Consider the following 122,296-nt stretch of genomic DNA (forward strand, 5'->3'; position numbering starts at 1 on the left):
GACATTGAAAACATCTCTATACATTTTTTTCTTTTTTATTTGAGTAGATGCTCTTAATGTATGAATTTTAAGGTTAAGAAGTGGATGTAAGGACCAAGTTTGTAGGAAGAAATATGCTTTTGAGAAAATATTGCACCATAATCCTATGTTGTAGTCATAACACCAAAAAAAAAAAAAAAATTGGACTAGGCTTGTTTGTGTTTGGAGAGACATGACTATTTCTTAGTGAAAAAGCTAATAAATATAACAAATTTTCCCCATTTCCTTTATCCCCATAATGGATATCTTATTTATGTATGTATGTACGGGTGTGTTTGTGTATGTGATGTATTCATCTTATTTGATATCAAATTTGTAAGAAATATATTTTTTGTGTCTATCCTAATGGCAAGTTGCATGAATTCTAAGGCGTTGTTGTTTCATGATGATTTCTTAAAAGATGGGCGGTTCAAATAAGAATTTTTATTGTTGCATTTGAAATAGTAAAATCAATTATTATTACCAAATCTTCGTAGAAAATGATTGAATGAAGAAACATCTTTTTAGTGTTTGTCCTAGTGACAGATTATGTCATTTCACTACATGTCCAATGATTTATTATATAATGCGTAAACCAAATAAGATTTTTCATTGTTGAAGTCGAAAAAATAAGCTAAACCATATGTGGCAACATATTTTGAAGAAATGACTCTAGTACCAAACAATTCCAAATACTTAATGGAAGAGAATAAATAACAATTATTATAAAGAATTGCAAAAAGCACAAATATCTATTAATGACTTAATCTTTTTCGTTCATAAAGAGGTTGAAGTATTTTCCAATTCAATCACCATATCAACAACAACAACAATAGTACGATTTAGTTTGGAAAAAATACACATACAAATATGTAAAACGGAAAATATATAAAATAATACAAAATACAACGTTTTGTACTCTACAAATTTATATTTGTACTCCGTACAAATTGAGCCTACAAAAAAAAAAGTTTGATGTAGAACTTGTTTAATAATGAAGTCTAGATTTTTTAAGGAATTTGGTTTCTTAGTTAAATTATAAGATAGCAATTAGTAAGTTTTCAATTAACGAGTACTTGTTTCGAAATTAGTAAATTTCCATTAACGTTCCAACACCCTTTAAACATGATTTGACATCGCACATCTTTTATAGTATAAAAATTAGTAAATTTATATTATAGTGCTTTATATAATAGAAATTGGTAACGTTATATTATCGACTAGTTGCTTAATTTTCAAATATGTGTTAAATTCGAGTAAGGATCCCCAACCAAGAAGTCACGTTCCCACGACCTTAGGATGCAAATAGGCTCAATTAGATCTTATTCAAATCTATATTGAATTTGGTAAGATTTGGTTTTCAAATGACTCTTTGATTCTAATAAATCAAGTCATGGAGAAATCAATTTGTTTACAAATAGGTGTGGATTTGAGTCAAGCCAAGCTAAATGCTTGGCTATTCGAGCTCAACTCGTAGAAATGGTATTTGGCTCGAGCTCGAGCTCGACTTGGTTCAAAAGCTTAGAAGTTCAAGCTCGACTTAGCTTGAGCTTGATTACAAGCCAAGCTTTATCTAAAGAATAAAAGTTATACATGTAAAAATATATTTTTTTTGTTTTACATACAAAAATTTAAGAATTATAAAAATTATTTACTATTATACACAAAAAAACAAAAATATTATATATAAAATAAAAATTATTAATTATATATATATTTATATGTATGTGTGTACGTATAATAACAATTGTTTATTTATTATACTTGGCTCAATTAGCAAATGAGCCATATATCAAACTTGATATTGGTTCAAAGCTCGGTTTAAATCGAGCTTTTCTTGAGTTGAGCTTGAATAGCTTGTGAGAAGCTTGGCTCATGGCCATCCACTAAAACTAGATCCAATCATATATATGTAAAATTGAGTATTATATTATAATATATTATTATATTATGTAAAAATATAAAATATTATTTATATTATATCATCAGGTTTCTTATTAGAATTTGAATCCAATCAGATTGAAATTGGATATCAGATAAGATATTCGAATTCAAGTTCAAATCATGCTATGAATGAAAACAAGGCGTTGATCACATTCCTCGTTCCTGATCCTGATCCTCGTTGGGGATAAAAGTTGTCCTCCATCCCCGATCCCTAACAAATGAGTGTTCCCTGATCCCTGACAAATGAGGGATCATGTTCCTCGTTCCATTGACATTTGGTGTCAGCACCCGATTTTTGCTCAGTCCATCACCTAAACCTTAAATTTCTCCCAAACACCCGATTAGACCCATCTTACCTCTTTGAAACACCTAAAAACATAAGAAACCCAAAATTTACCCCAAAAGCCCTCAAATCCACCATTAAACATCTTCAATACCAATCTGATGGCCTTGAACAATCCCTATCAACACCTCAACCATTAGATCCGACATCACGATCAGGCCTAGGACGTCCCAAAACACCTACCCATAAAATTTTAATTCAAGATTCCCCCATTTACTCCCTCATCAAGCAAAGATTATGTTTCGACCCCTTTCGTTAGCCTAAACACCCAAAACCCAAATTACCTTGATCTTGACACACCCTAATCAATCAAATCACACCTTTAAACTCTGGACACATCAAAACACCTGCCCATGAAGTTTCGATCCCAAGTTCTTCATTTTGCCCTTATATCAATCCAAAGTTCTTCCTAAAACATCTTGTTAACACAAATTTCCACGATCTTGACTCCCCAAGACTAAGCAAACATCAACATCAGACCACGAATACCCCCAAACACCCACATGCAAAATTTCAGCCCAAAACACCTTCGTTTGCCTATTAATCGTAGTTAAATTCCGTTTCGATGTCCCAAATTGACTGGATTCCAAGTCTACATGATCTGGGCCCAATTAGCTCATTCTAACCTCACCAATCACCTTAGGAAACCTAAAAGCCCTACCTTGTGAATTTTAATGCAAAACAGACCTTGTTTGCCCCTTGATCACACAAAGATTCCATTTTGAGGCTCTATATTAGTTGGATCATTCCCTTTCCAAATCTGCCCAATCTAGGCCAAGTTGCACCAATCCAACCCTACCAACCAACTCATAATGTTTGAAAACCCCATCCTGCCAAATTTCAACTAAAAATACCCTCATTTATCATTCCATTTAAAAAGATTTCATTTCAACCAATCTCACTAGCCCACACTTACAAAATCCTTTTTTATAGTTAAACCCACTTTAGCCCTCTGTCAACTGGCCTAAACCCCATCTTTTAACCAAAACCTTGGTTTGACCATTCCCTTGAACCATTTTAGATTTGAATTCGTAAAATTATAAAATACCCATATAATTTTTCTAGAACATAAAAAAATACCCCCTTATCTCGGGGCTAGTCGGCGAGGCCCCGTATGACACTCGATTAGGTCAAGTAAGTCTATGAAAGCAAGCAATAACACACAAAAGGCAACAAAAATGGCACACGAATTAGTAAAAAGACAAATTATATTGCAATAGAAGGCAAGCACAAGCACACAATTCAGTATCGAGGGGATTTTGTGCTTAATCTTTACCCGCTATTGATTCACTCAACTACCTACCTCCCTTCAAAGAGTACATTAAGCTTATGGGGGAGTGACATAAAGAAACATCAAAATGGTAAAAAATCATACTACAGAATTACAATATTGCCATTGTCATTCCCCCACACATAATACATGTAATACCACACCTCATACACACACATGGACACTCATATGGCATGTTGTAGGCGTGATGATGGTACTTGATGGCGCGGCAAGGTGGTCACTTGTGATAGTCTTCCCTACTCAATTCAGGCTTCATCCTTGAATACTAGCTTTTGCGGGCAGCTTGAGTCTACTGTGTTTGAATGAGGGTTTTTCAGTTGATTTGCGATGGTGCTTAGTGTGATGGGGAATACCTATGGCTAAGTCCTAAGTTAAGTCCTTGGCTAGCTGCTTGAAAGTAAGTTATGCATGGCTTAGTTTGGTTGCACTACTAGCTAAGGTAGGGATTGGTGCAAAAGATGAATATAGGTAAAAAAGATGTTGGATATTGAGGGGTGTTCCCCAATGTTCTCTCCTCATAGGTCTACTATGTGGGCTAGGTAGAGGCCGAGTGTTGGATTGGTTCCTAGGACATGTGGGTGGCATTCTCTTCCTAGGGGTGACAGGTAAGGGTAATGTTGGAGTTGGCCTTGGGTCTCTTTTTTGGCCCATCGGTCAAGGGTGTTGGCATCTCCTACTATGGATGTGGCTTTTGCTAACGCTATGGCGACGATGGCGTTGTCGTCTTGCTTGAGATGTCATGATCATTTTTGGTTGCAGTGATTGTGGATGCTGCTACTGAGTTCGTTGGTGTACCTTGATGTGGGGATGGAAGATGGAGTTACAAAGCCAAGACTTTGCTTCTTCTTTGTATCATCGATTGATGCAATCATGCTAACCATCCAAGGTGATAGCTAGTCCATGATCAACAAGGTTTTAAGGTGGGGCGTTGGTGCCGCTTTCGCTTATGTCAAGAAGTCCATGCCAAGGACAAGATTGAAGTCATCCATGTGTACTATGGAGATGTCAATCTCCTGGTCCCAAGGGCCGACTCATAGTCTTAATTGACGAGCCATGCCTTCAATGGGTTTTGCACCTGTGTTAACAGCTTTGAACCTGTCTGGCTCTTTCGAAATGGCCAAATTAAGTCTCTTGGCCTCTACTATGGATATAAGTTTATGAGTGGCCCCTATGTCAACTAGGGCCCGGGTTGGATCCCCGCCAAGGTATATATCAACGTACCTTAGTCCTCTCTTGTTGAGGTGGGCTGTTTGTAGGTAGCCCCGTTTTCTTATCATGGCATTATTTGGAGGGTGCCTACTCTTGGCGTCAGTGTACTCTACTCCCCATCTCTTTGTTCATCATCACTCAACTTGGTAATGAGAGCATTTAACTTCTCCCGTTTTGGGTAGCACTTGGTCAAGTGCTCCTCCCCACAAATGTAGCAAGTGGAAGGACATGCTGGTCTACCTTGATATTTGCTGTTGTAGGAGTTTCGACTTCCTTGTGGCTGCTTCCCTTTATGCTACTCGACTCGCTTGGGGCATCCCCACCTGGTGGGTATCCCGCTTATGTATGTATGTATGTATGTATGTATGTGTGTGTGTGTGTAAATATTGACGAATATGTTAATATCTATTTTAACAGAATTATAAATTGTAATTATTCTATTTTTTATTTTTTGAGTGAAATAAAAATAAAAAATAAAATGAATTGACATCATAAAAAATCACGGGGGGTAGACTTATTCATGAGTTAGGGTTGGGCTTGGCTTTTACAAAAATTTAAATGGGCCCGACCTAAAGTTTGAGTCTACAACAATGTAAAGCCAGGCATGAAAGCCCAACCTTTGAATAGGTTTAATTGGTAATGAGCTCCCCCTACGGGGACAAGGATGGGGATAACATTATGCCCCCATAGGCGGGAATAGTGACAAGGATTTTCACGAGGCGAAGATGGGGAACTCCCACTCGACTCCAGTGTCGTTCCAAATCTCTTGCCAATTAAATACATTTGAACACCCTTCCAATATAAAACTGTGACTATGACCCACTATGAATATGCGGTCTTAGATATGGTGGAAAGGTTTGTGTTGGGAGGCAAAGAGATTGGATTGGAATTACACAAGATATATCCGACCGACCCGATAAAAAAATGAATCAATCCAAATCCGATAAGAATTCATAAGATCTTTAGGAATATAATTCAAATAATTTATCAAATTTTCAGTTTGATTTGAATTGTAATAAAAAACTTGGTGATATATAATATAATACTTAATTATATAAATAATATATATAGAATATAAAAATATATTATATATAGATAATATATAATATATAGTAATTCATAACTAAGGGATCGAATAGGGTCAAGATAGATCAGATCGGGGCGTTTCGTAAATGAATCGATTTTTCCGAGCCCAACAAATTTATTGGGATGAGGGGAGGCATGGAATCTAATTCTTACCAAAAAGAATTCGGATTTGAATCGGACCGGATCCGATTTATTTGCATTACCAGGTGCGGAACATGTTTTGTTTGTAGAGAATTCCAACTCTTACCGACCATCAAGAATAATTTATCAGCAGCAACCATGGGATCCAACGGTAGTAGAAGTGTTTCAAGGAAACCTTGCAAAATTGCTATGATGTTACCCAAGATGTCTTTGTCGTTATATCTGCCACAGTGCCGCCATTTACACCGGAAGCATCTACCTTAAATCAAAGAGATCGCTATGGCCTTTTCCTCACATGCCGCTCTTTTATTCTCTCATATGGTTCATCATCATTGTAGGAAATCGGCTTTTATTAGAACAAACCTGTGCCTACACCGTTCTAATAGAATTTTGAAACCTCTCGACTGTTGGAATGGATTTTTTCCTAAGGCGAACTCTCATCCTAGTGGGATCCCAAATTTGATGAACTTCTTTACCGAATTCTGGTTTATCAATACAATCGAATTTTAGCAGGGTGCATTGTTTTAGTTGTTTTCTTTGAACATAATTACAACATTTCTAGTAAATACTACAATACAAGTGGTAGTATTCCCGATTAATAGAGTTCAAGCAAGTTCATTGGAGAATCAATCAACTTGACATTCTTGGAAATAAAACTTTAATATAAGACAGAAAATAATAAATGATTTCATTTACCAAAATAAGAGACACAAAAAACATTTAAATATTTTTTAATTTCTAAACGATTTCATGTGAGTGTTGTTAAAGGGAAATGAAGTTAAAGTGAAAGTAGACATGTGTTAATATGTTATGCTCATTGGGCAAGAATTCCTATCCAAAGTGGGCAGTGAAAGGAGAGCGAATCTAGGGGTGCAACTTGGGCAGGCCCAGCCTGAACCCAAAGTCCAAACTGGTTCAATTCGGAATTTTACACGAGCTAGGCTTGGATTTTTGGTCTTCGGGTTGGGCTCGGGCTCAAGAAGTTGGGTTTTTTAATTTTTGGGTCGGGCTCGGGCCTAGCCCTTAGCTAGCCCAAGCCCAGCCTGAGATTCACCCAAGTGTATATATATATACGCTGAGCTTGGTGTAGACACCTCATTTTTGCGCTCTTCAGTCTTTTTGCAGCACTTCGAGCTTCAAGCATGCTTCAGCTAACCTTGCGGTCGACCTAGGGACATTTTTGTAATTTTACAAAAATTGAGGCCTTAAGGATCCAAAACCATAGGTAAATAGAGCCCAGAAAACCAAACCCAACAACACTAAGATCACCAGAGTCCGACACCGTTTACCCTTTCACCAAACCCAACAACACTATCATCCAATCGGGATCATCTCTGATCCTAAATCTTAACCCCCAGTAAATATGAAATCCAGCCTTCTAGATGGATAGGGCTCAAAATTCCGAGTCCAATGGTACCGAGATCGTCCAATTCCGACACCATTAACCCCTCCATCTTGAAACCCAAAGCTAGACTTGATCCGGACCTTCCGTTTGGAATCATCTTCACAATAACTTTGAACTTACGGCATTCCACGACCAAAACTTCCTCTGAGCCTCTAGAAACATCTTAAAAATCTAATATTTGACCAGCTATAACTTCCAACTTGGATGTCCAATTTAGGTAAATTGGTGAAATCTTTCACTCTTTGTCTTGATTGATTGAGAGAATCTCTCACAAAGCTATCTTGACAGCCCATTCTCTCAATCAATCTCCCTTGAAAAACCATTTAAACTTCAGCCATTGATCTCCCTTGCCTCCCATTTCAGCCTTCCATTCCCCTCTCAAAAAATCTATAAATACCACCCCTTTCTCACATCCTAGACACACAATCTAACCTAGACACAAGCTAGCTTAGGGAGAGAACTCAACTCCCACAGCCATTACCCACATCCCAAAGCCTCCCCACTCACTCTTCAGCATCCCTATAGTCCCTCCATGCTAGTTTGAAGCCAAAGAACACCCTTGGGTCGTGCCTCAATTCAAGGGAAGAAGTATGAAGCCTTTTTAAAGTAAAGATCATATTGCAGAAAATTACAGTCATCCAGCATGTTTCTACACATCTTGGGCTACATATCCAACATATTTGACCTCCCAAATGACTGAGAATTCATCTTCGACTCAAGGAGTTTCACACGGTTTGCAAAGGCCTCATGAAGAACCATAGCAAGGGCAACTACAAAGGCCATGTTGCTGATAGAAAAAAAATTGGAGAAAAGTGATTCAATCCATAAGGTTTGAAGTTCCTTTTCTTCCTCTTTTATTGTAGGCTTGGAATTTCCATTTTGTCTTAGTTTTTTTTTCCCTCGCAATAGTCAAGTAGGATCAGCTTATTAGAGATGAACGTGATATTATTAAAATTCTTAATCATTTACATGTGCATTTGCATCTCATAACTTTTACTAATCTTTATTAATCTAGCAATCATTTAATGTTTCTTCCTAGTCACAATTGTTGCATTGTAGTCGTTAAATTTCCACCCTTAGCATCTAGTATTCTTAAACAAAGAAAACATGCATTAGAAATTAGGTTGCATCAATAATGTTTACATGTACATGTAGTTAACTTGGTATTAGTTATTAGTCTATGCATTTAATTCTAAAATAATTATAGGCCATCTCTAGGCATCACGTCTGGTTATTAGGTATTCTTTAGAGTCATTTCTTAGAAATGTCATTAATTAAAGTGTTGGTTTTTGCAATCACTCTTAACATCATCACCCACTTTGTTAATTTAATACTTTTTAAGGTAGTGAGTGTTTCATTCAATATAGTTATTTTCTTCTCTTCTTTTGGTTTTCATAATTTGATAAATTAGTTTTAGCTCCCTTACTCATTAGTTTTACCTCTTTTAATTAGTCTTATTTTTCATAATTAATTACTTGTTTTTCAATTGAATTATTTGTTATTTCCAATCATTTACTTTTGTTCCTCTTAATTTAAGACAACTCCTTAGCTGTTTTCTTAGTTCATTTGTCATGCTTAATACATGTTTCGTAAATAAATTCAAAGTCCTAAAATTATTAAATGTTTATTGGAAATTGGTGAAATAGAGGCCGGTTTAACTAGACGTGTGTGGGGTGCCTAACATCTTCCCACACTGTACCATAGTCCCCGGACCTTATGAATCTCATCCCTATTGGGCAATGAGTCAACAAGAAAAAATGTTTTTATTGAAAAAATTTGGTTTTTCCTAAATTCTCAATTACAAAAATTTAGGTAGTGACTCCAAACTCTATATCCCAATCCGTCCCCCCACACTTGGGTCGACCATAGACCCAGCCCAACCCACCCGACTGAACCCTTAAACGAATCTTGTGAATCCCTCAGATCATGAGAATCGTGTACCCTATGTCATCCTCTTCAAAATGAAACTCTTTTAATGTTCAAACTCTCATTAATGAAATGAATCCAGTTGAACCGGACCAAAATAAAAAAAAAAAAAACAAAAATGAAAAGAATCCATTATTTTGCATTATATATTTGGGAATTCATTCGAACCCCCTCTACTTTTCTCCTTTGAGCCTTAATCCTACGGTAGAGAACATCGGCGGTATTCATTACATTACCATCCACGGAAGTGCCTTCTCCAGTGGATTCCAACGCAAAGCCTTAGTGGATGATCCCAAATCCCCCAACACTGCCTTCAAACTCTAAAGAACGTTCACCTTATAATAAATGCTTGAAACCAAAAGATGAGTCATCTGCGTTGCGCATGATGCATAGAATAACGGACTATTCTTGGCCGTGTGAAGCTGTAGATTCTGACAACATACTCTCCTAATCTTCCATTCCAACTCCACATTTTTCCACTCGAGTGGTGCTGCTGTTAACAATATCTACTGTAGTTAGTTAGCATAGATTGAAGCCTCGAAGCCCATTTCCTTCTGGGAACCACCACCACCACCCCAATGCAACCGTTGGGTTCAGCTACTCCTCTTGCTATTGGGTAGGTGGCCATTTCTGTTGAGCGCTATGAGAAACTACCGCCATGCTGACTGTGTTGGTTGACCTGCCACTTCCGCCAAAGGAAGAAGACACTATTGAGGTAGATGTAAGAGGGCTAAGGGTTCTTCCCATATCCACTTCCCTCCAGATATCGGGAAATCTCTAAAACTTCTAATACCCTCTTTCCCTACAAATTAAAGGGCATTCCCCTCATCTAAAAAATCAAAACAAAATACCTAGAAACTGAATCTCTCCAAAAAAACTAAAAGATGGCCCAAATTCATACAAAGGATATAGGAAAAGCATACTTGTCTCCTTTTTTCTGTTAAAAACTCGGCATTCATTGGGGAATTTTAAGAGAAAAAATGAGACAAGTCCTTAAATAAGGAATGCCAAAATGTATTCTGTGGCAAGAAACTATAAATAGCCCCTTTTGAAAGTATGCCATTGTCCCTCAATAGAGATTCAACAAATAACCCATTCCACCTAACACACAATCGCTTTTGTGATTCTGAGGGATAATGTAATGGTAGAATCCGACTTCTATCAGGGAAAGTTGCATATGCGCATTGTTCACGCAAAAGGAGGATGCGCCACCCGTCCTTAGATTCGTGTGCCCGCTTCAAGAGGAAACGACATCTCCTATCAGCGTCGTTAGACTATATTTGAATACCTCTATTCACTCTCATTCTTTGCTGCCTCGCACTGAACCCTGTTCATTCTCATTTTCTCCCCCTCCAGCCAGCGGCGACCAACAACCATCATGGGCGATTGTTAACATGGACGATTAGAGGAAAAATTCAGGTATTATTTCAAATAGTGCATGTATGCCATGAAAACAATAGGAAGGAGGGAAATGCAATACTTGATTGTCGTTGGTTGCCGATTGCCGCACGACGAAGATGAAATTACGATTAGGTTTTAGGGAAAACAGAAAGGAAGGAAGAAATGCAATACCTAATGCATTATTAAAATACCCTTATAATTTAGTTAATTGATTAAATATACTTTACTGTTTAAAAATTCATACTTCCCTTACCCTTAACGTTCTATCATCAATCATTGAAATGTGCATATGTAACTGTTATAACTTTTGAAAATACTTAATTTGCCCTTATTATAACTTCCAACCCTATTCGAACTCAGCCCTCCGCCACACCTCTCCACTAATACACTGCGTTTCTCTCCCATTTCAAATCGTTTGCTCAGGTTCATCCGCCAGAAACATCAACTCCATCGTCCCCTATTTTCTGGGAATACTGGAAATTCCCAATTCCTTCGATATGGACTCCACACAAATCTGGTACTCCCGTGCCACAGGTGTATCCCTTTCACCCTCCGCTGACGTTTTTCCATGTCAGATCATCGATTCCACCAAGTTTCACCCGCTACTCCTCCATCGTTCCAACATATCGCCTCGTGCCTCTTCGCCATCTCCCCTGTCGTCGACAGAAAACCTGGAGACCCTGCCTTCGAGGTCGTCACCAGTCTTTGTCACGCCTGTTAAAGTTGAAGAGGACGTGTTTGTGATGGATGAGATTCTGGTTGGTTCAGTGCTGGATGAACGTACAAGGTCGGCGCCAGATTCCAACTCCTCGTCCTGAACCTTCCTTTTAATTTCCTGAATCTTCCATTCGTGCCACCCTTTCATCCTTTGACGAATCATGGAGTTGTAGAAGTTGCAAGGGATGATGAGCTGCTGATGCTTCTGATAAAACAACAAAATTCGGGTTCTCTGGCATCATATGGAGGAGTCTTTGTCTAGTGGCTATGGCCCAACTATCCTTCATATAATCCATAAGAATAGGTACTTCTGTTTTTCTTATTTCTGTTTAACCCATCGACCACATTGCAACCTGACAACACTACCTGCATAACTCACCGCCATGAAATCAAAACTTAGAAACACAAAGTTAATGAAATTGAAGTGCAGCAGATTACGACTCATCGATTGGATAAATGGATGGACCACAACTGTCACTGGTGTTGTCTAAACTGAATAACTTATTGCCTTTTCAAGCATGTAGTTCAACCACTTCGTGGTGGACTGATAGGCCATAGCAGCCTCCAGTATCTGCTGCATTAAAAGATTGACTGAGAGAGGATACTTAAACATGGGAGGTGCGATCGGTGGGGGAAGAAGAAGAGCAGGAAGAAGAGAGAGAGAGAGAGGAAGAGAGAAAAGAGAAGAAATCAGAAGGGGGTACTACCGCTTTGCCTTTGTGTCGAGTGGAAGTATTAGTCAATTATCAGAAACATTAGAAATACTGTTAGTCAATTTTCAAACAGTAAATACACTTAGTCAAGAAGCTAAACATAAGGGTAGTTTTAGAAATTTCCCAAAAAATCAATACGTGAGCTTTTCCTTTGGTCGCCAGTGTTAATAATCATTGGTGATGTTTGTTGATCGCTGCCGATATGAAAGGGAGAGAATGAAAGTGAACAAGGTTCGATGTAAGGTGCAAAGAATGAGAATGAGCTTTTCCAAAGCTCAGCTTACTTGTTTCTATTTTTGAGCCTAGTTTCTATTTCCGAGCATTACTAATTTCTATCCTCCAGCAACTGAATTTCTTAAAATTCTGTCGAGAGAGTTGGTGCCGCTGCTTCAAGGTTTTTTAACTCTGCCTTCCTTGCTGCCGCAACGGCGATCGAATCGGCAATAATTCAACTTCCCTTCGAACGGCAAAGGCGGACAATCACCGTTAATTCCACTCTGCAGCTTGCCTCCTCTGCTACGTCCCCGATGATCAACATCGAGTTCATCGTGAGACCCAAATTCCAGTGGGTGATTCGAGGGGTGAACGGAGCTTCCACCCTGGTTCACGAGAGGCTCTCGCCCACACTCGGAATAAGGTTCTTTCTTCCCCCTCGTTATTTCTTCGACGGAGACTCGTCCCAGAGCATCATCCGTGAGATGCTTTGGAAGGTGGGCATCAATGGGAGTGCCGTGCAGTCGTTTTCGCAAGAGATGATTTTGTCAGAATCGAAAATGGGTTGCAACGAATTGTTCTTGTTGGTGGAGATTGAAGTGTTGAATGTGATGTTGTACGATGAGCGGGTGGCTTTGGAAAGAATTCTGAGGGAGTCAGAGGAGAATGCGAGGGGAGGGTATGGGGTGGTTCCGGCCTCCAAGTCGTCGATAGAAGCGTTACAGATGGTGTTGTTTGAAGACGGAAATGCTTCGTCGGAGGATTGCAGAATATGTTTGGAAGAATTTGAAGCGGGTTCATGGATTTCTCGGATGCCCTGTTCTCATGTGTTTCATAGAGACTGTCTTACTCAATGGCTTTCGCAGAGTCATTACAGCCCACTCTGCCGCTTTGAGATGCCTACTTGATTTTTTTTTGTGGGTTTTTGTTTTCATGAAATTAATCGTTTGGTGACTGTAAATCCGTAATTAATTGCTTTTGCTGTGCATGAGTCATTAATTTTTTTGCTGAAACGAGAAATAAGAAAAGTTGAACATTCTGAAACGACAAATGTAGAGTGTGCAAAACCTTCTATGTATTTGCATTGTTTATATTTGTATTTGTAAACTTTATTTTATTTGTTTGCATGCAAGAACGTAAATTCAATGTACAATATTAACAATAATCTGATTTCCACTTTACCTGAAAGAGAATTAAGAGTTCGGATTTTCTCCTCACAAAAATTCTATACACACCCATTATTCATGGGAAGATGTTCCCACTGCATGTCTACAAATGCTGTGAAGTGGGTGTGAAAAGAAAATCTAGATTCAAGAATTGAGAGAAAAAGAAAGATTATTTGTTTGAGTGGTAAGAATTAAGACATGAAGCAAAATTATATGGTCCCCACTTTATCGGAGAGAGCGTAAAGAATAAAGATAAGAGGGAGCTGGCGCAAATATTGCATCAGTTCTTCAAGATGGAAAATCTGTATTGCCAATAAGTGCAAATGAGATAAAAAATGATTTAAAACAAATGGAAAATTTCCATTAAGGAGGAGTGCAAATCACAGTTATGAAAAAAGGTTGTAAAACTAAATCATGTGCAAATTTTGTATTTGGCTCAGATATACACTGCAAACAAATGAAGTCCAAAGCTCAATTTGGAAAGAATGAAAATACAAATGTATACATTTAAAAAATAAGGTTTAGAAATACTATATAAGTGGTTTTTTATTGAACATATTTATATTTGTACTCTTTCCAAATGTAGCCTGAGGGAACACATTTTATAGCTGCAAAACCCAGCCATGTTTTTCCATCTTCCTTTCTTGCTAAAGCAAAAGCTGTTCTGGGGGGTTTTGTTTATTTTGAAGTTTCAGATCCCTCTCCTGTATATTGGGTTCAAATTTGGTTTAAATCAAGTCAATTTGAGTTTTTAATGAACCGAGCTCAAGTACTTATGAAAAATCTTGACTCATTTCCGCCCTAAATATTGTACTAATTAAGTTGTTGTTTTCGTCTTTTCTGAATAGAATTAAATGCACCAACGTAAATGGTGAAAGAACAGTTTTTGTTTCCAGTTCGTTAATTGAACCATACGGTGCTTATTGGTGATGTGTGGTGGCAGGATCTCTAACTTGCATCAATTTCAGTAAATTTGATTTCAGTATGCTTTTGGACTACATACTCTTATTGGATGGAAGAAGCATGGTAGAAACTTGTTTAAGCTTTTAAGGTTGTTTAGTGGAGCATCTTATCTTATCTTATCTTATATATCAATTAAAGGGATAGGAGTGGTCTCCCCTTTCGCTAAATGTCAGCCCTTTAATATATATATATATATATATATATATATATATATATATGGTATCGGTTTTGGGTTGACGGTTTGACTGTTTGGTTTGAATGGATGGTCCTTTATGACAATAAAAATTACAAGTAAAAAAATTATGAAACCGTTCTGCTTCAAACGGACGGATGACTCATTCTAACAATAAAAATTAAAAAAAAAGGTCAAAAACCATTAAACGGGTCGACGATTCAACTACTCGGTTCAATGGGCCGTTGACCAATTCAACGGTTTTTGGTCAGGGATTGGGATTGGGGTAAAACGGGACCAGTTGCCTAGACGATTCCCAATTAAAAAAATAATAGTTCGACCATCCAGTTAGAACAGGAAGCCTATTTTGACAACAAAAATTACAACAAAAAAATTGAGTGTGTGAGGTTCATTATGCAGTATCATACGTGTTATGTCATTCGAGCATGTGACTCATACAACCCGAAAACAGAACCATTCTAGCCATCAGTTTTTGGGTCGATGGTTCAACCGTCCGATTTGAATGGACAACCCATTATGACAACAAAAATTTTTAAAATAAAAAAACAGCCAAAAACCATTGAACAGATCAACGGGTCGACCGCCCAGGTCAGTGGGTCGTTGATCGATTCAACGTTTTTAGCCAGGGATAGGGACTAGGATAAAACGAAACTCGTTGCCTTGATGGTTCCCAATTAAAAAATAAATAAATAACGGTCAAAACCATTTAACGAGTCAATGGGTCTACAGTTCGAGCGGCTGGGTCAATGGGTCGTTGATCAATTCAACGGTTTTTGGCCAGGGGCCGAGATTGGGGTAAAATAGAACTGGTTGCCTAGATAGTTAATGGGCCGAAATATCCGTCTGTCCAGGTCAACGGCAATTAAAAAACCATGGTTTTTTGTGCTTTTGGATTTTCACTATTCAAAGGTTTGTTATACTGTTGGCTTTATTTGAGCGTGTATGGTATGTTCATTTTTTTCATTTTCTGTTTTTATTCTTTTTGTGTTTGGCCTTTTTCTTCAATATCCTCCAAAACGATCTAGGATTTACCACAATTTTATTTCCTCCCTTTTGTTTTTTCTTTGGATTTTCTTGTGCAATGTTTTTTTTTCTTTTTTTCATTTTCTTACAAGATGATCTGCTTTGTCTCTTTCTTTGATTGCATATATGTTTAGCTCCGTCTCAAAGCGGAACTTTGGATTCAATTTTTTGATTTTTTTTCCTTCGTTTTTTCAGTTTGGTGGATTTATGACCAATTTTTTTTCTGTGTTTAAGGTCACTTTGGATTTATCTTTCAAGGTTCTGAAATCCCTTGCAGTGTCCACCATTCCCATGACTATGACTACAAAGTTATTTTGTCTAATTATTGACATTTAGAAAAAATGACTCGGAAACGGAACCATTTTGTCCACTGGTTTCCAGGTCGATGGTTCGATTGTCTGGTTCAAAGGGATGGCTCGTTTTGACAACAAAAATTAAAAAATAAAAAATGGCCAAAACTGTTGGGCGAGTCAATTGCCCAGGTCAATGGGTCGTTGACTAATTCAATGATTTTTGTCCAAGGACCGGGTTTGGGGTAAAACGAAACCAGTTGCCTAGACAGTTCTCGGACCAAACGGTCCTACTATCCAGGTCAACTAGGAGTTCTCAATGTGAAACAAATGACAACTATGAAGTAGAACTCAAAACTATCACTGTATGATCGTATTCTTTTATATGAGATGCTTTGCTGAAACAATATTTAAAAAGTGAGCACATGATGATCTTTTTTAAGTCTTTATATGATTTTCAAGATTTTGATACATACAATTGCAAGTTTCTTATTAAAATACCATTGTCTTTTTTAATGTAGCAAATAGCAATGTTACAATTCCAACCCCCTTCGAAGCATGGTCCCTCTGCCAGTATATATGTATTCTTACTAGGGATGAAAATAGATCATATTGAATTTAAATTAGGGTAATCTGAATCCGATGCGACACTATTCATGGAAGATCAGACATCAATTTGAATTTAGATCCTATTTGTAAGTCGGATCTTCGGATCTGATCCAATCTAACTTTCTTCTTTAAAAAATTATAATTTTTTAAAAGAAAAATAAAATATACCAATTTAAATAAATAAAAACAAAAATACAAAATTTTAAAAATTATTTTCATCATATATATACATGTTTTTTTTTATAAAAAATGAATAATATAACAAATTTATAAAAAATACAACACAAATATTATATGTATAAATAAATGACATATATATGTGCTATATGTATTTATACATATAAATAAATATATTACATATTTCAGATCGGATAGGGGTGATCCGAATCCAATTTGATTTCTCATATGATCCTCTTATTCTATCCAACCTGATACCCGAACAGGATGATCCAAATATGATCATATCACGACCCGATCCATTTACACCCCTAATTCTTACCTCACAATATGTTTCTGTTAACTTGATATTTTATTGGAATTCAAATGGACATGGCACTTAGGTTTTGGTTTCAAATATCCTTTAAAATGAAGTCTTGCATATCTTGAACTTACAAATTCTGCATCAGAGCATCCCGTTTGATGATCTCATTTTTGTTGGTAGATTTTAGTGTTCGAAGAGATCCTTTGTTTTTCCCTACTCACACCTCATTCTATATTTTGTAGGTTATAATGGCAAATAAATTAGCCATTACTAGAGTTTAGAGTTAATTACTGTGCCTTTCTGGTCTCAAGGCAAACATTCTTTGTCACCACACATTGTGCCATGTGATTGCTGCACTTGCCAAGTGAGTTCCTCTTGCCGAACAAGTATGGCATGAAGGTAGCTTAATTTGCTGACCAGATCAAATTTGAAAATTTGGTAATACGTTTGGGTGTCGAGGATATGACCTATTGTTGAGTTTGGTACAATGTATTGGTGGTCAGCAATCTCCCCTAGTGGTTTTGCTCCAGCTAGTCTAGCAAATTTCAATTCCCATATTGTTACTTGTGTCTAAGGGCTTAAGTAATTAACCAAGCATCCATGACTTGGCAATAGTGCATTTTTTTCACGCCTTTTGAAAAAATCATTAATTCAATAGTGGATTTCAACGAAAATCTAAGGGAATGGGATCTTTGTCTCACGGTCATAGTATAGGAGGTCTATATATATACATATATATTAGATTGGGTTTATTGACCCCAAGCCCAAGCCGAACCCAAATGCATCAAATTAGAAGGCAGGCTAGGTTTGGATTGGAAAATTCAAGCTTGACCTCGGATTCGGGCCAGGCTTAGGCCTTAAACCAAAATTTTTAGGTCAGACCTGGGTTGAGCACAAACCCAACCCAACCTGCCCGATTTACACTCGTACCGCCAATGGATTTTTGTAGAGAAAATGGTGTTATTTATCAAAATTCATGGTTGGGTTTTGATTGGTCAAAAACTCTTTCCATACCATATCTTTTCGGTATAATAGATTTTCCCTTTTTGTATTTTCATATCCGGTTGAACCGAGGGGTTAACGCGCTCTCAAGCAGAAGTTTCCAAAGCTAAGCTTACTTCTTTCTATTTCTGAGCCTAGTTTCTATTTCTGAGCATTACTAATTTCTATCCTCTAGCAACTGAATTTCTTTAAATTCTGTCGAGAGTTGGTGTCGCTGCTTCAAGGTTTTTTAACTCTGCTTTCGTTGCTGCTGCAATGGCGATCGAATCGGCAATAATTCAACTTCCCTTCGAACGGCAAAGGCGGACAATCACCGTTAATCCCTCTCTGCAGCTTGCCTCCTCCGCTACGTCCCCGATGATCAACATCGAGTTTATCGTGAGACACAAATTCCAGTGGGTGATTCGAGGGGTGAACGGAGCTTCCACCCTGGTTCACGAGAGGCTCTCGCCCACACTCGGAATAAGGTTCTTTCTTCCCCCTCGCTATTTCTTCGAAGGAGACTCGTCCCAGAGCATCATCCGTGAGATGCTTTGGAAGGTGGGCATCAATGGGAGACTCCGGTTGCTCTCCATTGGCGGTGCCGTGCAGTCGTTTGCGCAAGAGATGATTTTGTCAGAATCGAAAATGGGTCGCAACGAATTGTTCTTGTTAGTAGAGATTGAAGTGTTGAATGTGATGTTGTACGATGAGCGGGTGGCTTTGGAAAGAATTCTGAGGGAGTCAGAGGAGAATGCGAGGGAAGGGTATGGGGTGGTTCCGGCCTCCAAGTCGTCGATAGAAGCGTTACAGATGGTGTTGTTTGAAGACGGAAATGCTTCGTCGGAGGATTGCAGAATATGTTTGGAAGAATTTGAAGCGGGTTCATGGATTTCTCGGATGCCCTGTTCTCATGTGTTTCATAGAGACTGTCTTACTCAATGGCTTTCGCAGAGTCATTACTGCCCACTCTGCCGCTTCGAGATGCCCACTTGATTTTTTTTTATGGGTTTTTCTTTTCATGAAATTAATCGTTTGGTGACTGTAAATCTGTAATTAATTGCTTTTGCTGTGCATGAGCCATTGATTTTTGTGCTGAACTGAGAAATAAGAAAAGTTGAATGCTCTGTCTTAAGAGCTGAGAGGCTGAGTGTGGGATTTTCTTTGGCACAACACAATGTTGTTAAAACCGGTTCGGGTGTAAATCGGTTCATTATTCAACCTGTTAAAACCGTTAACGATCGGTCGGTTCACCTATTCGACCTTGTGGTCTGATCCGAATAAGACGCCACCACGGCTTTGGCATTTATTTTTTTAAGTTTTATTTTTGGCCTTTTTTTTTGGAGTACTATCATGAACGCCCGTTTATTAAATCAAATATTTGGGCATGTTCTAGTTTTGTTATTAGAAATCATGAGGCTCAATTTGCTGTGCAAATTTCATTTGTAATGCTGTAAATGCTTGGAAGCACTAGCTGATTCAAATTTCTGGTTTATTTTTAGGCTTAGTTTGGATGGAATATGTAGATTCTCTATTTGGTGGAGGGCAACAAAGTAAATTTGCTCCCAAGCTTCGAATGAAGGCCAAATATTTTGAGAGTCCAAAGGAGATGAGCTGTGGCCGAGGAAAATTGCTCCTTCGGATATTGTAGATGCCGAGGGCTAGTACTGAGAAGGGCTTCCAAGGGAGGACGAAGTGATGTTCTCGCAATGATGAATCTGCAAGGGAGAAGGTGTCAGAGGCATCAGGTGAGAACCGAGGCGAGGGATCCGACAGTCAAGTTAGTATGCATGTGAGGTAAGCAATGAATCTAGAGCCGAGGGATCCAGACGAGGTCTAAAATAGTGTTGAGTCCTTGGAGGAGAGAGCAGAAGAGATCACATAAGTTTCGAATCCCTTACCTCATGGGGGTGCCTTGTATTTATAGTCGGAGCTGCCAGGGGGTAGTTGGGCTCAGATGGTCCAGATGTGAGCCATACGAGGGCCTGGCAAGATGTTCTTCCAGAGCCACACGGTGCCTTGCGATTGGGTTCACCTGGTCTGCGTCAGGTAACCTTGAGCGTCCTAATGGTGAGCCTACATTGTGCCCTCTATTCGACATGTGTCAGCCTTTAACCGGCCAACTAAATGCGCCTACATCACTTGCCCCCCACTCCCGAGGTCGAGGTGGGGTTCCAAAAGGGGCCTCAGCTTTGGCCAAAGGGAGTGTCAATATTAGTAGGTGCCATCGGTTTTGTTCGTTGGAGTGTTCCCTGCAGAGGTGTCGCCTTCATCTCGCTTATGCTTCAACCGGATTTCAGTTCGTGGAAGAGAGGCGAAGTTGTGGATACATCGGCTTCGGCTAGGGAGCCATAGGTGGAGGGGGCCCGGCTAAGTCGAGTCGATGCCTTGTACTCGCGCGGTGACAGTTTGAGACCGTGCGCGGTACGAGATTCACGTGCTGGCACGCTGGGATCGTGCCTGATACAGGTGTGGCCTAGAGGGGGCCTTCTATAGGGGAGACTGGCGCTCTGGGCGAACTGGTCTACGTGTCCATCGAGTCTGTGCACCTGAACTGGTGGGTCGCAGCGAACGGGTCCGTCAGTTCGCTCGACATCATTTCGCCTTCCCGAGGTTGAGCACCAGTTCACTAGGCATCATTTCGTTTCCCCGAGGCTGGGCACGCGCTGACTGATTAGTCGTCATTTTGTTTCCCTGAGGCTGGGTGCCAAGTGTCACACCGCGGATGGTCAACGAAGGCGAAGGCCTCACGACTGTTGGATCAAGCGGGGCCTGAGCCATTCATTTTTCAATAAATAGGGGCATTAGTGGTGACTTTTCTTCTTCATTTGTCTCTAGGTGCCCTTGCTATCGATTGAACACCGCTCCCAGACCTTCAACTCTTCGGCACACCTCGTCTTCACTCTTCTTCTCTTCGTCTTTAGGTAACTTTTCAAACAATGTCTTTCTCAGATTTTGGCCCTGAGTGCTATGAACTTTCGAATGGTTTGGAAGGGAGCTCTCCTCGGACTCCTTCCCCCCTTTCTCCCTTAGGTCCACTGGCCGTTGTCCCCCTTCAGCAAGAGGTGATGGCGCTGAGGGAGAGGGTAGCCTCCGGGGGTGCCGAGGGCAGCTATCGAGGCGATGACCCTCCCTGTGAGTGCACCGCATTCGTGATGCCAAGGGAGCCAGAGGGGCCCCCCAAGCCAAAGGGGAGCAAATCCCGGAGCCCGTCCCGGGGACAATGGTCGAAAGCGCTGCCCGTAGGGTGGCAATGGTTTATGTTCCATGTTCTGAGTTCGACAACACTATGGACGTGAACCAAGTGAAGGCCCTAGCTAGGAGGTTTCACATACCTCGGTCTACCAACTTAGGGTTCCAGACGTCGATGACCGGTCGTGGACCCCCGACAAGGGGAGATTTGTATATACCAACACTTCTTAGATTTTGGCCTTATGTTCCCTCTCCATCCCCTCATCTATGAGTTGTTGGAGTGGTACGACATCACCATCTATCAGCTCATTCCCTACGACATTAGGACCATAGTTGCCATGTTGGTATGGGCTCGGCTTCGGGACATGGAGCTGACTCCGAAAATATTATGTGCCATGTTTGTGCCGAATAAGCATTCTTCCAAGGCCAGCATGTACTACATCCAGCCATGGAGGATCAGGCTCGTAGACAACCCTATGGTCGAAGAATGCTTTGGGACTGGAAGGGCAAATTCTTTTTTATCTCATGCCCCGAAGGTTGGACATTATGGTCGAAGTGGGGGGAGGCCTGCATAACAATTGAGAAGTGTCCCCCACCGCTTTGGGACGAGGAGGTTGTTGTCGTCGCTCTCTTGCTCTTGCCGGGGACGATCAAAGCTAAGGCTTTTGTGGAGGAGCTTCCCCTGGTGTTCACAGAGCTCTGCCTTGCCCCCCTTGGTAGGAGAGGCTTCATAGCTTTTTTACAAGTTCCCCTCGTCCTCATCTTATGGTACTCATTTGCTGTATTCCTTTTGTAGAGGTGCCAATGGATGCTAAGAAGTTGTTGGTCGATAGTGCCTGCACTAAATAGAGGGCCCAAGCGGGGAAGAATGCAGGAGGGCAGATGTCGAGGAGGCCTGCCGAGAACGTGCCTATGAGGGACGAGCGGGCGTCGGTCCCCACCAAGGGGGCCATTCAGCAATAAGTCCCCATAGGCTGTGGGGACCAAGGGAAGAGGTCGGCCGAGGGCACTAAGAATCCGGCTGAGACGACGAAGAGGTCCTGTGAGAGATGCCACCGAAGAAGGCGGCCCACGGAGAGCATCCTACTCTGGGCACCGCGAAGAAGCCTCCCACTAAGGGGCACCCCATGGGGCCCTCATCCGCCCCTTCGTCAGCACAGGAGCTTGTCGGAGGAGTCGAGCAGTCCTCCAAGGTCTTCTGCCCCTTGTGGTCGGTCGCGAGGGGGACTGAATGATTGAAGAAGGGGTTGGTTAGAACTTGGTGAGCGGGGAAATCCTCTCGAGGGATCACTTCAGGATGATGTAGAGAGAGCCACAAGCTGTCCACGACAAGGGGCTTTACCACCTGGTTGAGGTAAGCTTTTGTCCTCATGCTTTGTCTTTTGGTTCTCTCTTCGTTGTAGTCCTTACTAATGAATCTTGTTGCAGGCATGTCTTCACCTCGTCGGTCTAGGAGACCGGATGAGCCTTACCTTGGCGCACCTGGGCAGGCTCAAGAAGGAGAAGGAAAAGGAGAAGCTTTAGGTTGTTGTCACCACAGCTGAGGACAAGCAGGACACTTTCAGGAAGGCCCACAAGGAAGAACAACTGATCCGGACAAAACTGGAGGCCGAACTAATGGTAGTGCAGGCCCAACTCATCCAGGAGAAAGAAGAGAGGGTCTGCCTTGATAGCATTGTCATAGTGGCTGAGCGGCGGGTGACCCAAGCCGAGGGTGCGCTACTGAGGCCAACAAGCGGCGACCGAGGTGGCAAAGATGGAGAAGCAAGCGGCTAAGACAATGGCCGAGGTAGTGGAGGCCATTAAAAAATCCCTCGAATACTAGCAAGCCCTCGCAGTGTATGCCTCCACCTCATAGCTGGATGGCATGGAGGACACCGAGAAGGCCCTCCTCTAGGTGATGCCCGATTTTGACGTTGAGGGGTTGAAGGTGATTTCCGACGAGACTCTGTCTACTGATGGCACTGACAACTCAGCCCTCCCCCTGGCTGGCGGTGAGGCTTGATGGGGTTCTTCTTGTCTTTGCTTTTTCTTCTTTTTTTTTTTTCATAATGCAAATGTGCTCGGCCTCCGAGGTCCTAAGTTTTTTTTTTTTTGTAAATGCTTGTACTAAATGAAATGAAAAATACAAGCATTTTTTTGTACGATGTGTTTTCTCATTTTCTCTCTCTTATATGTCTATATATGTCAGTATATATATATATATATACACGAAGCGATCACAATTCAAAAAATGGCTCACTTTAGGTACACAATCACTTTAGATTATTGAGGGGGCCGAGGCCAAGGCAAAGGCATGCGACCAAGGTGCAACTTGTCTAGCTCATTTTTTTCCCAAGTGTTTACTTATGCTAGGTCGAGGCGGTTTGCCGAAGCATGGGAAGGAGGCTGAGGCCGAGATGTAGCTCGCCTGGCTAGTCTCTTTACCAAGTGGTTACTTTGGCGAGGCCGAAGAGGTGCTCTAGGGTGGTTGGGTTCTCGGGCCAAGGCGAATCGCCAAGTTGTTCGAGGTTTCCGTTTATTTAACTGCTTTAAGTAAGTATATATGACTAGGAGGCCATCCGCCGCCGAGGAGGATAGCAAGGCGTGCAATGCCTTGGCCATCCTGGTATATTTTAGTTTGGCGAGGCGTTAAGTTAGGGTGTTCGTCGCTAGCTATGTGCCCTGCGACGGTTCGGCATGAGCGCACGGTCATTGGGAGAGGTTGCGTGCTTCAGCCAGTCGCGAAGCCGAGGGGTCCCAGGGACTTAGTGAGAACACGCGCTAAACATTGAGCCAAAGAGAAACTTTGCATTTCACTCATCAAAATTTGAATTTACTAATAGTACATCTGGAGGTTCTCTAAGTTCCACGTCTAAGGAATGAGTCTTCCATCTAAGTGTTCGAGGCGGAAGGTGTTAGGGCCGACAACTTACTTGACTCTGAAGGGGACTTTTTAGTTGGAACGAACTTAACCCACACTTGACTCAGGGACCACGACTTTCCTGAGGACGAGGTCTCCCTCTTTGTAGTGCCTCTCTTATACCCTCGAGTTGTAGTAGAGGGCCACCTGTTGTTGATAGGTAGTCACCCTTACTTGTGCTTTCTCTTGGGCTTCTTCTATTAGGTCTAGGTTTTCTCTGAGTGCTTCACTGTTCTCGGCTTTGTCGTATGGTTCAATCTGGAGCATCGACTGGCCTATCTCTGCTGGGATAATGACTTTCGTACCGTAGGTTAGGCCAAACGGGGTTTCTCCCACGGCCGTCCGAGGTGTGGTCTGGTATGCCCAAAGTACACTGCTTATTTCGCTAACCCATAGGCCCTTAGCTCGGTCGAGTCGGCTCTTCAGTCCATCCAGTATAGTTCTGTTGGTGACCTCAGCTAGACCATTTGTTTGGGGATAGCCTATTGACGTGTATTGCTGCTTGATGTCAAGGGAGGCACACCACTCCCGGAACTTAGCATCGTAAAATTGCTTTCTCTTGTCGGTGACTAGCATGTGGGGAAGGCCGAAGCGGAAAATAAGGTTTTCCAAAATAAGGTCATAACTACTCGAGCTATGATGGTTGTCAGGGGTTCGGCTTCTACCCACTTTGTGAAATAGTCCACGACAACGAGGTATTTCCTACCCCATGTTGTCTGAGGGAAAGGGCCGAGGAGGTTCATTCCCCACTTAGCGAAGGGCCAGGGGCTGCAGAGAGCCGAGAGGGTTGTGGCCAGATGATAGCAAAGGTTGGAATGTCTCTAGCATTGGTCACACTTCCGTACCAGCTCAGCTGCATCTTTGTGGAGTGTTGGCCAAAAGTGCCCCTGCCTTAATGTTTTTTGGGCTAGGGCTCGGTCGCCGAGGTGGTTACCATAATGTCTGTCAATTTCTCGAAGCTCGTACTCGCCCTCCTCCTGACGAAGGCATCAAAGGTAAGGCAAGGTGAAGGATCTCCTGTACAGCTTTCCCTCCAGTAAGGTGTAGTGGGTTGCCTGAAGTCGGAGTCTCCTAGCTTCATTCTCGTCGTCGGACAATTGTTCTATCTGTAGAAACTATGATGGGGTCCATCCATGACATTTCAGCCTCTACTGGAAGTACTTGGGCTTCTTCTATAGAGGGCCGAGGTAGATTCTCCACGTTGACAGTGCGGCCTAGGGCTGCATCTGAGGTGCTTGCCAACTTGGAAAGGCCATTAGCTCTTGTGTTCTCGGTTCGTGGGACTTACTACAGGGAGAAGTGCTGGAAGTGACAGGATACTTCCTGAACTTTGGCGAGGTATTTGGACATGCTTTGCTCTCTTGCCTCGTACTCGTCGTTGAATTGGTTCACCACCAGTTGTGAGTTGTTGATGACTTCGACGTGTAGGGAGATGAGGTCCCAAGAAAACTGCAAACCAGCGAACAAGGCCTCGTACTCGGCTTCGTTGTTGGATGCTGGGAAGTTGAACCTTAGTGCAAACTCAATGACTGAATCATCTACGGTGAGAAGGATGAGTTTTGCTCCGCTTCCTCTGTCGTTGGATGAACCATCAACAAAGAATTTTCATTTGGGCTGGGCATCCTCAGCCGGGTGGTCCCCTTCAACATCTTGAGGGCTTGGCTGAGGGGCTGGCTGAAAGTGCATTCTGCTATGAACTTTGATAGGGCTTGTTCTTTGATAATGGGCTTCGATTGTACTGTATGTCAAATTTAGACAGCTCGATGGCCCATTTAGTCAAGCGCCCTGAGGTCTTGGGTTTGGTAAGGACAGTTTGAAGGGGCTGCTTCGTCAAGATCGTTATAGTGTGAGCTTGAAACTACGACCTGTGCTTTCTAGCTGAGACCATGAGGGCGAAGGCCAATTTCTCCACATCGGAATATCTGGTTTCGGCGTCATAGAGGACCTAGTTGATGTAATATATCGGATTTTGTGCTCAGTCTTCTTTTATCATAACTGAGTTGACAGCCTCGTCCCCGGCCGATAAGTATAGATATAGGGTTTCTCTTGCGGATGGCCAAGCGAGGAGGGGAGGTGAGGCGGGGTAAACCTTTATCTCCCCAAAGGCGCACAAACATTCCTCCGTCCACAAAAAATCCTTCAACTTTTTGATGGCGTGGAAGAAGGGAAGGCAGCAGCTAGCCGACTTTGACATGAAGCGGTTGAGAGCAGCTATCCAACCAGTGAGTCTCTGAGTCTTCTTCACTGACCGAGCGGGTGGCATGTCTAGTATGGCTTGTATCTTGTCAGTGTTGGCCTCAATGCCTCTTTGAGTAACGATGAAGCCTAAGAACTTGCTTGAGGTGACGCAGAAGGCACAATTGTTGGGATTAAGCTTCATGTTGAACTTTCGCAAGGTGTCAAAGTTCTCGACCTGGTCCAAGGTGTGCATCTCGGCTTTCAGGCTCTTCACCACCATATCGTCTATAGGCATAAACGTTCCTCCCCTTTTGATTTTTGAACACCTTGTTGACGAGGCGTTCGTGGGTGGCCCCTACATTTTTGAGGCCAAAGGGCATCACTTTGTAGCAGTAAGTGTTGTCCTCGGCGGTGAACGAGGTCTTCTCCTCGTCATCTGGGTGAACTTTATTTCGTTTTATCCAGATAAGGCATCCATGAAGCTGAGTAGCTCGTACATTGCAGTGGCATCGACGAGGTGGTCTATCCTCGGCAAAAGAAAACTGTCCTTAGGGATGGCTCGGTTAAGGTCTATGAAGTCAATACAGATCCGCTATTTCCCATTAGTTTTCTTTACCAAAACCACATTCGGCAACCAGTTAGGGAAGTATACCTGTCGGATGTCGCCAGCGTCGAGTAGCTTGCCAACTTCCTCTCCTATAGCCTTCCAACGCTCCGATGCAAAATTCCTCTTCTTTTGCCGAACTGGCCTAGAGCTCGGGTCTACGCTCAGCTTGGGATTGATGACCGAGGAGTCAATTCCGGGCATGTCAGCGGCGGACCAAGCAAAGACGTCAGCGTTAGTTTTGAGGAAACTTACCAATTCAAATAGGCTCTCTAGGGGAAGATTGGACCCAACGCGAACAATCTTCACGTGCCCAGCCTCGTCTAGGAGAATCGGCTCGCTGGTTCCTCCCTAAGGTCGAAGCCCTCTAGTGAAAATGCTTCCTTGTTTTTGCCCTTTACTGCTGCCACGTAGCACTGGCAAACCACTTGTTGGTCCCCTCGAACGACTCTGATGTTGTGCTCGGTGGGAACTTGAGGGCGAGATGGTACGAGGAGATGGCAGCCTTGAGCACGTGAAGGGTCAGCCTCACCATGATTGTGTTGTAGGGTGAGCCAATCTTCACGACCAGGAACTCATTCATCCTCGTCACCTGTTGAGGCTCATTCCCTATTGTGACAGGTAGGGTAATTTTTCCCTCCAGTCTGACCACGTTATTAGAGAAGCCGACTAGTAGAACATTGGCTGGCTAGAGGCGCTCTAGCGCTATCTTCTTCTTCTAGAAAGCTTCATAGAAGAGGTTGTCGACCGAGGAGCCACTATCAACGAGGATCGTTTTGATTATGAAATCTGCAATGACGACCAAGATCACTAGAGCGTCATCATGGGGGATTGTGATCCCCTTCAAGTCCTCATCCGTAAAGGAGAGGGTTTCCTGCTACTTCGGCTTCTAGGGGGTAGGCCCTTAGATGTTTAGCTGCCTAGCATAGGCCTTGCGGCCGAGGCCGAGGCTGCATCTGAGGTTGTGCCCCCGGCAATGATGTCGATGACGCTGGCTATCTGTTGATGTTGTTGTTGTTGTTGTTGTTGCTGCTACTAGGAGGACAAGGCGCTAGCCTCGCCCTCATCTTACTGCTTGAGGTGCCCACGGGGGATGAGGGACTCTATCTCGTTCTTCATATCATAGTAGTCCTCTGTATCGTGGCCAGTTCTGTGGTGATACTTGCAGTACTTCTTCGGGTTCCCCCTCTTGGGGTTCCTCTTCATCTTCTCAGGCCACATCATGAATTTCTCCTCCGCGACCTGCATCAAGATCTAGGTCCTGGTGGAGTTGAGTGGCGTGTATTGGTTGTAAGCCAAGGCCGAGGCCGAGGCCGAGGCCGAGGCCGGTGGCTTTTTGTTGTCCTTGCTACCATTGTTATTGTGGTGATGGTGGTCTCTGCCCTTCCTCTTCTTCTTAGGGGGCCCGTTGTGGCGCTCGGAATCCTTTTCTTGGTGGTCCTCGGCTGATGCCTCTTCGGCCGCAATGTACTTTTGGGCCTTCTTGAGGAACTCTAGCTTCGTTTTTGATAGGGTCTTGGCGACCCAACACTTCAGGGTCGAACCAGGGCGAAGCCCATTGATGGCAGCGTGCATTGAGACCATGGGATCGAGGTCACGGACCTCGTGTTCTTCCTTTTTGAAACGGTCGATGTAGGACTCCAAACTTTCTCCCTGCGTCGGCTTGATAGACATTAGCAAGATGACGTTATTCTGGCATCGTCTATTGCTGATGAAGCATGCAAGGAATAGGTTGGCGAACTTCTCCCATGGGCTGATCTACCGAGGAAGGAAGTTGGAGAACCAACGATGGGCGGCTCCCTTGAAGGTGGCCTGGAATGTTCGGCACATCAAGGCTTCAAAATACCCATAGAGTATCATGAGTGCTCTGAAACTTTCCAAGTGGTCGTCAGGGTCCGAGTTTTCATCATATATCTCCAGCGTGGGAGCCTTAAAGTGCTGGGGGAGAGGCTTAGAGATGATATCCGGGGTGAAGGCATCCATTCTCCCCATCGGATTGCTTTGATCGACTGAGGCGTCAGCTCGGCTCCCTCGAACTTGGCGGAGCTCGTCCTTGATGCCCCCAAGCTTGGCGCGTAGCTCTGCAATCCATGGGTCGGCTTGGGCTTGCCACTCGTCTCGTCTTCGCGGGCATGGTGAGAGTCTGCACGAACCCTGGAATGCTCTGAGGCAGGACCGCGCGCCTCTCGCCTGGCACGGCGGTCGTTCAGGACGTCACGGAGGTCTAAGACTGGCACAGGAGAGGCATGGCGTCGGCCCTCGATCCTTGAATGGGCGTTATGATGGTTGAGGTGCCCGCCCCCGTCCCGGGGGTTCTCCATCCAGCGACGATGGTGTTTCTCAGAAGGTGGACAACTATCTTCGGATCGCGCCAGCTCTTCCTCCCTTCGTCTAGGAGGTCTCTCGTTCCTACTTGGTGGGCTGGCAGGTCAACTGCTGCCAGACTCGGCGGGCTCAGCCTGTTGGGGGTCGGCTCGGTCGAGTGCTTGGGGCTCGACGTGCTCACGCTGGCCCTGGTGACCTGACACCCCGACGGGGTAGTCGCCTCGAGAGGGACCTCCTGCCTGGGTGTAGGCTTGTTCTACGCGCTGCGTGAGGTATTCCAAACGGTCAAGGATGACCTGAAACTGTTCATTCGTGACCTGATTTTGGGGGTTCCTGGTTCTTCGTACCATGGTGTCTGAATTTCAGGAGATCTGGCGTTTGTAGTATTTTAGGGGAATCATCTTTGCAACATTCCCACAGACGGTGCCAATTGTTAATGCTTGGTTTGGTCGAGGGCAACAAAGTAAATTTGATCCCAATCTTCGAAGGAAGGACGAAGGCTTTAAGGGTCCAGAGGAAATGAGTTGAGGCCAAGGGCTGGAGGCAGAGGCAAATCGCTCCTTCAAATGCTGTAGAAGTCGAGGACTAGTACAGAGAAGGGCTTCCGAGGGAGGATGAAGTGATGTTCCCGCAGTGGTGAATCTGCAAGGGAGAAGGTGTTAGAGGCCTCGAGTGAGAACCCAAGGCGAGGGCTCCGACGGTCAAGTTAGTATGCATGCGAGGTAAGGAGTGAGTCTAGAGCCAAGGGTCCAGATGAGGTATCAGATAGTGCTAAGTCCTTGGAGGAGAGAGCACTAGATAACACAAAGGTTCGAATCCCTTACCTCATGGGGGGTGCCTTGTATTTATAGTCGGAGCTGCTAGAGGTTAGTTGGGGTCAGATGGTCCAAATGTGAGCCGTACGAGGGCCTGGCAAGATGTTCTGCCAAAGCCACATGCCACCCTTCGATTGGGCCCGCTTGGTCCGCGTTAAGTAACCTTGAGCGTCCTCATGGTGAGCCTACACTGGCGCCCGCGATTTGACACGCGTCAGCCTTGTACAGGCCAGCCGAATGAGCCTACATCAAAATATAAATACAAATATAGAGTGTGCAAAACCTTCTATTTTGTATGTATTTGCATTGTTTATAATGGTTTTCAAAATTGGACCGGACCGGATGTTCAAACTATAAAATCTGGAAACCAGTTAGGTGACCGGTTCTGTTTTTCCCTCAAAACCATATTTTTGCCAAAAAAACGTTGATTTGATCAGCAAACTACTGACCCGGGTGGTTGAATAGTTCATACCTTTTGACTCGAGAACCGAATCCTTTACCAATTTGTTGTTCGGGTCGGTTTTAAAAACCTTGACTTCATATTTGTATTTATAAACTTTATTTTATTTGTTTGCAAGAATATACATTCAAATTATAATATTAACATTAATCTGATTCCCGCTTTACCTAGAAGAGAATTTGGAGTTAGGATTTTCTCTTCACAAAATTCTGTACACACCCATCTCACATCACTAATATGCTTTTATTCATGGGAAGATGTTCCCAATGCATGACTACAAATGCTGTGAATTGGGTGTGGATATCTGGATTAAGAATTGAGGGAAAAAGAAAGGTTATTTGTTTAAATGGTAAGAATTAAGACATGAAGCAAAATTATATGGCCCTCACTTTATCCGAGAGAGCGTCAAGATAAGAGGGAGCTGAAGCAAATATTGCATCAGTTCTTTAAGATGCAAAATCTGTATTGCCAATAAGTGCAAATGGGATCAAAAATGATTTAAAACAAATGGAAATTTTCCATTAGGGAGGAGTGCAAATCACATTAATAAAAAATGGTTGCAAAACTAAATCATGAGCAAATTTTGTATTTGGTTCAGATATGCACCGCAAACAAATGGAGCCCAAAGCTTGGAAAAATGAAAATGCAAATATATACAGTGTAAAAATAAGGTTTAGAAATATTATATACATGGTTTTGTATTGAACATATTTGTATTTGCACTCTTCCCAAATAAAACATCGCGAAACACATTTTATTGCTGCAAAACCCAGCCATGTTTTTACACCTTCCCTTCTTTCTAAAGCAAAAGCTATTCTGGGGGGTCTTGTTTATTTTGAAGCTTCATATCCCTCTCCTGTATATTGGGCTTCAAGTTGTTTTGAAGTTTGGTTTAAACCAAACCAATTTGAGCTTTTCATGAGCCGAGCTGAAATACTTGTAAAAAGCTCGACCCATCTCCACCCCTAAATATTGTACTAGTTACGGTTGTTGTTTCCATCTTTTCTGAATAGAATTAAATGCACCAGCTTAAATGGTGAAAGAACATTTTTTCTTTACAGTTCATTAATTGAATAATAAGGTGCTTATTGGTGATATGTGGTTGGATCTCTAATTTGCATCAATTTTAGTACATTTGATTTCATTATACCTTTGGACTACACACTCTTATTGGATGGAATAAGTATTTAGGGGTGAGCATTCGGTTTGTTTGGTTAAAAACCGAACCGAATAAACCAAAATTTTTAAAACTGAAATAGAAAAATGAAAATCGAACCTAAACTGAATTATAATAAAACTAAAATTACCGAACCGAAATTTTCGGTTCGGTTTTCGGTTATTTCGATTAAAAACCAAATTTAATTAATATATATAATATTATATATTATAATATATTATGAAACTTAATTTCATTATAATACATTATATATAATTTATTAATATATATATATATATATATTAGCATATTATATATTATATAATGAATTTTAGTTAATTCAGTTCTTTTGGTTAACCGAATTTCTAAATCTAAAAACCAAAATTGCTAAAAACCGAATTAACCAAAAATCGAAAAACCGAAACCAAAATTTTTGGTTCGGTAATTCAGTTTTAACCGAATAATGCTCACCCCTATAAGTATGGTAGAAACTTGTTTAAGTTTCCATGGTTGTTGAGTTGAGCATATATATATATATATATATGTGTGTGTGTGTATTGTTACTAGGGATGCGAATGGATCATATTGAATTCAAATCAAGGTATATTTGAATATGATTTAACACTAATCATGACGGATCTGATCCGATAGTATTCATGGTGGATCTGATCCGATTGGATATGATAGGCCTCAATCTGAATTCAGATCCTATTGATAAGTTGTATCTTCGGATTTGATCCGATCCAACTTTTTTTCTTTAAAATTTAATAAATTATTAAAAGAAAAATAAAATATACCAATTTAAATAAAGAAAAAACAAAAAATAAGATTTTTTTTGAAATTATTTGCATCATATATACAAATGTTTTTATAAAAAAATGAATAATATACCAAATTTATAAAAAATACAATACAAATAATTAATTTATAAATAAATAAATAACATATATATGTAAAAAATGTATTTATATAAATAAATATATAACATATATCGGATTGGATAGGTGTGATCCGAATCCAATCTAATTTTTGATAGGGTCCTATTATTCGATCCAATCTAATATCCAAACAAGGTGATTCAAATTCGACCAGATAGGATCGGATCATGATATGATCCATTTGCACCCCTAATTCTGACCTCATATAATGTGTTTTTGTTAACTTTATATTTTTCTGTACTTCAAATGGACAAAGCACTTAGGTTTTGGTTTCAATTATCCTTTAAAATGAATTCTTGCATATCTTGAACTTGCAAATTCTACATCAAAGCATCCGTTTTGATAATCTCATTCAAGTCAAATTGGCCTCGGTCAAAATTTGTAGCCAAATATCTTTAAATTTCTTTTTTGTTGGTAGATTTTGGTGTTCGAAGAGATCCTTGATTTTCCCTTCTCACACCTCATTCTATATTTTGCAGGTTATAATGGCATATAAATTAGCCATTACTAGAGTTTAGAGTAAGTTACTGTGCCTTCCTGGTTTCAAGACAAACATTCTAGGGCACCACACATGTGATTGTTGCACTTGCCAAGTGAATCGCTCTTGCTGAATAGGTATGGCTTGAAGGTAGCTTAATTTGCTGACCATATATTGATCAAATTTGAAATTGACCTTTGGTAATACGTTTGGGCGTCGAGGATATGATCTATTCTTTACACATCATTCCGACATATTTGCTTATTTTCTTTTAAACGATTTTCATGCCCTTACTGTTGAGTTTTAATAGAACAAAGAGGCCACTGAGAAAGTGCTTTAGACAGCCTATCTCACTCTTCAAGCTTGGGTCAATGAATTAGTGGTCAGCAATCTCCCCTAGTGGTTTTTGCCCCAGCTAGTCTAGCAAGTAGCAAATTTCAATTCCCATATTGTTACTTGTGTCTAAGGTCTTAAGTAAATAACCAAGTGTCCATGACTTGGCAATAGTCGTGAAATTTTTTCGACGCCTTTTGGAAAAATCATTAACTCAACTTAGTGGTTTAATACAATATATCAGAGGAAATAGTCATCGTTTTCAAAACCAGACAGGAAAAACCGAGAACCAGTCAGGTGACCGGTTCCGTTTTTCCCCAAAATTGAAAATTTGCCAAAAAATGTTGATTTGATCAGCAACCCGCTGACTCGGGTGGTTGAACCGTTCAACGATTTTGATTTTTTTTTTTATCAAAACGGATTGTTCATTATGTTTGAACGATTGGACCATTGACCCAAGAACCATAGCCCTTATTGGTTCGTTGTCCAGTTCAGTTTTAAAAACCTTGGAAATAGTATTATTAGGGCGGTTCACGGGTCAGGTTGGGTCGGTTTACTAGTATTTTTTCAACTGACCCGACCTAATCGAGTTGCCTATAGATTAAACCAGAACCGACTATCTATTAAGTAAAACTGACTTGGTCAATCTGGGTTTCAACCTACTCCAAGCTTGTACAATGCAAATGAACTCAAAGTGCTAATATTATATATAATATTTTAGAATATATTTTATGGAAATATATTTAAAACTGAAATCTTTATTTAAAATCAAAACATATATACAAATATATCGGGATATATATTTTCTAATTTCTGAAAATGTATATATGATATATTTCAGAATTTTTTTTCAGATATATTTATTATTTAAAACTAAAATATCTATATTTTTTCAGATAACTCGGTTCGGTTTCGGTTTCGGTTTTCACACATGAAAGCCTAACCCTTGATAGATTTGCCCTTGTTTATTTCCCAACCAAACACTTTTTTAAGGAGATCTCTCCCCTTAAGGATACCTCTCCAAGCCCATGATATACCTTTCTTTTCCTTCACATTCCAAAAGTCCTCCTTCTAAAGATACTTTATTTTAATAATTTTAACCCAAAGGTTATCATTGTTAACTAATATTTTTCAACGCAACTTTGCTAAGTTGGCTTCATTAACCCAATGGAGGTTTTTTAGCCCCAAAGAACCCAACATTTTGGGGTACACACCTTGTTCCAACCAATTAAATGAACTGGTTTTTTTTCACTAGAATTTGTCCATAAGAAGTTCCTTTGGCTTTTATCAATTTCATCAATGACATTTTGGGGAAGCTTGAAAGAACTCATGAGAAATTGCGGCATTGTATTCGCTGTAGCATTCAGAAGGGCCATTCTACCTGTCAAGGATAAAGCGTTTTTTTTTTTTTTTTTTTTTTAGCTTACTAGTTTGTTATTAACCTTTTCCTTAAGATTCAAGAATGTTCTATTTGAAACTCTACCATTTATTATGGGGGCTCCCAAATAAATATCAAACTTTGCTTGAATTGGGATCTTCAGAATTTTTGCTATGATTTTTTGGAATCTCGTTGGCGTGTTTTTTTGAGAATTGGAGTGTAGATTTTGAAAATTTTGGGCATTGGCCAGATGCCACAGCAAAATTAGTGAGAATGTCTTTTATTTTTAAACATCCTGTAATCGAGGTCTTAGAGAATATCATACAATCGTTTGCAAACTGTAAAATTGGAATTTTTAGACTTCCTTTGGCAACCTTACAACCAATTGGGCTTTTTTTTACATAGAGATTCTTTTTTAAGTTTCTTTGCTAATGCTTCTACGCAAATAACAATGATACAGGGAGAAAGAGGATCTCCTTGTCTGATCCCTCTAGAAGGGGTAAATTTCATAAAGGGGCTACCATTTATTAAAATTTGATAAGATACCTTTTTTATACATTTCATAAACCAGGTAATCCATTTCTCATGAAATCCAACTTTTCTTAAGACTTTCTCAATGAAATCCTATTATATTCTATCATAAGCTTTTTCCATATCAATTTTGTAGGCAAGTATATCGGTTTTTCCTTTCTTCTTTCTCATTGTATGCAACATTTCATGAGCGATAAGAATATTGTCATTAATCTGCCTGTTAGGCACAAAGGCACTTTGGTATGTGGATATAATATTATCCAAAAAAGGCTTAATTCTATTAACAAGGATTTTTGAAATAATTTTGTAAATGACATTGCATAAACTTATGGGCCTATAGTTGTTAACATTTTCAGTGTTCCCATTTTTTTGGAATGAGTGTGATAAAAGTTTTTTTCAGAATTCGGCATAATTTCCCATAATGGAAGAAAGCCTTAATAGTTTTATAAACGGAATCTTTTGTGATGTCCTAAAAGTTTTTGAAAAATAGGGTATTAAGACCATCTGGACTAGGAGCTTTAAGATCTTTGATTGATTTAGGAGCTTCAACAATTTCCTCATCAGTGACCTTCCTAGTAATTGATTTATTTTGATTCTCAGTTATACATTTATTGATCTCCTTAATAAAATCATCTATTCCTCTTGTCCATTCTGTTTGAATTTCTCATAAAAGACACATAATATTCCCTCTTGATCTTCAATTCTTTCACCCTCGTCATTTTTAATAGCAGTAATTATGTTTCTAAATTTTCTTATAGTTGCTGAAGTATGGAAACACTTATTGTTTTTATCCCCAAGTTTAACCCACTCGATTCTTGATTTTTGTGCCCAATACACTTGCTCTTCAGTAAGGATATTATTTAGATGTTTTTGCAAGGCACCTTCCAAGTTCTGCAAAGATCTATTATTATTTTCATCCAACAAACGTTTTCTGACATCTTAAAGAGAATTTAAAATGTTTTATTTTTTCTTGAAAATATTTCCAAAGTGTTTTTCATTTCAAATTTTTAGCATTGTCACCGCTCTATTTCTTCTCTTTGGATTGCTTTGGATCCAGAGCATTCAACGTTCCAAGATTTAGATATGACCTCTTGCACACTCGGATCGAAGCACCATATCTGTTCGAATCTAAAGGGCCTCAGACCTTTATATTGAGAGAGGGTTCGTATAAAGGATGAGGGGGTGTGGTCCGAGGAAAGGAATGGCAAATTTTGCATAGTGCTATTTGGGAAAAGGCTCCTCCAATTATCGTTAACAAGAGTCTAGTCCAAACGCTCCCAAGTGAATTTATTTTTTCATGTGAATTGGAGATCCTTCATTTCCAACTCCATAAGGTTACAATAATTAAGGAGCTGGTTGAAGTCCCTTGTTTGGCTTGCCATGACCTCTCTCCCTCCTTTCTTATTATCACTTGTCTTGAAAGAATTGAAATCACCAACAAGGCACCAAGGCTCAGTTATTGATTATGAAATGTCTTTAATCCATTCCCAGGGAGCCCTTTGTTCAGATTTATTAGGGGGTGCATAAACAAAAGTACACATCCAATATTTGTTTGAAGTTAAATCAGTTATGTTAACATGAACAAGTCTGTCATTAGAAAATATTATATGGAGATTACATAATTTTTTTCCCATAAAATCCAAAGACCCCCAACAAAATCAACTAGAAAATAGTTTTCAGACTTCAAGGATTTCACTATCTTTCTTGCACGAACTGGATTGACTCTAGTTTCCATAAAAAAAAAAATAACACCAAACTTATGAATGCAATTCATATCAAAAACTTGTATTTGGAGTTGCGGTCTGCCTGCACCCCTAACGTTCCAGCTAAGTTGTTTAATTGTTCACCTTGGTGCTGTTTGGACCGATATTGTCCCATCCAAGAAGACCCACGATCATGGTCATAGTCTTCCCCATGCTGGTTCTTCTTAATCTTCATTTCTTCATTTGGTTATACAATCTCATTTTGGAGTTGCTCCATCCAGTCTTCCTCCATGTCATCCTCCTCTTCATCATCTCCTTCCCCAACTTCTTCATTTCCTACGTCTTCCTCCCATTTTCATTATGGTCATCTTCTTTGATTTCCTGCAATTCAACCTCATAAACATTATCATTTGCTTTGATTTAAGCCTTTCTATACTTTGAACTCGATAAAAAATAACCGTTGATACCTTTCAAATTATCAAATACTTGTTCACGACTTAACTTTGGCTGTTAGAGTGTTTTTAGGCTGGGTACTTTAACTCCATTCGTGCCCATATTTAACTTTTTGGTCAAAAGAAAATAAGTGCAATTACTATTTTACCCCACTCTCATTGTAACATGGCATTCTCAAAAATGTTATAAAAAATCATTAATTGTTGACAGGCCGTGCTCACTGCTTACATTGGCTCGGGCTATAAGATACGGGCTGGGCCCATTAAAATTTGGCAAAAGCCAAGTTCAAGCCTGACCCATAAACAGGTGTGTGATTTTTCCGTTTACGGGGCCTACTAATTACCATTACCGAACATAAAAATACGAAAACATGGCCGTTTCAGGGGTGGTGTTTATCATAACCTCAAATCCAAACACTCATCGCCTCCAATAGATATTATTTTTTTTTGGGATAAATTTCTTAAACTATTCTTATGGTTTAACTAATTTACTAAGTGTACTTCTACTATTTGAAAATGGACTTATCCTACCCTTATTGTTTATGACAATTGATTAATCCTTCTTAGTCATTAACATTAATCAACGGTGATGTGAAAAAGACTATTTTACCTTTAACTATAGATTACTCGAATCTCTCCTTCTCATTCTCATTTTCTTCGTTGGAACTACCGGATCCGTTGGAACTGTCGGAACAGCGGATAATGACCATATCTCATATATGATTATCTCTCAGATCTCATATCTGGGTTCCTTCGGGTCCATACAACTGCTGTTACTCGAATTCCAAGTCCAAACCAATGAATACCGCCCAAGAATCCTTGCACAACCCTCATCGAGCCCAGTTTGCTTGGGATTGCTCAGACTTCAGAGAAAAAGATAATAGTTTTGCGTCTCGTGCTCTGGTTTTTCTGACCCCGCAACCCTTGCAACCCATGGCATCGTCAGCGACGAAAAGAGAGAGACGGAGAGGGGGGATCTTTGCAACAAAACCTACAACTCTTGCGTGAATAGACCCTTTCTCTTCTTCTTCTCTTCACCCCTAGAACCCATGGCATCATGGCATTGTCAACGATGAAAAGAGGGAGACGTAGAGGAGGGATCTTTGCAACAAAACATGCAACCCTTGACGGAGGCAATACTCAGATTTGGGTTCCTTTAAAGACCGAACCAGTTCGGTTTCTTATTGAAAGGAAGAAGACGGTAGGGTAAATTTGAGATTAAAAAAATATATTATTTATATATACAAATTGAACAAAAGGATGAAAAAAGGGAATATTTTCTAATGATTCACATTTTCTTGCGTTTATTTACGGGCAAACAGTATTTTAGAATGAAAAACAAGAGGGACCCGGGATCCCAGAAGAGTATAACTAGTCAATTGTTGGAAACAGTAAGATAGTGTTAGTCAATTAGCAAAGCCATAAGGGTAGTTAATAAATTTAGCTAATTTTTTTTGCCTCCAATAGATATAGTCGTGGCATAGTCTGAGGAGGCTTCATTTCCTTCGGGTTTTTCGCTTGGGGACTGAAAATGGAGGGAGCGGGAGACTCGGCAGAACCAAATACATCCCTCTTTCCTATCTTCCCTGCCTCGGATTCCTCTCAAAAGAGCAGCTCCGACGTCCCTCAGTGGCTCCAGAACACCAGCTTCACTACAGACCTCTCTGTCATTCGTGAATCAGTCGCTTCTCGATACGACATAACCTACCCAGTAGGGGAGGAAGAAGAAGGAGGAGAAGGCCATGCCCAGGAACCCCCTCAGGCGAAGGCACCGCCTTCATACGATTTGCTGGAATCTTCTGCGTCGGACCGAGACCACGATTCCGACTCCAAGCGCGAAAAGAGAAGTAGGAAGAAGAAGAAACGGAAGAGAAAGAGGTCGCAGGATGCAGCAAGGAGGGAGGGCGATGATTACGCGTCTAGAAAATCCGGTGTTCGAGCTTGGGAGGGGTCTGACACGAAACCTGCCAAGGACTATTACTTCGATTCTCGAGGAGATCGTGATAATTTGGTCTTTGGATGCCTTTACAGGTAATGGGTTCTTTTATTGCTATTAAGTTGCTATTCCCCGATTTTAGGGTTTTTAATTTTTGAAGCATTCATACCTATAATTGGGTCTGGTATGATGCAGAATGGATGTAGCTCGTTACAAGCTTCAGAATCGATCAAGCTCATCTGGGTCTAATTTTCGAGTTTTGTATCGTGGGAGAAACTGGGGTCCTTTTTCGAATGCAGATGAAGATATTGATGCATTGGACGGTAAACTAAGATCGGAAGGTCGCTACTGGTCTTCGAAATACTCAGCTTTGGAACGTCATAAGGGCTTCAAGCGTGTTCGAGTTGTTGCTCTTGACAGGTCTTTGAATATTGCTGGGGAATTCATTCCTTTTACCGAAAGTGTTGAGGTGGAGGCACCGAAAAATGTAACGGCGAATGAAGAATCCTGGGAAGATGAAGTGTTACGTAAAACAAAGGAGTTCAATAAGATGTCAAGGGAAGCCCCACACGATGAGAAAATCTGGTTAGCCTTTGCTGAGTTTCAGGACAAGATTGCAAGCAGGCAGCCTCAGAAAGCGGCTCGCTTGCAGACACTTGAGAAGAAGATAAGCATACTGGAGAAGGCTACTGAGCTAAACCCGGATAATGAAGAGCTTCTGCTTTGTCTTCTGAAGGCTTATCAGAGCAGGGACAGCACTGAAGTTCTTATTGAAAGATGGGAGAAGATACTCATGCAGCATTCCGGCAGTTCCAAGTTGTGGAAAGAGTTCTTGCGAGTTGCGCGGGGGGAATTCTCCAAATTCAAGGTTTCTAATACGAGGAAAATGTATGCCCATGCGATCCAGGCTCTGTCTTCTGCATGTGGAAAGCTGTGTAGGCAGGTTCTCATCATTTTGTATATTTCAATTTGTATCCTTTTACTGGCAGTGCTGTTCCCTTCACTGTCTGTAACCTGTTTATATATCTTGTTTGAAAGCTCGAATGGTTCTAATCAGATCTGTTTTATTTTTTTATTTGACCAAGTAAAGTATTGCATTACTAATTTATGAGGAAAAAATAGCCCATCTGTAAGGTGGGAATTCACAGATTAATAGAAATTTGAAAATTGGTTTCCGAAAGAATTTCAGTATAGAATAAAGGAACTGTACGAAATCCCCTAGAAAGGTTTCTGAACTGCTAGCCATGGGCACAAGATTCCTTTTAGTCTGCTTAGCACTTCATCTTCTGTGCAGAATTTGTTTACAAAAATATGATTGCTTCTTTCTCACTATATGACACATGTTACCAGGACATGTATCCCAGGGTAGCTTACCCTTTGACTGAGCCCCCAATAGACCAGCCATTGGATAGTGCAATTACTGTTTCAGGAAGACACCTATGAACCCCAAAACATGGTAGAATAGCCAACCAAAACTTGGTTGTGAACTTACAATGCAAGAAGAGGTGATTCATGGATTCCTGTTCATCTAAGCACAGAATACATCTAGGATCATTTTAGTTGCAGCTCCTTTTCATCAAGCTATCACCTGTTAGATTTCTTTCTAGAGCTGCAGGCCATGCTAGGAATCCTACTTTAGAGGGAATGGATGAACCCTGATTTTTGAAGAGGGGGAAAGATCCTGAGGGTTCAGAACTTAATTTCTTGAACATAGATTTGACTGAGAATCAACGTGACTATTCTCAAGCCCATACTTTTCTGTCCATCTGGTTCCCACAAAGAGAAACTTGCTGTACCTTTTATAGCACAGCTTAATGAAATCTTGGATTTCCCAGTCATTTAGATTTTTGGCTCCTGATTAAATCTCCATAGCCATTTAGCTAAGAGAGTTGTGTTTGCCAACCTTAAGTTTCTGATACCCAAACTACCACTGTTTTTTGATTGGCATATTTGCTACCATTTCACCAAATGGTGCATTGTCCCTCATGTGTGTGTCCTTTGCTTGAGGAATGGGGATGACACTAACCATGTTCTATTGCAATGTCACTTTGCCTCACAGATGTGAAATCATTAATTACTTCAAGTTAGCTGGTTGTAACCGGACAGCTCCTACAGATGTTATGGGGCTGTTCAATTCAAATATAATGATTTGCAAGCGTCAAAGACAGAAAATCCTATGACATTGTGTGTGTGCAGCAGTGCTTTGGAGTTTGTGGAGTGAAATAAATGCAAGAATCTTTGAAGACAAGTACATAGTGGTAGAATCAGTAATTAACTTGTCTATGGTTAGGGTGGCTTATTGGGCTATGGTGAGTGAAGATTTAAAAGTCTCTCTTAATGATCTGTTCAGAGGATGGCAAATAGTGGCTGGATTCTAATCCAAGATTCAACATCAAATAAAAGAGTGGGCAGCTCCAGTCTTTGGTAAGATGAAATTCAACTTTGATATCTACAGTGTTGGGAACCCGGGTGCTTTCGGAATTGGGGGAGTAACAAGAGACCACAACAGTGACATTCTAGGCAGTTTCTCAGGCCACGTGGAACAAGGAATATCTTTATGGGCAGAACTATTGGCCCTTCTTCAGGGTTTAAATATTTTGAAAGTGAATGTATTTAGTGGGGTGGATTAGGAGGGGGACTGCCAAACCATAATTTTGTGGATGAAGAAGCAAGAGGAAGTTCCTTGGAGATTTAGGCATCTAGTTAGAAATGCACAATTCATAGGTGCCACCTTAAACATCTCATTCAAATGGATACCTAGAAGTGCAAATACAATTGCTAATGCATTAGCTAAAGTAGGTGTTGTCAGGGGTCAGTTGGTTTGGGGATTTCCTGGGCTAGGTTTAATCTGTAATTCTAAATTATAGTTGTTTTGTTTTTATTTTCCCTTTTGAAGCTGGCTTTGTATACATTTTGGGCCTCCTTCCTTTTTCCTAGGGCAGCTAGGAGTTTTTTCTAATGAAATTTTCTGTTCCTTATCAAATAAAGGTATTTAAATTCATCTTTCAATCCAGCTCATAAAAGGTTCCTCATTTTTGTTAAAAACTTTTTAGCCACTGCTGCAGGGATGTGTAACAGGGATAGATAATAAATTGGGAGGGATGACAGAACACTTTTTTATTATTGTGAGTTTGGCATCCTTGGATAGATATCTTGTTTTCCAGGAGGTCTATATAAACCTTACAATTGGGTTCTAGACTGCTTTAGAGTTGCATTTTCCTAATGGCAGACCAAGGTACTTTACGGGAAGGGTGCCTATTTTGCACTCCAATATTTCTGCTGGATGTTCATCTGAAGGTAACTCCCCAATGGCCCAACCATCATTATTTCACTCTTGGCCATGTCTATACGAAGCCTGGAAACTGCCTCAAGCCATCTCAGAATGCATTTAAGGCTTAGCATTTGGTCTGCTGATGCCTTGCAAAAACGTAGTGTATCATTGGCAAACTGTAGTAGATCAATAGGCTTTTGGTTAGGTCTCCCCTGAAATCCTTCTAGAATCTAGGTAGCCACCCTCTTCTGCTCTCTTTGTTAATCTACTTAGATACTCGGTGATGTGAATAGAAAGGAGATGGAGAGGGGATTCCCTGCCTTAAATCCCTTTGAACTTAAGATCTTCCCATGAGAAGAACTTGTATAAAATCGAGGATGGTGGAGTGGTGATGCATACCTTAAGAAGGGCAACGGTAACAAAAGATTAACTGTAATGGGAAACACCAGGTCTGGTGCTGAATATTTAACTGCTTTTTATTTCATTTTAAAAGAATCAGTCTGTCAGTCTTTTAGGCTGTGTATCTATAGTTATTCCCTCTTTTCAAAAGTTTGGAAAGTTGGGGAACCTCCTTCGATTAATGAAATCTGATTAGAACTACTTATCACAAAAGGGTGGATTTGATCTAGTTTGGGTGACTCCAGGCCTAGGATTTCAACCACAAGGATGATTTCATCTGACTTGATCAACTAATTTTGTCTTCTGTTTGTTATTGAAACACTTTCAAAGTAGGGTTTTCTTTTGTATCTCTTCTTTATTTTGTTATAATTGGGATTTTGGTTTCTGAAGAGGGCTGAGGGATGATGAATTGGTCTCTTTTGACAGGTTATCACAGCTTCTTGATGGTGTGTGTTTGGACCCCTCTTTGCTGGTTAAATGCATTTGGACTCCCCATGCCAATGGTTTCTTCTCTTGTGCCTCTTTGTTTGTCTCTTTGTACCTTTATTCCTGTTCCTTTTCCGTTTAGGGAAGTTTTATGTAGACCCATTCCTCTTAAAATAGGGGCTTTTTGTTGGGAAGTGTGTCACGGGAAGATTAACACTTTGGATATGCTCCGGAAAAGAAGATTCTCTCTCTTTGTGTATTCCTAGGGGGAGGGGGTAATTACATAACTACCCCACTCCCTATTTATGGTCTTTAGAGGGAAACTGGATGTCTCTTTGGAGAAAGTTGTGCCTTAGAGTATACCACTCATAGAGAAGTCTCAAGAAAAGCTAGAGTAAAGAGAGAAGAGAAGTTTCCATAAAAGGAAAAAGGGAAGGCAGGGAAGAGAAAAACAAGTATCACTAACATAGGTAGGTGAAGGGAATCCCTCTTTGCAAATACCTTCTATATGCGTCTTCTGAAAGCTGAAATGTTGCAGTCAAAGAAGTAGAAGAGAGAAGAAGACCAAGAGGTGCTGATAATGTCGAACTGAATAACCCAGTCGACAGGACTATTATTTATATTAGACTATAGTACAATGTTACAGGAAATGTCTGGAATGCCCTTGATTAGTGATGGGACACCCAGACTACTTAAAACAACAAATAAACTTAGGCCCAGTACATAACAACTTAAACACAAATACAGACTAATAAGAACACTTATCAACCGAACCATCAATACATAAAACCCCTCAACCTAACACTCCCCCTCAAGCTAAGCATGGATGTCAATCATGTTTAGCTTGCCAAGAAGGTCCATGAATTTTGCTGTAGCCAACCCTTTAGTCAGTACATCTGCAATTTGCATCTCAGATGGAGTATAAGGAATGCAGAGTTCTCCCGAGACTATTCTCTCTCTAACAAAATGTCGATCAATCTCAATATGTTTTGTCCTGTCATGTTGCACAGGGTTATTTGCAATGTTGATGGCCGCCTTGTTGTCACAATACAGTCTGAGAGGACCCTCAGCTTTAATGCCAAGCTCATTTAGAAGAGTCCTGAGCCATAAGAGTTCAACAACCCCGTGAGCCATAGCTCGATATTCAGTTTCTGCACTTGATCTAGCAACAACATTCTGCTTCTTACTGTGCCATGTAACCAGGTTCCCTCCCACAAATGTACAATAACCTGAAGTTGATTTTCTGTCCCCAACAGAACCGGTCCAGTCTGCATCAGTATAAGCTTCAATTTCAATTTTATTGTTTTTTTTGAATAGAATTCTTTTTCCTGGGCAAGTCTTCAAGTACTTGAGAATCCTTTCAACTGCTTTCATATGAGGGATCTTTGGAGAGTGCATGAACTGACTGACAACATGCACCACATAAGCAATATCTGGTCGAGTGAGATAAATATATCAGCTTCCCTACCAATTTTTGGTATCTCTCTCTATCACAATAGTCCTCCCCTACTGATTCCTGTAGGCCATGATTCTGTTCTATTGGAGTATCTGCTGGTCTACACCCTATCATGCCTGTCTCCTCTAGAAGGTCAAGAACATACTTCTGCTGACATATGTAGATCCCCTCTCTTGACCTAGCAACTTCAATCCCGAGAAAATATCTCAAATGGCCCAAGTCTTTGATCTCAAATTCAGAGGCTAAAAACTCCTTCAGTCTTTTGATCTCTTCCAAGTTTCCCAGTAATCACCATATCATCCACATAAACAATGAGTGCTGTAAGTTTGCTATACTGTCTCCTTATGAATAAGGTATGGTCTGCACCACTCTAAGTGTACCCAACTTTTTTCATGGCCCCACAAAGCCTCTCAAACCATGCACGAGGAGACTGTTTTAAACCATATAATGCTTTCCTCAGTTTACACACCTTTCTATCAAAGTCATAGCCTGGTGGAGGTTCCATAAATACCTCTTCATGAAGGTCACCATTTAGAAATGCATTCTTCACATCCAGCTGATGAAGTTCCCATGAAAAATGTGAGTAAGAAACAAAATCAGCACGAGGAGACACAAAGGAGTGATAGGCTAGAGATAAATGTGAGTAAGAAACAAAATCAGCAATGAGATGCAGAGTGGTACAAGAACGGATAAGCTTACGGAGAGCAATAGGAAGGTCCAAATCAAAAGTATGAGTGTTGGAATTACCTTGGATTGCAGAGACAGATTGATCCGAGTCCAACTGGTTGCTGTCATGAGTTTGAGGGCCCTTTTTCCTTTTGTTGTAGGTGATTCGTATCTCTTTTTGTTGCCTACTGGAGCCGTCAGGGACATTTGCAGTATCAGGAGAGGTAACCGACACAGTGGGAGCCTCGCTAGGTTGACCCGGGATGCCACAACTAGGAGTAGAAGAAGACGATGGAAGGCCCGAGGCAGATAGGGGAACAAAAAAAGAGGGAGAATGATAATCCTCTTCTATCCCATTAGTCTCCCCCTGAAGAGGATTCTGAGAAGACTGAAAATAGGGTTGAGACTCAAAAAAGACCACATCTCTAGTGACATACTTTCTCTTGGAGACAGGATCATAACACTTGTAACCCTTTTGCGTAGGAGAATACCCCAAAAATATTCCTTTCGTAGCCTGAGGATCCAACTTGGTCTTCTTTGGATCCTTCACATGTATGAAACATATACAACCAAAGACCCGTGGAGGAAGAGGAAAGTCTGGAAGAGGACACATAACAGAGAAAAGGGTTTTCATACCCAACACCTTAGATGGCATCCGATTTATCAGATATGATGCAGTAAGTACAACTTGAGACCAGTATTGGTTGGGAACCTTGTGCTGGAATAGTAAGGCTCGAGCTGTCTCCAATAGATGTCTATTCTTGCGCTCAACAACCCCATTCTGCTGAGGGGTATAAGCACAGGATGATTGATGTAACATGCCAGCATCTTCCATAAATAAGTTCAAGGATTTTTCAAAATATTCAGCAGCATTATTTGACCGGAATTGCTTAATCTTCTTATCAAATTGTGTTTCAATCATTTTGAAAAATGCCATAGTTATCCGTGGCACTTCATCTCGTCCTTTTAACAGGTAGATCCATGTGCATCGAGAGTAGTGGTCAATAAAACTGATAAAGTAACAAAAGCCATCAATAGAAACAATAGGTGAAGGGCCCCAAATATCAGAATGAACAAAATCAAAAGGAGCTCGAATTTCATTACTGGAAATTGGATAAATAGTTCTACATTGTTTTGACATTTGACATACTTCACAGACTAAACTCTGACTTGAAATGCCCTTAAACAATTCGGGAAACAACATTTCTAATGAAGAGAAAGGTAAATGACCTAGCCTAGCATGCCACAGATGCAACCTAGCTATTGACTCCACACTCTCCGGACTACTAGCAGTAAAGGCTTGTAAGGCTGAACGGATGTCTGCATCAAAAAGTAGAGGCCTCCATACTCATGACCGCTCCCAATCGTTCTCCTCGTCAATCTGTCCTGAAAGATACAATGAGTAGGAATAAAGGTTATACTACAGTTCAAATTTTTGGTAAGTTTTGAAACAGACAAAAGATTTGAGGTGAGACTGGGAACATGTAGGACTGATTTAAAAGAAAGGTCCTTGCTTAGGTCAACCACCCCTTTTCCAGAGATGGTGGAGAAAGACCCGTCAACAACTCTCATCTTATCCTGACCAGACAACAATTGATATGAAGAGAATAAGGAGGACATATGTGTCATGTGGTCAGTTGCACTGGAATCAATAACCCAAGAAGTAGAGTCAATAGAACTAGTTGCACTAAAGACAAAGACTATACCTGGTCTGGCAAGAGAGGAGGAAGCAAAAGAATTACTCCTTAGACAGGCTAAAGCCCGGTTAAGGACCTCTACCTCACTAGCAGTGAAGCCTAAAGCATTGGCTCCAGAGGAATCAGCAACCTGCCTCATGGGAGAAGAAGTCACTGTTGGTATACTCTGTGAGTTGTCACCATTGTTACTAGTGATAAGGTTCCCACTTGCCACATGACTCTTCTGTTGCTTCTTGTCCTTTCTTAATGCAGCTGGCTTCAGGTGTGGATACAGGACCCAACACTTTTCTTTCACATGTCTCTCACCCCCACAATGAGTGCACTTAAGATGCTTCTTTTCTGGATTTCTGTTTCCCTTAGTAGAAATTAGGGCTGAATGGTCTCCAAGTTGTTCAACTGGTTGAATCTGAGAATCAACTTGCATCTCCTTTCTCCTCACTTCTTCATTCCTTACCAGATGATAAACATGGTGTAACTCGGGCAGTTCATCTCTTCCTAGAATTTGTGACCTTATGCCCTCATACACTAGGTCCAGGCCAGCCAAGAACTTAAAGGCGCTACTCTCTTCAACCTGCTTATCATGTCTCTCCTTGTCCCTGGCATTTTCCCAGTCCAAAATCAAGTGATGGTCAAGTTCTTCCCAAAGTCCTTCCAGAGTTGCAAAGTATGTTGCAACTGTCATATCCCCTTGCCTTAAGGCAGCAATGTCTTGATTCAACCTGTAGATTCTAGCATTATTTTTCCTGTCCATAGGTTTTAGACACTTTTTCCCAAATCTTGGCTGCTGTGGGAAAGTGTTGAACAGTCCTGGCAACTCGTGGAGTCATAGAGGCAAGCAACCAGGACATAACTATGGCATTCTCCTTGCGCCACGCTGCATACTCCGTACTGCCAACTTCAGGTTCCTTCTTATTCCCATCTAAGTAGCCTGTGAGGTCACGGGAAGTAATAAAAAGCATTGCAGAAACTGACCACTCCCTGAAGTTGTATTCATCCAGCAACACACTTGTAATCTGCAAGCTGTGCAGATTCGGGTTTTCCAGGTTTGAAGACCTCCCACCAGGTCTGTTATATCTAGAAGAGACCTCTCCTGATACTGAAGACATCTTGGCTGCAGACACTGTGTAGACAACACTGTTGAGACTAGCCGAAGTGATAACAGTGCTAAAAAGAGACTAGTTGCAGTATTGAAGAAGGTTCTGATAGCCCACAACACTGTTTCAGACTTGCCGAGACTGACACAGCTCTGAAGTAGTTCAGTAACGGCAGCAAATTGGGTGTACTGTGAGTAGGAAACCGACCTGAAACTGAGAGCTCACACCACTGCACTATGCAGACTTCTCTTGAGCTTCGATTACTGCAACTGTAGAGAGTGTTCCTCCCCCTACGGCCAATACTAGGACTGCAGAAATCAGTCCTCAAACTAGGTCTGTCCTATACATACCTCTCTTAGCAGCCGAATAGCTACCAACTACTAGAAACAGTCTTGTAGGACATCAACTTCTGGGTCTTCTTCCCTTGCGCCCTACAACCAAGGGAAACCCTTGGTTTGAACCTTGTAGTGTTCTCCTTCAACCCTAGGGTTTCACCGCAGCAACCAAGATAAAACAAAGAAAGAAAGACAGCATGAGAGAAGAGATGGCGTCGGCTGCAACCAGGAAAGTGCTCAATGCTCTGATACCATGAAAGCTGAAATGTTGCAGTCGAAGAAGTAGAAGAGAGAAGAAGACCAAGAGGTGCTGATAATGTCGAACTGAATAAGCCAGTCGACAGTACTATTGTTTATATTAGACTATAGTACAATGTTACAGGAAATGTCTGGAATGCCCCTGATTAGTGATGGGACACCCAGACTACTTAAAACAGCAAATAAACTTAGGCCCATTAACACGAGCCCAGTACATAACAACTTAAACACAAATGCAGACTAATAAAAACACTTATCAGCCGAACCATCAATACATAAAACCCCTCAACCTAACATCTTCTACTTTCATAATATGTATTATTCTCCTTTCTTTTGTTTTACTTCTAAGAAAGGAAGTAGAGAGAAAAAAAACCATCTATGATCTGGTGCTTCTACTTGGTTGAGTATGGTCCCTCAATCAAGGCAAGTTGGGGATTAAGCCATCTACAACCTTATTCCCGAAGGTTGATTATGGTTGCCTTCAAATGCAGACAAAGAAAGGAGGGGTAAAAACTATGTACAGTCAAATGCTCAACTTGATTGACCACAACATCCTTCTCATATGTAAAGTCCAGAAGATTAGGGCCGTCTCCAATCAGAGTTTTGTTTGATTGACTATGGCTTATTGTGAAGAAGAAAAGGAGTGAGAATGGAATTTTCTTTGTATAAGAGGGTGGGAGGGAGGGAGGGAAATATGATGTTATGAAGTTTCTCATTTGTAAAGAAAACAATTTTGGGCACACTTGAAATATGTAAAGAAATGCAAATGAAAATTTCTTTTCAAGAATGCTCTATTATTCCTTTCTTAATAAAAACAGCATTTCAGGTACAAGCTTCCCATGAAGGGGAGCGAGCTGCGATTTCTCCTAACAACAAGAAGTAAACGGAAAACAGAAACCAAAATCAAACTACAAATGAGCCCAAAATCGTTGTTCCCTGTTTGCCCCTTGCTTTGCTAGACATTCAGCTAAAGAATTTGCTAATTTCCCCACCTCTTACAGTCAATCTCCTTATCAGCCACTTGAATTTTTAAATTTCATTCTTGAAACACCATACTATGGACTCTTGGTTTTATTTTTTCTTTGATCAGCAACACACGAATTGATTCATTAGATTGAAAAGAACATATACAACAAGAAGTTGTGGGCAGAAACAAGAAGCCCAAGGAAAAACTACCCCACTATTTAAAAGGTGCGCCTCAGGTGTGCTTAAGTGCACAGGCGAGGTGCATTTCAGGGTAGGCGTCTCGCCCAGGTCCTAGGCGCAGCCCTCGCCTTTTGAAACTTTGACACTTTTTTGCTTTTTTTTTTGTGTCTAGCGGCCGGGCCTGGGGCTCCAACCCCGGACCCCTGTGCCACCCCCTATTTGGTAATGTTGTTCATTCATTCATCCTAATACAATGTCTTCTTAAAAAGCAATTAAAGCTATAAAATCATTATTTTTTTGTGTGAGAACTAAGAATTTAAGACCTAACGTGGACTTGTTTGGGCTTGCCTCGAGGAGTTTGGTACAAAAGCGGCTCGTAGAATCAGGAATGTAATATGTTCTACATCACATTAGCTACTTGAAGTAATGCAATTGAGAAAAAAAGAGAGTGGGGGTTTTATATGCTTGAAAATGTTTTATATATTTGATTTTATTTTTAGATTCTCCTTTAAATATGCTTTACATGTTATATTTATGTATTTTAATATTAGATAATAGGTTTTTTAAAACATTTATTTTAAAATTAAAGTTTATATTTTTATTAATATTATGTTTAATATTTTTTTTTGATTTTTTGGCATTTTTTTGAATTTTTTGATTTTTTAGCCTTTTTATTTTTAATTTTTGCGCCTTGCTTAAAAAGGCGTGCGCCTCGCCTTGCGCCTTGTGCCTCAGGATGGGCCAGGATTGCCCATACAACTACCATCAAAGTTTAATTTCTTCCACTCGACACCTGGAGGAGACCAGACCTCATATACTTGCGCCTTGTGCCTCAGGATGGGCCAGGATTGCCCATACAGCTACCATCAAAGTTTAATTTCTTCCACCCAGCACCTGGAGGAGACCAGACCTCATATACTATTTGTCTTCTAGATGAAGAGCCAACAATTATTCCCCATGAGCTGAAGAAATCTTCTAACTTAAAGTCAGCAAAAATCTTTTAAGGTTTTCATCCAATGTGCCACCCTTAAAGTTATAACCTCGATCACGTTCCTTGCTTCTTTCCTTGTTTTCAAAGATTCTTAGGTTTCTTTCCCAAATTGTCCAGGCCACTGCTGCTCTAGTGCATCTTCCCATTATCCCATCTCTTCTCTTAGAGCACCTGAAAATGTGAGAGCTAAAAAAACCTTCCAGGCTATTGGGGGGAACCCATTTGCAGCCAAAAAGAGATGAAAACCACTCCCAAATAGAGTTAGCAAAAGGATAGGAATTTAAGAGACGAAAGGCAGTTTCGCCATAAATGACAAAACTTACATAAGAAGCACCAGCTTGGGGGCAAGCATTTTTTTTTGAAAAAGACAAGGTAAAATTTTATTCAAATAGCCAAAAGTGGCAGATTACAACCCGGGCCCCCAAGACAAAGAGCCAACAAAACTCACTTTAACACCTACAATACATCATAACTCAAGAAAAATCCTAGATCTCAGCCGAGAACAAAGGACAGAAGCCTGAATGTCCTTCGCTGCCGCCACCCTGGAAACTATCTTTCCAAATGCAAAGGCAATCAAACAATCTATGCTAGTGGCCTTATTTTGAAAGATCCTTCTGTTTCTTTCCGTCCAGACTGTGCATAAGATGGCTGCAGGCATGACACTCCAAATGCACTTTGCCAATTTTGAACCACCCTTTAGCTCCCAACTCCATATCATGTCCAGAACTGAATCAGGCATACACCATTGCAGCCTGCAGCTGTCACCGAACAGTGAATGAATAGGTGCCTGCCATCCTCCTCCATGTCTCCACAAAGAACACACAGCTGGTCCTGAATCTGAACACCCCTTCTAACCAGGGAGTCTTTCGTAAGACATCTGTTGAGAGACGCAGCCCAAACCAAAGCATTCACTTTAGAAGGCACAGAAGGGTTCCAAATTTTCACCACTGAAATTTTAGGATGCACAGCTTCATTTAGAACCTCCACAAAAGAGCTAACCGAGAAACTACCATCCACACTAAACTTCCAGACCCAAGGGTCCTCAGACGACAAGTCAATGGACTGCCTGTGAAGCAGCCCCAAGAGATCTGCAACTTTCCCAATTTCCCAGTCCTGAAATGACCTTCTAAAAGAAGGGCTCCAAATAATAGTGCCCCCACTCACTTCAAATGGACTAGCCACCAATCCATTCTGATTTTCCGCAATCTGAAACAACTGAGGGAATGCTTCAGCCAGGGGTGTACTTTCACACCAAGTATCCCTCCAGAAACGCAACCTATTCCCATTCTCCACTTTTGGAGTTAGACCACTACTCATTCAAGGTAGAACTTCCATGACTTTTTTCCACAGTGAGCAACCTAAAGAATTCAATTGATTAGTGGTTACCCAGTTCCCACTGTCAGTCTCATATTTTGCTGCAATTTATTTCCTCCACCATCTGTCTTTTTCTTTCTCAAATCTCCAAATCCATTTTCCCAAGAGAGCTTTATTAAACAACTTAAGCTTCCTGATCCCCAGCCCCCGTTTCTCCTTAGGGCAACATACCTGGTCCCAATTAACCAGATGACATTTCTTTTCCTCCTCCCATCCCATCCAAAGAAAATCTCTTTGGATTTTCTCAATTCTTTGGGCAACTTTGACTGGAATTGGAAAAAGAGAGAGAAAGTAGGCCAGAAGATTACAAAGCAAGCTTTTTAGTAATGTGATTCTACCCCCCAGCGACAGGTACTTGGATTTTCAAGACATAAGCTTCCTCTCCACTCTCTCAACCATCGGATCCCACACCACCGCAGAGGTGCATTTACCTCCAAGAGGAAGGCCAAGATAGGAGATAGGCAAGTATCCAATCTGACCAGGTAAAATCTCCGTGAGCTCTTCGAGATTCTCCACTTTACCCACCGGAATCAATCTACTTTTGGTCCGATTTACTCTCAGTCCCGAAACCACTTCAAACCAACTTAGCACCCCCAAGAGAATCTTCAGCTGATCAACATCTGCATCAATGAAACACAGAGTATCATCGGCGAACTGTTGCATCTGAACACTTTCCCCACCCGGAGAGACCTCAAAACCCTTCCATAGACCCTCAACCCCCACCTTCTGCACAAATAGAGTTAGAACTTCCATTATTCATATAAACAGAAGAGGGGAGAGGGGATCCCCTTGTCTTAATCCTCTTGAACTTTTAAAGAATCCCATGGAGTGCCCATTAAGCAAAATTGAGAATTTTGGAGAGGAAATACACACCTTAATCCAATTTCTCCACTTCTGTCCGAACTTCATTTTCTCTAGCACCAAATCCAAACACTTCCAGTTTACATGGTCATATGCCTTTTCCAAATCCAGCTTACAAATCAGCCCTGGTTTACCTTCTCTTATTCTTGAGTCAATCAAATCATTTGCCACCAACACACTATCCAACAGCTACCTACCTGGTACGAACGCAAAGTGATTCTCCTCAATGATCACACTAAGAACCTTCTTCATTCTTTCTGCAAGGACTTTGGATAAAATTTTATAAAAACTGTTTAGACTAATTGGCCTGAAATCTTTCATATTTGTTGCACCTTCCACCTTAGGAATAAGGGAGATGAAAGTGCTGTTGAGACTTCTAACCAATGATCAATTTTGGTGAAAGTTATGGAACACCTTCAATAGATCCCCTTTCACTCCCTCCCAGCACCGTTTATAGAAAACATTTTCAAGCATCCAGTCCCGGGGATTTTTCAGTCCGCATATTATTAATTACCTGCCATATCTCATTTTTTGTGAAGGGCGCTTCTAACTCCCTCTGCTGATCCACTGATAGACTTTTGAAAGTAAGCTCTTCTGGAAAGGGCCTTCTTGCCCAGTTTTCTTTAAACAACTCCGAGAAAAAACCCGTGACAATGTGCTTCATTTCTGTCCAGTTTTCACCCACTTTCTCCCCCCATTCAAGTTTCTCAATTTGATTTATTCTTTTCCTTGCTTTTACCATTTTGTGAAAAAAATTGGAGTTTTTATCTCCCACTTTAAGCCATTTAACTTTGGTTCTTTGCCTCCACTTTAATTCCTCCTTGTAGGCTAAAGAATCTAGAGTCACTTTGGCTAGCAGTCTCTTCCTTCTATCTTCCTCTCTAAGGGGACCCACTTCTTCAGCTGAATCCAGTTCTTTAATTACCTCTAGGCACTTTCTTTTTTCCGCTTCCATTTTTCCTTGATGATTCACCTTCAAAGATTTCAGCACCTCTTTGATCCCTTTAATCTTATTTGCCAAGATGTAAGAGCTGGTACTCTCCACCTTTAAATCCGCCCATTTCGATATAAGCATAGGAACCAACTCCTTTTCTTCAAACCAAGCATTTTCCATCTTGAAAGATGGTTTACTTCTCACCTAATTCTCCTCCTTTCCACATAGTAACTGAATTGGAGAGTGATCCGATAAAGGTCTAGGAAGAGCAACTTGTTTAATTTGCTGGAATGCCTCTTCCCAACTTGAGGAGATTAGAAATCTGTCAAGTTTAACCAGAATTGGGGATTCTTGGTTATTTGTCCAGGTGTGTTGAGCCCCCATCAAAGGCAAATCTAAAAGATCGGCCTGGTTAATAAAATCAGCAAATTTTCTTCTGTCCCTCGAGCTCCCATTACCATTGAAATCTCCTCCAACCACCCAAGGCAGGTCGGAGCTACCTCTAGCTACTAACAGTTCCTCCCACAACTTCTCCTTCTCCCCACTCTCCGTCGGACCATATACATTAGTGAACATACCTTGAAACCCCCCCTCCACTTCCAGCACAACTGAGATTGTAAATTCACCACCATGAGAAGAAATTAACTTGCATTTAGATACGTCTCACAAGGTCAATAAACCTCTTGCACTGCCCCTAGCTGCCTTACTAACCCACCGCACCTGACCTTGACCCCAAATGCTTCTTACCAAACCTGCATCCATTACTTCCAACTTTGTTTCTTGGAAGAATACCACCTCTGATTTCCACTTATTGAGTAAACTACAAACCACCATTCTCCTACACCCAGAGCCTAAGCCCCGAACATTCCAAGACAAAATAGACAGATCCATTAAACACTCACGACCCTAAAACCCTCTCCCCTTCCTCCCTCCCCTTCTATTTTTCCCCCTCCCCCTTTTCTGCTGAATCATTCAATCCCCACGGCAATCTTAACATCTCCCTGTTCTGCTTCGACCCTTTACCCCCTTTTTTCACATTACCTTTACATTTCTCCTCCCACCACCTCCTTTTAATTGCTTCCAAATAACTAATTGTCTCTGCCTCCATACCTGCTATTTGAAATCCCCAGAAATTTGCCTAGACCCAGTAGTTTCGAATTCACCCAATCTGAAGAACCTTCCACCCCCTTCCCTTTTACTCCCTCTTTTTCCTTGATCTTTGCCCCCTCCTCCCTCTGTCTTGACCTCTCCCTCACCCCTATTCCTCCTTCCCTTTTCTCCCCTATGCTCTGAACCTGCAAATTACTTTCCACAGTGGGGGGCACACTGTGAACAACATTTATATCCTCCCTGAACACCGCCAACGGAGTGATTTCCATCAGCTCCATCGGCTGAGTGGGCTGGATAGTCTGCTCCGGGCTGCCAATTGAGGGATCTCTTATTGATGTCCAGAATTGGATCTGGCTCAGATTCTTCTCTCAACTGAGAAAACACCTCCCAGTTCTCACTGTCCGAAATGAGATTACTGATATCATCTTGGTGACGAGCCCCACTGCATTTCTGCTGCAAATTCGGCATCTGAGCCGTGGCTAATAGCCAATTTGGGCCTGATAAAGGCTGCCAGTCCTGGACCAAACCATCCTTGGTAGACTGCTCTGGACCCGTCTTTTCATGGGACACATTTGACCCAACACCATCCTGACCGAACTGAGACTTGACTGCTTCGCCTCTCTGACCTCCCCCTGCAACCAAGCATGCCCTTTCCTTTTCTCCCAACATGCCACTTGTCATTTCTCCTTCTTGGTTCCTTTCTGGATACAACATCCTACTATCTGGCACCACATTTAATTTCACAAGACATTCCAGAAGCATCTATTTCAGCCGGTTCTTCGAGCACTCTTCCCACTTGTTTATCGGATTTAAATTTTGAATCTCCTTTTTTGCACAGTCCTGGGGCTGGGCTAACCTCATCTGTGTCATGGGTGGAGTTAACGGGTCCATCTCCTTCCATGGGTATGACTGCAGTACTTCATCTTCCGTACTCAACATGGGCTGACCTACCCCCATCTTCCGCCCCTCCATCTTCCTCTTCTCCGGTGACCTGCCTCTACTCGAGCTTCCTTCTTCTTCCGACAGAGGGACCACCGTATTACTCACCTCCGACTCCCTTTTTTCCTTTTCCTCCTTCCCCCCTCCCCTCTCATCAGTCAATATCTCACTCCCTCCCCTTTTCTCACATCCGGCCTGATTTCCTTCCAAATCCAAACCCAACAAGAAAAAGCATCAATTTGGTGTTTTCCTCTGAAGCAAATCACAGGAATTAATGGAGCCATGAAACACTTCCCAATAGAATGCACTGACTTTAGGAGGGATGGGCCGAGACCAGATCTCCTTAATAGGGAAATAAGGAGAGGGGGAGGTGGCTACAAGAGAATTCAGAAAGGACTTGCAGGAAAAAGACCCTGATTGATTGAGGGCCCACACTCTAGAATCTGAACCATCATCCCCCAAGACCTCTGAATTCAGCAGGCTAAGTAAAGTAGAGACACTGGAAATTTCAGATTCTCTCTTATTTCTAGTAAAGCCCAGATTCCAACTCAGGTTTGAATGGAGGAGGATGAGCTGATAAAATCACAAATAGGTTTTCCTTTGAAATTGCAGAGATCAAAGACAGAAGGAAAAACCTTAGAATGGGGGGGGGATCCCTAACCCAGATATCCTCCCAAAACCTAATTCTCTAACCCATAGCCAAGTCATACCTAATGTGGTAAGGAACATAGGAAGAATGTCATAGATGGCCTTCTAGGGAGTAGTTAGAGTAGCTCTATGCAAGCATCCTGCATCCCAACCATTGTTTGACAGCCCATTGATACTTGAAATAACTCTAGTCAACGGCTTCTCATTTTCTTTAGGGAATCTCCAAAGCCATTTACTCAACAAAGCGAAATTCTTCAACTTAACATTTCCAATGCCCAATCCCCTTCACCCTTCAGTTGCATCACCTTTTCCCACCTAACCAAGTGGTCTTTCTTCCCTTCCCTAGTCTCCCAAAGGAAGTCCCTCATGATCTTTTCTATTCTTCTTACCGCAGCTTGGGGCATCCTAAAAACTGACATGTAGTACATTGGGAGATTTGATAGGGTGGATTTGATCAAAGTGATTTTCCCTCCCAATGAAATATAATTCCTTTTACAGCTTGCCAGCCTCTTCTCAAACCTTTCCACTTCCAAAAACTAATCAATCTACTTCCAGGTTGATACCAGCCACTAAACTTTTAGACCAGTTGATTTTCAAATTGGAAATCCTTTCAAAGAATTTCACTACTAACTTCAGATTTTCTACCCCCTCTCTGCCTTCCCCATCACAAAAAACGAGGATGTCATCTGCAAACTGCAAGTGTGAGACCACTACTCTATCTCTTCCTATTATCCAACCCTTAAACAACTGCATAAAGTTAGCCTTTGAGATCATGCACTCTTGGTTTTATTATTCCTTTCTTTTCTGTCCAATATGTTCATTTGCCTAAATCAGAATCTGAAGTGTTCTTTGCTTTCTTGCAGGGATATAATTAAGTGGAATCATCTTTATGATTATCTAAATGGGCCTCCCCCCCACCCCCCAAAAAAAAAGGACTCGATCATTTGATTGATTGAATTATGTTGCATGAGAATTTCTTAAAATATTCATGCCAAGACACCTTCTAAAATCCTGTTCTTTCGCTATTAATATTTTGGATTGGTTTTTCCTTTTGCTCGGCTTAAGAAGAGGGGAAGAATTGTGGAGGTGTGTGGGAGCAGCTGTGATCTGGACAATCTTAGGAGAAAGGAATGCAAGAATCTTCATAGAGAAGGAGAAGAGCAAAGAAGTGGTGAGAGATTGTGTGGTGGCCAGGGTAATACATTGGATTAGAACCTTAATTATTCTCCCAGTTATCCTTTGGCTAAAGCTCTTCCTGAAGGTTTTGTGAAGTTATACTTTAATGGAAGCAGTCAAGGTAACTCAGGCCCCTATAGGATAGGAGGGGTATTGAGGAACACAGAGTGGCGTGTTGCTGCATTGTTTTTGGGCCCAGTGGGTTGGGTGGCTTGTCTAGAGCTGAATTACTGGCTGTTCTGCAAGGAATTAAAATAGCAAATGAATTGAATATGCTAAATGTGATTGAAGGGGATTCAAAACTGGTGGTGGAGTGGTTGAAGGAACCAGACTCTATAGCTTAAGGCTTTAATGGCTCACTAGAAAGTGGAAACATGCACTTGAAGATACAATGACTGAGGAGATCGGCAAATGGGATGGCAGATGCTTTAGTTAAGCAAGCGGTGAATAGAAATCATTTGTATTGAGCTAAAATGTAATATGTAACTTTTTTGTTTCTTAGGAGAGGTAGCATCTTGTGCCCTCTCAAAGGGATGCTTGTATTGTTGTCTACTTATTGGTTAATAAAAGTTACCTATCAAAAAAAATCTTTATGAACAAAAAATAAATTACATTGATCATTGTTATTGATAAAAAATGAAATAGGTATCAGTTCTTTTATGTTAAGCTATAAATTGATATAGGCTTGAATTTCTGAAGCATGTTCAATCAAATTGTAAATCATGGTTTGTTTTTAATAATAACATATCCTTCACTCTATATTTTCCTTGTTTTTAGATGTTCAACTAGTGTAACCAAAAAAATATGCTCTTTTATAATATCAATATTGACAAAAAGATTTTATTATTGTTATCAATTTTATTGCTTTCAGTTTTATATGATTTGAACTAGAAAATTTGTGGATATTTTCATAACGAAGCTTTTAATTTCGTTGTTTGTTTATTTTGTTTGCTGTGTATGATGCAGGTTAACCAAACTGCCAAACCACCCTCAATGGATCCTGCTATTATTCAGCTAGAACTGGATGTTGTTGACATTTTTGTCAGCCTTTGTAGGTTTGAATGGCAGGCTGGCTACCAAGAGTTAGCAACTGCATTATTTCAAGCTGAAATTGAGTACAGCTTATTTTGTCCTTCTTTACTTCTCACTGAGCAAAGTAAGCAAAGATTGTTTGAGCACTTCTGGAGTAGTAATGATGCAAGAATTGGAGAAGATGAAGCACTTGGGTGGTCCACCTGGTTGGAAAAAGAGGAGGAAAATAGGCAAAAGATTATTGAAGACTCCTCACAAGAAAAGGAAGGAGGTTGGACTGGCTGGTCATTACCATCTCCAAGAAATAATGAAATTAGTACAGATCCAGATGATTTGAATAATGATGTTATAGCTGCTGAGGAGGTTGGAGATGATTTTGAGACTGAAGATGTCAAGGAGGAGGATGAAATTGAAGCTTTACTGAAGAAGCTAGGCATTGATGTTGATGCTGAGGCTGAGAGTGAGGTGAAAGATGCAAGTACTTGGACTAGATGGTCAGAAGAAGAAATATTAAGAGATAATGAGCAATGGATGCCTGTGCATGAAAAATCTGGTACTTCCTTATTCTTTTTTCTCTCTGTATGGTTTAATGTTGGAATTGTATTTAGTTCTTAAACAGTATCTTTTCACATATTATTTGCTGAAATGCTATACTCTTTTCACTTGTGAACGCCAGTAAACTTCAATCTTCACTAATTTGATTTCCAATCCCTAGTTAACCATTGCCACATTAATTGAATCTGACTGTGAAAGAACAGGGGCATCATATAATGATGAGGCACCAGACAGAGAAGGCGATGAGCAACTTTTGGGAGTGATATTGTTTGAAGATGTTAGTGAATACCTCTTTTCATTGTGCTCAGAAGAGGCTCGTTTATCTCTACTATCCCAATTCATTGACTTCTTTGGTGGGAAGATTTCTCAATGGTCGGTAATTCTTCTGAATAATGGTTATTTGATGGTATTCCAATTTGCTTTAGATTAAGTTGATTAATTCCTATTTTTGATGGTAGTTATTTTTTCTATACAATCTAGACTAAATATTATAATTTCAGTTTAATATGTTAAAACAACCAAAACAGAAAATCAAAAACTAAATGAGTCAGCTCAGTCTTGGCAAGTTGCATGCAATTTATCTTGGTCTCTATCAATTTTACTAGATGGAACACATTCAGTACTGTACATAAAATAGTTGGGTGGTGGAGTTGGATTGGAGAAGAGACGCCGGTGGCCCTTGATATTTGTCTCCAATAACTACTATAGGTTTACAATTATTGCCCTTATTTTCTTGTCCACAACATGTGTTTTATAAGGACAATACATAGGGTACTAAAAATTCGGCTTGTGCTTGACAGCTTCAGCCTCAGAAAAATTTGCCCCTTGGAAGTAGGAGGGTTGCTCCCCTTTAATATGTAGTTTAATATATAAAGGGTTCTAATCTTATGGGGCAATGTTCAATTGAATCAGTCCCTGCCTATAGGTTGTCAAGCCCAAGTATTGGCCAGAGTCATTTGAGGGAGACTCTTGATCACCCCCCATTTTTGATCCCCTTTTTTGATAAGCACTTGGTCACTGTTTTTTTTTTTTTTTTTTTTTCTGTTCTCTTGTTTCCACCGGTACTTCATTAATAATGAACTGGTTGCCTTTACTATCGCTTTCTCTTATCTTGATGGAATTTGATCTAAAGCATTTCTCCATGGCATAGCCTAGAGAGATCCCATAAACTTAATATCCAAGTCAGCATTTATCCCTTCTCTAGTCTCATCTATTTATAGCATGGCATTAGGAAACAATCAAACAGTATATGCCATGAGTCCTTGTCCATACATGCCTAGTTAATTCATAGTGAACCAAAGGAAATGGATAAATGACTTTTCTTTATTTTGATCAATAACTAAATCAAATTCATTTGCTGATAAAACAACTGAATCAGATTCATTAAATTAAAGATAAAAAAGGTACAAAGAAGGGTGAGGAATGAGAAGGTAAGTAAATGAATCTGATTCAGTTTGTATCGCATTTGGGATTCTTTTTGTTTTCTCTTTGGTTGCAGGTGGGTTCCCCCTCAAGATGTGGCAGGACTTTTCAACCGAGACTTTTTGAGGCAATCAAAGAAAAGAGGGAAGGTTATGTGGAAAACTACAAAGGCAGCTATTTGTTGGGTAATATGGGAAGTAATGAATACCAAAATATTTTTGGATAAGAGTAGAACAAGGGAGGAGGTAATCGCCACAATTAAAGTTAAAGTTGCTCATTGGATAAGATCTTTACATATCTTTCAAGAATTCTCAGTCACAAACATTATAAGATCCTGGACAAAAGTAGCACAATCTTTAAGAGTGAAAGAGAGAGTAAGGATGGAATGGAAACCTCCAGATGGTAACAGGATTAAATTGAATTTTGATGGAAGCTCCTTTGGAAATCCGGGATTGTCAGGTATCAGGGGAGTAATCAGAATTCCGAAAGGAGAATATTAGCATTGTTCTCTGGACCTATCGGCATGGGCAATTCTCTAAAAGCTGAGTTAATGGCATTGTTATCCATATTCTAATAAAATTACTTCAAATTATCAAAAAAAAAAAAATAAAGCCCAAAACAGTCAATTCCTTGATTCCTTCTCACCCCTTGTTTGCCAATGTATCAGCAAAGGAATTAGCCTCTCCTTTTACCCATTGAAAAGTTACCCCCATTCCTTGTAATAGCCACCTAATTCTCTTCTTCTCATAAATGTAGCCCCTCCACCCTACATCCTTTTACCTTTGAGTCTCCTTCAGTTGCCAGCTTATGGGTTTGTAAGTCCTTACCTTTCTGAATTCCTTCCAAGACGGCCTATTTCAGCCCGATAAATGACTTCAATTGCTACTTCTTGAACCTAGAATTACTTTGTTTTTTATTGGTAAAAGAGTAGAATCATATAGAAAACAATAAAAAAACCTTGACTTGGGACAGCCTTAATTTTCCCCTTTTTGTTCACATTGGTAGCATATGTTCTCGTCAGATTGATCACTAGAGTGGATAGTATTAATTTGATAAAAGGTTGGAGAGTAGGTATACAGGGGGTGAGAGTAACTCCTGTGTTTTAAAAGCGCAAAGGCCATTTTACACGTGAGGTGCATGCTTTTTTGAAGCAAGGCACAAAAATGCAAAAAATGTTAAAAAGTCAAAGTATTCAAAAGAATCAAATAGTGCCAAAAAATAAAAAAATGCAACATATTAAGAATATTAAACACAATATTAATTAAAATATAATTTTTTTATTTTATCTTCAAAGAAATATTAATTAAAAATATAAACATAAAATTTAAAATAAATGTTTTAGAAAAACCTATTATCTTAAATTAAAATAAATGTCATCGTGAATGGTCATAAACTTTTATATTGTTCAAGATACTATGTACATGATTATGAATGTCTTTCTTTAGTTGATTCTTTATTTTATTCCATGTTTTACTTGTCATCTGCAAACTAACATGGAATTACATGCTATTAGCTTTTCCATGTGTTCTACATGGATCAAGTGATGAGGCTTATCTTTTCTTCTTTGGCAGGGCATCCACAAACAGTTCAAGTTGGATTGAAAATACCCTCAGCCTGGAGGCATTACCAGATTCTATTTTAGAAGATTTAAGAAACATTCATGAAGTAATGACAAAAAAAGAAAGTGCTTTGAGTAACTTTAATTTGGAATTTCTTTTGGGCAGTTCAATTGATATATCCAGAAGGACCAGTATGATGAAGTTTCTTCGCAATGCAATCTTGCTTTGTTTAGCTGCTTTTCCTCGTAACTATATCATGGAAGAGGCTGCCCTTGTTGCTGAAGAGCTGTTCACAACGAGAATGAATACTTGTACATCCTCAGTGACCCCATCTCGGGCTTTGGCAAAATCCCTTTTGAAAAATGATCGTCAGGTAGTGTTTGTTAAGCTCAATGGTAATCAATGCATGTAGTTCCTTAATCCTTTTATCCTTTTATATTCTTATCATTCCTATGGTATAAATTGTCTTTGTATTACAGTATAAATTGTATTTGTATAACAGATAAAAATTATATTTGTATTTTTGTATCCAGGTGTATTGGGGTGTAGCTAGGCATATCATATCGTTCTGGCTACACCTCGATATGCTAAATACTTAGTATTTTGAATTTTTGTTATTTGCAGGGGTAGGTCTTGCTAAGACTGACCCCTGCAAAATTTTAAAAAAATTCTAATAAAAAGGGGGTGAATGATCGAAATGCCCGATATTTTGAACCCTAGCTAGAAGGGCATGCATTCAAGGTAACAGTTTGACAGCTAGTTCAACTGGGTTCCTAGGAATGCAATTCTGTTGGCTGACTCCTTAGCATGATTAGGGGCTGTTAAGGACTAGATGGAATGGGGACTACCAGGACCAAGTGTTAATTTGTAACACTCTTAACATGTTTGTTATTGTATTCTTTTGGTCCGCTGTTTTTAGTGTCAGTTAGAAGTTTGTTTTTAATTAATATATTGTTATTTATCAAAGCTCTCCTATGTTCCTTGAGTTTCTTCTCTCTTGACCCTTCCTTTTCCGTTATGTGTATATGGGCTGTTGTTCCCTTGGGTGCTTTCTCTTGTTCAATATTTTTTTCTTTCCTCTATTCTTCTTGTTATCTCCTCTCTTATCAAATCTGTTTGGTTGGGCCTACCCTTTGAAAATTAGTGTTTTTTTTTGTTGTGAAGTTTTTCATTTGAAAATTAATTATTGTGAGATGTTACAGAAACTGAGACCAAATTGTTGTCTCATGCCACATATCTGCCCTCTTTGTGAAGCAAGTTGAGAAACTATACGTCATCTGTTGATCTCCTGCAATGTTGCTTCTGGTGTTTGGGATTTCATTTTTTCTTTATTTGGCTGTGGAAGGTCATCTTTTGTTGATCTAAGGTCTATAGTTTCCACATCATTTTTCAACCCAAGAAGAAGAGGGAAAATCCTTTGGTGATGTGCAAGGGCAGCTGTTTTATGGCCTATCCGGGAAGAGAGGAACAACAGAATTTTGAATGAGAAACCAGACTGTTGTCTCTCATCACATCACATATCTGCCCTTGTTGTAAAGCAAGTTGGGAAACTATCACACATCATTTGTTAATTTCTGGCTGTTTTGCTTCTGGTTTTTGGGATTTCATTTTTTCTTTATTTGGCTGTGGATGGCCAGTTCTTGTTGATCTAAAGTCTATATCCTCCACATCATTTTCAACCCAAGAAGAAGAAGAGGGAAAATCATTTGGAGATTATGGGCAGCTGTTTTATGGTTTACCTGGGAAGAGAGGAACATCGGAATTTTGAAGGAGAAAAGGAATGCAAAAGAGGAGGTTATTGAGACTATTCTATTCCGGGTGGTGAGCTGGGTGAAGAGTAGGGGTGAACAATGAGTAGGTTCTACTCGGAACTAAATGGAACCAACCTCGTGGCCTTGAACCGACCCTACCCAATCTGATACTGGATTGTGTCTGGTTCTAAATTCTTGGAATTGACCTCCACCCAGGCTGGTTCCAGGGTCTAAGGCTTTATCCTATCCAAACTGGCCTTGGTGGAATTGGCCTTGGAACTGAACTTGCCTTGGAAAAAAAATCCCAAAATACTTAATGTGAAGGTTTGAATCCAAGCACTCATGGTTGCAAAGGCCGTGGTCTCACTAGATGATTGAGCCACTTAAGTGATTTGACCATTTTTCTCCAGTTTAGTATTTGTGTATAATAAGTAATGTTAAAGGTAATATTTACAAAATTTGAATTATAATGATAAGTATTGAACTATATTGTTGTTGTTGTTGCTGATGCTGCTGCTGTTGTTGAGAATCATGTTTTTAAAGAACAATTTCTATTTTTTTTTTTGGGGGGGGGGTGGGGGTAAAGAAAGAACAGGTTCCATGGGTGGACACTGGAACCGACCTTTGAACCAATTTTGATAGGGTAGGTTCCAGTTCCAAAATCCTGGATCCAACCACAATAGCGTAGATTCTTGGTTCTGCCTTGAAACAAAACCAAACCTACCATGCTCACCCCACATTTTTAACCTTTCTCTACCTTTGACATTGTAAAGGGATAGCCATTAGTAACAAATGCAAGTCTGAAATGTCAAAGCATTAGAAGGGAATGAAGACCTCTAGATTCTAGACCTTTTAAACTCAATTTTGGTTGTTGTAGTTTGGGAAATCCTGGCCCATTGGGGGGTGGGGGAGTTATATGAGATATATCAGGTGTTTTCATTGCAATATACTCTGGACCACTAGTTGTGGGAGACTTGGCAAATGCTGACTTGCAAGCAGTACTTTGTGGCCTAAATATATGCAAGATATTTAATTTGTATGATGTAGAGATTGAAGGAGGTTCTAAGGATGTGATTTGCTGGTTTAAGAACAACTAAAAGGGAACTTGACAGCACAGGTACACTTTAAGAAATGCTTCTTGTATTGCAAGATACTTGGAAGCAGTTTGATGATGGACTCCTAGAGCAGCAAACAGTGTGGTTGATTAGTTGGCTAGACAGGGAGTAAATAGGGAAGCTTGTTTTGGGGGGCCTGTGTCGTAATTAAGTTGTTAATCCCCATTGGGGAATGGTTAGGTAGCATTTGCGAGCCTATATTCCTGTATTTTTTTTCTGTGCGTACCTTCTTTTCTAATAAAATGAACTGTTTCAAGAAACGAAATCAGATGACAGCATGGTTGATGCCTTTTTTTTTTCTCCCGTATATCTGTGTGCAGTAACTGCAGTTTGTATACCTTCATTTGTTTCTTTTTCCCCTTGCTCTCTGTATTTTTTATCAATAAGGCTATGTTTGGTTTAAAGGAAAAAGTAGGGAAAGGTACGCAAACCTTTACAAACCTTGTATGGGTTTCCCTACCTTTCCTTTCCCTTCCCTACTTTCTCCTTCAAACCAAACACAGCCTGAGTGAAAAGAACTTATAATATCTTTTTGCCTTTTGTTTTTTCCCTTATATCTAGTATCTTTTTTGCATGAGGGGCCCTCTCCCTCCTTTAATCTAAGATCTTCTTACCTTTAAAACAACTGGAAAGATTTTATAAAAAGAGATGCGGAAAAGAGAAATACAATATCTGGGTCTTCGTGCTAAGGTGCCATGACTAGAGAAGATCCTAAAAAAGTCCAGCACTATAGCAGAACAAAATAAGGTAAATACACCAATTTGTCTACAAGCTAATGTTGAGGTTTTTTTCAACCTCTTTATTGTTTTTTTTTTTCAATGTCAAAAACCAAATAAGGGGAAGGAAAGCAAAAAAGTGAAACAGTTATTCCTTTACTATTTAATTTCTTATATTTTACAAATTCTACTTCTGCTGGGTGTATCCATTTGTATTTGGTCATATTGACATCTTAATGTTCTTGATTTTGTTATTTATATTAAATATGCTGCAACAGGATTTATTGCTTTGTGGAGTTTATGCACGAAGGGAGGCTGCTTCTGGGAATATTGATCTTGCAAGGAAGGTGTTTGACATGGCATTATCTTCAATTGAAGGGCTTCCGATGGTAAGAATTGTGAAACTAAATGATCGCGCCCCTGTAATGTCTATTTATGTATTCATGCTTAAGGGAAATTGAGAAATATACAAGAGTTAAGCAGAGAGAAATTTACAGTCCAACTCACAAGGGGGTAGGTAGATCCCAAAAATAACAAAGTAAACAACTAGTTGATCTTTTAATTAGATTGGTTGTGCTTTTGAAGTGTTGATTGAATAACATTTTGATCCACCTCTACTCTGTTTTTTTCACTCTTAACACTGGAAGTGTCTGGAAGGTTCTCTGTTTGATCTGCTATTTGGTGCTAACCTCATGAAGAATTGAAAATGACTGATTTGTATCAACAGTTCGAGCTTACTTCTGGTCATGGACTCTACATCTTTTATTCCCCAGAGATATCTATATTCATGTCTTCTTGACCTGCCTCACCTTTTCAAGACATTTGATGGTAGTTGGAAAGGTGTCTATGTGATTCTAGGTGTCAGTGGATCACTTAGTTTCCTAGGCACTAGAATTTTACAAAGAAAAACATATTTCAAAATTAGTGCTTAATTTTACACACCAATCAGTGTGCATTTAACCTTTTTTTTTTATAGCAAACAGTGTGCGTTTAACTTGAGAAAAGGGAACTCTCATTCAAAAGGAAAAGGGAAGGATGCACATGAGAAGATGTACAGACAAGGATTCCAAAACGAAAAACCAAAATGCCCCCTCTGGAATTGGAAAAGTATTTGCACTATATTTCTTCCCACCCCACTTTTAGCTAAAGCATCAGCCAAAAAATTAGGACTCCTAGGAATCCATCTGAAACAACATTGAAAGGAGGCCAAAATGTCAAGTATTTCATGCAAGAAATGAGCAATCTTCAATGGTCCTGCACTTCTCTTTTTAGCCCAACCCATTGTGTTTCTTGAGTCTCCTTTAACCAACAAAGAAGTAAACTGAGGAGCTTTTGCTTGCTGAAGTCCCACCAATAAAGCTTTAATCTCTGCCTCAGATGCATCATTAGCTGAGACTGGGCCACTGAACACCCAAGAGATGACACATTCAGAACTGTAAGTGACTCTACCTATACCTGCTGCCAATGGGGTGTCTGAGGCTCTTGTTAGATTACCATCAAGCGTCAAAATGAATGCAGTCTTAGCCTCTTAGGCCTTGGGGAAAAGGAAGGCTGAAACCCAGTAGGAGAAGATTGGAGTATGTCTAAAAGATTTCTGTTTAAGTCCCCAATGTTAATCTCTGTGATAGCCTTGTTGTTCCTTCTGAGAGAACCATTCAACCTAAAAGCTTAAGCTGTTAGGTGAGGTCCTTGAATAGGTTGATATTCTCTAACACGTCCTTTCACACGAAAGCCCATCGAGCTTGAAGCGTGGACAAGCACAGGCCCACCCATACCTTGGGCTGAAACTTGATTAATTATAATGGGGGCCACGAGAGTCGAACACTAGACCACTTGGTCAAAGTGGCTTTGATATCATCTCTGAGAACCATTCAACCTAAATGCTTAAGCTGTTAGGTGAGGTCCTTGAATAGGTTGATATTCTCTAACAGTCCTCATCCAAGAGATCAATTGAGTCAAAACTCTATTCTTTCAGCAAGCTACCGAGGAGGTCTTATTTTCAAAACTCTTTTGTTCCTCTTTTCCCATATGCACCACGCCGTCGCATGGACAGCAGCTTTCCAGAAAATCCTGCCCCTTCCACCTAACTTTCTAGCTTTCCATTGCAGGATAAAATCACAAACTGAATTAGGAGGGGCCCAAGAGAAGTTGCCTTAATGAATAAAATCTAGCCAAAATTGCCAATGGCTGTGGGCCACCTTAGAATTGATCAAAAGATGGCCAATGGACTCCCCATTCTCTAGGCACAAGATGCAAACATGGGGGCAGATGCACCATTGCCCCTGCCTCTTCTTCTGCAAATTACCGAAGGTATTTAACTGGACTAACTGCTTCCCAAATAAAAAAAGGAGATTCTCTGTGGAAACGTGGGTAGCCAAATCCTACTAACTGGAAAAGGGGACAGAGAGAACCTAGAGGCCAAGCTAAGAAAGAAGGATTTGGTACTGGTAGTAAAGAAACCTTTGGGGGTAATGGACCAAATTAGCTTGTCGGGAAAAGGAGAAATATAAACATTGGACAACAACACAAGGAAGGCGGAGGACAACTCAGCTGACTTGCGGTCTTTTAGACCTCTTCGAAAGTTAAGGTTGAAGGAGAGACCATGTCTATCAAAATAGATAGTTGAAGCTTTTAAACACTTGCTGTCACTTTAAACACTGACAGAAAGAAGGTAGGTCGATAAGACAGAGAGGCCTTGATCAGAGTGTGTCTACCTCCTTTGGAGATATAATTCTTCCTCCAAGTATCTAGTCTCTTCTCAATTTTTTCTAAAACTGGAGCCCAGAAGTCTACCTTCTTAGGATTACCTCCCAAAGGTAAATCGGGGCACTTTATATGCCAATTTTCCACTTTACACCCCAAAGCAATGCTGTAATAAACCAACCTTTGGTGGGGTACATTAATTCTGATAATACTACTCTTCCCTAAGTTGATTTTTAGCCCTGTTTCAGCTTCAAAGCACTTAAACACCCTCTTCAGGTTGAGAAGGAACTCCAACTTGTCTTCAATAAAGAAGATAGTGCCATCTACGTATTGAAGATGAGTAATTTGAATCTTCTCCATGCCTACCCCAAAACCTTTAAACAAACCCAAGCCAATTGCTTTTTCAATAAAGGCATTAATAATATTGGCAAACAAAGAGAAAAGAAGCAGAGAGAGGGGACAGACTTGATACAACCCCCTAGCTGCCTTAAAAAACCCCTGGGGAGAGCCATTAGTGAGCACTGAGAACCAGGCCCTGAACACAATCATTCATCCAACTAATCCATTTCTCATCAAAACCTTTCAACTCCAAAATCTTCCATAGACATCCCCAATCCACCCTGTCATAAGCTTTTTCAAGATCAATTTTGAAAACTAAACCTCCAAGATTGCTTCTTTTCCTTTCCTAGACCCTTTCATTTGCAATTAGAATACTGTCCACTATTTGTCTCAGTAGAAAGTGCAAAACTGCAATCTGATTTGAAACCTGTAATAGAAAAGAAGCTTTTGCAGAGAAGAGAAGAAGAAAGATTGAAAAGAATGGGACAAAGCCAAAATCAGATCTGGCTGCCCCTTTCATCATCTTATATACTCGTAAAAAACTGAATACAATGACTGGTATACTCTTAGTAAGTTGGCTACTACTAAAGAACATAAGAAAACACTCTTAACAAAACATAAACTAATGGGCTTTGGGCCCAATAACTCTAACTGAACTTTATAAACAAAAACAAGTGTTATCAGCCCAAGGCTGCCCTCTTCGAATTTCCGAGTAGAGGGTCCTTAGAAAAGCACCAACAACTTACACAATACTGCAACTGGAGGCATTAAAGCCTCTTTTCCAAGGGGGCGATCAGTCCTCTTGAGTCCTTTTCCCTTCCAGTAAAGAATATGGAATCAGGAATGTTCTCTATTCTTAGGGCACAAAAAAGGAGAGACATGAACAGTAACAGTTGCCCTTAGAGCAATGATACCATGTTCCAACTTCAATAAAGAAAAGCAAAGTCAAAGAAAAAGAGAAAAAGAAGCAAGGGAAAGTAGGGAACAGATAGAGAAGAGGAGAAGAAGAAAAGCGAGAAGACAAGCAAGGAGAAGTCAAACCAACTCTCCTCACTGTTGACCCAGCCTGTATTAACATTTGACTGATTGCTGAAATGACAAAAATGCCCCTAGATAAGTTACAGCAGATACAAGAGAGAAAAATAACAAGGGAAAAGACAAGTATGCCTCTGTCACTAATTCTAACAATTCTAACAATGACCATAGGCTGCCATTCTTCAGCTGACACTATTAGTTCATTCAAAGCTTACTTTTAATTATGAACCTTTTATCTTGTGGAAATAGTGTATACTTTGTTTCAATTAATGGATCTATTTGTTTTATATTCTTTTATTAAAGTTTTACTTAATAACTATTTATATGTTATGCATATTAAATCACTTTTGGGTAATATGAATTAAATGATGTTAGACTCAGACTGGGACATAGAATTGCTCTGATGATAGGGTTATGGTTTCAAGATCCAGTTAAACTGTTCAATTCATTCAAAAAACAAGTAGAAAACATTTTTCTTTGGAAACTGTCTGTTTTACATCAAAATGAGCTTAAACTTAATTTTAGAGTATAACATCTATAGACACATTTCATTAAGGTAAGTTTAACCAAGTAACATTTGCTAAGAACCAGGCAACTAAAAAAACTATTTTGGTTGCTGGTCCTAGTTTCTGGTAGTTGAATTGTCCAGTCAATGTCTGAACTCTAGGAATCTATACTCTTATTTTTCACGTGAATGTTGTAGACTTGTGGTTGGAATTTTTTACTTTTAAGTGGAGTCTGAGGTAAATAATAATACTGGGGGGCTTGCCTATTTATTCTTTCTTAAATCATTTGATCAGGATCTTCAGTCGAATGCACCTCTTTTATATTTTTGGTATGCTGAAGCGGAGCTTGCGAACTGTCAAGGCAATACTTCAGAGTCATCCTCATTGCGTGCAATACACATTCTGTCTTGCTTAGGAAGTGGTGTAAAGTACAGTCCATTTAAATGTCAACCATCAAGTCTGCAACTGCTAAGAGCTCACCAGGGATTTAAAGAACGCATTAGGATGTTGCGATTGGATTGGGCACGTGGAATTATAAAAGATCATTCTGTTGCTCTTGTTTCTTCAGCTGCTTTATTCGAAGCATTGACTACTGGAAAGTCTGCTGGAGTTGGAGTTTTAGAAGAGACATTTTCTATGGTGCTTCCAGGTCATTTAACTTTCTTATTTATTATTTTGCTTCTTTTTTTTTTGTATTTTTCGCATTTGTTTATTTAGTTGATATTGTAGAACTACCACTGATTCCCCTTAAGCAGTGTTACTTTCTATCATGGGAAAAATATCTAAGCTATTTACCTTTTCAAATATGTAGAGGTTTCTTTGTGATGACTATTGGGGCCGGGGGTTATTTAGGGCTGGCAATTGAGTGGGTTTGGCGTGGGTTGAGCTATAACCCACCCGTATAACACTCATTTGCATAGAGCCTAAATGGGCGTGACCCATTGTTTTACATTTAAAATATTGGGGCTTTTCCCTGTGAGCTTTGGACTTTCCCCATCTTAAAATACAAATAAATATAATAATAAAAAGGAGATAAAAGACAGATTTGACTGCTGGTCTATTAATGCCAGATCAGCTGACTTTCCTACTAATTTGAATCTAAAATATTGTTTAGTCTCAAATAAATTGAACTTTTAAACTAGTTGGTTATCGAAGGGAGTTAAATAACCTATAGGTACATCCTTGCTATATAAGGAGATGAGGAAATAAAAAAAAAAGACGGTGGAAGGCATGCATGAAACTGTTGAACAAAAGAAGAGAGAAAGAGAGAACAGAGGAGAGATTAAGAAGAGATAAGGAATTTTGGCAAGAAGGAAAGTGAAATATAGGTAAGAAAATTGGTCAAATATGAGGTCTTTCTCTCTGGCCTTTTATTTCCTTTCTTTTATTCTAAAATCCATGTCTCTTCCCTTGTTGTTTCCTTTTTCATCTACTAATGGTAAAACTAGAATTACCACATTATTTGGATTTGTACTAGCAATGTAAATAAAAAGAATCCAAGCATGATATGATTCTATTTCAAACCAGCCTTACCTGAACCAATTTCTTTAGGGATAAGGATTGATTTGGTGGATCTCATCCTACCATAATCAAAATTTTCTTTTTCTTTAATTTGAGATAATATTGATTTGATTTCTAAAATACATCCAGTGGATTGTGTCCACTTTAACTAGTGGGTTCTACCTATTGTTTTACATAAGATCCTGATTAGTGATTTAAAAGGCACGCCTGGCACACTTGAGGCGTGCCTTGGCACACAGGCGAGGCACATTTTATGGTTGGCGCCTTGCCCAGGTCCTAGGCACAACACTTTCAAAAGGTGCATGCTTGGTGCGCTAGGGGTGCTTACGGTTCGGTTAACCAAACCGTGGGCCTTTTTTTGTAACCGAATCGGTATTACCAGCTTTTGGAAAACCGTTAACCGAAGCCGAACTGAAGCCAATCGATTAACTGGTCGACTGTTTTGGTTTGTTGGTTTTTCGATTTTTTAATGTTTACAATATATATTATAAAATATATATATGAATATATAATAAAAAGTATAAATCTATATAAAATATTATATTTTAAATAATAAATAATATTTCGTATATTGTAAATATATATTTATATATACAATGCATATTTATTAATTTATAATATATAAAAAATATAAAATATATATAAAATATAAATAATATACATAAATATATAGAAATATATGTATACTAGTTGGTTCGGTTAACCATCGGTTTTCTATATTGGTTAATCGAAACCGAACCTATACCTTCGTTTTTTTAAAAACATTGAACCGAAATCGAATTGTCTGGTTTGGTTAACTGATTTTTCGATTCAGTTTCGGTCTTTTTTTTTCACTTGGTTCGATTTTTTGGTTTTTTTTTGCTCACTCACAAGTGCACTTGATGCGCCTTGCGCCTTGGCCCAGGCGTGCACTTTTTGAAAATTGTATGCTTTTTTTTTTTTTTTTTAAACCTAGAGGTTGGCTGGGGGCTCTACCCTCGGACCCCTGACCACACCCCTTGAGGCATGCCCAAACAAGACCATGTTAGGGTTTGCTCGCTCGGTCACCGAAGCTCCGATAACCCCTATTTGCTAATGCTGTTCATTCATTCATCTTAATAAAATATCTTCTTAAAAGGCAAATAAAATTATAAAATCATTATTTTTGTGTGAGAATTAAGAATTTAGGACCTTAACATGGACTTGTTTGGGCTTGCCTTGAGGGGCATGGCACAAAGGCGACTCATAGAAATGGCAATGTAATATGTTTTGCATCACATTAGCTACTTGAAGTAATGCAATTGAAGAAAAAAGAGATTGTGGGCTTTACATGCTTGAAAATGTTTTATATGTTTGATTTTATTTTTACATTTTCATTTGAATATGCCTTACATGTTATGTTTATGTATTTTAATTTTCGATAATAGTTTTTTTTAAAACCATTAATTTAAAAAATTAAGTTTATATTTCTTATCAATATTATGTTTAATATTTTTTGCATTTTCTTTTGAATTTTTTGGCATTTGTTTGAATTTTTTGACATTTTTTTTTATTTGTAGCATTTTTTTTTGTATTTTTGCGCCTTGCTTAAAAAAGGCATACACCTCACCTTGCGCCTCTCACCTCGGGCGCAAATTGGCCCTTGTGCCTTTTTTGCGCCTTGCGCTTTTAAAACAGTGATCCTGATAAAACCATCAACAAAACAGGTTAATGCCAGTAGGCCTATCCACTATCAAGATAGAATTTTGACTGTTGGGTCCTACCCACTTTAGGCCTCGTTCGTGTCTCAGTAAGTCCTTTACCTGGGTAAATGCTCTTATCTTCACAAGTGTTTCCCTGGAAACACTTATCTTCATTTTTGAGTGATTTCCCTACTAAACACTTATCTGGACAAGTGCTTAGGTATTTTGGCTTTTTTTCCCTTGTTGGCTTTTCCACCTTTTTTTTCTCTTTTCCCGACCTTTTTTTGATGATTACTCTTTTATCTACATTAAAAAAAAGAGGTTATGATGGATCATGTCTTGGGCCAAGTTGTAATTTGTTATTTTGGGAAAACTATGCTGCCAGAAAGACATGATACCAGAAAGGCTTTGACGAATCAACCCTTCCTGTGAAACTTGACAAGTACTACCTGATTGCAGTGTTTTAAAAGCGCAAGACGTGTGCAAGGGCGAGGTGTGCGCCTTTTTATGAAAGGCGCAAAATTACAAAAAATCTAAAAAATAAAAAAATCAGAAAATAAAAAAAACCAAAAAATTTAAAAAATGCAAAAAAATTCAAAAAATATTAAACATAATGTTAATAAAAAATATAAACGTAAATTTTAAAATAAATGTTTTAAAAAACCAATCATCTAAAATTAAAATACATAAACATAACATGTAAGGTGAATTTAAATGAAAATTTAAAAGTAAAAGCAAACATATAAAGCATTTTCAAGCATGTAAAACCCACAATCTATTTTTTTCCTTAATTGCATTGCTTCAAGTAGCTAATGTGATGTAAAACATATTGCATTCTTGATTCTATGAGTCGCCTTTGTACCACGCCCCTTGAGGCAAGCCTGAACAAGTCTTTGTTAGGGTTTGGAATTCTTATTTCTCACATGAAAAATAATGATTTTATAACTTTAATTGCCTTTTAAGAAGATATTTTATTGGAATGAATGAATGAACAACGACTGCTTCATTGGTTACATGTTTTTCTAGTATTATGTCTTTCCGGCATCATAGTTGAACCCTGTTATTGTAAAATCAGTGATGCTGGTGCTCTTATTATGTTTTGTGCAAAATTGGTTTTTGGGTTGGTTGTTTTGATGGTTATTTGCTTCTGCTAGTGGGGTATGTTCTTTTTGGATGGTCCATTTTTTTTTCTTGTTATTTCTCTTTGGCTGTCTTCTTGTATCCACACCTTATCCTTGCATATTCTTCTCTTTCTCATCTTTAGATAAACTTCTCTTTTTTTTTATATCATAGTTTCAAGGTGCTAAGGCGAGGCTTGGTGACTGGGAGGGGTAGACTGGATCTGGTCCTAACCATTGACATTTTTTTGCACAACGTGTCTGCTCTAAAACTCAAATCTATGCTCTGAATCCTTTTCCCTAGGTTCCATAGCAACCGGCAATCATCTTTCACTAGTAATTATCAATAGTTTTCTTAGAAAATTATAAACTTCATATTAAAACATAGAAAATCAACATATTCATGAGGAGAAAATGAAAATCCAGAAAATATAGGGGCCGGACCTTTATATTTGTCCTAGGAAAAGATGAAAAGAAAGGGTGGAAAAAGAACATGTTGATTAGACAAGATTTTAAGTTCTTCCTTGCTTATCAGTTCGGGTTTCGAAGTATTCAAGCATTCAAGACAGCATATACAAACTGTCAATAGAGTGGAAGCCTCCTCAGGAGGGTATCATTAAGCTCTACTTTGATGGTAACAGTTTAGGCAATCTGGGTCCTTCTGGTGTTGGGGGAGTGTTCAGAAATACAGATGGGCTAATCATTGCTTTATATTCTGAACCTATAGGAGTAGGGGATTCTGTTAATGCAGAAGTTAAAGCAGTGATACAAGGAGCTGAATTGTGAACATCTGTTAATCTAAGGTGATTCCAAGCTGGTGATCCAGTGGTTAATAGAACTAGAAACAGCAGCCTGGTCCTATATAGGGGCTTTACGTAGGTTCAAATGGCTAACTACAAACATGTCAGTTCAATTCCAATGGGAAAGAAGATCAGCAAACGGGTTAGCAGATTCACTAGCTAAGCAAGGGGTGCATAGGAATCAGATGTTTTGGGCTAAACTGTAATTCTTTGTTTTTTTATGAGGCTGCATCTCGTGCCCCATCTTGGGAACTTTCTCTGTGTATCTTTTTGCTTTTTAACCTATTAATAAAATCACTCATTATTCATAAAAAAAAGACAGCATATACAAACATGTGTTGACTGAACCCTGACTAATAAGAGAATGGTAAGAAGAAAGAAGTATTTAAACTCAGAAAATGAATAATTTGGTGTAATAATTCATATTTTACTATTATCAACTCAAAAAATAAGGAATATGAAAATATTTTATAGTGCCATCTATAAAATAGCTAGGTGGTTAAGTGGGCCACCCTTCATGGGTGCCTTGTTGCATAGGCATTGGCTTAACTACTGTTATTTATATAGCCACACATACCCTGTTGTAACTTGCTAAGTTCATAGTTGTTTCTTCTTCAAGTTTGGAACTTTATGATGCCTTTATTCAAGTCTTATGGAAAAAGCTATTCTTCAACTTATCTTAAGATGGATCCAGAAAAAGTTAGATACTTGTAGATATTGGCGTCGATTACTATTGTGATGTTAAAGATTGTCTTTTATTAATAGTTTAAGTGTATCACTGTGTTACATCTTTTTATCTTTGTTTTATATCCTCTTTTGCTTTTTCTTTTAATAAGAGTTTTCTTGACTTAAAAAAAGAAAAAAACTGTGTCCTCACATAGACATTGTTTTTGTTATTCTGTATTATCTACTGAAAATTATAGTGTAAATGAATTCTTACAGAGGAATTTAAAATTCTTCATTATGATTTTTAGCCCTGTTTGGGAGTGTTTATTTGATAAATAAGTGCTTATTCCTAACGTCTCATGAGCGTTGGGTGAAAAAGAACTTATTTCAAAGAGGGTTAGTACAGGTATTTTTAAAATGATGTGACGGGCCAAGATGGGCAAGAATGGAAATAAGCACTTATTGAATAAGTGCTTAAAAATAAGCTCAAAATTTGGGCTTCTTGAATAAGCACATATTTGGGCTTATTTTCGAAACACAAATAGGTGCTTATTGGTGTAGTTCCGATCTAGAATAAGTGTTTATTGAAATAAGCACTTAAAACTAAGCACTCCCAAACATGGGCTTAATATTTCAATTGTTAAACTCAACTCTTTCCTATAAATTAGATGTTAAATGGTGGAATTTAACTAGTGTTCTCATTTGCAGAAAGAAAAAGCCAGAGTTCTCAGCTAGAATCCTTGTTCAACTACTATGTGGAGATGCTTCAGAAACATTATAAGCAATTTCAACTTTCAAGAGTGTGGGAATCCATTTTGCAGGGTTTAAAAATTTATCCTTACAATCCAAAGATTTTTTGTGCTTTTGTAGGGATCAGCCATCTTTATACTGTACCCCACAAAGTCCGATGGATATTTGATGAATATTGCAACAAGTAAGAACTTTGTCTTCTTATCTCTATTACATTGATCTTCTATAGTTATGAGCTCTCATGGTATTATAGTTTTGGAGCAAAAAGAAACTATATCCTTAGTGGCTAATTTCATAATGGATGAAGTGGCTAATTGGTGACTTCTTGCTTTATCTTTTGGTGGATAAAATATTGAAATAATAATATATTCAAGGGTATAGTAGTCAACTTCAGCTTCAACCATTAAGGAGCTCACAACCTCTTTAATAACTTGTTTGTTAAAATTTAAAGCAATTATTCATTCAATCCTAGTGTTGTCAGACTGACCGGATTGGATGATCAGACTGAGAACTGGGAACTGGCTGCTAACATGGTTTCTAAGTCACCCAGCTCTTAAAATGTTGACAGTCAAACCTACCTTAAACACTTCTCAGTTCAGCCACTTCAGATGTTATGAAAAAGTCTTTTGCCAGTCTTTTTTTTTTGAAAAGAGGTAAATTGTCCTTGCATTGAAAAAAAAAAAACGTTTTACAATCTGTGGCTGACATGCATGTAGAGAGAGGGAGGTGTATCTGTGCCCTTGGTGGGAGAATGCAAGAATATGAGGTTCAGACACTAATGATATTTTCTTATGTTCATCTTTCTTTAAAACTGTGTCAAGCCTCTGTGAGACACCCATTCTCAGTTGAAGCCTTGTGCGTCCAGTATGCCCAAAAGTAAGGTATTTTTGTTGGGGAGGGGACAGGCAATAAGATATGAGTACATGCGATAGACTCCAAAGGAAATGGAAAACCTGGTGTCTTTCCCCTCATGTGTGTGTTCTTTGTTTGTAGACTGGTCAAGACACTACTCATCTTCTTGTGGCTTGCCAATATGCTTCCTAGTTATGGTTCCACCCCTTCTCATTGGGAGCAGTTGAACAACAGCTGTAAGTGTGTTGGATCTCTTTTCCACTGACCTACCTCCTTGTCATACTAAAGTCCAAGGATGATATGGCAATGCAGAAGGGCAGCTATTGTATGGAGTTTGTTTGGGGAGAGAAAGGCTGGAATCTTTGAAAGTAAGGGTTGAAGGTGGAAGAGTTGATAAAGCTCATCGGTACAAAAATTGGGCATTGGGACCTGGTGAGTAGGGGTGAGAAAATGGGTAGGTTCTACCTGGAACTGAATGGAATCGACCTTTCACGGTCTCAAACTGACCCTATGTAATTTGTTACTAGGTAGGGTTTGGGTCCAAATTCTTGGAACCGACCCCCACCCAGGCCCGTTCTAGGAAATGGGGGCTTATGCTACTCGAACCATCCCGGAGAACCAGCCTTGATTGGCCTTCATTGAACCGACCTTGGAACCGAACTTGGCTTAAATAAATCCCAAAATACTTTGAGGATGTGAAGATTTAAGCCCAACCACTCGTGTTAACAAAGACCATGGTCTCACTTGACCATTAAACAACTTAAGTGAATCGATAATTTTCTTTTTTTTTTTTTGATCAATAACGGAATTTCATTAAAATTAGTATATAGAACAGTTGCAAGAGTAGGAGAGGTAAACTATCTTAACTCTCCATATAGAAATTAGCTATTACACTTGAAGATAGGGGATGGATTTAGTTGGCAACTAAGGAATGAGCTCAGGCGCTTCAAACAGGCTTCTAAAGACATGGTGATTCCAATAAGGTGGATTAAAAGATCAGCTAATAGCATGGCTGATGGATGAGCTAAGCAAGGAGTTCAAAGACGATCTATGTTTTGGGCTACGTTTTAATTAGCGGAGGTTGTTGGGTTACCCTTTGGGCTGTTTTGTAATTAAAGGGATTGGCACTAGGGTTGTTTGTGGCAATGATGTATTTAGTGGGACACTATGGACTGCTTGTCCGCCCACAACTTCTTGTTGTACATGACTTTTTAAATTAATGAATCTTTTCTGTGTTGCTGGTCAAAAAAAAAAAAATAAAACCAATAAGGGGATAAACACCAATTTGTTCTTTTCCTTTGTATTAAATTGCAGGTATTGATTCTTTCCAGAAAGACTTCCCAACAAAAACCCCCAACTCTTGGAGGGATGGGCTTACCCCACACTTCCTTAACAGGAAAATGTTGCCCCAATGAGTCAGCAGGTTGTATTAAAGCTCTGAAAAAGGAGGCACATGAATAGACTCCAGATGGGGAAAGGGTCCAAATCCGACGATCATGTTTTGAGAAGTCCAAGTATACCCCATCAAGAATATTAATCAGATCCAAAATAGCATTCAATTCAGAATCCCTCACCCCCCCTTCACAGCCCCATAAGGAAGACACAGGTTTATCTTTATATCTTGATATAGCAAAAACAGAGGGGAATTTATCTTTCAAAGAGAGGTTACCCACCCATACCTGTTCCCAAAATTTTATGAGATTTCCAGAATAAAGGTCATACCTGACGAAAGGTAAGAAGGACGGGGGGATAGAGTGGATGGCCTTCCAAGGGGAAGCTCTAGTAGCTGCAGTCAGTAATCCAACATCCCAACCATCAGCTGCAAGCCCATGTACCCCTACCACTGTTTTAGCCAAAAGCTTATCTTTTTCTTCTGGTAGTCTCCAAATCCACTTACCTAATAAAGCCTCGTTCCTCTTCTGCAAATTGCCTAAACCTAAGCCTCCAAACCTTTTCCTTCAACTCACTGTTTCCCAACTCACCCTATGATCCTTTTATCATTCCCTGGTTCCCACAAAAAACCCCTCATCAGTTTTTCCAATTTCCTGCTAATGTTCTCGACATCTTGAAAACAGACATGAAATACACAGGTAGATTGGCCAATGTGGCCCTTATTAATGTAACCTTTCCCCCTAAAGACAGATAATTCTTCTTCCAAGCAGCAAGCCTCTTAACAAATCTTTCCACCACTGGATCACAAAAACTACTATTCTTTGAATTGTCTCCCAAGGGTAGTCCCAGATATCTCATAGGCCAATGTGACACTTCACAACCCAAAATGCTAGCATACTCCGTCATTTCCCCCTCTTCCATATTAACACCTATTATGCAGCTTTTGTCAAAATTCACTTTCAGATTGGAGATAAACTCAAACAACTGGATTTTCAACTTAAGGTTTTTGACCCAATCTCTATTACCTTCTTCACAAAATAACAAGGTGCATCTGGAAATTGTAAGTGTGTAATTGGTATTCGTATCACCCTCCTTAATCCATTTTTGCCTTGATTTCTACCTCCAACTTATTTCCTCCTTATGAAGTACATCTTCCAATTGTTTCCTCAAAGTCCATATCAATTCCTTATCTCTAACTTCAAAAGTGCCCCCTCCTTTTTATCTAGATCTTCAATTTGATTGATTAATGACTGCTTCCCCTCCTCAGTTCTCCCGAATTCCAAAATATTCCACCCTTTAATCTTAACTTTCAGATCTTGCAACTTCCTATGAAATTTCATACCTTTTCACTCAACTCTTGGATTGCTCTCCCCCCACCATTCTCTAATCTTTTGAATAAAACCCGGATGACATAACCACAGATTCTCGAAACGAAAAGGATCTGGCCTTCTACCCTCAAACACCTCCTTAGATAATGTGATAGACCAATAGTCCGAAGTTAATCATGGCAATGCTCTAGATACTAAGCCACCCCATTTTTCTTCCCAATCCACCCAAAACAGAAATCTATCTAGTTTAGAGCAAATTGGATTAGCTTGGAGGTTGGACCAAGTAAACTTGTTATGTTGGAGTGGCAAATTCCTTAAGCTCAAAGGTGTTAATAAATTTATTAAACTTCTTCATGCTTGTGGTAATACATTGTCTCCTATTATTAGTTTCTTCATTAAATCTGATTACATTGAAATCTCCACCAATGCACCAAGGCCCCTCCCACAAACCTCTTATATTGTTCAGTTCCTCCCACATTCCATTCCTCTCCCTATATGCATTTGGACCATACAGGTTTGTTAGTACCCACAAGTTCTTCAGTTTCAGCCATCTTTTCCTCTTTCCATAATGTTACTATTCCCCTGGAAGATCCCCAGGATGGCACCACTGCCCAATTAACACCCCTAACTCTCCACACACTACATCGGGATTCTCTTTATTACATCCTTAATTAATGCCCTCTTCCTAGCATTGCCTAGTCCATGAACATTCTAACTTAGAATCTTCATAATTTAGCACTTTTGATCCCCTTCTCCAATTCCTAGCCTTACTTCCTCCCTTTTGTCCTTTCCTTCCTCGATCTGAATCGATAATTTTCTTTAATTTCATATAATAAGTTGTTGAGGTTTATCAGTTTTTTATTTCTTTTTAATTAGTGTTATTGGGTCCAAGGCCCAACAGTTAATGCTTGTTTATTTCTGTTACTAGCAGCAGCCGCCCTATTAAGGGCATATTAGACATTGTACTCCTTTTTATTTGATAAGTATGTAAGTTAGAGTAGGTCGGCCAGATTAGTTTTTTCCGACTTCTCCCATCTCTTATTCTCTTTATTCTCTTTTCTTCTCTCCAAGAAACCTTTTTCTTTCTTTCTTCTATTGCTGTTATCAAATCGGATTACTGTTCTGAATTTCCTACTTGGTATTAGAGCACTTTTTAAGTTTTTTTTTTGGTTTTCCACCATGCAACCTAGATCAGCTGACTGCATGGTAAGTTTGAGAGCTGATCAATGACACTTTAAAAGGGCCCAGTTCTTGGATTTTGTGATCCCTTTGTGTTAGATCTTGGGTTAATCATTGAAATGAAGAAGAATTGCAGAAGCAGGAAGAGTCCTGATTATAGGACTCTTTATTTTTTCCCTAGGAAGAGGCGCTCAGGTTTTATTGGATTCCTTGATGTTTCTGAAGGGGGCAGTTCAATTTTTGGTGATTTCTGATTTCTTTGGAGGGAGTAGTAGCCTCTTCTCTTGTTTCTACCGGCTCTTGAGAGGACAAGAATTTCTTTAGCTGAAGTTTTTTTGGTGCAACAAGTTTTGCTAAGGCTTCCAAAGGGGATTGATTTGTTTTTATAGGCTTTTTCTTGTCTACAGTTGAGGTTTTAAACTGTTCTAGGAATTACAGAGTGTAGTAGAGTAGAAAGCAATTCTACCGATGAAATGGGACTAGGTGTAGCTAGTAGTAGTGATCCTTTTGGGGCAGGTACCGCTATAGTTAAAGTTGGATGGTCAAATAATTTGGAGTGGTCACAATGAGCCAAGATGGCAATTGGTGCTCGTGGATAATTAGGGTATGTAAATGGTGAAGAGAAGAAACATGAGACCAACTCTTCCAAGTGGGTGTAAGAGAACTACATATTGATGACCCGGTTGTGCAATTCTATGTCACTCCATATAAGCAAGAACTTTCTATGGGTAACACAACTAAGGAAATTTGGGATGGAGTTATAGATACCTACTCAGAGTAAGAATGTTGCTAGGGCTTAGTAGTTGAGAAATCGGGTATTGCTACTAGGCAGGTAGGTAATTGTATTGCAATTTATTTTTTAGCCCTCAAAACCTTGTGGTACCGCTACTTACTTGAAGATTGTGGCTTGGGAGAATAGTAAAGATGCAACTACTTACTTGAAGCTAGTAAAAAGAACAAAGTGTTTGGATTTCTAGTAGGACTCAATCCTAAGTATGATATCACACGACAACATGTTTTTTCTCGTGATAGTAACTCTTTCTCAGGCATATGCTTTTATGTCTGGAGAAGAGAGGAGGAATGTTATGATGAGGAGGCTAAGCATTGAGCAGTTTTCTATAGTTAACACAGTAAAACCTAAGCTTGGTGGGGATAAGGATGGTAGTGAAAGTAGGAAGGAGAACAAGAAAGATTTGATTTGTGAGTATTGTAAGAAGCTGAAACATATCGAAGATACTTGTGGAAGCTTCATCCACATCTTATACTTGTTCGACTTCGAATTAAGAAGGGGAATGCTAATATGGCAGTGATCAGTGACTTATCTAGACCTCTTAAACTAGCTTCCTTAGAGTCAATTGCAGCAGCCGCAATTAGGGCCGAGTTGGAAAAATATGGGCGGTTTTTGAGTCAAACAGATATAGCTAGTTGCAATTCTTTATCGAGTGGATAGCAAGGTGCAAGTAGCTTCGGAGCTAGTCATATTACTTGGTTTCTCATACAAGTAGCTCGTATGCAACTACAAATTATGCCTCTCCACTATAGGTAAGTATGGGTGCAAATGGATCATATCATGATTCGATCCGAGGTCTGATACTATTTGGTCGAATTTGGATCACCCCAATTTGGATCATCGGATTGGATAATAGGATCAGAGCAGAAATCAAATCGAATTTGGATCACCCTCTATCCGATCAAGAAGATCCGATCCGATATATATGCTATATATTTATTTATATAAATATATATATGTTATTTATTTATTTATAAATATATTATTTATATTGTATTTTTAAATTTATTATATTATTTGTTTTTTTATGAAAACATGTATATATGATGAAAATAATTAAAAATACTTGTATTTTTTGTTTTATTTATTTAAATTAGTATATTTTATTTTTTTTTAGTAATTTATTAATTTTTAAAGAAAAAAATCAGATCAGATCATATCCGAATATCCGACTTTCCGATTGGATTCAAATTCAGATCCATGACTATAAATCGGATCGGATATGCAATAATCAATATCGGATCGGATTTAGATATACCTTGATTCGAATCCAATCCGATCTATTTGCATCCCTACAAGTAAGAGGGGACCTCTTTGGATTATAGACTCATGAGCCTTAGAAGATATGACCCATATTTCCACCATTTTTTCTTTATCCCACCTTTGCTCTAGTAGAGATAGTCTCTAAAGTTGATGGTTCTCATGTTCCCATTGCTGGGAAGGGGTCCGTTTCCATCGAAGTAACTAATTCCATTATCTTACCTTTTGTACTACATGTTCTTAGGCTGGATTTTAATCTTTTATTTGTGAGTAGTTTGACAAAATTTGAATATTTTGATAGGTCAAAAATTTGCAAGATTTGGAGAAAAAAAACTTGGAATTGTTCAGTAATTTTTTCTCCTAGCCATTGTGTTTTTTGATTGGAAACGGTCATTGAATTAGTAAAGGAGTACAATGCTAATCACTCACAACATGAGTGTTGACCCCATATTTTATCCCAAAATTTACAGTACAACCCAAAAATGATTTTCCTTTTGAGTTCCCTGCTTTGCCAAAGTATCAACCACTCTATTGGCTGACCTCTCTGTCCAAATAAGGGTTACTCCAGCTTCCCTTGCTAAACAGTAGATCTCCCTCCCTCATTTGCTGTCTAAAAGTCCACACCCTAGACTTTTTGCCTGCAACCATCCTATTAACAACTTAGAATCTCCCTCCACTTCATAATTTTGGAAACCCCATTGCTTGGACAGCCTTAGACCTTGGATTAAGGCCATAATTTCAGCTCTTAAAGAATCACCAATACCTATTGGGCTAGAGCATAGTGCTATTAGCTAGAGGATAATAGCCATAATTTCAACTGAAGGAGGGATGTGAAGAAAGAAGCACAAAGTAGCCAGAGGATGCACCGACCAAATTCTGTTGTCTGAACAGGAATGATCCAAGAATACTATATTGAGAAGGGAAATCAGTTCATCTACTAACCCCATTTTAGACTCCCTTAATCCTCTCCTTATTCCCAAGTTGCAAGAATTTTCAATACCAAGAATATTGGAAATTGTTGACTCTTTATTTACGGAAAGGGAATAAATAGACGGAAATCTATCTTTAAGAGAGGACTCTCCAAACCAAACATCTTCCCAGAACCACACTTTATTACCTGCACAAGCATCATACCTGATATGTGGAAGAAAGGAAGACAACAAACCATGGATCGCTTTCTAGGGAGAAGACCGAGATTCCCTAGGGTCAAGACTAGTATCCCACCCATTGTCTGTCGTACTGAGAATACTTACAATCACCTTTTGCCACAGATTGTCTTGTTCCAGGGGGAATCTCCACAATCATTTTCCTAGTAATGCAACACTCAATTTAATATTCCCTATCCCTAGACCTCCACTTCCCTACTTCTAGACACTATCTCCCACTTCACTAGGTGATATTTCCTTGTATCCCCTGGCTCCCACAAGAAATCCCTCATTAATTTTTCTAGTTGGTTGGCCACTTTGGAGGGGATCCTAAAGGTAGATAAATAGTAGATTGTCAGATTAGTCAAAGTTGACTTTCTTAGTGTTATTCTTCCCCTAAAGAGATCTAATTTCTTTTCCACCCTGCTAGCCTTTTTTTGTGAATCTTTCCACTACTGGGTACCAAAAACTATCGGAATTAGCAAGTCTTCTGGCTCACACCCCAATAACCTAGCAAGGTTTTCTACTTCCTCTCTCTCTATTTAGTCCCACTACGCAGCTCTTGCCCCAACTCACCTTAGGTTAGAAACCCTTTCAAAGTGAGTTTACTAGCCTTTGTAGATGAGCTTGTTCTTCCTTTCCCCTTCACTAAATATAACAATATCATATGCAAATTGTAAATGTGTAACCACCACCTCTTCCCTTCCAATTCTCCAACCTTTTATAGATTTGTGACATTAGCCCTTGAGATCAAAACACTTAATACATCTACGACTAGGGTAAATAGGAAAGGGGAGAGAGGATCACCTTGACAAAGGCCCCTTCTAGCTGGAAAAAAATCTCTAGCTACTCCATTAACTAGTGTGGAAATACAAGAGGAAATACAACCCTTTATCCACTTACAACATTTAACTCCAACACTCTCAATCTTAAAGCCTCTAGCAAAAAGTCTTAGTCACTAAGTCATAAGCCTTTTCCAAATACAGTTTGCAGACCAAGCCTTTTTCCTTTCTCCTCTTCCTAAAATCTACATATTCATTAGCAAAGAGAATCTAATCAATTATTTATCTCCCAAAAACAAAGGCCCCTTGGTTTGGAGAAATCAAAGATGGAAGGACTCTTTTGATCCTCTCAACCAAAACCTTAGAGATGATTTTATACACGCTTCCCACAAGGCTTATGGGTCTAAAATCCCTTGGATGGATTGCATCTCCTTTCTTAGGGATTAAGGCTTTAAAAGTTGCATTTGCCCCTGTATTGAACTTGCCCCTTTCGAAAAATTCCTCAAAGACTTCCATGGGCTTGGTATTTATAATCTCTCAACAATCTTGATAGAAAGCCATTGTGAAACCATTAGGATCTAGGGCTTTGGATCTTTACATTGGACAAAATTGCCTCTTTTATCTCTTGGACTTCGAAATTCTTCTCTAGAGCCTTCATCAAGTCCCTAGGCCCTCTTCCCCACTCAAGATTATCAAAAGTATCTCTAACTCCGCCTTCCCCTAGCAAAGATGGCTTTGAAATGACCCACAAAGGCTTGTGTTATATCCATTTTCCTAGTTAGGAGTTGTCCATTCCACTCAATATGAGAGATAATATTTCTTTTCCTTCCATTTGCTACAAAGTGGAAAAAACTTGTATTTCCATCACCTTCCTTTAACCATTGACATCTAGATTTCTATCTCCAGCTGGTTTCCTCTTTTTTTAGAAGCTCTTCTAGATCTTATTTTAGGCTCCATCTTTCAGCTCTTTGTTCCACTCTTAGTCCTCTTTCCCCTTCAAAACCATCCAACTCCTCAATTCTCTGGTCATTGTGTTTTGTAGGACGATTGGGAGTGGTCATGAGATGAATGGAGTCTACCTTCTTGATGTGCTTCTTAGTCATCAAGGTCATCATGTTAGCAATAGGAGAAATGAGGTAGAGTCAGTGGGTTAGATTATTCTTTGGAATAATTGGTTAGGGCATCTTTTTTTTTTTTTTTCTTTGGTTCTGTGTTTTTTGTTTCCAAAGTTATTTGAGTTTGTTAAGTTTTCTAGTTTAGAGTGTTAAGGCTGTCAACTTGGAAAATATTGTAGACATTCTTTTTAAGTCAAATAATAAAAGAAGTTTCTTAGTTTTTGATATTGTTCATACTTCTATGGGTAGATATCGTTATTTTCTCTTATTTGTGGATGATTGTTCTCGATATTCATGGGTATATTTGATGATATCTTGTGATGAGGTGCCTGCTTTGGTACAATAGTTTTATTAGATGGTTTTGACCCAATTTGGAGTATGAGTCAAGGTGTTCAGATCAGATAGTGCTAGGGAATATTTTGAAGAGGACCTAGCATTGTATTTACTAGAGAATGAAGTAATTCATTGGAGTAGTTATTCATATGCTCCGCAACAAAATGGTGTAGCGGGAAAGACATTCATATTGTGGAAGTGACAATAAGTATTATGGTGGGCTCCATAGTTCCAGTTCGTTTTTGGGGTGATGCAATTCTCACGGAAGTCTTCTCGATTAATTGGGTACCCTCTCGTGTTCTTGGATATACTGTTCCTTTTAGCCTTCTTTCCCTTGAAGGGAAGATGTTTTATGTTCCTTTGAGAGTGTTTGGGTGTATGTGCATATCCTTGGTCCTCACTTCTCAAAACTAGGCCCTAAAGTAAAGATTAAAAAAGTGCATATTCCTTGGGTATGTGGGAGATCAGAAGTGCATATTTCTTTTCAGGTAGTCCTTCTTAGGAGTCGTATTTTAGTGGAGGAAATGAGCAACCCACACTTCCTATTCTAGCTCCTTTACCTACTCTACTGTCTGACCTAGTTGTTCCACCTACTTTGCTTGCGTCACTACATCTTGCTGCTTAGTTTCTTACATAACAACACATATGGAAGCACATGGGGTTGATTCCACAATCAAGGAACCTACACCACTTCTCGTCGGTTCATATGAGATTCTATGTTCGACTTAAATAGACTTAGGTATGCCCTTTGCTTTCACTGATCTTTTAGTTCCTATTGATACCACACCTGTGCCTAATACTATTGTAGATGACCTAGACCTTCCTATTGCACTGCAAAAGGGGAAGAGAGTATGCAACCCATTTTATTGCACATCATCTTTCCTATAGTGGATTATCTCCCTCCTATCGGGCCTTCCTTTCCTCTCTTGATTTTGTGTCTTTACCTAGGAATGTTAGTGAGGTTCTTTCCAAACCTGAGTGGAGGGAAACTATATAGGAGGAAATGGAAGCCTTGGTAAAAAATCAGACATGGGAAGTTGTGGATCTACCTAATGATAAGGAGACAATTGGTTGTAGATGGGTTTATACTGTAAAGTACATGGTTGATGGTACCATATAAAGGTACATGGCAAGGTTGGTTGCAAAAGGGTATACTCAAACCTATGGGATAGACTATTTGGAGGCTTCTGCACCAGTGGCCAAAATGAGTTCAATTCGGATTTCTTATCTTTAGTAGTTACCTATTCTTGGCCTCTCTTCCAACTTGATGTGAAGAATGCTTTTCTCAATGAAGATTTATTGGAAGATGTGTATATGGGCGTTCCAGTTTGTATGGTTGTGTAGGCAAAGGAAAGGTATGCACATTAAAGAAGTTCTTAATTGGATTGAAACAGTCACCCAAGAGCTTGGTTTGACCAGTTGAGGGGACTATTGGTGTTAGTGTTGATAGTATGTGGATGACATTGTAGTAACAGGGACTGACCTGAGTGAGATTGATGCCTTAAAGCGGAACCTACACCAGGAGTTGGAGATTAAGGACTTTGGGGAACTAAGGTATTTTCTTGGTTTTGAAGTGGCAGGGTCCAAACATGGGATCTTCATTTCTCAGAGAAAGTATGTGTTGGACCTATTACAGGAGATTGGAAAACTTGGGGTTAAACTAGTTAATACTCCTATTAACTAGAATCACAAAATTAATGTTTTAGATGGTGAGCTAGTTAGGGATTTTGGGAGGTTTCAGAGATTGTTGGGCTGACTATTATACTTGTGCATAACACAACCATATATCACATATGCAATTAGTGTGGTGAGCCAATATATGCATGCTCCACGAGCTCAGCACTGGGAAGCTATTGACAAGATACTTGTCTATTTGAAAAGACATCAGGTAGAGGGATATTGTTTGTTGACCATGGGCACTTGAAGCTGGAAGCTTACATAGATGCAGATTGGGCAATGTGCCTAAATGACAGCAGATCTACATCAAGAGTTTGCGCTCTTGTTGGGGGTTATCTGGTTTCATGGAAGAGAGTTGTAGCCAAGTCACATGCAGAAGCAAAATATAGAGCTATGGCACATGGTGTTTCAAAGCTTCTCTGTGATCGGTCATTACTAGGAGAGCTTTGAATTGATAGAACCTATGATGTACTGTGATAATCAAGCAACAATTAACATTGCCCATAATTCAATTTAGGATGATAGGACAAAGCATATAGAAGTGGACATGCATTTCATAAGAGAAGGGGTGACATCTGGGTAGGGTTGCCTGCTGTATGTTTCATTTGACTTACAACTTGCTGATGTAATCACCAAGAGAGTTGCAAAAAATAAGCTTGAACATGATCTACGCAAGTTGGGAATATATGACATTTACTCCCAAGTTGAAGGGGTGTGTTGGAGTTTAGCATTTTTTTAGTTCTTTTTAATTAGTGTTATTGGGCCCAAGGCCTAACAGTTTATGTTTATTTTTATGTAATTGGCAGCAACCACCCAACCACCCTATTAATGGTATATTGGACATTGTACTCTTTTTTATTTGATAAGTATACAAGTTATTGAGTGGGGCGGCCAGATTTATTTTTTTCTGGCTTCTCCCATCTCTTCTTCTCTTCTCTCCAAGAAACTCTTTTCTTTCTTTCTTTATTGCTGTTATTAAATCAGATTACTGTTCCGCAATTTCCTACTAATGTAAAAGGTAATATTTACAAATTTAAATTATAATGATAAGTTTTGAACTATATTATCATCATCATCATCATTATTATTACTATTATTATTGAAAATCAAATTTAAACGTTTTATGGTTGTGATTCTAATCATTAATCTATATTGATAGTAACATTATCAATGGTACAATGTATGATTATGTAATTATGTCAAATTTATAATTTTTAATGTTAAAAAATAACTTATAGTACTATATTAAACTCAACAACAGATATAGCTATCCAACTTGACTTTTGATGTTATGGATATTTATTTTTTAAAGAAAAGGTTCCATAGGTGGACCCTGGAACTGGCGTTGGAACTGCCAAGGCCAGAACTGACCTTGGAACTGATCTTGACAGGGTAGGTTCTGGTTCCAAAAACCTGGAACCAACCCCTACAGGGTAGGTTTGAACGGAACCAACCCATGCTCATCCCTACTGGCGAGTGATTGATATAAAGACATTCACCATAGATGATCTACAAAGATGTTGGCTGGGAGGTTGGAATTCAATTTCGATGGGTGCAGACTAGGCAACCCATTGAAGTCAGGGATCGGAGTAGTTAAAGGCTGCAATAAATATTTTTGTCTTATTGCAAAGGGTGGTCCCATTGCAAAGGGTGGACATATACAATAGTAGAGGTAGGTTTGTTAGACAGTCGTATCAGTGATGTGAGATGAAAGAACATACATTGGGCCTATAGATCTTTGGTCAGACAATCACAAGCACTGGGCAATAACTTAGCTCATTCAAGTGGGTGCCTAAGACTGCCGAAGCAAAAGAAGGGGTAAGAAAGGCAAATCTTCGGTAGGGTATACCGGGGCTGGGTTTACATCTGTAGATTTTTATTTGATTGAATGTCATCAAGGTCAGCCTTGTAATCCATCCTCACCAATTCACCATTCATTATCAAGGGTGATGGGAATTTTTTTTGGATGGTTAAGTTGTAGGAAAATTCTTGTGCCATTTTATTTGTTATCGTAAAAAAATCATACATTGAAAAGTTGGTCTTGAGATGCCTCTCCGCACAATAGATTCCTAGGAATCATATAATTCTTAGCCATTGGAGGATAGATGTTAGCTGCTAATCTGCCATACCAAATGTCTTCTAAAATCTTACCTAACTCCAAAGGAATCATACAAGTCAAGTACTATGATCCAAGGATTAAGGTATTGCTACGATTGCCCATCCTTCTAGTCGCGTGTACTGGCCTGATATGCCATTTGTATCGGTGCATATTGCATAGTATCGGCCGATGCAGTTCGATACTCAGCGCAAGGTTCAAAGTATTGACACGTATCAGCCCGTATTGGCTGATACGTATCGTGCCGATGGCTTCCCGATACGCCCCTACAGGGGTTGTATCGGGTCCGGCCATGGTTCAGAGCGTAGCCGAGACTTAAACTGACCCCTCTGAATTGGTTTTGAAAAAAAACAAATAAATAAAACATAAAAAAGCACTGACACAATTGACCTGTGTCGATATGTAGAACCTTGACTTAGCGATATGGAGGTGAATTGAGGGTGTATCAAACAACACTACAAAAATAAAAGGATGGCGTGATTCAAACACAAGACACCAACGCCCAACAATTAAACACGTCATTAACCACTAAGCCAACACTCATTTTATGATAATAAATGAAATGCATTAATGTTAATTCAATTTAATGTCCACAACCAATTCAAATAAATAACATATATTATATTCGACCACCCCAATATAACAAATAATTTATCAAATCTACATTTATATCAAAAATGATTTTTAACCTCAAGAAATTTATACAAATAAAAATATTAATGAATAAAATAGTTATTTTAGTACTTAAAATTTATAAATTAGCACATGATATGTATCTTAAAACTTTTATAAATTATTAATTAATTTTTTAATTTTTATCAAATAACAATGTATTTATTATTTACAAAAAAAATATTATTTACAAATTGTTTGAGAATATAATATAAATTGAATCTATCAAATCCACTATTTTACATTTATATAAAAAATTAACAATTTAAAGAAATAAAAATATTAGTAATGAAATAATTATTTTAGTAATTAAAAATTGTGAATTTACATTTGATTTGTATCTTCGAAGGTTTAGTGGATTTGATATAAGATTATATAATTTTGTAAATTATTAATTGATATTTTAATTTATATTTTATAATAACACGTTTATTGTTTATAAAAATAAAAATATTATTTACCAAACATTTGAGAATTAAAATTTTAGTTGACCTTTCTGTTAATGTTAAAAATAAAAAAAAGATAAATGGAAAATAATTGAGATAATAATTCAAATATAATAGTTGCATATTTTTTTGCCATGGACTTTAATAGAAAATAAAATAATAATGGCTGTGTATGTATTAATTTGTAAAAATCTATATAATATATATCTTGGGCTCTTGATTAATGTATTATCAATAAAGTTGTATGATATCAATGCATCCTAATATAATAATTTCTTCATATATACCATTAAAATATATACTATTTTTGGTTATTTTGTCATTAAATTTAGTGGTTTTAATAATTTAATATACATGTGGAATTTGTTGCCTATGACTTGGTATTAAACTTAGTTGGTTCCCAACCAGAAACGTGTTTTCCTAGCATGGCAAGTGTGGCCATGGTGGGTAAACTAAATTGTTGGCTATTGTCATGTATAAAAGATGTATTAGACCATATTCTCTCTTCTTTCAGGTGCAAGGTTCAATTCTGTCTCTGTAGAGTGTTAGTGTATATTGGTCCTGTATGATTTAACAAAGTGTGTTTTGATTTCGTTTCTATGCTTTGCAGCCTTTATCCTTTAGATCACGAGTCTTCACCATGGCATTAAAATTAATCTACTTGTACAGTTGTACTGTGTTGATATATGCAATAATGATTTTTTTTGTTCTGTTGCTACCAACAGGAAGCCATCTGTTATTTGTTGGCTCTTCGCATTGTCATTTGAGATGGGTAGAGGAGGTTCCCAACATAGAATCCATGGATTGTTTGAAAGGGCATTGGCGAATGATAAGCTGCATGATTCCGTAGTGTTGTGGAGGTGCTACATTGCCTATGAGATCTATGTGGCATGCAATCCTGTATCTGCTAAACGAATTTTCTTCAGAGCTATTCATGCTTGCCCATGGTAAGGGCTTCATGTCTTGACTAATTCATAATGTGTTCTTGTTTCTGAACTCCATAGTGTTGTGGGAATTTTGAGTGTTTGTCCAGGGGGTTTGCCTCCGGTTCCCCCTCTGGTTGTATGTTGTAGGTTTTTATGCAATAAAATCACCTTTTTCTCAAGAAAAAATAAAAAAATAAAATGGATGTATAACCAAGAAACTTGGTAATGCCAGACCATTAGACAAATGACTGAAATATCTTCTGGAAACATCAGGTGAGGTTTTGGTATCTATGAGAAATAGGGACTATTAGCTAGGTTTCAGATTGGGTTTTAAGGCATATATGCAAGTTACATAGTAGAGTAAAAGTAGGGGTGAGATAAAGCTGAAAGAATGGATTAGAAAACAATCTATATCATGATAGAAATAGGCAACCGGGTCCTCAGTTTGCTTGGTTTTAACGCTTTGCTTAAAATTTAAGAAAAACAAAGGGAAAATAGATCTTTAGTTTTGCTGTTTATGGACTTTGGATACTAAATATCAAAATAAAGCAGGTCCCCAACCATAGTTAAAGGGAGGGACTTGGTGGAGATTTATTTTGCCCTTTATTTGTTACGTTCAAGGTGTATTTTCTAAGTTCCATGAAGACGACTTTATATTTTTACCTTTCTCATTTTGGATTCATAATGATTGTGCTCACTGAATGTTTTCTAGGTCAAAAAAGCTTTGGCTTGATGGTTTTGTCAAATTGAACTCTGTTCTTACTGCAAAGGAGCTTTCAGATCTCCAAGAGGTTATGCGTGATAAAGAATTGCATTTGAGAACAGATATCTATGAAATTCTCTTGCAAGATGAGATTAAATAGTAAACAAGCTCGGCTTTTTTACTCTTGTAACTATGGCATCCACTGCCTTGTTTGTGTACCAATCTTTTACGATAGTGTAGTATAGAATGTGTTTTTAGCAATAAGGCTTGATTTCTAGCTAGTTTTGTCTTTTTGTTGCTGTTGCTGTTTCTTAGGTTAAAACAAAGTTGTTCGTTCAGTTTGGAGTGGAGGTCGGCCAATCTAGCAGAGATGGAGCTATGGCACTTCAAATAATGCCCGCTTTGATCCCTTCTCTTATTTGATCTATGATAAGACGATGATGGAACTTCGCTTCGGCCCGTGCTTTGTGAGAGAATTTCGATTGCTTCATGGGAATATGGCCATTCCGATTCCAACTGTTTGGTTGGGTGGAATCGGAATCCCATTCCTATGCATTCCCCCATTTGAGGGAATGACAATTCCCTCCCCTCCTTTGGGATTGGAATCCCATTCCAGCTCATTCAGTTTGTTACATAGTTTTGGTTTTAACATATTTATTTTGAAGATAGAAGCATGTATTGCAACATTATTTACTGCTCATTTGTGATTGCTTTCATGCAGTGGCTTTGCAAGGTGGGCCTTGAAAGCCCGAATTTGCTTTAGTAGATTCTTCAACGTGGCTCAGTCAAACAGTTCAACGTCAACCAAAGCTTATTCTCAATAGCATAAACTAGACTTTGTTTTCAATAGCCTACATTAAACTAGCGATTTGCTTTTTGTTGTATCATTAAAAGCTAAAAAGGGATAGTATATTTATTGTTTTACGCAATCAATTTAACATGCACATTAAACAAGAAATGTGTTTGAGTTGAAAATATAAATAATATACATAAAACCAAATATGATAACTAATATTGGGCTTTGCAAGAAAATTAAAAAATTTGCCAAATTAATAAAATCGGTTACGTTTTCAAACTTGTTGAATTTTTTTATTTTATTTTTTTTGACCAAAATGACCTTAACTAAAAAGAGTGGCCCAATGAAACCCGTTTTTCTTTTTCTTTTTCAATCTTAGTTTCCGCTCTTCCTTTTCTTATTGTATTTATCGTCTGAGAGTTACTATCTTCTTTTATCTTCGTACATTTAAGCTTCTCTCTTTCTCTTTCTCTCTCTCTCTATCTATATGTATATCTATATCTCAAAGACCGAGCTATTGTTCAAGTGCTTATTTTCTTTCTTTTTATGTATTGGAGCTGAGTTTGGATTAAGATTGAGAACCAGGTTTATGAAAAACTAATGAAATTGAGATGCTGTGATTCAAAGTTTGTATCAACAAGGCTTGGGATTGAGATGTCAGGTCAGAATAAGAACCAACTATATTTTAACCACTACAGTTGGTAATTTAGAGGTGCAAGGAATCATCCAGTTTGAATAATGCCAGATGGTTGATGATTGCAATTATAGTTGATGACTTAAAATTGCATGTAACCATTCGGCTTGTGTAATGCCAGATGGTTTCTAAGTCTGTAAAACACCATTTGATTTCCTTTGTATTGGATGGTTAGCACACTTGTGAGAATCATATATAACCTTGTGGTCTGTTGGGTTTTAGATGAATTTGAGGGTGTAAATATTATTTTATCTCCCAAGTGATAGATATTTACAACTACAATTGCTAATTCAAAACCGCAATAAACCATCCGGCCTTGTGATGTGAATTGGTTGCCAAGTCCGTAAAACACCATCTAGTCTATCCTATACTGGATGGTTTATATGCGTGAGAATCATACAAAATGATGTGATTTATTAGGTTATAGATGCATTTAATGGTGTAACTACAACTAGATCGTTTGGGGGATAGATGTTTGCAACTATAGTTGATGTTTCAAAATTGTAAGCGACTATTTAGTCTATTAAATGCCGGATGGTTTCTAAGTACATAAAACACCATATAGTTTTCGCTATACCAGATGGTGTGTACACTTGTGAGAATCATATACAACCTTGTGGTCTATTGGTGTATAAAATATTTATTAGTGTCGGGTTGTCCTTTAAATGGTTTTAGACTATATTCTCCCTTAATTTGTTCACTGGTTTGTTCTCTCTCTCACCCACACACACTGTTTAGTCATGATTAGTGTAACCTTTTTGACCCTCATTAATCTTTCAGGTGCAAGGTTCCATTCTGTCTCTGTAGAGTGTTAGTGTATATTGGTCCTGCATGATTTAACAAAGTGTGTTTTAATTCCGTTTCTATGATTTGCAGCCTTTATCCATTAGATCATGAGTCTCCACCATGACGTTAAAATTACTTAATCTACTTGTACAGTTGAACTGTGTTGATATGTGCAATAATGATTTTTTTTTTGTTCTGTTGCTACCAATAGGAAGCCATCTGTTATTTGTTGGCTCTTTGCATTGTCATTTGAGATGGGTAGAGGAGGTTCCCAACATAGAATCCATGGATTGTTTGAAAGGGCATTGGCGAATGATAAGCTGCATGATTCCGTAGTGTTGTGGGGTTTGCCTCCGGTTCCTCCTCTGGTTCCCTCTGGTTGCATGTTGTAGGTTTTTATGCAATAAAATCACCTTTTTCTCAAGAAAAAAAAAAGTAAAATGAATATATAGCCAAGAAACTTGGTAATGCCAGACCATTAGACAAATGACTGAAATATCTACTGGAAATTTCAGGTGAGGTTTCGGTATCTTTTAGGTTTCAGATTGGGTTTATAAGGCTTACACTGTATGCAAGTTAGCATAGTAGAGTAAAACTAGGGGAGAGATAAAGCTGAAAGAATGGATTAGAAAACAATCTATATCATGATAGAAATAGGCCACCAGGTCCTCAGCTTGCTTGGTTTCAACGCTTTGCTTAAATGTGACCAAGGGATAGAAATAAAAGTGCTTAAAATTTAAGAAAAACAAAGGGAAACAGATCTTTAGTTTTGCTGTTTATGGACTTTGGATACTAAATATCAAAATATAGCAGGTCCCCAACCATAGTTAAAGGGAGGGACTTGGTGGGGATTTATTTTGTAGCCTATCCTTGGTTGGGTGTTATTAATTTGTTTATACAAAACCGCACCTATGGCACACATACCCTCCCCTTGTATTGTGTCAGATTCCCCCACTGTCACTTTTACAATGATAGAGAACAGATATCTATGAAACTCTCTTGCAAGATGAGATTAAATAGTGAACAAGTTCGGCTTTTTTATTCTTGTAACCATGGTTTTTAGAAACGAACCAGTGACCGAACAGGTCAAGGGTCCAGTTATCGGTTGGAACGGGCTGGCCGTTTGTCTGACAAAAAAATAAAAAAAGTTAAAAAAATTAGAAAACGGTTAAAACTGTTCGAATGGTTAACCTGCCAGTTCATCGATTTGCTGACCAAAATCAATGGTTTTGGGAAAAAATAGACCGATTCCCAGTTTTTCGGTCTGATCATCCAATCCGGTCCGATTTTGAAAACCATGCCTGTAACTATGACATCCACTGCTTTGTTTATATACCAATCTTTTACGGTAGTGTATTAAAGAATGTGTTTTTAGCAATAAAGCTTGATTTCTAGCTAGTTTTTGTCTTGTTATTGCTGTTGCTGTTTCTTAGGTTAAAACAAAGTTAACTTGCTCATTCAGTTTGGAGTGGATGTCGGCCAATCTAGCAGAGATGGAGATGAGACACGCCAAATAATGCCCGCTTTGATCCCTTCTCTTATTTGATCTATTGATAAGACGATGATGAATCTTCGCTTCTGCCCGTACTTTGTGAGAGAAGTTCGATTGGTTCATGGGAATAGAGCCATTCTGATTCCAATTGTTTGGTTGGGTGGAAGTAGAATCCCACTTTTATACATTTTCTATTTTGAGGGAATGGTCATTCCCTCTCCCTCCTTTAGAAATGAAAATCCATTGCAACTGATTTCAGTTCCTATTTCATTCATGTTTGAACCAAATAGACTATGAAAATGAACCATTCTAATTTCAATTTCAACCGCAAACCAAACGGACCTTAATTTATTTGTGAATCAGATTCATGTTACATTGAACGTGTCATTACCGCAATGGACTGGTTAGACTTTTTATTTGTTACATTGTTTTTGTTTTAACATATTTATTTTAAACATTATTATTTGTGATTGCTTTCATGCAGTGGCTTGCCTTTGCAAGGTGGGCCTCATATGGAAAGCCTAGAATCTATGTATGGTGAAAAAACTTGAAACCCCGAATTTGCTTTAGTAGACTCTTCAACGTGGCTCAGTCAAACAGTTCAACGTCAACCAAAGCTTACTCCCGATAGCATAAAATAGACTTTGTTTTCAGTAGCCTACATTAAACTAGCGATTTGCTTTTTGTTGTATCATTAAAAGCTAAAAGGGGATCGTATATTTATTATTGAACACAACCAATTTAACATGCCCATTTAAATAAGAAATGTGTTTGAGTTGAAAATATAAATAATATACCTAGAGCCAAATTTGATAATTAATATTGGGTTTTTTACAAGAAAATTAAAAAAGTTAGCCGAATTAACAAAACCAGTTACGTTTTCAAACTTGTTGAGTTTTTAATTTTTTTAACCAAAATGACCTTAACAAGGTTCAAAGTATTGATACGTATCGTGCCGGCGGTTTCTTGATACGCCCCTACAGTGGTTGTATCAGATCAGCCGCTGGTTCAGAGGGTAGTCAGGCCTTAAACTGGCCCCTCTACATTGATTTTGAAAAAAAAAAACTAAGTGAAACATAAAAAAACCACTGACATAGGCTGATACGCCCTACCAACATATCGGCCCGTGTCAATATTTAGAACCTTGGACCTTAACTAAAAAGAGTGGCCCAATGAAACCCAATTTCCTTTTTCTTTTTTCAATCTTAGTTTCCCCTCTTCCTTTTCTCATTGCGTTTATCGTCTGAGAATCACTATCTTCTCTTATCTTCGTACATGTAAGCATCTCTCTCTCTCTCTCTGTCTATCTATCTATCCATCTATCTCTTTCTCTCTTAAAGACCGAGCTATTGTTCAAGTGCTTATTTTCTCTCTTTTTATGTATTGAAGTCAAGTTTGGATTAAGATTGAGATATCGTGATTCAAAGTTTGTATCAATAAGGCTTGTAATTGAGATGTTGGGATTCAGACTAAGAACCAACTTGCTTTATGTTAAATATCAATAAGGCTCTATCTAATATTTGATTGTATGTGCAATATTAACAAGATATCTTAACCACTACAGTTGATAATTTAGAGGTGCAAGTGACCATTTGGCTTGTGTAATGTCGGATGGTTTCTAAGTCTGTAAAACACAACTTGATATTCTTTGTGCTGAATGGTTAGTACACTTGTGAGAATCATATAACCTTATGGTCTGTTGGGTTTTAGATGAATTTGAGGGTGTAAATACTATTTTATCACCTAAGTAATAGATATTTACAATCATAATTGCTAATTCAAAACCGCAATAAACCATCTAGCCTTGTGATACCAGTTGGTTGTTAAGTTTGTAAATGGTTTGTACACATGTGACAATCATACAAAACCATGTGATTTATTAGGTTATAGATGCATAACTAAATCATTTGGGGGATAGATGTTTGCAGCTAAAGTTAATGTTTCAAAATTGTAAGTGATCATTTGGTCTGTTAAACGTCAGATGGTTTCTAAGTATGTAAAACACCATCTAGTCTTCACTTTACTTGATGGTTTGTACACTTGTGAGAATCATATACAACCTTGTGGTCTATTGGGTTTTTAATGAATTTGGGGGTGTTAGATCACATGCATAATAGATGATGCAACCATAATCGATGATTCAAAATTGCGAGTTTTTTAACAGATGAGATGATCTATAATGGACTATTGCACTATTTGGCACTCAACAGATTGGATGGTTTCTTATAATCTTGAATTATGAATTATAGTTGCACCATCTATCACCCAGGTGATCGAGTAGTATTTATACCATCAAATGCATCTAGAATCCAATAAACTGCGTGGTTCTATAAGATTCTCATAAGTGTACAATCCATCTGGTATTGAACAAGCCGAATGGTGTTTTATAAACTCAGACACCATCCAGTATTAAATAAACTGGATGGTTTCTAGTAATTTTGAATTCTCAATATAGTTGCAACATCTATCACCCAAGTGATTTAGTAGTATTTACACCATCGAATGCATCTAGAACCCAATAGACTGCATGACTTTATATGATTTAGGCTTCAACCCTTCGACATTAAAGAAATCAGATGGTTTCTTGTAATTTTGAATTATCAATTATACTTACAACATCTATCACCTAGGTGATCTAGTAGTATTTGCACCATCAAATGCGTTTAGAACCCAATATACCACATGATTCTATATGATTCTCATAAGTGTACAATCCATCCGGTATTGAGCAAACCGAATGTGTTTTGTAGACTTAGACGTCATCTGGCATTAAATAGACTAGATGATTTTTTGTAATTTTGAGTTATAAATTATAGTTGTAAACATTTAGCTCCAGGTGATTTAGTAGTATTTACACCATTTAATGCATTTAGAACCCAATAGACCATATGGTTCTATAAGATTCTCATAAGTGTACATTCTAGCCAGTATTGAATGGACTGGGTGGCGTTTTACAAACTTAGACACCCATATATATCTCTAATGTGGGCATTAGAGAATTGTATAACCCATTTTTCTTTTAAACAAATGAGCCATTTCATTCATCTAGAAAAACCCATTAATTACCAACAACCCATTGATATTAATTGATGATGCTACTGCAAAGCATTTCGTGATGTCCTTTTCTTTTGCTTAATCCATTAAGGTTTGTTACGAGTCATTGTTGATAGTTCTACTTCATTGTTGATAGTTCTACTTCATTACCATGTAATAACCAAAACAGTCCTTGTTTTGGTTAGGGCATGTGTTTGCAAGGGTTAACTTCACTAGCATGCTTGCCAGCTGCTTATGAATACTATGGCCTTAAAACAACAAATTAAACAAGTTAGACTCAACCGAAGGACTATTAAATGCATCCGAGTTATTGACATCCTGATAGTCCGACCGGAGGGCCAATAGAGTGGAATGTCTTAATCCATCATCAAAGAAGACAATAATTTGAACAAAATCTAAACCTGTCTAAAAAATCAAACATGAAGGTTGGGATCTATTATCTATAATATTCTCAATTATAACAATTTAATATCAATGTCAATGTTATTATCCTTAATCCTATACTATATCAAGCATAACACTAATAATGCTAAACTCAACAAGCAACGAAATGGCCTTGCAAGGTCATTTTGCAACAACTTAAGAGGGAGAAACCACCCACTCCCACTAAACAAACATGCCTTTAATTTCTAAGTCCGCACATACTATTGTTCTATACCCTGAATTGGGAGAACCATCTACGTAAGAGACCAAACCCTTGTTTCCATCAAGGCTACCAGAAGATGATCTAGACCTATCCTTGCTTGCAATGCCTGATAGGTGGGGAATCAGGATTCCTTCACAAGTCTGGGCTCCTATCCCTACTCTTGCTCCTACTCCTAGAAGGTGATCTTTGTTCTTGGCTCTTGACGACCCATAAGACCTAGAATTTTTAATAAGAGATTTGCTACACATTGGACTATGACTATAATAGCCTCTTCCTTTGGTTATGAATTTGACTACAGGACACTATAGCTATGCATTTTGTTTCTTCTGCAAACATGTTTTCAAAAGAGATAATCCATTTTAGTGGCAAGAAGATTTTTCCAACATTATAGCATGTCAAATTGAAATTAAAAATAAAAGGATTAATAAAGTTCTATTAGTGGAGTTGTCTCATCCAACTCTTCTTGTGTATGTATAACCAATTAGGGTGGAGGCTCTGTTAGTGGAGTTGTCTCATCCAAATATCCTCCATATTGTTTTTTTTTTTTTTTTTGTAGTGCAGCCAATACAAAGCAATAAATTAAAAAGAAACTAACAAAATGCAGTAGAAAGAAATAATGGAGACTATAATATGGATACTATGTACAACAAAGTGGACAAAAAATGTATAAAATTAATGAAATTCTATAGACTATGAATATGATTAGGTGATATATATATATATATATATATATATATAACATAAGGTATTAATTTATTGAAAGTAAAGCTTTGGAGAGCAAGGTGTATGCTGTTACCCACAATATAGAGATGGGCCCATATTACGCCTGGGTGACACCCGGTTAAAGGTCTGAAAATAAAATAAAACAAAAAAAAAAAGAATTAGGTCATCGGAAAAGTCGTCTTCAATTCCTGTGCCGAATTCAGTAACATCAAACTCATCCCTTGTCAAAACTATGAAACAATTAACCCTGTCATTAACCAGTACACTATCATTGCCATATAATCTTCCAACTATACCAAAACAGTTGCACAACGTATCCATGAGTAGAGTGTCTTGAAATTTGAATCAAATATTGGCCAACACTAGTAGCGGCTTCATGAACTTGGTGTACAACAACAACTACAACTAGAGAAGCGTCACCAGGAAAACGAATGGAGACTCTCTTTCACCAGGAAAACGGATGTGGTTTACCACATCCGCACACACCCAGGCAATGAATGAAAAAGTTGCCCCATTAGAAAAAAAAAAAAAAAAATGCACTTCCATCTCCCGTATAGTTCAAGCCAAAATAGCATCTCTGATCATAAGGACTACCTAGTTGAGCAAAGTCCTTAGGCTTTAATTGTAACGGATCTCCCAATACTTCCTCTATACCATTCGAAAATGAAAGACTCTCTTCCAAATTATCCATGACGACTTCACCATGAGATACCAGTAAGAAGAAAATAGAGAACCTCAAAAATGTGAAAGAAAAAAACTCGCATTCAAAGATGGAGAAAGAACTCACATAAGCGAGAGGAAGAGCCATAAGAATGAGAAGATGAAGAGAGTGAGAAGGGGGAGAAAATGAATAATAAAAAGAGAGAGGAATATGGTCTTATGGGTGGGTTTTAAATGAAGGGCTATTTAGTCCTAAAAAATTAAAAACCTCTCCCGCTCACTGATTTTGCAATTATTTTGAAAACATGGCTGAGTTTGTCTTGCAAAAAGCCCATTTATATTTGGGTTCAAATTCAGTCTATTTCAATAGAATCTTATTTCAGATGTGTTGGACTTGTTATATTGAATACCCATTATGAATGACTTGAAAAGTGACTTCTCCAATCAGGAACATGTGGAATTTGGATCGCCTTAATCAGAACATCTTAGATTGCTTTGGGGTTGGCTTATTCAAATTTTGGCAAAAGCTAAGCCTAACCTGGCCATAAATATATCTAATTAGGGGTTGAGTTTAAACTTGAATATATATCTATATCTATCTATCTATCTATCTATCTATCTACATTAGATTGTACAACCGGAAAAGAATACTTTCTAACCCTGCCAACCTGTCTAATCCAGTTAAACCCATAAAGGCCCATTTTGTCTCAAGCCCAGACAATGTTGTTTTGGAGCTTAGCTGGGGATGGGTTTTGTGACTTGTGTTTAGATACAAGATTAGTTTCTTTCTTATCCTCATACCCGGATTAACACCAAATGAATTGTTGAAACACAGTCATATATTTCTCTTTGTCTTTCAAACTGATTTAGGTGACTTGAAACTGTACATTACCTCATCCAAATGCCACTATAAGTTAATAATTGAAAACAGATATATACGACCTAAACCAAGTGTTTTGAAAAACCAAACCGGGTATTGACCCAGAAAGCTGGGCAGGTGGCAGGTTTTGTGGGTCAACCGGGAGGTTGGTCCATTGATCAAGCTTGGGACCCGGTTAGTCGTCCAGGTTACCATTTCATAAGGTTCAACTGCAGTTTGAAACTGTCGAAGCCAAGTGAACTGCATGAATAGCATGAAATGAAAGAAAAGAAAATGCAGATTGAACCAATGAAAAATGAAGAGATTTGAATTTAATGAAGAGCATGGTTTTCAAAACCGAACCGGACTGGACAGTCGAATTGGAGAAACCGGGAACCGGTCAGGTGATCAGTTTCGTTTTTCCCCAAAATCAGATTTTTGCAAAAAATCATTGATTTAGTCAACAAACCATTAACTCACGCGATTAAACCATTCAACAGTTTTAACCATTTTTTATTTATTTTTTGTCAGAATGGACCAGCCGTTTGACCTGGAAACCGGACCCTGACCAATTCAGTCTCAGGGTCAATTTTTAAAACCTTGATGAAGAGTAGGTAAAATATGGATGTGAATTTGATTTGTTTATATATCCAGACATTTGATTCAATGCTTCGCAATCTGAATAAATCTACAAAATTAAGTATAAGGAGATATATATATTGGAAACAGAAAAACAAGGTTTGTTTTTCTATGAATCCAAAATTTCATTTAATTTTAAAGAACTCTATGTCAAATTTCCCACAAAAACATACTTTTTAAGTATATAAAATCAGTTTAGATTAAGATCCTAATTCGATTCAATTAATAAATGTATTTCATTATTAAATTTGATTCAACCTAATTATTGACTAAATAATTCATCACTATCATGAGCATAAAAAGACAATTCGAGATCCATCGTCATACAAATTTGGCAAAAGTTTCGCTTACTTGAAATTATAAACTTCAAACAAACTAGTTTCAAATTTGAGTCATATTAAAATCCACTCCATTCACAACCTTAAGATTAAGTTGGTGTAATCTTAAGTCCTTGCCCCTTCACAACCAGGGAATAGCACCCAGGGTGGTTCGGTTGTTAGCAGTCAAATCAGTTTCTCGAAATCTGTTCATTTTTCGTCGTTTCTCAGACCATATTTAGGAAATAGAATAAAATAAAGCATTACGAGAGAAAAGAACAAATATGGTGGTTGAAAATTACAAGTTTTGTTTTATTTATGTTTGTAGCTCTGAAAATTACAAGTTGTAATTGTTGTTAATGGTGGGTTAATTCTCATTTGACTTTACAGTTGGGTTTTTATTCATTATCACTATCATCATCTAATGCTATGTTTGATTTTAAGGAAAAAGTATGGTTTTTAAAATCGAATCGGTCAGGGGTCCGGTTATCAGTTCGAATGATCGGTCCGTTTTGATAAAATAAATAAAAAAAAATTAAAAAACAGTTAAAACTGTTTGAACGGTTAATCGGCCGGTTCAACGGTTTGGTGACCAAAATCAATGGTTTTGGGAAAAAACAGTTTTGGAGAAAAATGAAACCGGTCAGATGACCGGTTTCCGATTTTTCTGGTTCGATCATCCGATCCAATCCAATTTTGAAAACCATAGAAAAAAGTAGGGAAACCTTTTTCCAAGCCACTAACCAAGGACTTAACTTAGGACCTGGCCATAGGTTTTCCTATCATCCTAACTGTCCCCAAATCTATTACCCAAGCACTTGCTCAGGCCTTGGAAAAGAAGAAATTCGTGGAGCAGCAGAAGAACCTTCCTTCACCAACATTGGATTCAAGCCACAAGTTGAAGCTGGTCTTCGAGGACAAAGACTAAATTCAGTGGGGGAGACTCTCACAAGTGACAATTTTGATGCACCATCAAGTGCCTTCCTTGTGCCCATGTCTCGCCAACAGAGTGTCATCTAGTGTGTCTTGAGTGGGGCAACATGTGTATTTTGTATAGAGGGATTGTCGATAGCATTATTATAATTATGTAGTATGAATTTTCAATATCTCTATGTAATATTTTGTTAGAACATCAAAAGCTTAAACTACTCTTTGAGGAAAGGTAGATAATTGAGTGGTGTCAAGACCATGTAAAGACTTACTCAACCCACTTGAGTGCCGCACGGGGCCCTGCCGATTAACCCCATGACACGGTGGCGGACAGCGCTTGCAAAGTCATGTTGGAGATGCAATGGGTGTGAACTGTTACATATATATATATATATATATCTCACTTATTCCAATCCCTCCTAAGTGGATTGACATTGAATGCTCTCGAGTGGGTGCCGGGGTTCGAATGTGGGTTCGAGCGACTTACAACTTTGGGTACGTACGGTCACCAAGGTCACCTTATAAGGTGCATGATATTGGTGGGACACCCATTTGTTCAGATTCGTTTGGGATGGATTCGCACTAATCCCTTGTCATAGAATATCATGGGGTTATAGGTGGTTATTTCTGCATGTTTTTGTGACCGGACCGTGCCAACCCCGGGGTGCTGGCAAAGTCACATTGGAGATGCAAGAGGGGGTGTCAGGGCTGGAATGTAGGTCCGAGCGACTTGCACATGCGATTCACGACTTGTGGTACGCGTGGATGATGGTAGACGGCGATGCAAGATATTGGTGGATACCCACTTGTTCATATCGATTTGAGATGGATTCACGCCAATCCCTTGTGATGGAATATCAACGGGCTATAGGGGGTTAGTTTCAATGGGCTATAGGAGGTTATAGGGGGTCATCTTACAAGATGCAAAGATATATATTGGTGCATACCCACTTGTTCACATTCATTTGGGATGGATTCGTCATTCGTGCCAATCCCTTGTGATGATATATCATTGGGCTATAGGTGCAAAAAACTTATATCATAAAAAAGGACATTTTTTTATATATATTCCCTTGTATTAGTATCAGCTAAGCTATCGCTAATATTGATGGAAAAATATAATAAATCAACAGCATGCAAGAAAAATAAACAAGCCATCTACCAAACTAAAAATTTTAATCCACTACTACCATTGAACTAGTACTTACGAAGGTTGATATGTTTTGATGGAGTCTGTTCCAACCTTGAGGTGGATGGAATTTGGGCATGGTGGATTTTGATTGTCCATATTTTAAACTTGTTCCATATAAGCATAACTTGACTGGAACCTTATGCCTTTAAGGCCCCGTTCCCTTTTCGGTAAGTCACTTACCCAAGTGAGTGTAATTATCTCGGTAAGTTTTTTATGGGAAACACTTATTCGGGTAAGTGCATTTATTCATATTTTTTTATTTTCAGGGAGATAAGGCAATTACCATTTTATCCATAAAAATTCATTATTAAAAGGGGTATTTTTGTCCCATTCAAGTGTTGGCAACTTCCCCCAGGTGGAAAAGTTATTTACCCACCTAGAAGATGGGTATTGGGTAAGTGATAAGTAAGAAAATAAACTTTCCTTGCTTCCCACACAAATCTAAAAACAGAACATAGGATTCTTAGCCAGTGGAAACCAAAATCCCATTGACCAACTTCCCCCTTTCAAAATACCAAAAAAAAAAAGAACACCTCCTAAGATTAAAAATAACTTATTGGTAACCAAGAAAACAAGAGAGATGGATGATTATAATAGTTTCCAAAGAACAAAGAGCATGTGACATGTTTGCATTATAAAAGTGAAAAAACTTTATCATAAATTAAGATCACCAACCTTTTCCCAAACTAAATTACCTACACACATAAATCTAAAGGCTTGTTAGATAAATAGGGTCAAAACCTTTTTTAATACATGATAAAAGTTGGCCAATTATATCGAGTCCCTCATCCGTTGCAGGTATCTGAAAGAATATGTTGAAAGTGACGTCACCACCTCGCCCCCATAGCAGCAACAGCAGGCAGGAGTGATAGACATCATCATCAAGGGCTTGGCCTAGGGTGTAGCCCCGGCTACGACCCATAAGAAATGAGAAGCACTCGACTCTCCAGCATTTTGTTCATTTGTGCCTTGCACTAGGAACTCCAATGGCTTCGCAATGTACGATCGACCATGTAAACAAGTTTATTGTAATGAAGTGAGCAAGCTACTCTCACCTCGGCTCAAGTCCTTAGTGTGTATGCTCTCGTCTCGATCAAGCGATCGGCCGTAGCATAGAACCTTCACCAAGGTTACACAGTCGGACTAGGCGTCGGTCCAAGGCACATGACCCTCAACGGTCATACACCTAGTCGCCAGGTTCCCCTCGGTCGAATGACTGGTTGCGGCCCATAACCTCTATCTAGGCTACAAACCTGGACTGGATGTCGGCCCAAGGCATACGACCCTATGAAGGTCACACGCCTGTTCGCCTTTTTTAACAAAGGATCTAAAGGACCTCATCCGTATTTAACGAAGTAGCCTTTGATATTGGCCTCAACCTCAGAAGACCCTCCTGATGAGCGAGTCTTTATCCAGGCTGAAGAACTGGCATCGACCCTTCGCTTAACACAAGTCATGGCAAAACAGACACGCTAAAGAGAACAACACCACTTTGCTAAGACAAGGGAACTCTACGATTCCGGTCGGACACCACCCCCTAGGCCTTGGTTGCACGCGAGTCCATGCGCTATGTCCCTAAGGAAAGTTTAGCCAAGAGAGCTAAGGCGTGTGCCTCCCTTTCCTTCTTACTAAGGAAAGGGACCCCATGTCCTTGACAGCGAAGATCGGGCTCGGCCTAACTACCTTAACAGGGATGAGGAACAAGCCAGGAGAGCTAAGACGTTTGCCTCCCTTTACTTCTCGCTAAGGAAAGGGAACTCGTGTCCTCGGCGGCGAAGAACGGTCTCGGCTTGACTCATTTGAATTCTTGAGCAAATGGCTTATTGAGCAACATATTTTTTCAACTTGTGACCTCTCAAAAGGGAGCATCAGCCCCTACGCACATAAAAAGAAAGAAAAATGCAAGCCAAAAAGGCATAAGATATGCAAAAATTATATTTCATAAATGCCATATGTGTATGGCTTTACAAAAGTTGGCCTCAGAAGGGGGAGGTCGAGCTCCATACAAAAGTTATGAAAAAAAAAACAAAGAGAAGAAAGAGCAACTCAGAACGACCTTTAGATCTCGGTGTTCCCTTCGGCTGGCGCAGGCTGCTCCCCGACGGGCTGATCCTCAGGCGGTTGCACCTCCTCGGTTGATACGGTCACTTTGGCCTCTAGCTCAAGAAAAAGCCCTAGTTGGCTGACGTCAAACTCAGGCATCAAATTAAGCACTTGGGCCTCGGTATCTTTAGTGCCCTCCAAGTAAGTAGCTGCCCTGTAGTCAGCCAGGGCTTGGTCGCACTTCGCCGACGCCTACCACACCTCGACAGCCTCCTCTGCCCGCCTCTCGGCAACTTTGCGCCCCTCCTTTCTACACCTGTAGCTTTTCATCTGCCACCTTCAGCACGTCCTTCAGAGTCCTTACCGGATCCTTCTCAGCCTCAAGAGCCTTCCTTATATCCCGTTCCTCGCGCATGGCCAAAACAATCGACCCCCGACCACTCTCTGCTTCGAAAACCCGTACCTCGAGTTGCTCCCTCTTCTCCTTGGAGGCCTTCAGCGGAGATAGAAAAATCTCCACCTTGTCGCATAGGTTAACGACATAACAAGTATCCTGCAATGGAAGCACAATCGTCAGCAAAAGAAAGGCAAGAACAAAGAAATTCTCTAAGTAATAGAGCAAGTACTCACCTTAGCCATGATGTTTGTAAGGGTGTCGTGAACACCTTGCATGCCTCTTTTGGGTCATGGCATGCCTGTTAGTCCCCTCAACCGGACGCCCCCTCGGCATGCTCGCATCCTTACCACCGCCCTCGGTCGGGCGGTCCTTTGTTGCCAACCTTTTGCCCCTTGGGGGCGGAAGTGGCTCGGCTGGCCACTTGGGGGTAGGTTCTCTCTGCCAGTTCACCTCGACTGGCCTTTTCCCCCTCCCAGCAACGGCACCACCAGCCTGTGTCTGTGGCTGAGGTGCCCTCTCGGCTGGTGTCTCCCCCCTCGACGCCTATTTCTTGGATTGGCCCTCGCCTAACATCTTCTTCAGCGGCTTAGCCTTCTTGAGCAGCAATTCCTTGGCGTTCAACGACAATCCTCTCCCTCACCACACAGATCTCGGGCCTCGGAGTAGGGCCCTCAGACTTACTTGCGTAGATTTTGCTACCGCGAACCAAAGCATCCGACTCATCAGAGCACTCGTAGAACTCAGGACTGGAATCGGAGTAAGACACGGTTGTGAAGTCTTTAAAGGAAAATGGACGGCTCAAATAATCTTTGATCCAACAGCTTGAAACGACCACCTCAACAATCCGATTTGACATCGAGACCCGTCGCACGTGTAGATAGTACCCGACACCGAAACTTGTCTCATGCACGGTGATGGCATGCCCGCCCATCATCCGTACCTCACACGGTAGTGACCGGCGAAGGCCAATGCTTGACCCAAGCACTGGCTCATCAGCTCATCTATGAAGCACACGACTAGGGGGCACATGCGCCTCGTAACCGTACAAAACACGATACTGAGCTCTCTGAAGCCGAAGCCAACGCCTTTGTGCTTTTCGGCCCTCCACAACTCTCTCATGAGGCTGAATCAGCAAAGTAGCTGCCATTAAGACAAGGGAAGCCCTCCGAAGCTAAGGTCGACGCCTCTGCACCTAAAGACTGCTCTCACCAGCCAAGCCGAAGCCGACGTCCTCACCAATGCAAGCCACTTAGTGCCTCCCAGCAAGAATGATACACTCTCTTTGGTCGAAGCCAAGGTCAGCACACAGACCTCCACCACTGTCTCGAGAGTGGAGGGCAAATGATGTAGGTGGTTATGATAGACCAGTAGCACGCCCACATGTGACTGAGGGCGGCATATAGTGCGGATCCAATAAGGGTGTCGTGCTGTGCAAAAGCCGACGATGCGTATAGTGCAGATCCAATGGCATGGCTGCGCACGACAACCTCAAATGGCCGTGCGAGCAAGGCCGGATTGTATCTTGGCTGTCCATGCACACCTACCTCCAGGCGGCTTCAAGTATAAATAGGGGATGACCCCCTAAGGTAAGGGATCTGGGAACCCACTACTCCAAGCTCTCTAGCTTCCTAGCGACCACGTCTTAGCTACTCTACCTAGGCCTCGTCCGTCCTCTTTGCTACTCTCTTACTAACTTGATGTCGAAATCTCCGCCCCGAAGATAACACCCAGGGCTTTTGATGTATTTCCTCCTCCATAGGTCGGACTTACAGGTCCTCGGCTACAACGAACCTTGAACTAATCAATCAACCCTCGGCCCATTCAAGACAGCAACATACCCCTTGACGTGAAAACCCATTGAGCTTAGAGTGTGGACAAATGCAAGTCCATCCATACCTCGTGGCTAAAATTTAATCAACTATAATGAGACTACGAGGATCAACTTGATCAAATTGACTTTGATACCATATTAAAGGACCATTCAAGTGTAATCACTGAATAGAAATTTATTTTCTAACATAGGGTTAACTCTCCTAAGATGTAAGAATTAGTGATTTTGCTAATTAGTGCCCGTTCTATTACAATGGGTCTAATTGGATTTGGTATACTTCGATATTTATAGGCCATTTGTCGTGTTTACCTAAATTTGGGTCCATGATGGCTTATTGAGACCCAATATTAACTTCATAGGCTGCCATTTTTCTTTTACTTAAAAATTTAGATGAATATGAAAAATTATTATATATTATATTCATTTCTACTTTTGAAAACCTTAGTCTAAAGTGGAGGCACTCTTGGCACTGGCGTGTACAATCATCTTATCATAACGATGGATGAACTGAATTAAGCAGCAGACAGACAGGCGGCGAAGGATGGATATGGTTTGCCATGGATGCCGATTCTTCAGGTCTCCGATACAAGTTTGGTGAATCGTTCTACGTCTTATTCAATGATAAGATTTGACCAGTTCTTATTAATTGTGAATAAAAAAACTTTCCTTGATTTAAAGTTGTGGCTCCTAGCAGGATTGGATAATAGGAAAAACCATAAAATAAAAGCTATTTTATTAAAATAGAAATGGACAAGAAATTTCAGTAAACATATCCAACCAGCAAACACATATATGCAGTTATGTACAAGGGATTAGAACTCAGGCCCCGTTTGGTTTGCGGGAATAGGAGTCTGGAATTGAAATCGGAATGTTATCTGTTTGGTTGGGTGGAATTGGAATCTCATTTCCATTCATGCTGGAATGATATTCCCTAATTTGAGAGAATAGCCATTCCCTGTCCTTTTTTTGAGAATGAAATCTCATTCCTGCTGATTTTTATTCCTATTCCCATTCTTATCTGAACCAAACAGATCATAGGAATGGATTATTCCCATTTCGATTTCAATTCCAATTCTAACTGTAAATCAAATGGACCCTCATTAATGAATGAATTGGATGATTACATCTTTATACATATTTCAATTGAAATATCATACTTTAATAGATATTAAAAAATAAAAATCTATTTACAAACTTCATCATATTTTTTAAATGATTCTTTCAGATAGTATAAAAAACTGATCCACCTGGGCATGTGATAGGAGGGACCAACCCTATTTAACTTGTAGAACAGCTATATATATTAAGAAGAATTTGTTAAGGTTATCGCCATATCTTCTGCAAGCTTTCACTTTCTCTTATTAATTAATTATGTTGGGCGACTCTGATCTTGATTTTTCTTTGGTATTATCTAAAATTGGAATTGTCTTTTTCAGTTGTAGATAACAAGAACAACTCTTAATTCTTATTTTAATATTTTTTTTTAATTCTGAAAGCATTCTTTCATTTCTTATTTCTAAATCGGTTTTAGTACGTATATTGACAAAAATCCAATATTTTATGGCTAGTACTGGAAATAATAATTTGAACGTAGCTCCAAAATAGCAAATGCTCCCACTTGACTTGTTGTAATACATCGATACAATAAATAATAATAATAATAATAATAATAATAATTAGGTATTGGTTGGATTCAATGGTCCCCTTAAACTTTATTTTATCTGTAACAGATGCAATTTTTTGAATGTTCCCAGCAATTGTTTTCTACTGTTATGTTTGTGCTCTGCATGAAAATATTTTAGTTTAGATTAAGTTTCTCAAACATCCACCACACAATATAAAGAGTTCTTTTTTTCTTTTTTTTTGTCTTTTTATTTATGAGCTGCCGACAGAAAAGACGTTTTCCACGTCAGGAACTTTTTTATGGATGTTATTATTCTTTTTTTTTTGTTGAATAAACTAGTTAAGTGGGTGGTTGTGGGCATGCAAAAGTTTGAGGCTTTGAGCATCAAGTACACATGGAACTCTCTTTTTATGTAGGTTATTGATGGATGTAGGTTATTGATGGAGGGTGATTTGGCCCGACCTCGTAGCGCAGGGATATGTGTGTGACCTGGTTCAACGAACAATTCAGCCAGCACAATCACGACTCGACAGGAGAGACACGCTGAGTCCAATACAGGCCACTCGGTGGGTTAAGCGACTCGTTGGGGACTAACACCTGGCCAACCTTGACTCCCACCAAGTATAGGAGATTCCGAGCTCCTCCCAGGGCCCGAGCTCCCCTTGAGACCCGAGCTCCTCCTAGGGGGCTCCGAGCTCTCCCTTCCTAAGAAGGGAGCACCCTGGTTTTTGGCTGAGTGTCCCGAGGAAGAAGCACCTCGGAGCAGCACCGCCTCCAATGCAGGCACCTTGGCACCTCAGTGCCGAGACAAACCTACCCCAGGAGGTCTGGCGTACAATAGCTCGGTAGGTTGCAAGGAAACCTGCCTGACATCCGTACTTGCGAATCCGGTGGCAGGGCTCTGATCCCTTGTCAGGCGGCGTTCTGTTTGTCGTCTCTAAGAAGCATGACGCATTCGTCAAGTCCGTACCTGGCAATAGCAGTCTGTAGCCACAACCTGCGCTTGCCACACCTGCCTTGGCACTAACGACTAGGGCAGTGGCGGTTATGCCAGGTGTGACCGAGCTCCGACATAAAAGAACCCCAATCCTCACGAAGCAAAGGTATTGAAGCTTAAGCACTTTCAACACTCTTACTCTCTGTTCTTTCTTTGAGATTTCTCCAGTTCTAACTTAGCCTTCACCTTCTCCTTCCTCTCAGGTGCTGTCCGTTCCAACCCGAAGCCAAGTCACAGCTAGCTAGGAGTGCCCAGATCGTGCATCATCATTTGGCGCCGTCTGTGGGAAATACGCTTCCAAAGGCCTCCCTCTAACTTCTGTGAAACTTCCCTCTCTTTAACTCATCAGCACCCTTCTTCTAGCAACTCCAGACGCTGGAACGACACCCTAGAGGAGCAACTCCAACTGCCCATCGTCTGCATCGGGCAGTTCACTGTCCCCCTCTCTGCAGACGGAGTTCCTAGCCTGAACGTGCCTACTGCGGTGGCACCGGTGACTGTTTCGTTGCCCCCTGCAGTCGGGACGACCTTTGTCGAACCTACCATCCCCCTTCCAATGGTCGGCCAAGGTCAACTTGAAGACTTGATGCAGTGCCTGCGGGCCATGCAGGCCCAGATGCAACAGTTTCAACAACTTCAGTTCCACCAGCAACAAGTGTTGCACCAAGTATCCCAATATCAGTACCAGCAACAATTCCCGTCACTACCTCCACGGCATCTGGTTGCACAGTCAGCTAAGCCTCATCGCCGCAGTGAACTCCCTTCCCACCGGGGAGAGACTTCGGCATCATCTCATGGAAGGAAGGGAAGACTCCCTACCCCCGCCACACGACCTGCAGTCAGGTCGGGGGCTTCCCAGTCGGTTAGGCCGGCATCGCCTCAACACTCATAGTTCGAGTCTCTGCTTGTGGAGAACAGGTTTGAAGTGCTAGCCGACGACCTGGAACAAGGCCCTTCTATCCGCAGCTACCGACAGCTATCCCTGCCTCCCCCTGGGCCCATCGAGCTCAGCAACATTGAGGCCAGCAGCACCAATGCCAAGCCAGCCAAGAGGCAGCGGAGACGCCGCCGGGCTCGCCGAACTGCCATCACTCACAACCTGCCCGAGCTCAAGGGCAAAATAGAAATAAGTTCGGGAGAGGTAAGAGCTACGCCGCTTCTCTCAGTCCCCTCTCCTCTGTCTCCGGAGCTCATCGCAATCCCCATGCCCAGGGACTTCAAGCTTCCACCGTTGGACAAGTACGATGGGTCCTTCGACCCCAACGACCACGTCGACGCATTCCAGTCCCAGATGCATTTGGCCAGGGCGAGTGAGTCTTGCATGTGCGTGGCCCTCTCCACTACATTCAAAGGAGTAGCCCGCACTTGGTACCAAAACCTCTCGTCGGGCTCAATAAGGAGTTGGACGCAATTCGTGCAGGTCTTCACCTCCGACTTCGTCACTAATAAGAGATACCCGAAGACTCAAGAAAGCCTGCTCAGCATAGTCCAGAGGGAGGGAGAGTCTATCCAGAACTACATCAAGCGGTTTAATGACGCTTCATAGGTTACAGATTTGCTAATTCAGCCGCACATTGTTTAGCAATGTATGGACTTCTTCGTAGTTTACTCTTGTATTGATAACGATTGTACTTGAGCCAACCTTATTGAATTGCCTTGTTAGGCTTCGGGGGAAAAAAAAAAAGGACTACCAACCACAACGGCCAACAATCACCACTACTAAAAAAGATGTAAAAGTTGCTCAAGAACTAAAAAGAAAAAGCAAAAGTAAGACATGTATACAAGACATTAAAAACAACATTAGTTTTCCATAATCTATGGTTTTCATCAACGACGACGACCCACTTGAGGCCAGTGCCGCAAATTATCAAGAAACAAACCACCTACTCCAGATACTCCATTTGAATCTGCAATATGGCAAACTATCAATAAACAAATCTGCTCCGGATAATGCTTCGTTACAGTTTCCCCGAACATGGAATGAAGAAAGCTAACTCATGATGAGATCGACCATGACTGACCTGCTTCAACAAAAAATATAAATCCTTACACAGCCAGTGCCATTTCTATTCAGGCTATATTAGACTTCTTCAGTCACCTCAATTTCCACTCCCTTCAACTTCAATTGCTGAGCAAGCCTTACAGCCTCAAATGGATTATCGGATCTTATTCATGGGATTTATGTCGAATTCAAATTGAATTTGGATTGCAATCTATGCTGAATTAGGTCTGTTCATGGGTCGGATTGGATTGGTTTACTGGCGTTTTTCCAACCGACCCGACCTGGTCAGTTTGAATCTGTTTGGGTCGGTTTTGTGAATGATTCTCTCGGTGTGAATGACAAAGGATTCAAGTCTAAGAAAGCAAAGACTAGATGCCTGGAAATTAAAAATGAATTGATGGATTAAAACTGATATTTTATATATCATAAATTTTATATATAATATGTATATTTCTGAAATAAAGTTGATATATATATATATATATATATATATATATATATATATATATAATATTTAAGTTGGTTCGGGTCGGTTCGGTTTCGGTAAACCGAATTGAATCATTGGTTTATGTTTTTTTGTAACCCAAAACCGACCGGTACTGAAGAAAAACCGGTCAACTCGGGTTGGATCGCACCGGGTTGGTCGGTTTGGGTCTTGTTATGAACAACCTATGCTGAATAGTATAAACAAATTAAATTAAACTAGGAAATTATCAATATATTAGATTAATAAAATGTATTAAAATGACTTTGATATTAAATTTTATAAACAAAATTAATTGTAAATTGCTTGTATGAAACTTGAAACTTTGAAAATTTTAATAAAAACACAATATATATTCAAGTCAACTTAATTTACTGTTAAATACAATACAAATCCTATCACCCTTAATGGATTTATATCGATCCAATTAAAAATGGATCCATATTCGATCCAGTTAAAAATGGATCAAATTCTTATATATCACCCTTAATGGGAAATCACATCAGCGCCTCCACAATGCCCCACAGCTAGGGCTCAAAAGAATGCCCAACCCGATCAGACCGATCCAACCCGAGTCGGTCGGGTTATTTTCAGTACCGGTTGGTTTCGGGTTGTAAAATATCATAAACCGATGGTTCGGGTTGATTTCGGTTTTCACACAACCTACTTCCTATGTAATAGTTACAGCCTACTTAGTTTCTACTTAACTAGGTTGTCTCTATCTTAATTACAACCTAATTTAATTTCTAGTCTTCTAGTTAGGAATAACATTAATGGCAAGTATTGTAAGACAATTAGACAAGGAATGTTTTTGGAAAATTTTAAAGAAAAGAATCAAAAGATCCTAGTTTCTATGGTCTTTTACACCAAATAGGCAACCAATTACAATTAGAATTAGGTGTCCTTTTTTACTTAGATTAGAAAGTTTCTTGAAATATACAAATTTCAGTCTTCTTTCTCTAATACAATTTGACTTTCTATTTTCTTGATAACTTCTATTCTAAGTTTCTAACTTGATCTGCCCTCATTATTGCAGTTGAGTTTCTGTCAAGCATGGTTGAACTTAGAGCCGAAACCAACCCGACCCGACTCAAACCGACCAGGTCGGTTTTGTTTAACACTGAGTCGGTTTTGGTTTTCAAGTTCAGGTAACCCGACCAGGTTGGGTCGGTTGGAAAAACCTCAGTAAACTGACCCAACCCGACCCGTGAACAGCTCTACCCACAACACATCCCGGCCTTGTATTAAAAATATCTCCCGATGATGTATTTGTCATCGGGAGATATTCCCAATACAAGGCTGGGATGTTATGTGGGGTGCAGATGTGAACTCCCTTAATGGGATTGAATTCAGACAATCAGATTTTGTTTGCAACCCTCAAAAGAACCGCAAAACAATACCCATTGCTGTGTCTGAAAAATTGGTTTCAAGATTAAAAATTTGGTTATTCATGATCAAATTGATTTGTCAAATGCAAGTAGGGGAGGCCACGAGCCAAGCCTTTTACGAGCTATTTGAACTCGGCTCGAGAAAAGCTTGGTTCGACTTGGTTTAAACTAAGCTTTGAGCTGAATTCGAGCCTGATATATAGGCTTGTTTGTTAATTGAGCCGAGTTCGAGCCCAGTGAAGCTCGGCTAGTGAGGCTTGCGAGCCTAATATTAAATAAATAATTTTTATTATATAAATACATATATACATAATAAATATACATACATACATACATACATACATACATATATAAATATATATGATAAATAATTTTATTATATATAATATTTTTTATTTTTATGTATAAAAGTAAATAATTTTTATATTTCTTAATTTTTGTCTAAAAAATAAAAAAATAATTTTATACATATAATTTTTATTTTTCAAAACAACTTGAGTTATAATTGAGCTCAAGCTGAGCAGAGTTTGAACTTGTAAGTTATGAACTGAACCGAGCTCGAGCTCAAGTTTCTAGATCAAATCGAGCTCGAGCTCGACTCAAGCTTGATACTATTTCTATGAACTGAGTTCGAATAATCAATTATTTTACTCGATTCGACTTGAATCCACCCCTACATGCAAGAATTAGATGATTATTTTAATTTTAGGTTTGTTTTTTCTGATTTGTATGGGACTGGGTTGAGACTTGAGAGTGTGAGGGAGAATCTTATAATCTTGGGCTTAGGGATAAGGCAGCGTGTTATGTCCTCCCGTATACTTTTTATAATAATTAATAATTTAAGATGATCGCCCCTCACTTGAAAGAAAGTTTGAGGCTAAAAAAGGCAATTGACTTAATTAATTAAATCTTTTTGCTTGCATAATTAGAATGATAAAGATAGAAAGAAAATGAAAGCAAACAAGATCAGTTTTTCTAATGATTTGTGCTTAGAGGGTGTGGACCGTGGAGGGCAATAAAATTAAGGACGTCACGTCTTTAACTAGAGTGTGTGGGCCATGGTCCATGGAGGGCACCAAATTTTAGGACGTCACGGCTTCAAGTAGATTCAACATCTTACATCAAAAACAACTGACCAACTCTGAAATCGATGTTTCTCTTTACACTCAAAAAAGAAACAGAATTAATTTTTTAATTTAGAAGGAGTATAAATACAAATCTGTACAGTATAAATATATATAAAATAATAAAAAATACAAGACTTTACACTCAACAGATACTTTTTTAACGTTAGAGTTTATAAAATTTAATAATAATGTCTTTTACATCCAAACAAACATAATCTAGTTTCCAATGAAAGTCTAAACAATATAATAATGTCCAGGTGAATAGACCATGGCAATTAAAAATTGTTAGGAAACTGACCTAATTTATTATTTACAATAGATTTAAAGTATAAATAATTTAAACGGACCTCCACATATGCGGACTAGATTGATGATGATGTTAGCGGAAAGCACAGGTCAGGAATGTTGACTTGATGTTTTTGGGCTTTTTTTTTTTTTTTTTTTACTTTTTTGGGATTTTACATTTTAAATCTTACTTTGAAAGTTGAAACCCAAGGTACTTTTCGGACAATTTTTATTTTGTAAAACACAAAAAGTACTTTATAAAAGCTAGCCTTTCCAAATAGCAGCTCGTCTTGTTTTTTAGTGAAGTTTGACAACTGCTGTAACCTCATCTCGAAAATTTTCCCTCCACATCTTAGCAGAAAATAATGGTGTTACACTTTCAAATATTATGAAATTCCAATTTTTTCCATCAACAACAATATTAGAGACTTGGGAGTGCCTATTGATGAAAATAATCCTCGAAGAAATATGTCTAAAGAAGTTAGGCAACAATGAGTTGTTGATAAAATTACAAAGAATGAGTTACAAATCTTAAAGTTTTTGGCCGTTGTTGAAATCTCCCTTAAAGTTTGATAATTGCAATCGTTTCCACTGATTTTTTCAAGACAGTTACAAGTAGACTCACTTTGTTAAGAATCTATCAACAAGAGGCACAAAAATGTTCAAAACACCCATACAATTACTATTGAGGCTGGTTTCTACAGAAAAACAATAATATTAAGAAAAGAGAATTTAAAGTTGCAATTTTACCTTTAAGCGATTGATATGCAGCGCAAATTTGAAAAATAAATCAATTCTAGAAAAAGATTGGAAGGGTTGGGGCTAGCAATTCGCATGCAGAGAAAATTTCAAAAATAAACATTATATTTTTGGTTAAGAGTAATTATATGGGTATTTTCATGCTTATTTTTGAAAGATTTTAACAAATGGGGTCTACATGCAACTATGTCACAAAGTTTAGGGGACGTTTCAACTATTTACCTTTGTTTTTTGTTTACTAGACACTTAAAAAAACAGAAGGTGAACCTTTTTGCAACAGTTGGGTTGCTCCATTGAGACTTGAGTGACTAGGATTCAAAATTTGGAAACAACTTCTCTGTATGGCAGGGGTAACGTTGTGTACATCTGGGCTGCTGTTTCAAATAGGCACTTAAAAAATAAAAACAACAAAAGCGCTTCCTAAGTCATCAAATTAATTATAGTGTTGGGCGGTTAAGGAAAATATATCCAAAAATGAGTGTGATAGAAAAATGAATTCTTACATGAATGAATGAATTAAACTAAAAATGATAGGGTTAGAAATGGAGTCATACACAGTAAAAAACTTAGAAATAGCTAGAATAGGTGATAAAGTAAAAGAAAATCCAACAAGATAGTTTGGTCCCATGCACAAAGACCATCTACATGCAACACTTGTACATTGAGACCGAATCTGCTGCTCCTAGAGTATACCTCACACTGACCTCACAGCATATCCTGATCGTACATCGGAAACATCTTCCTTATTTGTATTTGTTATTCATGGAGAGATGTTCGTAATACATATAAAATTTAGTGAAAAAGTCAATGCCCAAGTCCATGTTTGTATGAGTTTCATGAAAAAATTTAGTGCCAGCTACCAACCTAAGTACCTAACACAACCCTATCTAGGTTGGGAACCAGTAATGTAAGGCAAGCTCACACCGGCATGATTCTAATGTTATATATCATTTGTTATTGATTTTAATGGCGTTAGGAAAAAGGATTAATTGAATGCAAAATTAGATTTATGAATAAATACTTGTAACAGTAGGTTTTAAAATATGCGGGACAGAAAGAATATCATATGCATGCACTGCAAATTTAATAATATACTGTGGATGAAACTAAGATAGATCGCCAATGGTATCTCAATTGATCTTTTTGTTCGATAAACCATTATAAAAGAGAGATTGAGAAGAATGGTACTAACATAATTAGAGTAAGACGGGCATTTTTTTTTTATTTTTTGAAGCTCATAGGCTTAGCATGCATTAATCAACTCAAGTTACAATCACTCCCCAAGAGATCAACAATGAAGGAAGGGGGAACGATCAAGAAATTGTCTGAATACAGGAAAGAGGAAAATTGGCCAAACGAGGAGCCACTTTGTTACAATTCCTTGGTCTGTAACTAAGGGCACAGTTATGTAGCTGATGAATAAGCCTCTTGCACTCTGTGATCACTATGGTAGTTCACTACTTTCCACCAATAAGAGTTCGACAATGAACTTAGCATCACTCTCAACAATTGTATCAGAAAAATTTCAAGATAAGGCCAATCTTAAGCTTTCAAGGATAGCTTGGGCCTCTGCCTCTAGAGCCGGGCAGAGAGATAAGGGGGCAGCTCAAGCACAAATACAGTGACCACGACAGAGAGATAAGACGGGCAAAAATTGAGGGTTGCATTGGGATTCTTACGTAATAGAAGAACTAGCGGAGGGCCCTGCGTTAAAGGGGCTTGCAAAATGAATTTATTGTCATCTTTACCCTACTATCTCTCTCATTTTTGGCATTGGACCCCACACAACCCCTTATCTCTTATAATATGACACATTATATAAAATATTTTATATACAAAACTAAATGCCTTAGAATAGGGTTTGGCCCCTTCTAGTCTTAGGCTTATATATCTAACTCGAAAGTAAGATGCATCAATTGGAGGAAAGTGGGTGACCAATCTTTGGCTTATATTCATTTAATTACTAAATTTAATAAACAAAAGTTTATGGATAATAATTCATTTACTTTAGTAAAATAAATAAATGAAAGTTTATTTATTAGCACTAATTTATGCTAGCAATAATAATTTATTGGTTGTAAGATTTTATTAGTATATTATTAATTGAATAATCCAATAAATTAAATAAATAAAATTTATGGATAATAATTTGTTTAATTTATTAAAATAAATAAATGAGAAAGACTACCTCGAACCAAACCTAACCCATTGACAAACTTAAATATTGAGTTTGAGGGGGGAGAGAGAATTTGTTAGTAAAATAAATAATTTATTAATTAAATTAAATAGAAATTTATAGATAAAAATATATTATGTTAATAAAATAAAACA

General features: G+C 39.1%; 2 protein-coding genes across 2 annotated transcripts; both read left to right on the forward strand.

The window, feature by feature from the left end:
* The first annotated feature begins 12,721 nt into the window (after positions 1-12,721).
* Positions 12,722-13,315, forward strand: LOC104611099 (E3 ubiquitin-protein ligase MPSR1-like). Its single transcript, XM_010278018.2, has one exon. It carries the CDS (start codon positions 12,722-12,724, stop codon positions 13,313-13,315), a length of 594 nt encoding a protein of 197 aa, XP_010276320.2.
* A 24,913-nt stretch (positions 13,316-38,228) lies between these two features.
* On the forward strand, positions 38,229-95,101 carry LOC104611077 (uncharacterized). The gene is made up of 11 exons (XM_088903890.1): positions 38,229-38,759; positions 39,026-39,589; positions 39,690-40,437; positions 59,242-59,860; positions 60,066-60,234; positions 62,856-63,216; positions 66,704-66,814; positions 71,303-71,657; positions 77,483-77,708; positions 93,337-93,558; positions 94,250-95,101. The coding sequence occupies exons 2-11, from the start codon at positions 39,090-39,092 to the stop codon at positions 94,398-94,400; spliced, it is 3,462 nt and encodes a 1,153-aa protein (XP_088760016.1). The 5' UTR covers positions 38,229-38,759; positions 39,026-39,089; the 3' UTR covers positions 94,401-95,101.
* Positions 95,102-122,296: the final 27,195 nt, after the last annotated feature.

The sequence above is a fragment of the Nelumbo nucifera genome, chromosome 4 (assembly GCF_055504915.1).
Source record: "Nelumbo nucifera cultivar China Antique chromosome 4, China Antique-T2T, whole genome shotgun sequence".
In the NCBI taxonomy this organism is placed as follows: Eukaryota; Viridiplantae; Streptophyta; class Magnoliopsida; order Proteales; family Nelumbonaceae; genus Nelumbo; species Nelumbo nucifera.

What these genes read in the sequence shown, in the direction of transcription:
- LOC104611099 (XM_010278018.2), top strand. Translation starts at nt 12,722, where the DNA reads ATGATCAACATCGAGTTCATCGTGAGACCCAAATTCCAGTGGGTGATT.
- LOC104611077 (XM_088903890.1), top strand. Translation starts at nt 39,090, where the DNA reads ATGGAGGGAGCGGGAGACTCGGCAGAACCAAATACATCCCTCTTTCCT. An exon ending in GGTGGGAAGATTTCTCAATG is followed by an intron (nt 60,235 to 62,855) that starts GTCGGTAATTCT and finishes CTTCTTTGGCAG; the next exon opens with GGCATCCACAAACAGTTCAA. An exon ending in ATTTTCTATGGTGCTTCCAG is followed by an intron (nt 71,658 to 77,482) that starts GTCATTTAACTT and finishes TCTCATTTGCAG; the next exon opens with AAAGAAAAAGCCAGAGTTCT.